At 29.4% G+C, this 144,179-nt stretch overlaps 2 protein-coding genes across 6 annotated transcripts; one reads left to right on the top strand and one right to left on the bottom strand.

Annotated features, from left to right (window-relative positions):
- Nucleotides 1-13,788: 13,788 nt before the first annotated feature.
- LOC107455611 (ATP-binding cassette sub-family G member 5) lies at nt 13,789-65,168 on the bottom strand. The gene is made up of 12 exons (XM_043054604.3): nt 64,855-65,168; nt 58,157-58,214; nt 32,944-33,123; nt 31,661-31,893; nt 31,460-31,577; nt 28,129-28,320; nt 27,012-27,092; nt 24,381-24,600; nt 22,105-22,316; nt 17,952-18,090; nt 16,199-16,384; nt 13,789-14,617 (listed from the first exon to the last, which is right to left on the bottom strand). Exons 2-12 carry the CDS (start codon nt 58,188-58,190, stop codon nt 14,254-14,256), a joined length of 1,959 nt encoding a protein of 652 aa, XP_042910538.2. The 5' UTR covers nt 58,191-58,214; nt 64,855-65,168; the 3' UTR covers nt 13,789-14,253.
- A 6,295-nt stretch (nt 65,169-71,463) lies between these two features.
- On the top strand, nt 71,464-130,282 carry LOC107450794 (ATP-binding cassette sub-family G member 8). 5 transcript variants are annotated; one of them, XM_043054485.3, is made up of 13 exons: nt 71,482-71,798; nt 92,218-92,306; nt 107,286-107,442; nt 108,168-108,736; nt 110,596-110,866; nt 113,644-113,885; nt 118,976-119,093; nt 120,767-120,919; nt 122,979-123,095; nt 125,086-125,269; nt 126,319-126,527; nt 128,074-128,150; nt 129,165-130,282. In XM_043054485.3, the coding sequence occupies exons 3-13, from the start codon at nt 107,292-107,294 to the stop codon at nt 129,768-129,770; spliced, it is 2,697 nt and encodes an 898-aa protein (XP_042910419.2). In that variant the 5' UTR covers nt 71,482-71,798; nt 92,218-92,306; nt 107,286-107,291; the 3' UTR covers nt 129,771-130,282. The 5 variants fall into 5 exon arrangements, with proteins under 5 accessions (XP_042910470.2, XP_042910419.2, XP_071039395.2 ...); XM_071183294.2 differs by having other exon boundaries at nt 108,174-108,736; XM_043054536.3 differs by lacking the exon at nt 92,218-92,306 and having other exon boundaries at nt 71,464-71,798; nt 108,174-108,736.
- The last annotated feature ends 13,897 nt before the right edge of the window (nt 130,283-144,179 follow it).

The following is a 144,179-nucleotide window of genomic DNA, read 5'->3' on the forward strand; positions in this document are numbered from 1 at the left end:
AACTAGGTAATTTAACGAGTAATTCCTCCGTACTTAAACTTTATTTGCTACCTCACAGAATTAATTATAATGGCGTTAGTGAGTATTATGTAATAAGTTTCCAAATCATTTCGGCGATCAATCAATAAATTCAAGATTATTTTTAAAAACAATATATATATATATATATATATATATATATATATATATATATATATATATATATATATATATATATATATATATATATATATATATATATATATTTATTTATTTATATATATATATATATATATATATATATATATATATATATATATATATATATATATATATATATATATATATATATATATATATATATATATATATATATATATATATATAATTTCGTATATAATTTCGGAGAATTTTGAATACATGCATGTAATCGGACATGCATTGTGTGATACAGATGCCGTTCGTCATTTTATAGGATGGACTTCTACAGTTATTTAAATTGTAAATGTGCTGTAAATATGAAAGAAACTAAAACATGAAATCACTCTCTTCAAATTTTTTTATATGTGAATAATGCTTCTTATTTTTTAAATGTGATTTTTACTACCAGTGTGAAATTTCTTTGAACTACTTAATATTGTGGAGTGGCATAATATAAAATTTTTTAATAATTATCGACAAAAACGATAAAATCTTCATTTTTGTGAGTACATGATATAAACGTAATTTCAAGTTATCGGGGTACTTTATATTCTATCTCTGAAGGTTATGCTGAAGGGAGTACAGTGATATAGATATTTCTATCTGGAAAAATTGATGTTACTTCGACGCATTTTTTAATGCTGAATCGAATGAAAAAATAGAATTAATATTACGTTAATAGAACTAATAGTTTTGAAGTAATGAGGGTTTCATGTACACTGTTATAATTTCATTCTAAAATTACGGTTAAAAAAAATGACAGTCTATCCAATTATCTTAAAAAATTTAACATAAACAGTGTTAGAAAAAAATTCCAATAAAATACCACTAAAACACCAATTGAACAAAGGCTCAGTTTTTGCAACGCAACGTAGTAGTGTGCACCAAAAAAAAAACGGACCCCCCTGAATAACTTTTGATTCTAATGATCGGATTTTCACGTTCTAGAACTCAATCTTAATGGTTCAAGGGGGTGATCTCAAGTATTCTAATTAATAAGGGCAGACGATATTTTAAGCTACGAAATCAGACACAAAAACGTACTTTCTCTGAATAAACATACTTTTTTTGACGGATTCGGATTTCTGGCTCCCAAGTATATCTGATAAATATCTGATAAATAAGGTCCCAATAGTTTGGTCAGGAGAATGCTTCAAAGTTCAGACCCCTTAATGTTAATTTTACTTTTTGCGTATTTCACTATATCTCGAGAACTTTTTATACACAATTTTACATAAGAGAGAAAAATTTTTTTACACACATTCATAAAATTCATTTATTAAAAGATAATTTTATGTAAAAAATAATCTTCTAAAAATATTTATTATTTTTCTTTATTTTTTTAAGAATGGTTGAAAAAATTTGAACTTTAAGATATACAATTTTTTGTATCATTTTAAAGAATGTAATTTTATGTGGCAAAATACGAAATTTAAGCGAAATCAGTAGAAGTTCGTTCCGTATCAAATATCAGTATTTATATATTCAAGCATATATATTGAGACTATTTTTTTTGTCAATAAACAATCAAGCTTGAAGCTATGCTGTAAGTACAGAAAAATAGAGCCTATGATAGCCTATGTAACTAGGACCTGCTTTGCAGGCTGCCAGAGAACTATAATCATTCATACGTTGATAGTCAGTAGTATTGACAGAGCTTCCATAAAATTGCATTCTATCAACTTTACCGAATGGCGCATAAAAATCTATATTCATTTTTAAATTGTCCCAGATTTTAAAATCTCCATTACCTCGATCTTTTATTTCCGTATCTCTCTGTTACACATTGTAACAATAATTTTTGAGGCACTAATAAGACTTTGAATGCTTCACACTCTTTATTGATAAGAACTTTTCACACTCCAAGGTTTATTCTACTTTGAATTCTTCACACTCTTCATTGATAAGAACTTTTCACACTCCACGGAACTTTTCACACTCGACGGTTTATTCTAATAATGTTTTTTGACAAGTCTCCAGATTCCCATGACTATGGTTCAGGATTCTAGGAGCAGATAGAGCCAAATTCCAACTCGAGGGCAGAGACACCTACATCCAGATTTTGGGAAGGAAGTATTGGAATGGTGGCAACGATAGTGAAGCGTCCCTTTGGAAGTAATTTGATACCTGAGTCGATGATGTGAGTTGGTGAGGAGCGGAGGCTTCGGCCTGCCGTTGTTCTCTCCAAGAACGGAGAGCAGCGTTTGATTTTCAATAATGAAATTGTGATAATTCTTCAGGATCCATCTTGATCCGTAAAATTTGTAGTGTGATAATTTTTCAGGATCCATCTTGATCTGTAAAGTTTGTAGTGGAATACAATGATCTAAATTAATTTTTGATTTCTACATTAATGTAAAAATTATTAGAAATATGCATTTTTTTATTTAAGTGTGACCTCATTATGATGTGATGGAATAAATTTGTGTAAGTAAATCTTTTGTCGTTTTCTTAGGATTATGTTTCTTTTTTTATTTCAGCTTAATCTACTTATATCTAAATTTAATATTTATTTTCCAGAGACTCCTTTTAGCTTTATACTACCACTAAATTGTTAAGTTATCCACCACATGTGGCAGTAAATTTAATCAGTTAATTGCTAGATTATTTAGGATGATTGTATCCAATATTCTATCTAATTCTATTATACGGCTAATTTGATTAAGTTTTATTTAATGATTTTCTTTTTGTTCATTAATGATATTCTACTTCATCACCATAAACTTTAATTCTTTTTTTTACACCACACAGCAGCCTAATCTATTAGCACTAAATATCATATATACCACCATTTAATATATGGTGCCGTCGCGTGGTTTCGAATCTGGTGTTAAGAATAAATAATTTTTTTAGGAGAATCTCTGGAAACTTTGGCTTTTAAATTAATTTATGGCTGAAATATTATTAAATTTTAAATACTAAGTGCCTTGTGCACAAAAAATATGATCAAATAATTGATATGTTTTAAATATTTATCTCGCTCTCTCTCACAAATAAAAAATTTTTATTGTTGACATTTAAACAATAAGTAATAATGTATCAAATTGGATTAGTAATAATGTATAAAAATTAGATTTTAATATTGATATATATATTGTCACAAGAAATATACTTTTGATTTATATGTGAATCGACTATTTCATGATATACTTTTGTATATGAAGTATTTGAATATAAATATTACATTTTGAACATTAAAATTTTATATGTAATTCAATATATAATTGAAAATAGGTTTTTTTTTAAATTTTAAATAATTTGGTTGATATTTTGATTAAGTTTTAATGATTGTTATTTAGCATTTTAATTCAGCAGATGATGATATATTTCTTAATATATTAATTATTTCTATGTGTATGATATTAAATTTAAATAAGTACATAGAAAATTTATTTAGTAATTTTGGTAAATACATTGATTGATTTCAGTGTTTATGATGTTTTAATAGGGCAAGATTTCAGTGATGAAACTAATTTCTATAGTATTTCAATAAGATTATTGATTTTTATTAATATAAAAATATATTTGACAACATTTTTTGATAATATTTTTTAAACTACATTTTATATATTATTTTGATATGGAGTATTGTATGTATTGTATGAATATTGTTTTTGGGGGTTTGAATGCTATTTATTGATTGTTAATATACATTTTAGTGATATTTTAAGGTAGATATTAATTAGGTAAATTTTTCTATGAATTAATATTACACTATGGCTAAATCTGCATATTCCTTAGCGAATTCGCTGCAAACTTTTAAGGGTAGCAAAGAGGAAAATTTAAATTTTTTTCTGAATAATTTAGAGCAAATCGCTCAGTTAGAAAGATGGGACAACAAAAAAAAAGTATGATATTAAAGTTAAATCTTGCAGGAGAAGCATTGAAAGTAGTTAGTGAGGCCAAAACAAATGTTGACATGGAATACGAATGCATAGTTAAATTATTAAAAGATAAATTTTCCAGGAAATTAAGTTATGCAGAATTACAAAGTAAATTTAACTCATTGATTCAAAAACCAAATCAAAGCATAAGAAATTTAATTGAAGAGGTAGAAAAGGCTACTGATGAGTATCTAGAAATCAATGGAGATAGTAATGAGCAAACTTTAAGTCTAGCTAGGAAAATGAAATCACAAAAGCTGCTTGACAGCATGCGTCCGGATATTAGAATCGAGGTTATGAAAAGGGGAGCATCAAATTTCAATGAAATAGGCAAAATTGCTATAGATATTGAAAATGCGATTTCAATGAATGAAGCCCATCTGAATAATGTAACAAAATCATCAGAAATTGAAATCTTATTAAGAAGCCAGATAGAAAGCAACAAAAAAATTGAGGAATTGACTCAAAAAATTAATGATTTAACTAAAACTAAATCGGTCAACAACATCTCACAATCGAACAAATTGAATCAACCAAAGATAACTTGTCATATATGTAGTAGAAATCATATCACCACAGAATGTTGGTATTATCCTAAAAACTACAATGTAAACAACAAATTTAAGCCTTATGAAAGAAGCCGCAGCTCTTTCAGAAGAGGATTCAATAGAAATTTTAGAAAGAGGGGTAACAACAGTACGGACAGAAGACAAAATAATTTAAACTAGTTAATGGTTCTTGTGACAAGTGGAAAAATACAAAGCTTACAAGAACCAGTAGAAATTCAAATGATCAAAAATTAACTGGTAACTTAAGGTTAAAAAAGAGAAATATTGGCAAAAAAGATAGATTTCCGAATGATAAGAACAAAATATATAAAACTAAAATTTATGTCAATAGTAATTTTAAAGATAAAAATTTTAATTCAGATTATGATAAGGTTAAGGAATATAATTCAAAAATTTCTAATAACAATAAGAATAGTAATTGGGTAACTGAAGAGGATATAACAAAAAAAAATAGTAAAATAAAAGATACAAATGAAGGAGTAGAAAAAGTAAATAAACATGTAATGACCTCTAATAACAGTAACGATTCAGAATCTCTACCTATTATTTTGTTAAGATTTGGTAACTTAACCATTCCGGCTTTACTAGATACTGGTGCAAATCTTAGTTTAATTGATCCTATCACTCTTAATGAAATTAAAGAAAACACTAAAATAAGTTATTTATCTAGATCTGTAAGAATTCATACTATCGACAACAATACTGTTCCTTATATGTCTGCAATTTCTTCTAAATTCAAAATTGACACTAAATGGTTTCAAGGGATATTTTTTGTAACTAAGAATTCTTGGGCTTATAAATATAAAATAATTTTAGGGTATGATTTCATTCAACAGAATAAAATTGTTTTAGATATACCCAACAAAAAACTTATAGTGAACCATGATTCTTTTGATTTTCTCGAGGATACTCCTCGTATTGTAAATAATGTTTTAAGTGATGTAAAGATTGTAAATAATTTTGCTTTTGCACCAAAAAAGATTGTGATAGAACCCCATTCTCAAATATTAATTCAATTAGGTATATCTGAGGATATAAAAGATAGTAAACAAATGCTTTTTTCTCCAAACAAAAACAAACTAAATTATAATATCTATGCATCTGTTAATGAATTTAAGGATAAAAAATTCTGTACTTTAATCGAAAATAATACAGATAATAAGATTGTGATTAATAAAGGTACAAAATTAGGAAATGTTATTAGTATTAAAGATGATGATATAATTAAACCTAAAGAAAATACTAATTACCAAATTAACAATTTAAATCTAAATGAAATTCATCAACTGAGAAAAAAAGAACTTAATGCCTCTGATTTTGATTTGAGTCATTTAAATAAGGTAGATGCGGATAAGATACTTCAAGTTTTGTTAAACAATTATCAAGTTTTCTCTCAATCTTATACAACTTTAGGATCTACGGATGCAGTAGTACCTGAATTTAATTTATTGCATAACTTTTCTATCCAAACCAAACCATATCCGATTCCTAATATTGCAAAAAATTTTGCCAAAAAAGAGATTAAAGATCTACTAAATGCAGGAATAATTGAACCATCTTCTTCCAATTATTGTTTTCCTGTAATTTTTGTCAAAAAAAAGCCTTATGTTGATGATCCTGAATTGCAAAAATTCAGAATGGTTATAGATTATAGGTTACTTAACTCAGTTACTGAGACTTTCAAAATTTGTCTTCCAAAAATTAATGATATCTTGCATAACATTTCTGGAAAGTCATATTATAGTGTTTTAGATCTCAAAAGTGCATTTTTCCAAATAAAATTAAAAGAAAAGGACAAATCCAAATTAGCATTTTGTTGTGAGATAGGAAATTTCCAACCTACTCGTCTTCCTTTTGGTTCTCGCAACAGTACTTCTTTTTTCCATAACTTAATTTCTAAATGTTTAGATGACATTAAAGGTCCTAATGTGCAGTATTTTCTTGATGACATTGTTGTTGCTGCAGATTCCATTGAGGAAATGTCACAATTACTTGTTAAGGTTTTTGATAGATTAAAGAAATTTAATTTAACTCTAGATCCAGCTAAGATACAAATCTGTAAATCTAACATTAAATACTTAGGTTTTGATGTAAATTCTAATGGTTTCTCACCCGCTTCTGATAATATAGACAAAATTTTAAAATTTCCGGTTCCAAAAGATGTTAAACAAATTCAAACTTTTTTAGGTATGATTGGTTATTTTAGACATTTAATCTACAACTTTGCAGAGATCATCAAACCCATTGTAAACTTAACAAAAAAAAATTTTATTTTTAATTGGAATAAAGATTGTCAAGATGCTTTTGAAAATATATCTGAACAACTACTACTTAAACCAACTTTAAAGAATATAAATGAGGAACAAAAATTTTATTTGGTAACTGATGCTTCTAGCAGTGCTCTTTGTGGAATATTAATGCAAAAGAATAAGGACAATTTTGACCCTATAGAATTTTATTCTAGGCAGTTAACCCATTCTGAATCTAAATACCCATCTATCCGTAGGGAACTTTTAGCAATTGTAGATTCAATTAAACATTTCCATCAACATCTTTATGGAAAAAATTTTGTTATTTTTACGGATGCTAAGGCTTTAACTTTTCACATCAACTTACAAAAACAACCTGAGATAGTAGGCAGATGGTTAATGTATATGCAGGAATTTAATTATACAATTCAACATATTCCTGGTTTTAAGAATCCAGCCGATTACCTATCTAGAGTAACTAATGATAATGCTGTTGTAAATAATGCAAATATTTTTGAAGTTAATGATAAGCTTAAAATAGAGAATATAAAAAATTCTCAACAAAATTGTACACAAACTAAGGAAATCTTTAAAAAACTAAATGATAATGATAAACTAATTTCTAAAAAATTTTTTGTCAACAATGATGGTATTTTGATGATGAAGGTGAGACCACCTAAACATCCATATAAGACTTTAAATAGAATTTTTATACCCATCTCATTAAGAGGTGAAATTTTAAAGGCAGCACATGCTGCACATTTTGGCATTTTTAAGACCTATAATTTGTTAAAAAGAAATTATGCATGGTATGGGATGTTGGCAGACACCCAAAATTTTGTTGAATCTTGTGATGCATGTTTGGCAAATAAGCCCAAATCTAAAGTAACTGAGACTAAATTCATTGAAAAAGGTGATTTAAGTGTAGGACAAATTTTATCTATAGATATTGTTGGGAAACTACCCAGATCAATTGATAATAAATTTTTTATTTTAACTATTATTGACAATTATTCAAGGTATTTAGAGGCGATACCTTTAACTAACATTAAATCTTCAACAATTATAAATAATTTAAATGAACATTTTTCAAAATTTGGTTTGCCTCAATCCATTATTTCTGACAATGGTACCAACTTTACCTCTGAGGAGTTTCAAGATTTTATTGGGGCTTTAAACATTGAACATCGTAAAACTTCATTTTACTATCCTTTATCTAATGGTTTAATTGAGAGATCTCACAGAATTCTAAAAGAATCTATAGCTTCAATGTGTAACAATAGTTGGGAATGGACTAAAAAGCTTTTATTTTTCAAATTACACTATAATTCTTCTATCAACGTGGTAACAGGTTATACTCCTGCTGAACTATTTTTTGGTCGTAATTTAAATCTCCCTTTAAATACAAGTGTTAATACCAACAGTGAAGAAAACCCATCAGACTATATCAAAAAATTAAGACAACAAATTGCAGAGACTAGAGAAATAGTAAGTCGAAATGAAAACAAATATTTTGAAATGCATAGAAAATATATAAAAGGTAGACCAACTCCTAATTATGATTGTAAAGATCTTGTTTACTTAAAGATAAATACTGATGTAAATTCTCTAAATCCCAAATATGAAGGTCCTTTTGAAATAACAAAAAAATTTAGGAATAATAATTACCTAATACACATTAAAGATAAGCAAAGAGACCTATACAAAAAATTTCATGTTAGTAAACTTTTTAAGAAAAGAATTTTAAGAAAGGAATTAGAGAATGAGATGGTCAAGGAACATGATTTGAGTATAGAATACTAATGAGTAAGATTATACTAAATCTAATTAAAGATTTGAATTGTTGTGTTTGAAAATAATGATAATGAGTTTAATTTTCTGGTGAAAATACAAATGGTTTAAGTTGATGAATATTATTTTGTTTTTACATTTCTATTTTTTGAATTGCATTTTTCCAAATTTAGGCCAAAATTTGATTCAATGTGTTATGGCTGGTCCAGATTTCATTGAATAGGAAAAATCCTGTTCAAAGTTAGCAAATTATTTGTATTACCATATATATATTTTTGACCATTTATTTAAAATTTTTACTTTTTGATGTTGAACTCATCATATTGTCAGACAAATACATAAATTCGATTTAGAAATCACATAATGTGAGAGGAGGAGAATATATATAAATTAAGCTAAATCACATTGGTAAATAAAAGTTATAAAATGAAATAAAGTAACATAAGAATAAAATATTTTGAAAGAGAATTGAGAAAATAAAATTTGTTTTTTTTGTAAAATTTAGTACCAGAGTAGGATTATAAAAAAGATGTAGCTACATAGATGTTAAAAAAAAATATGCAAACTCTGGTTATAAACATATGTAGTATATATTTATGTATTCAAACTTATCATTTATACTAAAGACAGTAGTGTTAAGGTATGTAAGTTTGAATTGTATATAGTATGATAATTCCTTACTCTACGCTTGTAGAGAATCTGTTTGTGTTTTGAGAGAGAGAGTGAGATACATTAATTTCCCAAAGGAAACGACAATAATGGTTGTGATTTATGTATTATATATTCAGGAATTTTTGATATGTGTTTATTTGTGATATTCTTTTTTCTTTTACATGTTCCTCAGAGGTCACATCACAAAAAAAAATTTTGGTACATATAAAAATTTTTTTTATTCATTTTTTTTCCTTTTAAGGAAGGATAATGTTACACATTGTAACAATAATTTTTGAGGCACTAATAAGACTTTGAATGCTTCACACTCTTTATTGATAAGAACTTTTCACACTCCAAGGTTTATTCTACTTTGAATTCTTCACACTCTTCATTGATAAGAACTTTTCACACTCCACGGAACTTTTCACACTCGACGGTTTATTCTAATAATGTTTTTTGACAAGTCTCCAGATTCCCATGACTATGGTTCAGGATTCTAGGGGCAGATAGAGCCAAATTCCAACTCGAGGGCAGAGACACCTACATCCAGATTTTGGGAAGGAAGTATTGGAATGGTGGCAACGATAGTGAAGCGTCCCTTTGGAAGTAATTTGATACCTGAGTCGATGATGTGAGTTGGTGAGGAGCGGAGGCTTCGGCCTGCCGTTGTTCTCTCCAAGAACGGAGAGCAGCGTTTGATTTTCAATAATGAAATTGTGATAATTCTTCAGGATCCATCTTGATCCGTAAAATTTGTAGTGTGATAATTTTTCAGGATCCATCTTGATCTGTAAAGTTTGTAGTGGAATACAATGATCTAAATTAATATTTGATTTCTACATTAATGTAAAAATTATTAGAAATATGCATTTTTTTATTTAAGTGTGACCTCATTATGATGTGATGGAATAAATTTGTGTAAGTAAATCTTTTGTCGTTTTCTTAGGATTATGTTTCTTTTTTTATTTCAGCTTAATCTACTTATATCTAAATTTAATATTTATTTTCCAGAGACTCCTTTTAGCTTTATACTACCACTAAATTGTTAAGTTATCCACCACATGTGGCAGTAAATTTAATCAGTTAATTGCTAGATTATTTAGGATGATTGTATCCAATATTCTATCTAATTCTATATTACGGCTAATTTGATTAAGTTTTATTTAATGATTTTCTTTTTGTTCATTAATGATATTCTACTTCATCACCATAAACTTTAATTCTTTTTTTTACACCACACAGCAGCCTAATCTATTAGCACTAAATATCATATATACCACCATTTAATACTCTCCATCTTATCCGCATTATCCCCAGATTGTATTTTCCTCCATTTAGACCCCTTAAAATTTGAGGAAGAAGTGATGATTGTGGATTTGCTTTGAAATTTCAAACGTACCAATAAAGAATTCAAAAATTCGGCAACAAGGTTCACCAATAAGGGTTAATATCTACCTTAATTAGTTCCTTAATTTTAAGTATTTGGCCTTTTCAAGTCAAATACTCATTCAAAATTTCTATTTTATCGCATGGGGTATAAATATTTAATAAATATTTCTATCATTAAGCAAAGTAACAGAGCGTACGAGTATAAGTGATTAATACCTATACAAATTTCTAGATTTTATCTATCTTTATTTCTTTTAAAATTTAAAAAAATAGCAAAAATAAATTTTTTGTTACTGAACATTCTGCAAAAAATGAAAAGCGAACAAATAAAGATAGGGTATACTTTGTGCTAACTATGAATGAAGCAAACCGAATAAAGCACAAATATGTATTGACACAGACATATTTATAATTTCGATTCCTTCAACAAAACCTTTCTGTGTAGAAACCAAAAAATATCAGAGAATTGGAACAAGACAAGCGCATTGCAATTAGGAAAACTTGGTTTAACCAATAGGGGAAGAGTAATGAGCTTGAATAAGGTAGTAAAAAAGAAAGGTAAGAAACAGGTGTGAGAAAGTTGAGATGTTATTTAACATTTCATTGGAATAATTTAACGGAATTTAGGGAAGGGAAGCAATTAGTGAGGCTATTATAAAGTTACTCGAGAACACAAGTGTTGCTAATTTAGAGAAATGTCAATGATTTCTAGTGCCATACTGTGATGCCACAATTGGCATTACATATTTATTTTCTATCCTTTTAAAATATCTTTCATTACTTAAGCTTTTTTTTTATTAGTAGAATTATATTTAAAATAAATCAAAGACTTAATCTTTTAGAACGAACATAAAATATTTATTTCCTCTCTTCTAGATAACGGTAACGGATACTTTTTATTTCATTACTAATGCAGACTTATTAATTCACTGTCGCCTCAAATCGAAAACAAAAATCTATTTATAACTTTTTATTCCAAACTTCCAACTGCTAAATGTTTCTGTTGCATGGTTGTAATGATTCTCATAAATTTGTTGGCGACTCGTAATCGCCAAGGTATTCTTTTAAACCCATATTGATATGCTAGTTGGCTTTATTTTGGCTATGATATATTATGATAAATCGCCAAATTATGGATCTCCTACCCATACTTTCTACGTCCATTGGGAATAATTATATTCACTTGGAATTCAAAATTTGTAGTGACTAGGTGTCCCCTTTGGGGGCTCTCCTGTCCCAGTCATTCTAACGGTTTAAAAAGATATGCACAAAAACTTCTTAATGTGGAAGTTACATTTCCTTGATCCCTTCAAGGGATTTATTTTTGATAATTGGTAATTATCATGATGATTTGTATTGATGGCCATTCTCTATAATCTTCAAGAAATATTGCTTAATAAATTGGATTTTCATATTCACGATTCATATTAATTTCCTGGAGACTTTCATTTTGTTTCATCCCTTTACTTTTATTAATGGCCTAAATGAACAATCATGAATTCCACTATACGAATATTGGCGGCTACTGACGGAGGACCAAATCTCCCCCACACATGTTTAATTATTTTCAACGTTTAGTTTAGCCTCGACTAGAGCCCCGCTCCCTTATTGACTTTTATAAGAAAAGATTTAAGTAATGATGTAAATTTGTAAACAGCAAACTCTCTACAAATTAGTGTGCTATATTTTCATTCATACCTTTTTTTATTAATGGTCACTCCATAATACCTCTTTTTTATCTTTTTTAATAATTGTAAAGCATATAAATATGCCCTGGAATTTAACAACAAAAATTAGAGAGTAGGAAAAATATTTAAATCAATTCATATTTTATTTTAGATGCTAAGAAGAAAATTATTTTTCGTGATTCGACATTATTAAGGAAAAACATCCATGTATTTTATAGAATTAAATTTTAACAAAATATAATGAAAATGATCAAGAAGAATTTCAAAATTTCAATTACAAATTATATAAGAAAACTTAAAAACTATCGCCTAACTAGTAGCTTAGCCTCTTCATTATCTCGGTTCACATTTGTGGTCCTTCGATTCTTAGCTTTTGAAAACACGCTATAATAAAATATGTAGTTTTACCTTCACTAAACATTCGTAGGTATTTAAGCTTTCTGGGAATTCCACAATGTATGCAGAACATGTAAGCGTGTTGAATTTCACAGAAACAAAAGTCATTTTCGAAAAATGACGCTAAATCCACGTGCTCGAATGTAACTAATTTTAAATATTATATAACTTAGTTATTCTGAAAATACTATATTTTCTTTTGACTTAGTAGTTTTGTTATCTGTATGAAGCTTTTAAATTTAAAAAATAATGCAATGAAAAACATGCAGGTCCACGTATGTATACCTTGGTACGTATGGCAAATTTTATGACAGCGTAGTAGTCAAATGAAATTTCACAGTATTACAAGTATTCAATTTCATATCTATTTAGCTATATTTTTATATGTATTTTTCTTAATTGTTTTATATAATGATACATACACACATTTAACAACTAACTTTTTGTGTTTTTTTTTCTCCTTAATTTTGAAATTTTACCCCCAAGAATTAATTTTCTTTAGTTTTGAATATTAGATTCGATTCAATAATTATTTATTTTGCGTGGTTTGCATATGTAAAATAGTTTTGAAGCTGAGATTTCATGCATAAGGTTATGTTAGTAATACATAGGCATTTTATTTAGGTTTGCATCTCATCGTAATTTTTTTTTCTAAATAATTATTAAATCTATTCATCACATTTAAATAGAGCATAATACAACCTTTTGCATGTTTGTACATAATTTAGGTGCAATTTAGCATTTTAAATATTTATACTATTTTACTTAGTTAAAATCCGAGGTCAACGTATGCGTAACTAAAATTATTAGCCCTTTGGTATTCTAATTCATATTCTGATGATCTTATTATTACTTATGGCTGTAAAATACAATTTTGGAACTGTAAAGTATGTTTTGCTATATTCCTCTATACTTCAGTAGAGAAGAGGTCATGTTCATAAGCAGCAAGATGCTGTGTATGACATGGAAATATTTAGTCACACAAACATTAGTTAAAAATATATTTATTAATGTTAGAAAAACACAATTTTATTGTAAAATCTTATCAAAACACATTCATTTTCTAAAATGTTTACAATTAAGTCATTTTTGTAAACAGTATCTTGTATACGGATCAAAAATATCTACATACTGGTAAATAAAATATTCTCCTTACATTATGCATATTAAAAAGTATACACAAAATTAAAATCTCATTCAACGAAAATTTAAATAAAGTGTAGACGTTAATTTTAAATAGAAAACTTCATTCACTTTTGCTTTAATCTCGATTCCTTAGTACCTCAAACTGTCAATAGCCTCAGTATGTTAATTTTATTGGAATCGAAGATCAACAGTTCGCATTGCTGATTTGCAAAGGTTTCCCTAGCAGTTCCACATCGGTTTGTGCCAAGTTGTTCTTTGATGCAGAATATTTCTATGAGCAAGCCGCTGGAGTGAAAAGTTAGGACAGTTAATTTCTGAACTTGGTTTTAATAAAAGCTGGCAGAGGCACTAGATGAAGTATTGTGTTTAAAACCCACATACCACCCACAAAAACGAAGCACAGACCAAAGTTCATCCAGTACTGCAAGTCTGAATCTTCAATTCTACCACTTGCTGGATATTTTTGAAGTAGGTAATGGTTTCCATCAATGTAAATACAGCTACCGGGAATGTTGCTGTTGCATGGCAATGCTTCAGTTCCATTTAAATAGTTTGCTCGATCCAACCTCGGGTTGAAAGAGAACTCGTTTTCTTGTAAAAACGCTCCTGCATAACGGTAAAGGACACCGTAAGTCAGGTAGTAAAACCACTCTGGAAGTGCAGTTAGACTCCTAAAAGAAAGAACATTTTTTTTTGTTAGTTAGCTATATGCATCAAGTAATTGAAGCTTGTATCTAATTTGAAAACAAATAAAATACAACACACTTTAATTACAAAATTTAAATGATATTGAATCATCTATGACAGGGATGGCGAACCAATGGCGCGCGTGCCATTTATGGCACGCAACACACTATTCCGGGCACGCCACTGATCACAAAGTTCCCTATGAAGCGTATTAACAATTAAATTAAAATTCACATAAAACAAACAATTATTAACAAAAAAACTAACAATTAATACCAAAAAAAAAATTAATAACCATAAAAAAAAAACAAGCTAACACTAAATAACCAGCAAAAGAAAATTTAACAGTCCTGCTTAAACTAACATCTTACAGCCTAATGTAAGTTATGTGTCTTCTAATCTGCAACAACAGAAGTCACACTGTACTTTAAGTTGAATTACGCTTGAATTGAGACATTGCAAAATATGTTTTTTTCATAGTAAATAAAGAGTTTTGATTTGATGGTATTTAGTATTATTATTTTCCCAATAATCACGAAGTCAAAATTATTTGGCGGCATGTCCATGACCTCATTAACAATTTTTTGAAAAAATGGCACATTGGTGCATAAAGGTTCGCCACCCCTGATCTATGATGTATTTTTCAACATTTCCCTTTACTGCTTCGCACAGTTTTCTACATTTTTGAATTGGGAAAAACCTTTGAACAGAAATAGCGTGCTTCTGCTTTAAAGAACGTCACAGAATCAATATGACGAGAAGATAATGTGAAAATGGGAACAAACAATAAAGGGTTTCGAAATTCATAATATCAAGTAGATGAAATGTAACCGTGGTCACATATTTACGAAATATTTTTATGAGGTCAAGTGCTTAAACGCCGTCTAAAATGAAAGGTTTGACAGAAGCAAAAAATTGTGAAGTATCGAGGAAATGACTCTTTTAGCACAATAAGATTGTTTACTGGAAAATAAATTTGTACATAATTAACATAGGATCTCATAATGTAATCTTTAGATCCATCTAGTAGTGGTAAAGCAAAAATTGTAGCGACATGTAGACATTTTTGATTTATAGAGTATTTACAGACTTTTTAGTGCAGAACTTTAATTTATTTAAAGTTGATAAAAGGAAAGTCGGGCTTCATATTGTTTTCTAAAACATTTTACTACGTTGAAAGAAAAGGTAGTTTAATTTTATAATTTCCCAGAACATTTTAAAAATTTAATTTGAAAGATAATTTTTTAAAAATATAAGTTTGCAAAATATCAAGTTTAATAAATTAATAAAGTTAAATTTACTAACTTCATTAACTTAATATTTTATTTAATGTACAGAAAAATTTAATGTGCAGCATTTAAAATTTGCTGGCTGCGCTTAATCGAGAAACATGTACATTTCGGTATTCTTACTAATTTTCTAATACCAGTTTGACAATTTAACTTAAATCGATTATTGATCCTTATATCTGTTGTTGAAAGCAAAGTTTCAACAGAGACTATCTGTTACAAAGGAATAAGAACGTGAAAAAAAATTGTGTGTACACCAAAGAAAAGTTCTCTTACTTAACAGTTCCACTTGCAAATGTGATATAAATAATAAGTATGTAAATGCTTGTGATGAATGATGTGTATGAAGACTTAATTATTATCATCAAAGATACAGTTTGTTGCTCAGCAAAAATATAGACAGTCCAAAGAACGGCACAGAAAGTTATCCATCTCTCCCATTCTTCTCTCAAATTTCCACCTCTAAAATTAGAAAAAGAAAAGAAATGAGGTTTAGTAAATCAAATAAAAAGTTATGTGCATCAATTTAAGCAATTGAAAAGAATATAAACAAAAGGCTAAATAAGTTGATTTAATATTAGGTGCAAATATAGTTCAATTTTAAAGAAACTGTGTTGCAGGCTAATTTATGATGTTCCTAATTTTATATTAATATTTATGATGTTCTGTAAATTGTAATATGCATTTTTAGAAGTCTTTTTAAAAATGAAGCAAAATTGCGTATAAGGTATGAAGAAAAGTTTGTTGATTGAAAATGTTGAGGATGTATTTTCAATTGTCCATATTTTATTTCAGAATGATATAGGCGCTTTGGAATAAGTATATTGAAAATCATAAATATTATTTAGTCATATCTGGTTCTTCATTAAATCTACCATTTAAAGAAAAATAAAATACGATTGAATCATAAAAACTTTTATTTTTGCAAATATGGAGAACCAACAAAATAAAAATCTTCATTTTTAATATACATATGAATTTATAAAATACTAAATTTTGAAAATTGACCGGAGGGTGTGCCCGCAACGCAAAGCACCTCCGCCTATCAAGAAATCAAGAATGCCAGTGTCATTAGTTTTCACCCAAGAAAGTTGAGGAATCCATGCATCGGCAATTAATTAGTATCTGCAATTAATAAGTATTAGTATAGCCAAGGCTCTTTTTCTTAGCCTTAAACATTCACATGTGTTGGGGGAAGAGAAGGAAATGTGAGAAAAAATTACGAAACTTAATAAAATCGAAACATTTAGCAATCTTGTAACGATTTTTGAATTCTATGAAAATGTGTTAGGCAGAGCCGTGGTGGCTTATGGGATAGAGCGCACACCTCCCAATGAGGTGAACCGAGTTCAAATCCCAGTGATGACTTGTCGATTCAAATTCCGCACCCGGCTCACACCGAGCACAGTGCTGACATAAAATATCCTCAGAGTAGACGGATCATGGGTTAGAGTCCCCTTGCCATCAGGCTAACCGTTGAAGTTTTTCATGAATTTTACTCTACATGTAGAGCAAATGCGGGTTAGTTCCATTAAAAAAGTCTTCCAAGAAGGCAAGTTTCTCACAATACTTGATCCAGGAGTTCCCTTGTCTTCTGGATTGGGTGCAAATTTACAAGGATACGGAGTTGAACATTGGTAATCGTAAATCCTAAATTGGGTCGGCTGTTCAACAACGCTTATAAAATAAAATAAAAAATTTTTTTTTAAAAATAAAATGTGTCAGGCATATTTAGAGGGAATCTCTAAAAGGGAATTTTATTCCGTACACAATTCAAGGTTATGACATTAAAAGATTACCGATTATATAAATAAGTTTTATTTATTGAAAAAAGGATAAAGTATAATAATAATTCAGTTTTTCTTAAATGTAAGAAATATGTTATGCATATTTCATAGCATAACGTAAGCAAGTATAACATAATGATTGTAAACTAATGTATCAAAGAAATAAAAGAAAGTAATGTGTTTTCTAAATCTGATAAAGCAGTATTCAGCAAAGCAGCAGGGCAAAAATTTACAGTACTCACGCATAAATTATAGTTGCTCCAGCAGTTACAGTAATTATGCTAAGAGGTAAACTGTAAAATATACTGGACAGAACAAAAAGTGGACCTTTGTAGATTCCTTCTCTGCTCTCTTGATAGTAGCGATTGCGATGAGGGGCATCTGTATAAGGAAAAAAAATTATTATATGCAAAACGACGCACAATCTGATACATTTTTCACAGGAAGATACATATTTAAAAAGTAACAGATTATAATGGGAATCTCGACTTCTATATTTGAATGCGAAGAAAAAGTTCTCCTGACCCGTTAATTACTTCATTTTTTAAAATCCATCAAATATCAACATCTTACAATCAAGTACCATCCAATAACCAAGTGAATATCAACATTTAATTACAAATCAAGCATCAAGTGAATATATGCTAATCATTTGGCTGATAATATAATATGAGTCTATAATTTCTAGTTGCCAGGTAATGTGCAAGAATATCTTGATCACAAAAGATGATTCTCAGCCATTGTCTTATAACTCTGAAAAGTACAGCCTGAAGTGGTAAACTGTATAACATACAAAAACAATGCATACATTGATGCAAGATGCTTTATTAAAAATATAACAGAATTATAATGTGAATCTTGAATTTCATATCTGAATGCAGATGGAAAAAATTCTCCCGACAGATTTATGATCTCATTTTTCAAAAAACATAAAATAACAAGTGAATATCAACATCGAATTACAAGTCAAGTCTGAAGTGATTATATGCTAATCATTTGGCCGACAATACTATATACGTCTATAATTTCCAATTGCCAGGCAATTTGAAAGAATGTCTTGATCACGAAAAATGATTTTTAACTATCGTCTTATGACTATAAAAAATTTTTTTAATACACCCTAGCCAAATACGATTGAATTCGACATCAAAGATTTGTTACTTTTATTCATTTTTGCAACTTCGTTTAAATTTTTGTACTATTATAATTTCATTCAGCTCTGTGAGATTGAGTTTTAAATATAATTTTCTGATCTTTTAAGATTAAAGAAACAAGCAACATTCTAAAAAAAACGAAAAAATTGATATTCTTTTCGTTTAAAAATATGTTATGTTTTGATAACTTAATTTTTTCACGACGACGCATAATAAGAAAGGGCTTAATTTAGAAAAATGTTTCGTAATCTCTGCTTGTTCCTGCTTATCTGTAAATGTTCCTGCTCATGAGGTCCCAGAAATTTTCGTAAATATTAAGAGATTTCCACTCCAAAAGTTAAGAAAACCCCTTTTCAAAACATGGTTAGACATTTGCATAAAACAAGGTTCGTTTTGTTCTTAAGTTTTTCTAGATTTTATCATTATGACTTTTTTATTATAACAGAATGTCTAATTTTTTTGGGTAAAATTACATATTTAGTAGATATATTATGAAATAGTCTTAGTAAGTAAATTTCATTGCAACTTTTTATATACATTGTGATGCCACCTTCTTTAGTATCTAGTTTAATAAATTTTTTAATATTTTTCATATGAATAAAAACACTAAATATGTTAGTTTCATAATGCTTATTTAAGCAAATTGTACAAAAATTCTCAAAATGTGAACATTTTAATAACACAGTGAAACTCTTTTAAAAACAGGAGTGAAAATAATATAGAGTTGTAAAAAATAATCTAGTCAGACATTTTTATCATTTTCAACTGTTCTAAGCAGTGTAAGCAAGTCATATACACATGATTTTGCTTAATTATTAAAAAAACTTTAAATTAGCAATTAAATTATTTTTTTTAGATGAATTTTGTTTGCAAACTTTCTAGAAGTAATATTGTTTTGTAAAATTCTTAGTGGAGTAAACCAGATTTATATTTATTTTAAATTTTAGGAATGACATTTTTGCATCACTGCAATAATTTTATGCAACCCATAATTATAACTTGTTTCTTGTATTAAATTTGCTTTATTTTGTTAAGATAATGCTCTTAAATTCCCAAAACTGTCACTTAAATCCTTTTTCTACTTAGATCTTCAATTATAAGATTACGGAGTTGAATATTAAAAATACACATTTATTAGTAGTTGTTACGAATTGCTTATGACTAAAAACAAAGAAAATGTTAACTCAATTATGTAAAGAGCTCAAGGTCACTCAACTGTTACTCAAGAGCTATCTCGATAGATATTTATCATGTGCATTCATGACAATTTTGCATCACTGTAATAACTTCATGTAGCCTATGATAATAACTTCTTTCTTGTATTAAATTTGCTTTATTTCAATAACCCACTGGCAGTTTTGCACCTAAAAAGTCGGATTTTAACCTGCAGTCTTCTCCGCGCAGCAAAACAGGTTTTTCTATGTAATTCAATAAGGAAATAGTGCATTGGGGAGAAGCTTCTTCTTCTTCAGGAGCGCAACAGCCCTTTGCAGGCCTTGGCTGCCTCAACAGCACGCCTTCTCCAGCTCCCTCTGTCCATGGCAACTCCCCTCCAGTTCTTAAGTTTCAGGACTTTGAGGTCGTTTTCAGTGTCTTTGAGCCATCGAGTAGGTGGTCTACCTCTAGAGCGGGACCCCTGAGGGTTCTTGAAGGTGGCAATTTTTACAGGGCTATCTTCAGAGCCTCTCCATATATGTCCGAGCCATCTTAGTCGGTTGCTTCGGATTATCTGCATAATTTGAGGATGTTTATAGAGCCCATAAAGTTCAAAGTTGTACCGTGTTCGCCAACATCCCCCCTCTTTTATGGCACCAAAGATAGTTCTAAGTATCTTTCTTTCAAACGTTTCTATCGGGCGTTGTACGTCAAGGTTTAAAGTCCAGGTTTCGTTTCCGTATAGCAAGACAGGCAGAATGAGTGTCTTATATAATTTTAGTTTTGTTTTTTGGCTAATAAAATTCGATCTTAGTTGACTTTTTAGTCCAAAAAAACATCTGTTGGCCATATTGATTCTATTGTCAATTTCAGGTTTCAGTTTGTTTTGGACATTGATAATTGTACCAAGATACTTAAATTCTTTAACCTTTTCAAAGGAATGTCCGTTTATCTGCAAAGGTTCACTATAGTTTACAGTTGAGCTTGAAAACTCCATGAATTTGGTCTTGTCTTCGTTAATGGAAAGGCCCATATTTATAGCAGAGGCCTCAAGGGCTTGAAAGGCATCTTTAACAGCCCGTTCTGATCTTCCAATGATATCAATGTCGTCCGCATAAGCGAGGATTTGGAGAGATCTGTTCCAAATAGATCCTCCTCGGTTTAATCCGCTATCCCGAATGCATTTCTCCAATGCCAGGTTAAAAAGCAGACAAGCAAGAGAGTCTCCCTGGCGCAGGCCTCTTTCGGTAATGAAAGGTTCAGATAGATGGCTTTGGATTTTAATCCTGCATCTCACATTGTTGATAGTGGCACGGGTGAGACTTACGAGTTTTGTAGGGATTCCGAACTCGTTCATCGCTTCAAGTAATTTATCTTTTTCTTTATTAAAACTGTCACTTAAATCCTTTTTCTACTTAGATCTTCAATTATAAGATTACGGAGTTGAATATTAAAAATACACATTTATTAGTAGTTGTTACGAATTGCTTATGACTAAAAACAAAGAAAATGTTAACTCAATTATGTAAAGAGCTCAAGGTCACTCAACTGTTACTCAAGAGCTATCTCGATAGATATTTATCATGTGCATTCATGACAATTTTGCATCACTGTAATAACTTCATGTAGCCTATGATAATAACTTCTTTCTTGTATTAAATTTGCTTTATTTCAATAACCCACTGGCAGTTTTGCACCTAAAAAGTCGGATTTTAACCTGCAGTCTTCTCCGCGCAGCAAAACAGGTTTTTCTATGTAATTCAATAAGGAAATAGTGCATTGGGGAGAAGCATTATCCCAATTTTGCCCATTTGTTAAACCGCCAGTGGGTAAAGATAATGTAGATTCACAAAAAAGGTAACTTAAAACTTTCCTCTACTTAAATCTTCAATTATGAGATTTCAGAGTCGATCAAGCATTGATTGCGTGAATGTGTTGTTTTTGCTCATTGCTTATAACCAAATACAAAGAAAATGTAATTCAAGTAAATTGTGTATGGATAGATATTTACCATGGATTACTATATTTTATTATTTATTTATTGTCAAATAAAAAATAACGTGTCATCATTTCTTTTTATACTTACGTGTTATAGCTGTGATAGCGGCAGATAGAAATGATACTCCCACCAGAGAATTAAGAATGAGACCGTTGCGAGTGAGAAAGCTGTGCTGAAAGTCGCTGATTTGAAAGTAGAAAAGGAGAAGGAGTGTAAAAAAGAGTGGAATCAGGAGAATCCTCAAAAACACTTCTCTCAAAGCTCTTGAATTGCAGTTAAATAAAATACGGAACCTCCGACTGAAAAAAGAAACATTTAGTTAGCGTGATTATAATTCTCCAAACATTGGTAAATTGGATAAAATAATAAAATAAATGAACGAACTTGTTTTTAACTATTTTGTGAGTACAGACAACACTTACTAATCGGTTGCTGGGTCAGTTGTTTCAGAAAAAGTAATTAGAATAACCTATGAATCTTTGCTTAAAACTGGAATTTTAATTATTTTCTTATGGTTCTATGAATTTTTTTTTAATAAAGGTTTAATATATGTTAGTTATAACAAATCAAAAACAATTAGAAACAAATACGGCACAAGTTTTAAACACTAAAAACTTAAAAATCACAACATATATTTCAGAAAAAGTAGTTCGTACCTTGTACTTTTGCTTATAACTGGAATTTCAGTTATTTTTTATGGTTATATAAATTTTTTTTAAGGGATAAATATATAAGTTGATTACATTAAATTTAAATTAATTAGAAACAAATATCACATGAGTTTTAAACACTAAAAGCTTACAACATAATAAAAATTTGCTATTTATATTTTTAATATAATAGTTCGAATAATTTTTATGCATATCGTTTGTTTAAAACTAGACTTCTAATTGCTTTTGTTATGGTTATGAATTTTTTTTTTCTAAAAAAAGTTTTAATGTAAGTAGATTAAAATAAATTGAAAACATTCAGCGAATAAATTTTAAACACTATAAAAACTTACAAAATATTAAAAAATACTACTTATATTTCAAAAAAGTAGCCCGAATAATTTTTATGTATCTTTTTTTAAAACTGGAGTTAACTATTTTTCATTAATATATAATTTTTTTAAAAAGATTAAGGTCTAATATCAGTAGAGTGAAACAAATTAAAAGCAATAAGAAAGAAATACGAAGCAAGTCTTATGCACTAAAAACTTACAACACGTTAGAAAATATATATCAAATGCTTAAAAAATTAGTCTGAAAAATGTATATGTACCGTTTGCTTAAAACTAAAACTTTAATGTATTTTTTACGGTTATATGAGTTTTTAAAAAGAAATTATGGGTTAATATATGTAAATTACAACAAATTAAAGTTAATTCAAAACAAACATGGTGCAAGTTTTAAACCCGAAAATTTACAGAATATTAAAAAATTACAACATAGATTTCAAAAAAATAGTCCGAGAAATTTCCATGTGCCTTTTGTATAAAGTAGAAATTTAATAATTTATTTGTGATATTTTTTAAAAAAAAGAGGTTTAACAAGTAGATTACAACAAATTAAAAACAGTTCGAAACAAATACGATGCAAATTGAAATTGAAATTGAAATAATTCACCAAGTAATATAGATATTAAAAATAATTCAGTTAAAGATCTTAAATTATCTGATAAAATATGACAGTGCTTGAAATGACTCAATAACTTTAAGACTGTGATTTTTCACGCAAATTTTTTTAAATTAAATTTGTTTACAAATTAATTTTATATTTGGTTATATTTTTGATTTAATTAGGAATTGGAAGACATATTATGCAATTGATTATTATTATGGTTATATGAATTTTTTTTTAAACAATAAGCTTTGATATAAGTACATTACAACAAATTAAAAAAAATTAGAAACAAATAGAGAGCAGGTTTAAACACTAAATTATAAAATATTAAATGATTTTCTTTTCATCTATTTTCCTACATCTAGATTTACTTTATGAATGATTTACATTTTATAACCATAGTTTCTATTAAAATGATTTCATTGTTTTTACTTAAAGTAATTTAAATTATACACTAAGTAAAATAAATATTTAAGAAAACCAGTTAAAGATTTTAAATACCAGAACAAATATGACAGTTCTGAAAATAATTCAATTAAACCCTTGATCTTTAACCTTGATTTTGTTTTTCAATTTAACTCGTATAGGAAATAATTTCAAATTTGGTTATAAATGCAATTTAATTAAGAATTTGACGAAATATTATGTAATTGAAAATAATTTCCCAGGGAATAATTGTGCAACACGGTGATAATGTACTGAATGCATCGTTACTGCACCAAATTCTGTGATACCGTGCTAAAGTTTTATTGACCTTACCATACTAAGTTGCAGAACACTTGCCAACTAGATGGTTGACCATAAGCTGTAAGGGGAAGTTTATATCGAGCATCTTTTGACTCCAGTGCGTCATTTTGTGGAGCATAAAATTTTCGGTAATGTCCACCTTCCATTTTAAATTTTTCAACCAAAGCTGATATTTGAGTACTAGATTCTATAAAACGCTCCCTTGTCCTTCTGTCTACGGTTGATAGGCACACTGTTGAGAGAGAAAAAATATCAGTTTAGAAAGATAAGCAAAATAGTTTTTAAAATAAATAACTTCTTTAGCAGGTGTATCGCCATTATAATATGCTTTATAAGTTTCATATTTTTTAAAATCAACGCTTAAAAGGGTAATGAATTTCTTTTATCTTATTTTATTTATTATTTTACTTATTTCCATTTTTATTTTTTTTACTTTTATTTATTTTATATTTTTATTTTATTTTTTCGTTTATTTATTTTACTTATTTATTTGCTTTATTTATTCATTTTATTTATTAAATTTATTTATTTATTTATTTAATTCCTTTATTTACTTTATTTATTTATTTGCTTTATTTATTCATTTCATTTATTTATTAAATTTTTTTATTTATTTATTTTTTAATTCATTTATTTCATTTATTTATTTTATTTATATATTTTATTTATATATTTTATTTATATATTTTATTTATTTATTTTATTTGCTTCTTTTATTTATTTTATTTATTTCATTAATTAATTAATTAATTATTTTATTTATTTTATTTATTTTATTTTTTAGTTAGACATAAGAAGCCATATTTTCATAAATTTAAACCCAAGTTTAAAATTATTATTACTTTTTGCTTACAAATATGTTGCTACCAAAATCATATATACAGGTGTTCAAAGATTGACCAAGAACTTTGATTAGACAATTGAAGAAAAGGGGATTGTTTTATGGAGATTACTACGTTCGGGATTTGAAAAAAGTCTTACATTTATAAAATTATTTACAAATGTTAATAAATTCTTAGTAAAATATTTGTACAGGTTCTGCTAATTCCCCTTTCAGAATGTACCATTACTGCAAACGGTGGTCATTTCGAGAATATTGTTAAATAGTTTTTCTAGTGTAGCATTAAGTGTTGAAAACTCTACTTTTGAAACTTTCTGGGAATAAAATACTTGGATTGTCAAACAGAACACAGAAAATAAAGAAATGGAAGGAGATAAAATATGTTAATTGATTTTTTTAATAAAGAGTTATTTTTGGGACTTCCAGTATGTTGTAGGTATCTCCAGATTTTTATGTAAGTTTGTTGACAAATGTGAACATTTTTGAAACCTAATGACTGGATTAAATTTCAACAATGTTCACGACAGACTAATTAGCCTATCATGGTCTTATTTTAATTTTACATTTTTGTTACGCAATTTAAAAATTTCGCTTATTAATCCCGAGGAATAAATGAATTAAAGTGATATAAAATGAAGTTTCTTACAAGCATATCTATTTGCATCCAAATAGATACATTTCTTCTTGAGGGTTAAATTCTTTAAATAATCTAAAAGTCAAAATAAGGCTTATTCTGAAATATCTGTTTTTGTAACATTGAAAAAGTTAAAACTTGCTTTTATTTATTCCTTCATTCATAAATTTAACTTAAGAACGTACGGATCCGGAAACATCCTTCATTCTTTGTGATTTCAAAAAATTGCATTGTTTACAAAGATACCATAAATGATCGATCTGTTGATTACACCATATTATTCATCATCCTAAATTTCGTTAATATTAAAGAAATAATTTTATATTTTTAGCAAATATTAAAATAAAATTTAGTTTTAAAATAAGTCAAAACTTCTCGAGATATAAATTACGCCTTAAACATAGTTAATAATAACAAAATATTATTATTAGTTTAACCTTAAATAAGATATAGCATACATTATGAAAATATTTCTTTAAAAGTTAAAATTGTTTCTCATAAAAACAATTAGTAAGATATTAACCAATATGATGTTTTAAAGCAGTACCTTTCTTGTTAACTTTAAAAAATAAAGGTAAATTTTTAAGTTCACGGAAATATTTAACATTTTAAATTTTAATTGGAAATAGCTCAGTAAAAGAGTAAACATTCCAAATAAACAGGAAAAATTAAAAATAAAGTTTTTGAAGGAGTTTAAAATTAATAGGACACAAACATTTTATAAAAGCCAGTTAAAAAATAGCAAAATAATAACAAATAGTATACATAAATTAACAATAGAATAAATAATACGCATGAAAATGTTTCATAAAGAATAATTCTTGAATAAATATACATAAAATTTTTTATGTGTTTCGCCAAAGCAGTGGAGCAAAGTACGTGTTGTTTAAATTGCTGCCGTTTATACAGAATCAAAAAATACATTACGTTTTCACGTTTAAATAATACGGAGCTTGCTCCTCTAGTATTGGTTTTAAAAACACATCTATAACTTTAAAAAATCATAATAGTAAGATAAAAAATATTAAAAATGTGGCTGAAAAGTACAATATTGATAACATAAATTCCAATAGAACATAAATAATAAAATCTAATTCATATATAACAAAAACATTTCATACATTTGAAAAGCTAGATTTGAGTTTCCAATTTTCTGTGCAATACTTACAATAATACATTAGGGGATTTTCTAGTTCTGGACATGGGAAACCAATGCTACCGAAATAATCCAAAAGCATCCTAGTGCTACCTATAAAATTTATAAAAATAAGAAATAAATACTATGGTGCAAGTTTAATACAGCTAAAAAATAGAAAAAATAATTGTATAATTTTATTTAAAACATTGCATACAGTCCTTCATAAAGAACAGTACTAAAATTTCATCAGAAGCTCATAGGAATTGTTTCATTTAATTTGGAAGAATTATTTTTAAGTATTCAATTCTGTTAAATTTTGTCAAATAACAGCATTTGTTTAAATGAAGTAACCTTTTTATTTCATAAATTTGATTTGAAATTTTTTTTGAAATATCAAGAAAAGAGGTGTTAGCTTAGTTATTAATAAATTGTCATGAATATATGAAATAGGGCATTCTACAAAATGTGTTAAATCAACAGATAAAGTAGGAAATGAATAATAATTTCCATATTAGTATCACTATACTCTATAATGGGTAGCGTACAGGCATTCTATACAATGATTAGGCAAAATTTATAATTTTCATGCTTCATACTGTGACTAAAAACGTCTGTTTTTTCCATACAAAGGCTAAACATTCTACAAAATGTCGGCATTAACATACATTGATGGCAGTAAATACATAAATTTATCGATAACGAAAAACAATGTTAACTTTTTCTGATAACTTTTGAAAATAACTTTTTTTTAGAATAACAAAAAATTTTAAATTTTAGGAATTTCTTAGCATTGATAATTACGTTCCTATGCGTTTCAAAGATTTATCAACTTCTTTAAATAGTGAAAATAAACTGCTAATTTTTTTTTATTTTTTAGAAAAGGAGTAGGGTTTATGCTAAACACATTTCAAGTCACTGAATGAATCAAACTCTGGAAATCCAGATTTCCGTTTTTACTGATTTATATATAGAATTTGAACCAAACTTCCAAATTTTGTTTATGCACTTAGTTATGAGAATATTGTTCATGGAACTGCAGTTAATAGGAATAATTATATTAAAGTTTCACGTGTAGACTTTTAAACATAAGTTTATCTTTTTCTTAGAAAAACACATAATTTCATTTCAAGATCAAAAAGTAATTTACCTGTATATACTACTTCTCCTAAACTTAAATACGTCACTCTATCAAGGAAAGGAAATATATCAGATCTTGGCTTTTCCATACTCAAAATGACGATGCGATTATATTTTTTGGCATGGTTTGATAAAATAGAGATGACGAAATATGTGTTCAATGGATCTAGATCGTACGTCGGATCATCTAAAAGAATCATAACTGCAAAAAATGATGTTCAGTTAATTTATCAATTTAAAAAATAATGAATTGAATTAAAATAACACAAAACCAAATTGCTGATGCCCAAAGAGGATGATACTTTGTAAAAAAGTTATTTATAGTTTCGACGATATAAAGATAGGAATACATAAATACAAAATTTTAAACAGTTATTTGTATAAATTTTTATTATGCAAGTATGCAAGCATGTGCACTATGCTACAATGCACCTTGCAAAATTCAATTTCATTAATTTTCAATAATACATAATAGTAAGTGAGCTATGGTAAATTTTTAAAATTAATTTTAAGAAATCAATTTATAAATTGCTTTTAAAAATGATTTAAAATATTTATTTTCAGAAATTATTATTAAATTAAAAAAATATAGTTCAATGAACTGTTTTTCAACCATATTTGATTATTACATAATCCCTTTAAAAAATTGAATTTTAAATTTTGTAATATAAATATATCATACAAAAATAATTTTATGCTGCAAGTAAGTGATGAATTATCCCTATTAAAAAAGTTCAGACAATGTTTTAGCTTTAACTTCAATGTCTCAATGACCCAGTAGAAGTAAATATATATATATATATATATATATATATATATATATATATATATATATATATATATATATATATATATATATATATATATATATATATATATATATATATATATATATATATATATATATATATATATATATATATATATATATATATATATATATATATATATATATATATATATATATATATATGGGTCATTCTCACAAAAACAGTCATTTTCATGTCCCCAGTATATTTTATGTTTGTTTTACAGCCTACGAAGAAAAAAAATTCAGGGAAAGTGTCCATCAGAATGCAAGCTAACAAAAGAATAAAAATAAAATTATCAATTTTTATTTTTTATTTATTTTAGGTAATTAAAATATACCAATATGTCATTCCCTCACTTGTCCCCACTGCTGATTTAAAAAAAGAAAAAATTTGTTTCTGAAATAAAAAATTTTTTTTTACAAATTCGTGTTTTTTATTTCAGAATACTGAAATATAGAATTCAGAAAATCAATTTTAAATTGAATTTCTGATAAAAATATTAACACAGCACTATTTTAAACTTTGTCCCCAGTGTTTCGCGTCATTCCCTCACAACAATGTTCTTATCACCTGCAATCTTTTTAGAATAAAAATATTTTAATAAAAACTTCAGAAGTTAACAACTGGCATCATAGAATAAAATTGCAGTATGTTTCCATCTTCAACTGAAAGAAGCTTTGCTGTGGAATAAATTTGAATGAATCAAACCAGGTAAAATTTTTTACATTTGTCATTCCCTCATGTCATTTTTTAGAGTAAAATAAAATACAACTTCATCGAGAAAGTGGATAATTATATGTTGCTTTCTTGTATGAATATAATTGTATGTGATTGACTTCAGAAATTCATTAGGCCTAACTGTTATTTTTAAATTTTATTGAATTCGTCATTCCCTCACTTGTGTATAAAGTGAGGGAATGACGCTGAAGTGAGGGAATGATTCAAGATGAGTATATTATTAAATTTTTTTTTGTTCAATCGTGCCAGCCAATTTTATTTCCCAAACCTGTAAAAACTATTAAATATATAAGACTAAATTATAATAAATATTAGATATACTTAGTATGTTATCATTTTCAAACTTTAGGTAGATGTAATTTAGATAAAAACATGTATTAAAATAAAATATCATTCCCTCACTATTAGTGTCATTCCCTCACTTTTTAAATAGTGAAAATAATTAATTTACTTATTAATTAATTTGAAAAATAAATTAAAAAATTAATAAATTAATTTAATTAATTTATTTATTACATTAATTAATTAATTATAAATTAACTATTTAAAAAATTAATTAATTTAAATATTAAGTATAATTTATAGGATATATACTTTCTTTATAATGTGATTGCATATTTCTATTAATATAAAAAGTTTCAGAGCTTTTTATTCTTTTTACTTTTTTGGGATTTTATGAACTGAAAAATGACAGTTTTCGTGAGAATATATATATATATATATATATATATATATATATATATATATATATATATATATATATATATATATATATATGCAAGTTGCGTCTGAATAAGACGGAAAATAAACTTTACTAGGAGATAGAATGCATCTACAAGAACAATATTTATTATTGAATGCTATTCAAGCATATTCATGAATATTATTCAGGAATAATATTCATGATTGGAACACAATAAGTGAGTAGTTAAAAGGTAAATTTTCACTGGCATATTTAAAGAATTTCCCTAAGAATGGAGGAAAAAAACTGCTTCAGAAAACTTTTTACTCACGGAAATACGATTGATGTCCAAAACAATTGCTTAAAGGTAAAAAAATGTATTTGATGTACTATTTAATGTAATTTCTTATAGAAATCGCTTAAAATATCTTCCGCCAGCTGCAATGCAGGTCTCCCACCTGCGGCGTAAGGAGATCTAATGATCGGATCTTCACGTTATAGGACTTCATAGTAATGATTCCAGGGAGTTACCTCATATATGGTTTTCAATCAAATATGATCTGATTTTACAACTTAATATAACGCTGAATTTATTAATTAACATATTTGAGTTCACATCTTCGAGCCATTGAGATTGAGTACTAGAAAGTGAATATCCAATCATTGAACCAAAAGTTCTTCAGGGTGGTTCGTTTTTTTCCCGGCCCACTCTACATTTGTGAAAACAGCAAACAATTTCCTTAAGCATCTTTTCGAGCAATTCCTTGTATATCAATTACATATTTTTCCTCAGTGCAATTTCTTTGTACATCAATTATGTTCTCTCTTGTGTGTAAAAAGTTTTCTAAGGGATCTTTTCCAATTCTTGTCTTAATTCTATAAATGTTACAGTGAAGAACTTACTTTTACCTTCTCACTGATATTGTTCCGATGATACATTCTATGACGAATTTTGCTCTCGTAGATGAGTTCAACCACCCAATAAAGTTTTGCTGTTTTTCTCAGACTCCCCCTGTATACAACCTTCATGATATTGACTATGTACATAACAGTATTCACTTTAGAAACTTTCTTAATTAACTTATTACCACTAAATTACATATTTATACCTGGATCTTTAACCAATTCGATTCCAATGGCTAACCTACGATATTCACTAGGTTTAAGACAGCTGACTTCACGATTAGAAACCTGATTCAGTGCCAAATCAGCCATTACTTGTTTCACCTGCAACCAAAAGTTTCATAATGCATTATACTACTTTTAAACATCCAACTATCATTTGATCACATATTATTGCAATTAATCACCCTGCTCCTTTTCATAGATTTCGACACTTTGGTTCCTATGGTAAGTTGAGCAGCATACATAAGGGTCTGTCGGACTGTCATCCCAGGTAGAAGTGTCACTTGCTTGGGCACAAATCCACATTGTTCTTGAAATAATTGCAGATTTAGGGATATTTCATTCAGCATTATTTGTCCCCTGGTAAGTCCCATGGCTCTGCGTCCGATTACTTCAAGCAGAGCTCGTTTTCCACTGCCTGCATTAAAATTGTATTTAATATAATAGAACATTAACATAATATTTCAAATTTAAATTTGCATTCATTCTTAATTATATAACGTTAGGACATATTGATAAATAATAAACATTTGTAAAAAGGAAGTTGGAAGAAATGAAGTTTTGGGTGAAGTGTTTTTTTTTAGGTGTTTGGGCTGGAAATGATAATACAATTACGTAAATTGCCAGTTTTGGTATTTATACTGTTGAAAGAAGTTTATATTTTTCCTTTAATAAGTGTTTATTAGTGTATTATTGCTAGTACAAGCTACAATTCATCATTATTTTTTTTCTCCGATGCCCACCTGGATAATGACCTAGGTCATACAGGCACTTGAAGGGTAGATTTGTTGGTGACTGTTTCAAGGTCACCATATTAGATGGGTTAACGTTGCTCCCACAGTAAGAACAGATAGAATAGAGAAGGAAAGAACATCCATGCCTTTCCCGGGATTCGAACCCAGAACCTTTTTGGTGCAAGGGCGGTTCCTAAACCCCTACACAGGCCGGTCGGCCAATTCATCAGTATAAATATAAGAAAAATTTAAGTAGCAGCTGCATTTACTTTTGTAACGGTGATATAAGTTGGAAATATAAATTTATAATATTCGTAGCAATTAGTTTTTTTCTATACGTTGTTTTAATTTAAAAATGCATAATAACGTTAGCTTGTATTTTCAGGAAAAAACCATAACGGTTGCTGACACATAATTATTTTGTGTATATTGAGATTTTTAGAATCCATATATGGTCCACTGGGAGCAAATTAATGAAAGTTATTCCTATGTAGTTAATTTTGATGTCTTATCCTTATGTATAAAGTAACATTGTAATACAAATATAAATTTTAATACATTATTATAATTACTATAATAATTTCAATAACATTTGCTTGAAGGTAAACATCACTAAGCAATTTACGGTTGGCAAAATATAATACCTATCAAATTTTCAAACTATCATTGCAAATGATATTTATAGATAAAACCTATTGTGAGCTGTAGATTGAACATATGAACACTAAAAATACCTTTTGAGCCAAGAACAGCCATGACTTCTCCAGCATGAACTTCCATAGACACATCTTTCAGAACAGTGCCAGTAGGAACAGAGCCAGAAAGTTTTTGGAAACAAGAACCCGGTTCCACTTGACCAGTGTGAAAGACGCTGTTCAGCTCCAAGACATGATCAGCAGTTATTGTTGTAGGACCTAAAAATGAATAAATTGAAAAAATTTGAAATAAATATTTATGCCATTTTGTGCTTCCTTAATTTAAACATAAAAGGTTCTAAAAGACATATTTATATACGTTTTTTTCAATGTGTGTTTGTTTTGTTTTCAATTTTATTTTCTCATGAGAAAATCGCGTGTTGGTAAATATTTTTTTAAATTTTTGTGTCATATTACATTTTACAAATCGGGGTGCCTTTTCTTCACTAGAAAACGATTCTTAATAATCCTGGAAGCAATCTATCATGTTTAGAAGAAAACTATGTTTTGTAGGTTCCAATTTTTTTGCTGTGATTTTCGTCTGAAAACACCATTTTTAAATGCATTGTTGTTACAAATGAAAATATGTTTTCACCAAAACGTTTATAGCAAACTATAATCTTTCAGATAATCAAAAAAATTCAAATAATTAAAATTACATTTAGAAATGATTTTAAACCCAGATAAGAGTATTAAAACTCTCATTCAATAGCAAATTTTCAGAGTAAGTTAAGTAATTTTAAATTACACTCAGCGTAATTTTATTACATAGAAATTCGAGAATTCTAACTCTATAGATAAAAAATGTAAACATATTCAACCTTTAAAATTATCTTTATTATTATTTTGAAACACAAAAGTTTAATAAGAATCGTCAATAATTAATACTCATAAGTTCATTTTTTCATGTTTATTAGTTTTACAAATTTATATTTATTTTATGACATTTTAGACATGACTTACTCGATCATATTGATTTTAAATCTAGTTAAAATGCTTTCTGGGAAACAAAACTACCTTGAAGCTTTCTTAAGTGGGTGTAACAATGTAAAGAACAATGAAAAAGAAGCATCTTCACAAAGTCACGGCCAACTACATTGATGATACCGAATGTCAAGTAGTTGAAAGATTGTTTTTCGCCTGTTTTTGTGTTAGTTAAATTTAAAAAAAGAAAACACAGCAGTATTCAGATTTTCTCAATTTAGAGTACGTAAAAAAAGGACCAACCAGAATAACTTTTGATCTAATAATTAGATCTTAACATTCTAGGATTCAATCTTAATGTTTCTAGGAGGCGACTTCACATGCGCTAGTTAATTAGATCATACCATATTTTAAGTTACGAAATCAGATATAAAAGCATACTTTATTTGATTCGATATATTTTTTTCTTTCGACAGATTCGGATTTTTGATCAAAAAAGTAGGGGGGGGGGGTATCCACAATCCGGCAAATATGGTCCCAATAGTTTGAGATCTGTCCAAAGTTTGGACACCTTAAGGTAAATTTTACTTTTTGCGTATTTCGACATAGCTCAAGAATTCTTTAAGTGAATTGAAACATTTTTGCACACAATTATAAAATTCGTTTATCCAAAGCAAAACATAACTCTACAGGCAAAGAATAACTTTTAATAAATATTTATTCTTCTTCTATTATTTTATATAATAATGGTCGAAAATATTTTGAATTGTAAATTATAAAAGTTTTTACATTTTCTAAAGAATGTAATTTTAAATGGAAAAATACAAAGTTTTAGAGAAATCTGCGGAAAAGATCCTGAGAAATCAAATTTTAAAAAAGTCATATTTTTAAAATTCAATTGTCCTCAAATTTTGTATTTTGCTATTTAAAATTACCTTCTTTAAAATGAAATAAAGATTGTATGCCTTACAATTCAAGTTTGTTTCGATTATTATTAATAATATTAAATAATAAAATTATAATTCGGTCCAAAGCTTATACCCCTTAATGTTAATTTTGCTTTTTACGCATTTCGCTATATCTCAAAAACTTTTTAAGCGAATCAAGAAAATTTTGCAAACGATTGTAAAATTAGCTTAGTTTATGATTCAGTGATCCATGCAAAAAATAATTTTTTGCAAACATGTATTAATTTTACATATCCGGAAAAATTTTATTTACTTAAGAATTTCTTCTGAAAAATATTATGATGGATTTAGAATGTCATGCGCACATTTTAAATAAATAGTAGAAAACCATCTTTCAAGATTCAGTACACAAAATAACGTGATGAAAGAAGAAAGCTGAAAAAGATATTAACATAAATATTATGTAATTTTTTTTAAAAAAAAACTTTTTTTAAGTTTTTATATAGATAATTTTATTTTAATTAATTTATTCAATTGGTATAAAAACTTTTCCAAGAATATTTTTATGCTACTTTTCTCAATTTTTATGTTGCTTAAAAATACACATTTCAAAAGTAATTATATTTATTCATAATACAAATATAATATGTAAGAAAATACACATAATTATCATCAGCGCCATGGAATTATCTCAATTCTAATTACTTCAAACGTATATATTCGTTATCTGCTCTTTGATGATGGAAATAAATTTATGATAAAATAATTAAAAAACACACTCTACGAAGAAAAACAAATTATGTCAGAAAATATAATTAAATATAATGAACTTTCAACATACGTAATAATTGCATACTTTGATAAATGAGCTCGGTATCTGAATAATTAATAATAGCATATCATAAATAATTATTTGGATGTAGTTCAAGGAAATGTATTAACGAAGTTATTAGAAAAAAATGCGATCATAAAATGATGCATTTAATGATTTAAATTGCTCGTGGCAAAAGAAAATAAAAGTTAATAAATCCTGTAAAATCTTTCCACTAATAAAAGTGTTGCATGCATCGTAGAATTAACCTTAATTGTGACAATGGAGAAAACTTTCAATCTTAGTTTTGAATTAAAATCGAAATTTATTGTTTACGATTGTTAATTTCTCAATTTCACTGTTCCCATTTCTAAAGAGAAAAAATAAAAATAACACATTCTATTCAAAGTTGCAACTTAAAATAAATCATATCGGTTGATTGAGGTCAAAGCGAGAAAAGATGGCACGCAAGAAATACGTGTCTTCTAAATCACTGTTCTGCGTGTCCACAATGTATCAATTATAGAAAAGAAAGCTTAAAAATAAAACTTACAGTTTTCCAAAAATGAATTTCACATGCATCAGAAAGCCCTTTCTCTGGGATTTGTTTTTAATTTTTTTTATTTTTATATATTCATGTGACAAACCAAAAAAATGATTAATGCTAACTAGTTTTTTTTCCAGTTATACTAATTTTTAATTGATTATGTTGTGCGTGTTCACTGTTCTGATCACTGTTCTGCGTGTTCACAATGTATCTATTACAGAAAAGAAAGCCGGGAAAATGAATGATTCGAAAAATGAATTTTATATGCATCAGAAGGCCCTTTCTTCGGGATTTGCTTGTAATTTTCTTTATTTTGATATATTTAAGTAAGATGAAGATAAAATAATTACTGCAAACTAATTTTTTTTCTGTTTTACTTTAAATTTTTAATTGATTATGCTGAGCGTGTTCACTGTTCTGCGTGTTTATAATGCATCAATTATAGAAAAGAAATCCTAAAAATAAAATTTATTGTTTTCCAAATATGAATTTTTCATGCATAGGAATTCCCTTTCTGCGTGTTTAATTTTTAATTTTTTTTGCATTGAAATAACGTGATACGCAGAAAAAATAATTAATGCAAACTACTTTTTTCCAGTTTTACTTTAAAGATTTATAATTAATTATATCATCAATTTATTTATAAAAAATTATTTATTTTGATGTTTCAAAGTCAATAACAAATATAATTATATTCAATTTAAGAGAAACCATATTTTTCTCATACTGCTTATTTTATTTTTGAAACATCAGACAATACACCGAAGAGCCATTACATTATGACCACCCTCCATCTACAACAATGGGCTCGCCCAGGTTTTCATGGTTTCTCGCCCAGGAATAATGTTTTCATGGGGCACATTAGGACCCATAATCCTCATAGAACAATCCCTGACGTCTGTAAGCTACTTGAACATAGTTGCAGACCAGGTTCACCCATTCATGGCAACAGTTTTTCCTGCGGGGGATTGTGTTTACCAACAGGATAATGCACCATGTCATAAGGGTTGAATCGTCGAGGAACATTCCAGTGACTTTCAAGTCATGTCATGACTTCCAAATTCACCCGACCTTAATCCAATAGAGCATTTGTGGTCCTACTTGGAAAATCAAATTCGTGTTGCCACGCTACCCCCTCGCAATGTGAGGGAATTGCATGACCAGTTGGTGAGCGCTTGGTACCAGATATCTCAGACTACCTACCAACACCTTGTGGAATCAATGCCACGGCGGGTGCTAGCAGTTTTGAGGGCAAAAGGTGGTCCTACATGTTATTAGCAGGATGGTCATAATGTAATGGCTCTTCGGTGTATACAATTCATTGTATATGATCTAGTACAAAGTTCACAAATTGTGTTCTACAGAACCCTAGGAAAGTTCCGAGAGTTAGGACATTTGTTTTAATCTGTAACATTTGAAACCTTTATAAATATTGTTAGAGTCAATCAACAATCCCTTACTTTTTTCATATTTTGGTTGCTTTATGAAATAATTTAGAGCAAAATGATAGTGAGGAAGAAATAAATATTTTTTTAATAAATTTAACTTTTCTAACAACAATATTTTTCATAAATTATGAAACTACATTTATAAAACTTTCCTTTTTCTCGTGTTTTTAAAATCAAACGTTCACAATTGTCTTTATCTATGAAGTGGGATTCCACCGAAAGAAGGCGCATCACTTAGGGTTCCATTCCCGAAAAAAATTGGAAACCACTTATCTAGTATATGTAGTAGAAAAACATAAGAAAAATTCAGTAACTTTATTTTTAACCTTTTGTTCAAGACAGATGTTAAGTATTGTGAATAAAAAATTGATATATCTTATTTCTGTTGTTATTTACGCAATCAATTCAGTGCAATAAAATTTAATAAAAAAAAAAAACAAGCATTGATGTTAATTCTAACGCATTTCAGTAGAATAGTAGAATATAGCGTAGTAAAAATCTGAATCGTTAGCTTTTTAAGTCAATATTTCCACACTTCAATGGATACGGAAGCCTTCTAGGAGAATAATAAAAGTTCAAAACTAATTGATAAAATTCTTAGCGTGGGGCGTTCAGGATTAAAAAGAAAATTAGCTTATTAAAAGCAAATCTCCTGAGAGCCCTCATATTACTTGTAACTCAGTGATATTGCGTAACAGGCTTATAAATACTCTCATAGGTTTCTATATATTTTCATGCTGCCTTGCATGTATTGCACATGTTGCATTGCCTTGATATTGCATGAAAATTGATTTTTAGATATTATATACTTGATTTATAAACATATTCATATAGAAACATTTTGTTGTTTATTGATTCCTAAATGAATATAATTACTTATACAGGGCTATTCATAATTCCCTCCGGGGTTTCGAAGCGTTATAGTAAAAAAACGAAGACGAATATGGCAAAAAAGAACATATGAACTTATTCCGAAAGTATTCAAGTTTTAATTTAAGCAGTTGCCGGTAGAAGGCAGTAACATGTATCACTTAAGCCAGTTGTAGTAAAGAAAAATGGCGTTTACAGGCGGAGGGAATTATGAATAACCCTGTATATTTGATTCATTGCCTAGTAATTTAAGTGATGGGTACTTTTATTATTTTTATAAATAAAATCAAACAAATCAGCTTAACTATAGGGAAATGCTGTTAAGTTTTTAAAAAAGATGAACAAAGAATAAAATGCAATGTTTGCAATCTTTAAAGGTGTTAAGTATTAAATCTTTCTAACTGGATTTCTAAAAAGAGACAAATAGGATTAGTTATTGACGATTTATAAATTTAAAGTTTTTTACAAATCCTATATAATACATTTGTTTTCTTTATTTTAATAAATCCTTATCAATATCAATGATTCTTTTCACATTTGTTCCTCTGAAGATACTAATATTAACACTTGCATAATATCAAATGCCGCCTTTAAAAATGGTAATTTTAGAAATAAAAGTAAATTTTATCCTTTATCAGGATCCCTAACATGATAACCTATATTTTTCTGTATGTTTTTTCCTCTTTTTTTTCTTGAATTTTTTTTTATTCATTTAAAGTTTCTCCTACACCTATCATGATGGATTGACTTTCTCTACAAAGACGCGACCTCATTACAAAAAAATAACATGACTGGGAAACATTTCCGATTCGCCAATTTTGTATTTTCACCTAAGTATGTGGGTTCTTACAAAGCCTAAAAATTCACCACGTAGGTGATGATTGGGATGTCTTGGTGAAAGTTAGAGAATACGCCTTGGCAATGATTCATTTTGGTGTTTTTCGATTGCAGAGATTCGACCTTGTCTATCTATTTACAATGACGAAACTGTTTGTTTTATTACTCAATAAATCCATCCGCTATTCGCGTCCATCCGAGGATTTCCGTGTTTTTTTGGCCAGGTTAAGTTGGAAACAATAAAGAGAAGGACATTGAGCCCACATCTGACTTCGTCACAAAAATGAAATAAATCCTTGGAGTAACCTTTTGTAAGATTAAAAGTAAAATTTCTTTTTAAATTTTATTGATGTTATTGTTATTTGAAAGTTAGCTGATACCTATTTATAGAGTAGTTGTTTATTCACAAGGTTAAAATTTTTATTGTCCTTTTTAATGCACCGTTAAGAGAAACAAGGGAAAATTTAAATTTTATATTATGAAGTTTTCTAGCAAAACTGTGCCGATATTGTTATATACAACTGTGGGTACATTAGAAAGGTGCTACAGTAAAAAACGGCGCATAAAAAACGGCCTAAATTGCATGAGGGTCATTCAGATTAAAAAAATAGCGAAAGATATCGTCACAAAACTGTACCTACAAGGTCATAGTACCTTTAATTATTTTTCAATAATGACGTCACTTCTAGACTTAATGACGTCACTTCTTATTGGAAGCAATTTTCTAACAATGAAGATATCAAATAAGAAGAAAAAAGTCACTCATAGACTTAATGATGTCACTTATTATTGGAAACAATTTTCTAGCATAGAAGACATCATATAAGAAGAAAATTGATTGATTATTAGAGAACAATATTAAGAGAACGAAGTTTCTTGCTAAAAGCCTGGATTTTAACTTTGTTAAAAAAACTTTTGAGAGCTTAATTTAATGATGTATTCATGAATAAAAGGCAATAACAAGACGAATTCTGCCCTGAAATCATGCAATCAAAAATTTATTTCAGGAATTACTCCTTTCCACTTTAAAAAAAATTGAAATACGTATCTTTTTTAAATTTTGTTTAGGAAATTATTTGGTAAAAGACAAAATAATGCTGCTAAAAATGTGATTAAAATTTTTTTGAGGTATATTTTTAACTAATATCATTGCTGGTCTCGAACTTTTTCCAGTTATTATTATTAGTTGATTCTTAAAAATTAGGAATTTCTATTCTAACGTTTCAAATTGGTTTTTAATAAAATCTATTTTAAAAACTAACAAGTGGTCTTACCTTTTTTCCACTTCTAACGATGTCGTAGAAAAATTGGTACCGTGTACAAAAAGAATTCAATTTTTTTTTTGCTGTAGAGTAATATACTGTAGCTTTATAAATAAAGTTTTGTGTGAATATTTTTCCCTTTAATGTAGTTATGTCAAAAAACTCCCTACTTTCTTGATGACTGTCTAAACAAGCCATCTTTAAATGATAAACAACTTCAGATTAAATAATCTGTTAACTTAAAGAAGATATCTTAATAAACAAGGAAATTAATGGCACATATTTACTGTTTGGAAAGACATATTGGAATTATTTTTAGTTACTGGCAGATGTAGAGCTGAAAATACTAAAAATTACAGTAAATTTATCTTAAAATTGTCCCAGTTTCTTTTATCGATACCTTTTTTTAAGGTTAAATATGCGGAAGGTTACCCTTTGCGTAAAAACAACTATCAAGACCATCGCTAACGTTTTTGTTTTGTTTTTTCTGAAATTTATATCTAAAATTAACCGAGTAGAAAAGAAATAAGAAGATCGCAAGCTTTTCAAAACGAGTTTAAAATTCCTAGAAGAAAGAAAGTTAACAACAAAAAAAAAAGAAATGAAAAAAAAAAAGCTGCATCAGAAGAGAATAAATTGGTTTGAGCTTTCAATACCATTCTATGATTAATAAAAAAAAAATTCTTGCGAAATGAGAAGTGAAAAAAGAACTGAAAAAACAAAGTTGTACCTGACCTTCCATTGTTCAAGCAAAACGATTTCAATATTGCAAACGAAAGAGTTACAAAACGAGTTTATGTGATTACAGCATAGATTCATTACCCAAAAAATCAGATCAAATTTTCTGAACTGTTAATTATTTATTCTTCTAATAAGCGCTCATGATGAAAAGTTTTCTCGTAGCCAGTTAATTATTTACTTAAAAGCTGAAATGATTGAGTTTTCCTTTCTATTTGTCTAATTTTTTGTGAGCTTTTGATTACAACCGGTGAAGAAAACTATGATCTCAAATTGCTCAATGTGATGACTCAATCTGCTTTTTTGATCTATCTTTAATAAAACAGCGATATTTCATTGTGAGTTCGTTGAAAGGATTCTAGATATAATAAAGTATGATTTAACAAAAAAAGATTGTTAGCATTGCTTCCAGGGCATTGGATACGCATATTTTTTACCTGAGCAACTATATAATAAAGTAGAATAATGTAATCGACGTCATTAATTAAGTGAATATAACAAAATTAGAAATTACCATTTCGGAATCAAATGTGTATTCTAAATATGATGAAGTAATATTTCACTTAAAAAGAGTGCAAACATTGCTTTCAGGGTATTGGGTACACATATTTTTTACCTATGCAATTAAATAATGAAGTAGAATAACTTCATTATTTAATTGAATGATGAAGTAGATTCTTAAATAATGAAGTAGAATAACGTAATCGAGGCCGTTAAGTCAATATAATTAAATTAAACGTACATTCTCAATGTGATGAAGTAATATTTAACCTATGAGAGATTGAAAATATTACTTTCAGGCCATTGGATTCACATATTTTTCACCTGTGCAATCTAATAATACAGTACAATAAAAAAATCCACGTTATTAATTAAGTCAACATAACTAAAAAATAACCTTTTCGGAATTAAACGTGTATTCTCTATATAATGAAGTAATATTTAACCTAAAATAGTGTAAACATCACTTTCAGAGCATTGGGTATGCACACTTTTTACTCGAGCAATTAAATAATGAGTTATAATAACGCAATTGACGTCATTAAATGACATAGTTGAGCCAGTGTAATTGAATAAAAGAATAACCATTTCCGAATTAAACGTGTATTCTCGATCTAAAGAAATTTTCCATCTGAGAGAAAATGTAATCAGGGCATAATAACAATGTAATAGTAATTGGATTCATTTAATGACAGAGATAAGGCAAAGTTAACTAAGCAATGATTTATTTCTATGTGTTTTAACTTAACTACTATATGGATGCTTTCAAACCATTTTCAACGCATGCAAATACTTAGATGTAATATGTTTAGAATAAATTTAAAATGCAACTGTTTTACTGCTGCAACTGCCCACTGCTTTAATAATCTGTAAAATGATGTCACTTAGACGACAAATGGTTGAAACTAAAAACATAAATAACATTAACATTTCATATACGATTACCAAATAGAATATAATTTGCTTTGCTGGATAATTTTATCACGTCTTGTTTCAAATCTAATTTTTGAAAAAGAATGCAAGCTAAGTTGCAGAATTACCGAAATTAACCCCCTTACACACAGCTAAACCTTAAAGTTAAAAAAAATATGTATACCATAAAAGAGGCTATAAGATTTCATTTAGTAATTTATTCATTTTTATCAGATTTATTTTGATCAAATTTTTTATTCTGCAAAAATATATTTAAAAGCTCGTCATGTAAGTTGTATTTAACAAAATATTATTAGTTTTCTGGAGTGCAAATTCGCAATATCTTGCAAGCAATATATTTATATATATATAAAATCATAACTGTGGCAAATCAACGTAGACAAATAGCGTTATGTACTCAAAATTAAAAAACAAAAACAAGCGAAATGGCAAACTGATTCGGAAGCAAAAAACAAAATGAAAGAAGAAAACTTTACTAGGAATTCACGTATTTTTGCAACAAAAACATTTACTTTTTTCAGTTAATACTTACTTCAATTACTACTAATATACATATAACCCTGATAGTAGAGCTAGACTAATATACTTATAAATCCCAGGTGGTAGAGCTAAACTTATATACTTATAACCCTGGCAATAGAGCTATACTAATAAACTTGAAGTCCCGCGCGATGGAAGAACTATAGACTAATATACTTATAACCTCAAGCGCTGCACAGCGGTGGGCAACGCAGATTTATTTTATCCTTTCAGACAAAAAAAAATCTAACATAAAATCAAGAAATAATGGAGAAATAATGAACTTGAAAAAAGTATTAATCGAATATTTATAGCTTTCTTATATTAAAAGCTCGCCTATTTTAAGAGCATGTATTTCATCTTCATAAAATTTCATCTTTTTTTTAGATACTTTCTTTTAGTAGTGAAGCTATTTCATCATATTTTGTAGCGTTAGACACATTTGCCTTAAAAATTGTACAGACTTACCAAGTACAACATTTGAGTACATGTATTTTACAGTACACTTTGCAAGAAACTTACGCTTCGTAAGTACTTTTTTTGTAAGTACTCTTTCACGCTACGTAAGTACTTTTTTTGGTATTAGAATATTATATTGTAACAAAGTAATTTTGCTTAAACAAATAAAAATTATTAACCGAATATGTAAGTGGGCACCTTAATTAACATTTCAAAAAAGGAAGATTAGTTTTGTTAATTAACTAGCATTGTTTTTAACAAATGAAGCTGAAATGGCGTCTTGGGGACGATTGTAACAATAAGTAAAAGGACGATTGTAACAGCTGAAAATAAATAATCTTATGTTTACAAACCATTACTTAACGCTTTAAGAACCACCAATAGTTTCCTATATCATTTATATTATGTTGCATGTGCATTATTTTATTTTTCACCTTTCACAGCATAAATTAAAATTTTTAACCTCTTAGAGTTAAAAGTGTAACCCTTTAGGTCTCTGCTCATTATTTTTACTCCTAAAATATCACTACTATTTTGATCAATAAAAAATCTATCACAACTATGATAATAAGTATAATTAACTTTGTTTTAGTTGAATTTATGAACTGTTACAATTGACCCTGTAAGTGAGGACAATTGTAATAACTAATTGTTAATAACTAATTGTTAATAACAAAATAACAACTAACAGAAATTGTTAATAACTAATATAATAACATTTAAAATAAGGTATTTATTTTTTTTCTAGTAGAGGATAGTCTACTTTACTAGTCTGTCAATTAATACTAAAAATATATTGGATTTTTTGTTAGTTAAAAATAGTTAAATAAAAAACTTTACAATTGACCCCACTCTCCCCTACTATTCAAAAAATAATGGGGGGAAAGTGAAATTTGCTAAAATGTATGATTTTCAGGATAAAAGTTACAGTGCTTTAAACAGCTGTTGTGTATGAATGCTTAAAATCATGACACATTGGCCATTGACCCACATGAGACCAGGTTTAGGTGTGTTTCATTATATAAGTTAAATGCTTTCTAAAAAGTGTTTTGAAAAAATTATCCTTAAATAACCTTCTCTAAGACTCTAAGATCTTAAAGAAGTTAGCTAATTTATTCCCAATTATGATTTCTGTCATTGCTAAGAAATATACAGTGTTTCTAAAATCAGGCTATATTTTAAGCCATAAATACACGAACTAGTCACGCGCTGTCCATCATTGTTAAAAAGGGAAATAAACGTAAGAATAAGTGAAGAATTTGACTGTTTTTCAGATCAAGAAAGCCATTCTAATCCCATGTAATTGAGAAAACCAAAAAAGGCCCAAACGCCTGAAGCAACTTGAATCCTTTACTTACCCAATTTATATCAACGCCCTTACTGACTGCGGGCGTTTTTACGAAATCTGCTTTTGTGTTATTTGAAGTTACATTTTGAGATGAAACAATAAACTCCGTAAGAGCACCGTCAGTCTATTAACAGCATTTTCCTTTCCTTGTCTTTTCTTGTTGCAAACGCAACGCCTTTTGGTAACTTTTATTTACACTAAACAAAAGATCTTCCATTTGTGTCGCCTAAACCTGGAGCTATACAAGAAAAGGAGCTTCATTATTGGTCTTTTGTTTCTTCTTTTTGCACCGTTTTTCAGAGAGTGAATTAACTCGCGTTTGACTTTCTTTTTACGAGCTAGCTAGTTATGAAAGATGTGGGTGTTTGATTCTATTTTCCGTCTATTTTACCTTTATGTTTTCTTTCTTAATTCTATCGTGGTTCATTGACCTCTCATCGTTCTAATAAGAAGTTTAATTATGCTCGAAACATAGAAATACTATTCATCATTTAATTAAATATTGGTTTTAAAAGACTCGATTTGTTTCTATTCTTCATTCCCTTCCGATAATTAGAACGAATTTATATTAATATGGTTTTATTTGATTTTGAGTACTTAGATAAGAATTTTACTTTATTTTAATATCACCGTCGATTAATGGTTCGTTTACGAACGTCTTTATAGACGATTTGAATCTTTGCTATTTTTATCAAACTCAGGCAAATGAATTCTCAAGTCAAGCATTAAAACTGATTCGATATGGCATTAACTATTTGAAGCAAAGCAACGAGTATTTCCGTTTATGTAAGGGAAATTATGAAAAACCACCACGCATGCCACATGCTTGTTTGTTTTCTACTGTCCAGCTATTGGCCGATGTAACGACAATGAGATTATATACATAAATTTAAAATGTTTAATTATTAATCCGACTATAATAAATTTTAAATTTTTAATCCAACTATTATACAATTTAAATAATAATATTAATTACTAGATTACTTTCTTGATTAGTTACTTCCTTCGTTTTAAAAATACATAAATAGGAAATAACAGTCGACATATTTCAAGCGTTTAAAAACAGGCGCCAAAATTGCCAACTAAAAAGGAAAAAATAAAGGTTAGATATGAAACTAGAAAAACCGTAGTAGCCGAGAGAGAAAACAGATAAAAAATGATGAATATGAATGCTTGTTGCTTACATATAAATGCTGATTCTCTTGTTAACGACATTAGGGTCCCACCATAAAGCGTGGAAATGCATTTTACCCTGATTTGCTCCTCTCGACCAGTAGTGTTTCCTGTCGTGTTTTTCATATTTTTTCTCTCTCGGCTACTTTGGCTTTGAACTTTTATTTTTTCCCTTTTTTCGTTGGCAACTTTTTGTTTTATATTTCAAATAACTTTTGTTTCTCCTTTTTCACGTCTGGCAAGTCTTGATAAGGGGCGTCTGTTTTCAAGAGCTTGAAAGATATCGACTGATATTTCCTATCTATATATTTTTGAAGCAAATGAAATTTTTAATCAAAGGTAATATCTGACCGATTCAGTTTCTTGGGATTAATTATTTATTAGACTATTATTAATTCTGTATTTAATAACCTACGATTAAAAAAATTGTAAGCCCCTCAAACTATTAGTTCATACCATTATTAATTTATCTTTCTTCACTTCTATTTTAATAATGCAATGAGGGATAGAAACCAACATATTACTTGGGATTTTTGTATTTTATTTTATGTCCATCGTTGTACAACCAACCCAATTTTGAGTTTACGACTACCAATGTTCAACCCCGTTTCAACCCTATCCGGAAGACAAGGGAAGTCCTTAATCAAGTATTGGGAGAAATTTTCCTTCGTAGAGAACTTTTGGATGGAACTAACTTGAGGATTCCTTATGGCTAGCCTGATGTCTTGGGGATTAACCCATGATCCGTCTACCACTGAGAATATTTTTCGTCAGCGCTGTAGTCAGTGCTAGCCGAATTGGGAATTCGTATCAACCAACTATCGTTGGGATTCGTACCCGATTCACTTCATTGGGAAGTGAGGGCTCTATCCCCTGAGCTACCTCGACTCTACTATGAGATACTTGAGGGATTTTTTATTGTCAGAGTACAGAAAACGGAAAAAAAAATTTATTATAACTTTTTGAATTGAATTAATTTGAATTTTTTCGCGACTGCACTCCGAGCAATATTGGTTCAACGCTTATAATATACGTACTTGTGATTCAGTGATTAGGTAAAAATCCTGTTATTGAAGTAGAATTTCTATTTAAAACTTGCATAGAGTAGTTAATTTAAGAGAATTGTATTTTTATATTGCCTTTATCCAGTTTTTATCAGGTTGCAAAGATAGACTTCTAAATTGTTATTACTATTAATTAATTAATCTGTTGAAATTGAATTGCTAAGAGTGCAAACATTTTAAAATATTTACATTTCTTTTCGATATAAATATATTTTATGTTTGTTTGAGATTGAGAATAGAATCAAAATTAGAACAATTCATGTTACTAGTTAACTTTCTTTGAATTCTTAATCATCTATTGAATTGTCTAAGAATTATTTAAACGAATTTATAAGTAAAATATATCGAAGGCTTGTTAATCTGTACTCTGCCCAGAGCTTTGCCTTCTCTGAATTGCGCACGGCTTCTGCCTAAACTATTGGGACACCATCATATTTTTTAGATTGAGGCTACCCCCTCCCTCCTATTTTAAAAATCTGGTCCATTGGGAAAAAATATATGTTGATGTACAGGAAAAAAATATTTGTGTATCAAATTTTGTGACAATATCACCGTCACAGCGTTGGGACTTAATCACGGTTGTGTGTAATATAACCGTCACAAATTATTTAGCGTATTTAGTGTTAGATTTTTCGAGCGACCAAGATTCTGTTTTACTTCATGAAAATTAACTAATGGTGCAGTTCTACTTTATACAGCTCTGACAAGCAGTAACTTTTACGGGAAAGGAACTTTTTAGAAGCGATAAATGTTTTAGTTTGAAAAGATTAATTGCTTCTTTTAGGTGTTCTGAATACGTCATCGAGTTATCTTGATTAGTTTCGCTATTAAATAAATGGGTGTTCGTTTCGGAATGTGAACACAGGGTCACATGAAATTTATCGCAAACGGTAGCTCCATGTTTCAAAACATACTTTGGTAAGTTGATAAATGAATCGGTTAGGCGTGCGTGCTGAAAAAATGAGTGAATGTTATCTGCAAAAAGACATTGTTTTCTGTTTTTGTTTATCATTATTAATTTCCTGATTAAAAAATGGTAATTTTTTAAAATGAGTATGCATTGCAATTATCAGTTCTTAAATATATATGATAGGTGGAATAAAACATGACACAATTTCATTCTTGATGACTGTGCTTTTATTTTAATTTATGGGATATCTAATAAAAATCAAATTGATCTGTGTCTTAGAAAAGCAAAAAGCATGAATGCGATTAAATTAATTTCGGCTGCACCTTCAATATTTAATGGATACAGCTCTCAATATTCGATCCGCTGTAATTTAATAAAAGTATTGATAACTATTTTACGTTGAATCAAAATATTTTATAAATAACGTTGAACAGCCGACCCGATATTGTGTTTAGGACTGCCAATGTTCAACTCCGTAGCCTTGTAGTTTTGAACCCGATAAAGCAGACAATGGAACTCCTCGATTAAATATTGGGAAAAATTTACATTCGTGGAAGATTTATTGATGGAACTAACTCCCATTTGCGTTACATGGAGATGAAAACCACAAAAACCTCACACGGTTAGCCTGATTGCAAAGGGACTCTAACCCATGATCCATCTACCACTGAGGATATTTTATGCTGGTGCGATTCGGTGAGGTGGTCAATGTGGGCTGGGTTCGTGGTGTGGGTGGGCTGGGAATTCGTATCGATCAGCAATCGCTAGGATTCGAAACCAGGTCACTTCATTGGGAGGCGAGAGCTCTATCCCCTGAGCCACCACGGCTCTTGTTAAAACCAAATATGGCTAAATATTCTCTATGGAATACTTTATATATTGTCATAAACTGAAAAACATTCTTAATTTGATAGTGCAGGAAGCTAATAAAAAAATAGCTGATCGTATCATTGTGAATTATCCATAAATTATTGCTGTAATTGACAGTATGTGGTCCTTAACAAAAATCAAACTGTTTTGCGAATTGCAGATTCAAATGTATTATCAGTTTGTATATCCTAGATACAGCTAAAAATTGTTAAATGGATATAAATTACAATTAAATTACAGTTATAAGTAATTGAATCAGAAATCAGGTTAGTGAATAACATATTTAACTTTTAATATCTATTATTTCTATATTACAATTATATAATACTACTACTATTTTAAACTGTTTACTCTTTACCATTTTATAATTTACTGATCAAAATGTTTTAAGAATTGCAGATTTTACTCTTATAAATACTGTACAATCTAGCAAAACTATACCATTTCTGCAAAAAGCAAATTGTAAATAAACAGCCTAAGTAAAATATTATGACATAAAACGACGTTAAACTACCAATTTAACTTATGATATTCTTTGATTCAACAATTCATACCTTAATAAAATACTTAGTATGTTTGTCACAAGAAATATTAATATTAGCATGTGCAAATCTAGTTTAAAAAAATGCAAAGAATCATGAAGAAAAACATAATATATGCTCAGTATGAGAAGCGACGAACGTAAATATAAAGCGAAGCATGTTTTATAATCGAAGAGAAAAGCTTGGATCTGTAATCACTAATTAGAAGGTGAATGACTCCACTAATGAATGAGTTGCACGAATTTTTGCCCTCCTATAGCATACATGGCATTTTTCTTATCTGGTTTGGCCAATGATTCTTTAATTCCAAAACAATACTAATGCCGTTAATACATAGTTTATAAAAAAAATCAATACTTTTCCCTTTTTTTAAAACTTATTTATGCAAAACATTATAACAAAGTTTTTATTAAACTTATTTTTAATACCTTTCTTTATTATCTTGTATTAATTTAGGTCGAAATAAGTGAAAAAAATTATATTTAGTATTTTAAAAACTTATGGTCTTGAAATACAAAAAATTTCCAAACACGGTTCACTTCCAAACAAGAAAAACAACCCGAGATCGAAGAGAAACAGTCAAATTTATTTAATTTACAAAATCAATAAAAAAAAAATTTGAATATGAAGGAAAAGAAAAATATTCCAAACTACTTTTTCGGATTTTATATTTTAGTACAAATATAATTTAGATAATCTAGTAAACTTTTGTTAGTAACTACTCGAATGTTCTTTATAATTAAAAAATACCAAGAATATGTAAACTTGCAATTAGAGCTTCAGAAAAAAAATATATGTAAAAGGGACACCGGTGTCCCATCTGCGCAATCCTAATCAAATCCTCATAATTGCTATTGTAAAGATGTATTTTTGATTTTAGAATTCCTTATTTGAATATCAGGTGTTTTTACTTATATTTAGTTTTATTATTACAATTATGATTTATTTTTTAACTCTCATCACAAGATTTCATTCTGCGTGGTGAAACTTTTGATATTAAAAACATATTGATTGAAAAAAAAAGGAAAACTAATAAAATAATAATGAAAAAAAAGTCACATAAATGACGATAAGACTTTTAATTTACAACTATGAAATATGTTATAAATTTTTTATGTGAATTCTCATAAAATTTTGATTTTCTAAACCCAAATTTTTTCTAAAGTATCCAAGAGTTTTTGGAAATAAGTATTTTATGACAATACAGCGTATTTACTTTACGGAGATCGTAAATAATTACTACTTTTTTTTGGATTTTATATTTTGCAATATCATATTGATTATATAAGATATTTTTAGTAACTATTAGACTGTTTTTTACAACTAAAAAATATTGAGATATGTTTTTCCTTTCAACAAGAGGATAGAAAAAAATATATACATAAAATGAACACCATTGTCCCATTTGCATCAAAGGATTTATAGAACTCTTTTTTATTTCGAAGGCATTTCTTTCAAAAGTTTTATTATAAGTGTTCAGATTTGTAAAAAGCTTTATCCGTGTACGAAATGATTTTATTTTGAATAATACTTCCATAATGTAAAATTAGCATTTATAGGGAATTTTCCAACTTTCGACAAACTTAGAGAAATATATATCCATACATTTTTAAGGAGTTCATTAAGGTTGCTCAAAAATTAAGAAAGGTTGATACTTATGTATTTAATACATATTTTCCTAAACTAACAACTCCAATTTACCACGAAATTAAAAATAAAAGTTCTTGTACACGTCCGTTTAAAAGTGTTTAGAACAAAAAGTTAACGCTTGAAATAATCTTGCTAAAAATATACATAATGCGTAAAATTTTAAGAAAACAAAAGATTGTTCTTAAATAAATTTAATGAGTATAAGCACAAAAATAAGAATAATTTATAAAAAGTTCGAAACGACAGCAATTCAACCACAATTCCGAAAAAGGCTCGACGAATCTTCAAAATTTGCTCAAAAGAATTTTTTTGTCCTTCACACGCATAACAGTTATAATGCATCCCACAAATGAGTCCTCCACATAACAATTTAACACAGCTCATTCCACGCAGAAAAGAAGATAGATGCCAAGGTGCAGCCTCTACTTCCTGCAACGACACACCTGTTAAAAAAAGATGCGCTCGAAGAATGAGAAATAAAATGATGAGAAAGAGGTCAGGCTTGTCCAAAACACAAGGACCATGGATGGCTGACTGTTCCAACTTGTGCAACATTTTGCGAACGGAATAAACCGAACAGTAATTTCTCATCAAGACATTACTTTTACAGTGTCTGGAATGTGGGAAGACCAGAATTTGATTTATTTATGGTTACTCCTATCGGAATTATTATTATTACGTGATCAGGAATGTGTAATATAACTCGTTTTAAGTACCTTTCTATTATATTTAATAGTGACCATGGAAGTTATCTTCTCGTGAAATTATATTCAGTTTTTAAAGAATTTCATCTGCTGACTTTGAAGGAATAAGTTTAATGTAAGATCGGATATTTCAATTATTTTTTCCTTTCAACATAATGTCAGCAATAGTCCGGAAACTAAACTCTTAACTTTTCAAAAGCTGCAGTTATAAAAACTATGTCTATGTGTAGTAAAGTGTCTAGATATAGTAAAGTGCATAGGTGTAGTAAAGTGGCTATGTACCAAAATGTGGAAGCAGTTACCGTGCCACGTGCAGAATACGAGTTTCTAACTGAAAATGGTGTTGTAAATTTCGAAAAAAGGTAATACAAAGTTGTAGAATAGTTTTAACGCCTCAAGGTGTTAAGTCGTATTTAATTGACGTTTTATAACTACGCTTCACTTGCATCTTTTAAGAAGTCGGAGCAGTACTATCTTGCAGATCATATCCTCTTTACTACATATAATTGTAGCTCATATCCTCTTCACTACACCTAGACACTATTATATAGTTATGACTGCTGAGGTTCAAATGCTGATTTACTGGTTGGGTAATTTAGTAGGCCTCCTGTATAAATGAATTTTTAGAAAATGAACTTTTTAGATTAACATTGAGAGACTATAACATTGAGAGACTAACTAAACATTGAGAGATCTATAATATTTTTTTTTATACATAATACATTTATTTGCGCATTTCTTTAATAAAGAATTATGTTACTATCATGAACAAAATTAACTATTTTATTTTGCTGTTCCGAAGCTGCACAATCACCTTACGAACATATTATTTAGTTTAGAACAGTTTATTTTATTTAAAAGAAACAATGGGTCCCATCATCAAATAGCGTAACAAAAAAAAACTATTACATATTTTCTACAATAAAAAAATCTGCTAAAAATACAACAAAACAAATAGTTCTAACTATACCAAAAAATTTAAATTTTCCTTCTACGAAATTAAACTTGAAAGTTTCAATTATCAAAGAAAATGAACATTTCCTTTTCATATCAAATTTTCTTAACGAATATAAATGGAAAAAACTAGACTATATCCATTCGTAGGCAAAACTTCGACACGAAATTTTGCTAAGAAATCTCTTTTTTTTTATCTAAAAGTATTTCAATAAACTAACAATTGTTTAGATTGAACTTAGATTTTTCCAGTAAACTAGTAAACTTAGATTTTTCTAGTTATGTCAGATTTCTCCAGTAAATTCCGTGATAAATCAAGGTAGTAAATCCAAAATTTTGAGTGTTTGTTAAACCTTAATGCATTTCAGAGTTGCGCTAAGTGGAACAATAGTATCAGATAATTAAGTGTGAAAAGGATTGAAGGATGATAATATGGTTCAAGTTACTTGAAAATCGTAGAATTCTACTGCAATCTTAATAGTGTGCTAAATTGCATTGCGCCTCTCTTCAAGTTGAACCATATTATCATGCAAATCAGCCCTTTTTAATTTTGATTACACTATATTATGGTTCAAATTGAAAGGAAATACATAAGTTAGCACATTATTAAATTTATAGCAACATTGCTCAATATTTTGGTAAATCAAAATATCGTGCTTATGCTGCTGTAAATTTAACAATGAATTTCATTTTGTGCAAATTTAATAATAGGTACCAATATTATGGTTTAATATTGAACGGATTTTTCTGAGAATCTGTCAAAACAGAATCAATTGAACAAAATAAATTGAACTAAATGAATTGAACAAAATGCTTTGAAGCAAGACAAGATAAAAAAAAACCTAAAAATCTATTAATGATGTTCAGTTAAAATGGAGGAGAAAAAATGCTGAAGGTTAATAAATGGACTCTTTACAAATGTAGTATTATCAATATTTAAAAACATATTACATTCATTAAAGCATGTAAATATTTTATGTTCAAAAAAGAGCTTTTAATCTAAAAAAGTTTAAAAAGCCTCGATGAAACAAATCTTACAATTATACTAAGTAATACATATTCAGAAGTATTAGTTAAAAAATCTCAAACAACGTCGGTTTGATTGCTTTTGAGCAAATTTTATAATCAAACTAAACTTTTGTTTAATAATTTTTAAAAAAAAATAATTTTTTAATACTTTAGTTAAAAGTTTATAAGCAACTAACGCAAAATGAGATTCATTTTTGATATTTCTTAATTCGAAAATGTATTAAAACAATCGAGAAAAATTATGGTTATTACTGACTTATATCAGTCATCAAATCTTATTTCATTAATGCAACTTTTTTGAAATCTAAATCCATCATAAAGATTCTTAAATTGCTTGCAGCTATTTTATAGTAAAAAAAAAAAAAAAAACAATTTTTTCCAACACATTAATTAGATTCATTATATTTATTTTGTATAATAATATACTTAAATTAATGATACATTAGCCTTTACTTACTCAAACTGAAAGGAGGAGGATATTTTCCTCTTTAATTTTTCTTTTTTAAATTCTCTGCTTTCTGAAACGCATGTTTTTTTTATAAATAGGAGAGAAATAATAATCAAAAGTTATGAAATTGTACATTGCACAGATTTTTTTCTATAATTACTACATTTCTATTCTAGTTAAGGAGAACATTTACACGATATTAAATGTAATTTTGATTATGTTGTTTAAACTCTTTACTAATTAACGTAGATTTCCAAATTTATCTAACGTCATCAAATATTTAATGACTACTAAGATTCATAAAAAACTTCTATTGATCACTGAATAATTTCTCTCAAAGTGTGTTTATTCATTGATTTTGATCTTGTTTTTCTTCATCGGATTTTCAGTAATCCTTGAACGACTTTTTAAAGAATGTTGCTCGTGACCTAGTTCTCAAGGCTGACAGTTTGTAAAAGAATCATCTTAGAGAAATTTATTTGAGAAAATTTTTAAGCATGAGTGCAGAAATCGGTTCTATTTTGTAGTAAATATCCAGATTCAAACGGGAAATTTTAAATCTCAATAATTAAGACATAGATGCTTCTTACTGAAATAAAAATTGAAATGTATGAGGCTTTTTCTTCATAAATTATATGGGAAATCGATATCGTATCTCCTTAGAGAAAAAAATACGATTGAATAAAGTCATGAAAATGTTAAATTAACAATTGAAATTTGAGTTTAATTCGTCCTTCACTTCTACTATTTTTAGGGGGAGAAATGCAACGGTAATTACGGTAGCAAATTTACGGTAAAATAAACGGCTATAGTCTGCCTATCCAATTAAATTTAAAGTTTATGATAAAGAGCATTTGTTACCTTTACGGTTTTAAAACAGTTTTCAACTAGTATGGTCAAAAAGCCATGGACACAAAACTACATGGTTCTTTAACCATTTACAAGTAGCATGAAAATACTATACTTTATTGCGTCCACAATTAATTACATTTGTTCTGTTAACAATTGAATAAATTGTTATCTAACCATTCTTAGAGAAATTTCTAATAGTGTATATTTAATGATAGTCAATACGAGGTAGATTAATTTTATTAATACTATCAATTTTGAAAAAAAGAACCCTTCTACGTTATGTTTTATTTCCTTGAATGAGGTAGACAGAATCCTTTTACTGACTAATCCCAATTAAAACAAATCATGTTTTAATGAAATATATTCATGTTACTAAGATTTTGTACTTAAAATACGGCTTTAACCCTTTGACGCACATGGGACACTGGTGTTTTTTTTATATATTTGTTTTGACGCTCTTATTACCAGCAAAAATAAATTTTTTTGTGTTTTAATTATAGAAAAAAATTCTCTCACAGTAACTAATAAATTTGTTGGATTATTGTAATTAAACTTGGAATAAAATATAAAATTCAAAAAAGTTGTTTGAAGTTTTTTTTTTCATTCATCTTCAAACATTTATTAATTATCGATTTTGTAAATGAAAGAAATTTTAATGATTAATAACAATTTATCTTAGATCTAAATAACTACAAATGATTGCAAATTTGAACAATTATTGTTTGGAAGTGAGCCGTTTTCGGAAGAATTTACCTTTAGTGAAGAAAAAGACACCGGTGTTTTATGCTGCATTTCATTACCATAAATTATTAAAATGCTAAATAGAATGTATTTTATCCTTGTTTTGGACCTAAATCAACACAAAATAATGAGAAAAGTATGAAAATTATGTTTAATAAAAATTCTGCGACAAAGGGTTAAGATTTGAAGACTTTCTGACAACACCTGCAAAATGGGGTTGACAATGACCGACGAATAACGTCCAGTTTTTTTTTCTTGAAGTCTGTGAGTACACATAGCTTAAAGGTTATTGCATAAATTCTTCGACCAAATTCATTTTTACATGTGACATAGGCCAAAATCTCTCCTTTAATACTTCGGAGACTTATTACAGACCCTTAAAAATAGTTGTTTAGAATCTATATTCCTTTCAATTTCGAAATCTATATTTTTTACAGTTTCAAGTTCCATATAGAACTAAGCATCGTTTCCCATTTGATGTGCTTGAACCTCATAACCCTTTAATCTCTAACTAAAACAGCTATCATACTTTCATGTTATTCCGGCGCAGCTAAGATGTGAGACGGGAATACTTACGAGACAGTTGGCCTCCATATTTGTATTAATTGTTCTGTCCCATATTTGTTTAATAAATGATTCGTTAAATTAGTTATGGTCGTTACCTTTTCCTTTGGTATTCCTTAAAACCGAATTCAGTTATTTGAGCATTTTTATATTCCCAATAGTTTATATTTCCTTTAAGACGACCTACTTTTAGTTGCTGAAAAATTTCATCTGCTTTAAACAGAAAACAAAAATAGTTAAGTTCCTAAATGAGATTTTTAAAACTTTAACTTAATTAAAATTTTATTGCTCACATCCTTAAAATGAGGAAGGTCCCTGTCGACATTAGAACATTCTTCGATGAACTGTTCGAGTGGAATGAGTGAAAAATAAAATGGAATTTTCTGATTGATTAAACGTTGGTCATTGCTTAAAATTTAACTGCAGACGATTAAATTTTTAACGTATTTTAAAAATAACATCAGTGATAATTATTAGCTTATAGCTCTTTTCGATCGAAAAATTTGCTTATTGCACCTATTTAAATATTTAATTATTTTATATTCGCTATGTCAGATAAATTCAATCAACAACATTACGCGGTAGTAAGCGTGATCTATCCCCGTGCGAAGAACGGGCATACAGCTAGTTAAAAATAAATAATAATACACTTCTATCTGTAGAAGATATTAGTTCTTATTGAATGATGCTAAGACTGTATTTTTTATTTCTCCTATTTACCCTGTAATTTGAGTCCAATCAAAGGAACTCCTGGATCAAGTATAGGGAGAAATTTGACTTCAAAGAACTTTTATGGTGGAACTTATACGCATCAGCGCTGTACGAAAAAGAGAACCACGAAAACCCCCCACAATTAGCCTCACTGTAAGAGAAATCCAATCCATGATGGATCCACGGTGAGCACAGTGGACGAAGTTCGTTTCAACCAGACATAGCTGGGATTTGAACCCGACCGAAGTGGACATCGAGGGGAGTGCTTTATCCCCTGAGTCAACACCTGTTAACATAGCGGTGATCTTACGGTGATTTCTGTTGAAGATCAAAAGGGAAGAATGTTTTATGCCCATTTTTCACAAAAATGGATTGTATCACCTTTCGTTGCAGTATAAAGAATGCAAAATTTTATCAAAGCAGCATCGTAGAAAATCAGTTCTTCCTGAGAGTTATTACACATTTAAGATGGGCCACGTTTTAGAAAAACACTTCCTGCTCTCTTGCTTCCCTAGTTATTTTTCAGGATCATTTTCATGGATATAAATCAAATTTTCCTTTGATTTTCCTTTAATTTAATTTCCGATTACAAGTATTACATTTTAAGGATACTGGTAAGTGAACGGTTCTATCGTAGATTCTTGATCACAATAAATTTATTACCCATAATGCCGAAATGCATCACAAACCCTTGATCGTAAGAAATTCAATGATCAGAAAAGATGCCAGCCTGACAGCAAATCATTAAATGAATCATCGATAATTCTTTTGATAAGTTATGCAGCCTCGATAACAATCATGTTGCGATTTTGATGATTAAGTATTTAATTTTACAGCTATCAGCAATTTTCTAATAAACCTTCAAAAGCATAGATGTGTTAAGTTTGAAATCAGCAAAAAATAAAAGCAATTACATTTAGAGATAAAACACTTACCCAAATGATCCGGCAGGGGCTTCAATTCTTTCATTTTTTATCGATTCCTTTTTGTTACCTAAAATTGCAACAAAAAAAAAATATTTAATAAACATATAACGCTAATCAAAACATTTTATTCGTATATTAAAAATCCAGTCTTCTTGAGGTATTAACTAGGTCTTCTTAATGGTTTATCTTAGAAATAGGTCCTCAAAAAAGTAGAAAATATTCCTTGGACAGGTAAAGAGAAGTATATATCGTTTATTACATGGCTAGTGAGAGTTTAAGCATTTCATGTATTTAAATTTTTGACATTTTTATTTTCCTGTAAATTATAAATAAATAACATGGATGTGATCATTTTTGTTGAAAATGTTCAAGACATTAAGCAGATACTGAAATTGAATCCATAATGTTGCAGGCTGTATTTATTGCGCAAAATAAAAACAGATTTTAAATTTATATAAGAAATGGCAAAATTATGAATGTTGGACTAAACAAAATAGTGGTTTTTTATATTGATCTAAGCTCAAAAGAGAGAAATCCATTTAGACTGAAACGTTATTTGATGAAAACGCTAGGATGTGTTTCATATCTCTTTAATTTTGTTCCCAGTCCATAATTTTTCATTGTAATTATCAAAGCATAAAATATACAGGGTGTCCAAAAAGAATGAAAATTGTCAAATGCCTTGAGAAATGCGCATCGGAATAGAAATCAAAAAATACACCTGTAAAAATGTGTTTAGATGTATTCAGGCATATCAAGCTTGACGAATTATATAGAACTTCACCCATTGGACGAGGGAGGAATAGCACCAAAATCGTAAACAGATAAAAGTAAACGAGATCAAATATGGCACTGAATTCACAAGATACAAAAGCTGTACAAATTGTTAGTCGGATAAAAAAAATTTTGATATTTAGAAAAACCAAACTCAAATTCTCTCCAACAAACTCAAATTCTTTCCACGTGTTAAGCCTCAAGCAGGGCCTAGTTTTGGGACGAATTGGTTTCTTCTGTTACGGTTTTCAAAATATGTGCGGTTTAAAAAATATTCCTAACTAATGCGTGATTTTTCTTTCTTTTTTTAATTTTTTTCCTCAAATGTGCCAATAAAGTTTAATTTCCAAATTGAATTAATTTTATAAATTAACAATTCGCTTGTTAGCTTTTTTTCATCATGCAACTATTTTAAATTTTTTTATTGCAGTGAACCAAGAAAAATATCAGGTAATTTTAGCGTGCCGTCAACCAAAAAAGATATATAAGGCCCTGAATTAATGTTTTTGTGAACCAAGCTTCTTTAGCATTGTTCGCATTTTTTTTTTTTTTTTGGTACACCACACAAAAATGTCTAGCATTAATAATTGTAACACACCTAAATATAAAGGATATAAATGTAACGTATGTTTCAATTTTATGCTGCTTAAAATATTCGAAGTAGAAATATCTCTTTCGATTTGCTGTACAACTTAATGGCTTACTTCATAAGCATTCAGAATTGTAGGTTTGATGCATATAGATGAGTTGTAGTCCAAAGTGAAAGTATAATTCAGCTTATCAATTGACTTCTTTCCTTAAAATATAGGTGAGTTTTTACTACAATTTCAATATATATTTTAAAAAAATTTAAAACCTTTCATTGAAACTGTGCCAAAGTTCAAATTCATATGACAACAGATCACATGAAGCTAAGGTGATGTAATCTGACATGTTGGCTTCTTGGAGAGAAAAACGGTTCGTATTTAATCGAGTATGTAGGATAAAAAAGCGCCAAGGGCACTGCCTGTTTTGTTATGGAAGCTAGGTCACATTATATATGCATTGGCAATTATAAGGAGATTTTAAATGGTCACAGTTAAATAACTCAATTATTATTGCTTTTTGCTAAAATAATTTTCTTAAAATTAATTTCTTCCTGTCAATTACTGTATGTTCCTCGAAAGGAATACATTGTTATCTTCATAGTTCAAAAGCTAGAGGCAATGTTGTGAAAAGCTCCATTTGCAACAATGATGACATATTTTTACACCAAGCTGTTCCTTTAATATTGTTTGCAAACAGTTAATTTAAATATTTCTAAATTTCTATTAGACAACAGTACAATACACAGAAACATTCCATTGCTTATATGACAATCAAGATCAAAAACACTTTTAAAAACGGCATTATTTCGAAATTTGAAAATACAGTTTTCATTATATTGAGCAAAGCCTTTCAATATAAGATCAGAGAAAAATTAAAATGTAAAATTTAAGGACAGAAGAACCGGAATCCACTATATTGTGCCAAGAAAATAGAGTCTATACTCCGTGTAAGCTGATAAAATGATGCTATGTACTTAGTCTGAAGACAAATTAAGAATAAATAAAAAAAAGATCACTTTGGTGCCTAGACCACGTAGGTTTAGTTTATCTTTAAATGGAAAACCCCTATTGTAACCATGAATTTATTTCTATATCTTTTCAGAAGAGAAATAATGAAAAATTATCTTAGGTCATTAAAATTATCCCGGCTTTCTTCTTCTGCATTTCATTTTTTTAAAAATTAATTTCAGAAAATGAAGAATAATTTTATAATTTTATAAAATTAACTTATTTTTTAACTTACTTTTCATTTGTTTTATAGATAATGAACCATAATGGAGTAATATATATTTTTAAAAAAATTACAGCAGTTCCAACGATCTGAGCAGTTTTTGTCACCTACTTGCGTACACTTTTACATTGCTACCTACTGATTATCTAGACAAATAAGATATTTTTTCCAGTGCATATTTTTACGCTGAATCAAATAAGATCAAACATGGGTTAATGGGGTTAACAACTCAAAGGTTAGAGCTATAAGTACAAAATGTAAAAAAAAAAATTATTTGTACCTATTTATGTATCTTAAATTGTTATGCAGTTTACGGTATTAATTCCTATGCTTTTTACTTTTAACCTAATGAAAATGTGCTAAAAATATTACTATTGGTTTGTACTTCGTATGGCTAAAACGTTTTTATCTTTAAAACGGGGTTGTCTCATTCGAAACAGCATAAATTATATTAAAAAAATTAAAAAAATGCAAATTATGTAACCCAGATAGCCATAAGATAGCAATGTTAAAAACTTATGTAAATACGTGACTAATGTAGTACTTTTTTATACAAAAAAAATCCTTGCAACTCAGAGTTGTTCGTTTCATTGACTCATGTTTTGTCTTTTTCCATTCAGCATGAAATTAGATTGAAAACAATGCACTACGAGTATAATAATAATGTCAGATTCATAAATAGGCACAAATACAAGATTTTGCTTTATGTACAAAAAGTCTTTAACTTCTAAACTATTAATCTCATCGTATAAGGATTGATCTTTTTCGATTCAGCATTGAAACCTACATCTAAAATAGCACCTCATATGTCTTAATAGCAGCATATAAGTTTTATCCCCGCTTCCTACTCTTTGTCCTTCTTCCACCAAAATCCAACGCGGAAGACCTTTTTACCACTAACTACGAGGAGGGTAGTTATGAGTTATCAGCAGATTTAATATTTTTGTCTTCGAAGGACAAGATGTTGCCAATTTTTGAGCGTTACTGACATGAAATATATCAGGACTATAGAGTTGGAGTCAAAATAAATTTTGCTGAAGTTGAAAAAATTTGCTCGACTTCGACTCCGGGTTTTTAAAAATTTAAATTATTAGGATAAAAAAAAAGGAGGTTTTTGACATTATGAACCTATAATTATTTGAGCAAAAGTATTTCTTAAATGATTACGACAGTTAATGAAATTATGACTAATCGCAAACTTCATTTAACACATTTAAACCTTTATGAGCCAAAGTTTGCTTAAACTATTGGAGAAAAAAAAACAGAAGCATACTTTAGCTATTGAAAACCCGATATTAATAAAGAAATTATTAATTATTTTTCGATTCATCAATTTCAAAAACAGTATTTTTTAACTACTAGGTAAAAAATTAAAAAGATAAACATATAACATAATGTACAATTTCTCGTGTTCCTAGTAAATTATTATGACTTATGCTCCTTGACATATAACATGTTTATCTATGTACGAGTATGCGAGACATCAATATTTAGCTTAACTTTATAATAGTTCTGCGATAATTTCAATATTTAAATTCAATATTTGGAATTTATTATAATTAAATATTGATTTAAAATTAATTAAATAATTAAAAATTAACCAGTATTAATAATCTTAAAATTCAGTTATTTCATACTTATGTTATACTAATTATTAATAATTTATTAATAACATATTAAACCAATATTGATTAAATGTTATTAAAAAAAATAATTTAAAAATTTATTTCATTAATAGTTATTTTACAATATAAAATGTTATCTTAAATAAAATACCTCTTTAGCTCTAATAGCACATAACAAATAAGGCATTAATAAATGGAAATATGTAGTTTTTTAAGAATAAGTCGGAGTTGGCGACTCGTGGTCGAGCTGTTATAAAAGTTAGGAATCTGAGTCGAACATTTAACTACAGACTTCTCGACTCAGAAATATCTTAGGAACTTAAAGAATAACCTCTAAGGTATATATGAGGTATATTCTATTTAAATACATTATGACTCAGAAGTTATCGACTTAGTTAGAATTTGTTTTGCTCTGTGAGTTAAGCCCGAATTAGATGATTTTAAAGTATACATGAGTTATGATTTTCAGCTTAGGTGTAAAAATATTTATACTAAAATTGCTTTCGAGTATGCGAAGATTTAATTTTCTTAAATTATTAGATTCTAATGCTTTATCCTCTCTCTTGGTTTGAACTAAAGATTAATACATTTGGTAACTAAGCATTAGAGCTACTTAGAGAAGACTTAGAGTTACCAACCTTGTTATACTTATAATTTGTTTTTCTCTATGAGTTCAATGATTTTAAGATAGTATAACTGAATTTTGATTTTCAGTTTAGATACAAAAATATTTATAATAAAATTGCTTTCGAGTGCACAAAGATTTGATTTTTTAAATTGTTAGATTCTTTCGCTTTATCTTCTCTTGATTTAGGCTAAAGATAAGGATTTGTAGACAAGTACCCTAAACTAAAATATTATGGAATTTATCCAAACTTATCGAGTAGCTAAATTTAAACCCAATAAGTTGCTAAATTTCGCTTCTTTTTTTGTCTATGGTTAATAAAGTCAAATCGGATCTGAAAAATGGTACGTTACAAATGAAACGATCATTTTATAAAAAAAAGAAGTCTGGAGGTATTTTAATGACAGTTATAGCATAATAACATTCGGAAACAAAATCCAGCTTTTACTATTGATGAGCATTGCTAATAAAATTTAACCATTGGTGCACTACTATTTCATATTTTATATTATAGCCGATGTTGAACAGCCAATACGATTCTGAGCTTACGACTATTAATGCTCAACTTCGCAGACTTGTGATTTTAAACCCAACCCAAAAGACGAGGTAACTCTTGGATTAAGCATCGGGACAAACTTGTAGGACTTTTTGATGGAACTAACTCGCATTTTGTATAACAAGGAGTGGAAAGTATGTAAACCTCCTACAGTTTGACCGACAGCAAAGAGATTTTAACCTATGATCTGTCTAGCACTGAGAATACTTTACATCGACACTGTGGTCGGTACGAGCTGGATCAGAATTTGCACCAATCATCCACCGCTCGGATTCTAACTTGGATCCCCTCATTATGAGGCGGATGTTCTGATAATAATTTTAGATCAATGACACTACTGTTGATAACTTTAGATAAAAAAATATTAAAAAAAGTAAAAAAAAAAGGCTATTCCTTAAGTAATATACCAAAATAATAAATGCTCATATAATTTAAATTTTTCATACAGTGAAATTAAATGCAATTATTTTAATATCTATCTAAATTCTTGTCAATTACTAATTTATCAAATAATGCAAAGTAGTCTAACTTAATCAACTGACGACTTTAATGATTTTAAATTATTCATTATAATAATTATGCAATATAATAATTATGTATTATAATAATAATTTTCAATAATTTTTTGGGGAATAAAAATTTTTTTTTTAAAAAGTTACATTTCACATTGTTAAAATTTTATAATTGAAATTATTTTGACAGGTATGATACAGATACCTGAAGGCATGTCAGAGATATATTTTAAGATTTATCAGAAAGCTATACAGGATAGAAATATACGAATTATTGAAGTAAAATGTACATCAAATATTAAGAAGTCAATTGTATACTATTTTATTAAAAAAAATGAATAGAATTTAGAAATTTCACATTAGTAATTATAATTCAGTAATTGAAATAAACTGTAACTAAAGTTTTAATTGGCTAATTCATTATAGCAATAAGATAGCTAAAATATATTTTATTAATTATTAGTAGATATAAATTCTAAATTTAAAAAAAAAAAGAAATAAGTAATTTTAAAAATAAATCAAAATGACTAAATGTAACAATAAAAAAAACACACATGTAAAATACGAGCATACAAAAGCATTTCGCGAAATATTTTAGATTTCAGAACTTATGTTTTATAACAAAATATTTGCTCCTTTTATTTATCAATCATTAAAATTAAAGATCATTTACATCCAATAACATAGCTAAAAATTTTGAAGGAAAAAAACAAAAAACAAAATAAGAATCACTAAAAAGAAAAACAAAATATTGTAAGTAAGAAAAAAAGTGAAAAAGCTGAATAAAGTTTATTTACCTGCTCAAAATTTCTCACAGAACTTCGGAAGCAGTCATCTAAACTCTAAATCTTCAGGTGTGGTAAACATAAAAAATCATATTTCATTGCCCTCACCTCAATACAAACGTTTTACATTAATTACAAAATTGTAATCGATTTACATAGTACTAACAAATAGCTATGACAAGATTAATAACAGAACCTGTAAATTGACGAACACTCCGATTTTGGTATCTCCACACGTCAACATAGAATCCACATTGAAAAAAAGTACCTGTAGAGGCCGGAATGATTCTTCGCTGTGATTGGTTAAGCTGACTTGTTAGTAAAAATGATTGGAAACCTGTCCTTCATAAAAATTAGATGCAAAGAGGAGAGGAGGAGGTGAAGTTTGTGTTTACTGCCATGGAATGCTTCGATCAAACCGGTTTTTTGGTTCCTGTTTCAAAGCCGAAACCTTTTCCATCTTTATTTTCTATCTCGTTGTGGAATATTTACCTGTCGAGAATTTGGCGTGCCACAAAACGAAGCTTTTCACCAGTTTGGCTTCGTTTCCCAAAAACGTGAGATTTAGAGAGAAAAAATTTCAAGCTCTTTCTTTTCATTTATTGAATAACAGGCATTTTAACTGTAGTATTTTTTTTCTTTTACCTGTTGAGACCCAGAATTAAACTTAGTTTGAAATTTATGAAATATATATTAAGTGTTAAGTAATACTTACTGTAGGAAAATAAAAAAATAAGCAAATAACTTTTGCAAACAATTTTTAGCTAATACAAAATAGAACAAAGAAAATTTCAAATTATTACAAAATATTTTTTAAAAAAAACGTTGACTTTGACGTTATTGACTATAAAACGTAAACTTTTATACTGATTCAAATGTACTAATATACTAATAAAAGTATCAATACTTTACTAATCTTCGCCAAAATATAAACACCTTTCAATTTATGAGAGTGTGAAATTCTAGCCTCCGTTAAATCTTTTAGTTACTGGTCATTTGTCATGTAAGAGTTCAAGTTTTTTTAAGTTAATTTTTTTATATCGAGCTAATTTTGAATTCAAGAACCAATAATGTGCTGTTTTTTTTTTATTTATGTAACGATACTATCTAAAACGAATTAGAATTTTATCAATATTAATTTGGATTAAATGTGTAAAGTAGAACTGAAATAAAAAGTAATAATTCAGTTTTTGGGTGATAAAGAAAAAGTTAGAAACTTCTCTGAGATAAATTACCAAAAAATTTGGTTTCAGTTTCTCCCATATTTCAGAATTAATTCCATGCAGGATGTCAGAGAAAATGTTGGTGATCATGATTCCCCTTAGACCCCGTTTTCTGCCACAACTATTAACACACAAATAAAATAAATTGAAGAATGGTGACGACATTTCTAAAAAAGTAAAATTAAATAATTTTAAAAATGAGAATGAAAAAAGATAACTTTATTTATGGATTGTTGGAAATCTCGCTTATATTCAATCCCGTTGTAGTGAGACTACAAAAAGTGACTTTTAGATTGTTAATCCAAAGAATTTCGTGAAAATTTTTCATAGAAACGATAATCATAGAGTTTATTAAAATAAGATAAGTAGGACGAAAAGTTGTATTCCTGAGCTGCCTGTTGTTTGTAAAAAATATTAAGTTGTAAAAGTTTAAATAGTTACAAAAAAATCATATGTATGAAATCTAAAACTGGAGAAGTTTGGGTGAGCAATACTGTCCTGCGCATCTTAAGCACCCAAAATTATTATTATTATTATTTTCGAAAATAAATATTATTAAATTGGTGAGAATACAAATTTAAATTTTGATTGAAAAGTTTAAAAAGAAGATCCTCAAGAATTATAAAACAAGATGTTTGGAGGAAAGATATGCGTAGTTAACAATTTTCTTAAATTAAAACAAAAGAAAATAAAGACAACCAGACAACTATGCCTAAATGATACTGTCTAAATTTATTTCAAATTGCATAAAAAATTAATTAATGTACGAAAATAACTATGACATAAAGATATTTGCAAATGTTCTTTAATGTGGGGAACATGGGCTCCCACATAAGTATAATAAATCACAACTTAAGTAACCTTTGACCTTGGTCTTCAACACAAGATCCATGCTGCTAATAAGGCATTCAATCCATTTTTATTTCTGATGTCTCTGAAACAAAGTTGACCTTTATTTTTCAACAAATCTGAAACAACGTTAATTAAATTTTAATCAGACTTATCTGCGCCAAGAGCTCGAGCCCTTTGCCAGCTTTTTTTTTCCAACATTTTTTACAAGGGGTCTTAAATGGTGGCAAAACAAAGATAACACAGTGGTGACAAGACATATTTTTTACATTTGTTAAACCTATAAATGATGTTTTTTTACTGAGGTTAAATTGAAGGATCGCATTTTATAAACGCAAATCAAAAATGATCTCTCAAAATTTTCAATTCAGGATCCTCCTTGAAATCACCTGTTTGTCCAAGATCTATATTTTTTTTTACTTTTTCGGTCAAATAGGACGCTGCAATGTCTGCCTCTGCAATATAGCAACTTCTGAGAGTTAGACTGGCTAATTTAATACCGATTGCAACGCACTCATCTTTCCCTAAACGCACCTTTTGAATCATAATAGTCATAAATCATAAATAGCAATCTAAGAACACGTGATTTTCAACAAGTATATAACATTAGAATTTGATCTCTAACTTATTTATGACACACATAACACCATGAATTACATGTTCGCAAATGCTTTAATCTAACGTAATTGAAACTTCTTTAAATAGGTGAAGTTTTTTTTTTCCCGATCTATTTTAGGTTGTCTGGATTTACGTTACGATTATGTTAGGTTAGTACACGCAGGCGCAATTTGTCTTTACTTTTCGATCACTCTATGTTGCCACATATGACACATTAAAATTGTGAGAATACGCCATCATCCCTATACTTTATTTCCCCTAAACTACCCTCCATGCATTATGATTTTCACAATCATTAAAATATATATATACTATATAATAATTCATATGTTTTCCCTCTAAGTTTAAAACAATACTTTAAAACATTGAAACATAACAAAGAAAAATGACTGTGGTTTCTTTGTATGTGACAAGGATTTTTCACGCAAATATTTTATTATTAAAGGAAATGCTATAACTCACTCAGGGCAAGATGGCATATTGTTTTCTACTAGACTGAAGAACTGACATGATGAAGTCATAATTTAAGACTTCAAATATGTTCTTGAGGTTGTAGGTTGTTAGGACGTTTTATATTGAAGGTATTTTCGTGGTTTTATTTCTATTTCATATCTCTTATTTTATTTCGATATTTTACTTATTGTTTCCGTAATTTATTTATGTGTTTATGACTCATTGAGTGATCAATGAATTGCAATATATTTTTGGAACAAATAGATAACAGTTAGTTGGTAAATTTGAGTTTCAGAACATGAGTACCGGATGTGACTACATTGCATTATAACTCAAAGGGAAATTAAAGTTATTACATTGTGATAATATTTGAACAATATCAATTAAAAAAATAAATAATTAGAAAAACTATTGAGTTCAAAATTGAGTTTATGCAAACTAAACACACCCTCCAATTAATCGGTAATTTTTAACTGAATCGAGAGAATGGTTCAAAAGTTATCTGGTTCGGGATAGGTAGGTATTTTATTAACGTCGCACTAGAGCTGCACAATGGGATATTGGCGACGGTCTGGGAAACATCCCTGAGGAAGATCCGAAGACATGCCAATTTTGATCCTCTGCAGACAATTGAAGACAGTTTTGATCCTCTGCAGAGGGGATGGCTCCCCTGGTTTGGTAGCTCGACGACTTGAGCTAGAAGTAGAGCACTTGCACTTTACGGTAGAACAATTTAACGAGGACCCATGCCGCGCACCCTCGATACCTACGCAGGCTGATGAAAGTGGTCACCCATTTGCTTACTAACCGCAGCCAGTAATGCTTGACTTCGGTGTTCTACTGGGAACCGTGTCTTTAGGATCTGCGGGACAGTTATTAAGGTTCATTTTCATGAACTCGAAATTTCCTACTCTCTATACCAATGAGCACACTTTGTTTCCCTTTTTATAAGTATTCTAAAAATGCATATTAAGGGCGGTTTGTACGAAATATCTAGGATACAGCATTTAATACACCAGCGCTAAATCAAACACCAAACTTAATAATTAATTAATAATAATCATTATTTATTATTATTAATAATCTGATTAATTAGGAAAGTGTTATTGCTCGGTTTACCTTACCTTACACTGATGTTTTTTTTAAGATTAGATGTCTCTGCGTGGTATACATTTGCCCGGTATTCTCGTCATTGATATTTCTTAAAAATTACATGCCACTATTTCAACTAGGTACGAATAAAAGGAGAAGTTTGAAAAAACAGTAATAATAAATAAATAAATAAATAGAAATAGGTACGATCGTTAAGGAACCTTGAGATAATGTATCACATCTTTACTTGAAAAAGATAAATACCTTGAAGATATGGAGCTAAAGTTAATCAAAGTTTTTGAATTATGATTATTAAATTATTGAATAAAGCGTAATTATTGAGTTAAAAAAAGGCATCTATGAATAATTTTTGTAATCTAATTAACAATTTTGAAAAGAAAAATATTATTTTTTTATGGCATAGTATTCATTTCATAGAATTTTTCAAAACATCTTTTTTTTTTCCTTTTGAAAATAGAATTCGAATTGCAAAATTTCTTGAAGAAATCGATAATCAAATTCATTTCGACTTCTGAAGATTTTCAAACATTTAATCGTAAAAAAAACGTAACTCAACGTAGAAAAAACGTAATCGTAAACTCAAATAAGCATTTGTTGCTGTTTCGGACATATACGATAATTTACTTAAAAATGCATGTAAATGATATTTTTGTGTAAATGAATGTAAATTTGATCATTCACACCAGCAGTTCCCATTTGGGAACAACCCAATTGGTAGTATTTTTTATAATCAGTGATGAGTTTTGAAACATATGCTTAATCGTAATTACCTATAAATCGTAATTTATTTCATCTTAATTCGGTTGCCTTTATAAATTTTTTCCAAATAAAATGCCAATGAAATAGGAATGGCATTATTTAAAAGAAAATATAATATTTCTATTAACAATATATTGAACAAATTATGAAAGAACAATAGTTAATAAAATTTTGGATTAATATTGCCTATTGCGCTTTTCAAATCAAAATATCAAACCATTTTAAACGTTTATAGCAGTTCTTTAGTTTTCATCTCTAAGTAGACCATAATTCGGCTTATTTTAATCACTTTTAACATATATATATATATATATATATATATATCAGAAAACAAATTCCTAACTAGGCTAGATATAGCAAAAGAGCAGCAAATTTAACGGTCGGAAATAAAACCTAATTTAAGATTATTCGTGATAAAACGGTGAAAAATCTTCATTTCTTTAGTTAAATATTTTAAAGATAGTCTTTTATAGGTTATACCTTCATTATCACCTTAATAAACTTTATTTATAAAGTCGGGGTTCCGCGGATAGAGGGACGATTATTTAGGGTTTTAGGTTTCGGTTGTAGTTGCTTTCATCGGCCAATACGGCAGAGGGGGTGCAATTGTTCTAAATTTCCACTGGAGCCATCTTTGGCCAAGAATTCGACTTCTGCCACATCCATACGTCACGTTCGTTTATAGGGAGGACCCATTTATATATTCATTCTTTCATCCACAAATCGTCCTTTTGACTTGAACCGGAGAACGATTCAATCTCCAACTCAGTATCCCTAGAGCCTAGAGATATTGATTTGTTATGGGAACTTGGAGGACTTTGTGACCCGACAGATTTAACATGCACCAGTCACAATTTACTACACATGGAGTTTTCGGCATACAGGGATCGAACTCATGACCTCATTGACATGAGCCCAAACCCCTATGAACCGGACCGTCCCTGCCATATTTAGGGTTCGGTAACCGAAAAAAAATTGGGAACCGCTGATTTTGACAATATAAATGTATTTGAAGTATGTATTTAGTCTTTATGAAAATTTAGACTTTTTTGACGTTTTGTTGTTTTTGTTTCTTTCTGATAAAATCAATTATTTCAGTCCCAACGACTGATTTCATAATTGTTTCTCTGATTTCCTAAATTCCTCTTTAATTTAAGGCCCTTTAACTATTTTTAACCCTTCAAATTAACCCTTAACCCTAACCCTTTAAATTCAACCTTCCTCCTTTAGATATGTCAATGATTCACATATAAAGTTAATAAAAAAATAATGATATTTTTCCTATAAACAATAATAGCAAAACAAGCACGTTTATCAAGAAATGTACATAGTACAGATATTCTTGTATAGTTCAACTAAACAAAAATACTTTTTTACAGAAATATCTCTCAAAAAATTTCTAAAACTTTCATTTATTTCTGGTATTGAGAACAATAGAAATAAAAAAGAAGAGCACAAGAGTCATTTGTTTAAAATACCTAAATCTCAAATAATTCAAGGTATTCATTCCTCTCTTTCCATGCTCTCATAATCAAAACGAAAAAATAAATACTCATCATTGGCGATAACTTTCACTTGGCTTGGCGACAGTGAATTCCAAACCTATGTAACCCTGAATTTCCTTGTTTGTAGACCGCTGGTCTATCTTAAGCAGCATTTTCACACGAGTTCTAAAACGTTCTCTGTGAGATGTGCCAATATTTATTTAGAAATTACGCGTTTTCTTTATTTGACAAGTTTTTCATGTGCCAATTTTCACATTGTCGAGAAGAAGTGGATTGAAATATGCAAACTGATAATTATGAATGGGTTATGGCAACTCAAAATTTGACGGTGATTATTTTCCGCGGTATTTTAAATCAGTGTTTGCGCTTATCAACAGGATTGTGACCTTAGAAGCTGGTTTGCGGTGCTATAGATTATTATACTATTAGGTCTTAGGTATGAAATTTTTTCTTTAAATTTTTATTTTATTATTTAATCAATATTTATAATTCACAGAATAGTTCTATCAACGAGTCATGTGTATTCAGTGTACATTTTTTTAAATTGATGATTGTTGTGAAAATTAATTTAAGTTTAAAAACGAAAACCATGTTACCTATATTTTATGAATGCATAAGTATTTTTTATTGTGTTTATAATAAACTATTGATAACATTGCTAAAATATAATGTTATGATTCTAAATTGAGTTCCCCCCCCCAGGAGCATTTTTTCGTAATTGAAGAATTTCATCAATTATTTGCGAGTTTAAAAATATTATATGATTTATAAAAGCAAAATAATAATAATAACTAGAATCTATTGAACCTAGATACTAAAATATTTTGAAGTATTGAACCATCTTAAATGGTATTTTTTGGGAATACCCAAACTTTTTTTTTCTCGTTAATAGTGTTAAATATTTTCTGCTAATTCTTAATATTGCCTAATATTATTAAAGATAAACAATTTTGTAAACATAACATCATTGGGAATTGGATATTAGAGGATAAATCATAATTTTTTAAATTGGAGAATTTATTAGATTCTGTTGACGGAATCAACTCCAAATTTTTAATATTCTAATTAAATATATCAACTATGCATAAAAAGAAACTAGAAAATATCACAGTACATTCCGAATAAAATTTTTATTAAAATTGTTATTAGTAAATATCCTTAGTAAAATGCCGATTTCTTATTAAAAAAATCAAGAAGTTATAAATGCAAAAATAAATCAACTATGGTTAATTGAAAATTTAATTGATTTGACAAATTAAAAAATAAACTGTTTATTTAGCCTAATTACTTTCAACCTGTAAAGCTTCAAAATTTTATAAATGTATGCAGATCGAAAGTTTTTTTCTCATAGCATTAATATTTTTACAATGCATTACACATTAATATTATTTAATATTTCACGCTTAGTGATTTTTTTTTAGAAAGTTTAGTCGATGATTTATTAAAATTTAAAAATTGAGGAAAGTTAAATTAGAAATTTCCTATGTTTAAATTTTAGGTAAATAAAGACAAATAATTTTAATGCTAGCTTTTTCTCAATTTTTTAGTTTTTATCGTTGAATATTTGCTTTTCACGGCCAACTTTTTTTAATGCCTAACTTGAGATACTTTTCAAGTTAAGCTTAGTCCAGGACAAGTTTTGACATATCTGAAACTATTTTTAGTAAACTATTAACATAACGTCATTTTAAATATTATAAGCAGAAAGTGAAAGGAACATTATGGAAAATAGAAGGCAAAAAACTTATAGCTAACAAAAGATGAATATTTCATTTAGTAAGGATGAAAGTTAAGTTATTCTTTTGTTAGTATTAAATAATAGTTTACGCGAATTCTTAAATCGGAGATTTTGTTTCCATAAAACTCATAACAAAATCTACTCTTTCCAGTAATAGCAAAGGTATTTATATACTTAACTCCAGCCTCTTAAATAAGAGGATTTAATTCCAAGAAGGCGTAGTTTTACTTAATTCCCAAGTTTGAATAAAATGTGGAAGATCGTGTGGTTAAGTATTTATACTAATATTTGCTAAATAAATGTTTTAATCATTAAATACCAGCTAGCCTCTTGAATTAGGAGATTCAGTTCAAAGAGGGCTAAATTTTACTTAATTTCTGATTTTTAATAAAATAACGATCGCATGGTTAAATATTTATACTAATATCTACTAATGAATAAAGTTTTATTCATTAAATATAACCTTTGCTTTCAAACATTTTGCGTATAGACTACATTTACTTCTAATTTTTAGTTCTACTTTGCATAGCAAGTAATTTTTTTTTTATAAAATTACGTTTATTCGTTTAAAAGTAGATCGAAATTTTTTCAATTTGTCCGAGTACAGTGCTCCATCGCAAGTTATTTCCCTCAAAAATATAAGCAAGTAAAAAACATAGATTTACAAAATAAAAGATCTTCTAATTCAGTTGCAGAAATTTGAGTTTGTTTTAAACTTCCATTACAATGAACCCACACAAGGAAATGCCGAAAGCAAATAAAATGATACGATTTTTAAATCTCTTTAATCCGATAAAATCTAATAATGCTTCATGGAATATTAGCGCATCATACTACTTACATCTTATACATCATAACATCACAGGGTGTGGACCAGCATAGATCAATTTTGTCACCTCGGGGTCAAATGGTAGTGTTCCAGATTAATAGCATAAAATAGAACGAAATGAGGTTGCTGGTTTCGATGAATCTACTAAACATTCACGCGATTAATATTTTTTTCGGCAAAAATAAATTTCGATCTCGTTTTGACCTTTCGTCACAAATGTGATATTTCAAAGCCCGATATCATTGAATCAGAATTTCCTGTTTTAATTTCGAATTTTCTTCCAGATCTAAAGATTAAAAAATTCTTAAATGATCGTTCTAATTGTGCAGCAAAGTAAATTCAACTGTTTTGTTCTGTGCCACGGTAACTAATTTATTATCCATCATCCTTTAACGACTCGCTTTCTGTTTTGGAGCTTTCAATCTTAGCCGTAGTTGATCTGAACTATAATACAAATCCCCATTGTAATACCTGAACTAAAGAATCTCAGAAATAGTTTTTAATTTATTTTAAAAAATGTTTAAAGAGTGGGGTCGTTAAAAGCCGCTGAATTAGAAAATCGCTGCTTTGTTCTAAAAGTATAAAACTGAGTATAGGCTGGGGAAAAAGGATATTTCATATACTTTTGGAAAAATTATTTACCTTTCAAACAAGGATATTTCTCTCCTTTTTTTTTCATGGATGTTTGTCTTACTGTAATGTAATTACCCACGTATTACAAATAAAATATTATTTAAAATTTAAAATTTGCATGATTAGTAATAGCAAAAGAAATCGTAATCGGTAATGCCTTTTATAGTTCCAAAAATAGTCGAATTTTGTTTTTAAATTTTGAGAGATTCATTTAAGTGTTAGTTGCCCTGTTAACTCTTATTACTTTTGATAGTGATTTTCTATATAATATCATCATAAAACAATTTTACAACATCTTCCGCAGTTAGATATTTTATCGTAACTAGTGTGCGGAAACAACGTCAGAAATGAGGGCTTATCTAAAAAAAATTGAGTACTACTGAGTGATTCTAAAATAACGTAATAATTCTGAAGAATTTTGAAAAAAAAAAAACCCTAAAAAATGGCAGCAACTCTGGATAGGGATCAAGACTATAAATTTTAAATATGTAAAATATTACACTGATTCGAATTCTCAAATTTATTTTCGAACATAAGTAGTAATTAGCCCAAATATTAATAGAGAGACAGGTACTATAAAGGTTTGATTATTTTAATGTTTAGCGGTTTAATTTTACTCCAACTACTTACATTTGAAGACCAAGACGAAAGAACGGTTTATGTCCTTTTTTTTTTTAAAAAAAAAATAACGATTTAGTCCCGTTGCTTTTTTCCCGTGGCTTTCATTTGTGACCAAACAAATTTTCCAAACATTTTTAGTTTCTTCTTTACAGCTCTTAGCGGGCAATGGCTACCACTAAATTTCAATGCACTCTCTAATCGGCTATCTTTCTCAGATTCTTGACTTTTAGAACCATAACATCTGAGCCGTGGTTGCTCAGGGGATACAGCCCTAGCCTCCCAGTGAAATGACCCGGTCTCGAATCCCAACAATGGCTGGTCGATGTGAATTCCGCACCCGGATCGCACTGACCACAGTGCTGACGCAAGATATATTCAGTGGTAGACCAATCATGGGTTAGTCCCCTTGCCATCAGGATAACCGTGGGATTTTTTTGTGGTTTTCCTCTCCATGCAACGCAAATGTTGGTTAATTCCGTCAAAATTCTTCCACGAAGACAAATTTATCCCAATGCTTGGTCCAAGAGTTCTCTTGCTTTCTAGATTGGGTAAAAATTTACAAGACTACGAAGCTGAACATTGGTAGTGATAAACTGAAAAAATTAAGTCAGCTGCTCAACGACGATTATGAAATGAAATTGAAAAAAGAAAACCTAAGGTTTTCCTCAACTTGGACAAACCATCTGCTTTTTTCTACCTTTTTTTCTGCTATAAATTTTTTCTTTTGTTATTTTATTTGGCATATCTGTTTTGATCATTATTTTTACATGTCTTTTTACGTGTTTCGTTCATTCTTTTTACTTGTTCATTTTTTTAATAAACTTTGTATTCTTTATCTTTTTTTAAATCTCCAGAGCTCTATCCCCCCCCCCCAAAAAAAAAAGAAATTTTCTGTTTCAAGATGGCATTTTTTTCAATTAAAAATTCGTTTTAACAATGGATCAGTTACATTAATTCAAAACCATTTTGAATGTAACAAACAATGGATTGTTGCATTCATTTTTAAATAAATTTAAATTAATGTTATTTGTTACATTCATTTAAATTCGTTAAAAGAACATTAAAGCATTTTAGACTAGAAATGAGACATTTTAAGCTAGAAATAGAAACATTATTTTTAAAGAAAGTTCGCTGAAATGAGATCGTGTTCTCTCTGCGTAGCTTAAGTTTTAGAAATAAGCAGTCTCTCTTAACTCTACTTTGAAATTTCTCAAGCATGCTTCATTGCTGATGCAATATCTACATGTTTGATTTTTTTTTCCAAATTAGAAACACCATTGATGCAATAGTAATCGAGACAAGAAGCAAAATCGTGAACGGGTACAATACTTTCGATTCTAGGAAAGACTGGTTAAGTCAGTGAACAAATAAACGGTAATCACGATTTAGTCTGAGGTCTTTTGGTGCCGAAAGGTATGAACTGCCCTACAAACTGCTGGACTGTAGATGAAAGTAATGAATATTGGTAAAGCATTTACATGAAGGAAATAAGATGTATCCTCCCTCTTCTAATCTAAATTGAGGTCCATGTTCTGTATCAGCTTGTGGTCATTTCTGGTATGTTTCACCCTAATGAGGTGAAACTCCCTTGGAGTTCCTTATTCTAATTCAGTGGTCAGCAGTCTGGCATCTTTTTGTCAACCTGGTTTTCTTAGAAGCCTCTTTCTTATTTCATTGCAGCATGATGTGTAATAGTGTTTGGCCATTTTTTTCTAGTTATTGGAAATGTGTTACTGTTCGACTAATCAGTTTCCATGATCACCTTTTGTTTGAGTAGTTGTTGCAAAATTAATACTACTTTAAATGATAACTTAACCCCAGTAATAAACGGCATATTTGTTTTTCAGTTACTATAAGTGTGTTACTGTTCGACTAATTAGTTTCCTTGAGATCACATTTCACTTAAATACTTGTTACATAGTTAGTACTTTAAATAATAATAGACGACATACTGTTTATTGACTACATTGCGTTTTAATATAGCTACGTTAAAAATGTTTGCCATTTTTTATTACCAGCAATTTCATTACACAAATCTTTCTTCGGGGCTCTTTCTTTCCTTTCCTTTATCGTATTTTATTCCGTTTTAAAATGGCTGATTATTAACTAACTGCAATTTTATAATTAACCATTGTTATAATATACCTCATTTGAAGCTTCTCTTTTTAATTTTTCTTGTTTTTGGAGTTTAAAATAATTTCACGCCTTTCCTCTGAAAAATTTTATACTAATTTTTTATTCTGTTAGGTAATGTGATTTTTAAAAGCTTCTTTTCTTATTTTATTGTGTATTTCCAGACGTTTACAATTGTTTCCTGCTTTCCCCCCTTAAATTTGTTAAAGTAATATGCTTTGATGTATTTCAATTCTACTTTAACGTGTTTCATGACGTTGGCATTTATTTGCTCATTTTTTTTTTCAAATTTACTTCAACAATTTCATTACATCGTTATGATTTCATTATATTGTTACTTAAAGAATTTCATTCAACTGGGGGCTTTAAGACACTTAAAGTTGTTTAAAGAAGTTTATTTTATATTCGACAACAATTCTTTCACTCTGTTAAGAAAACCGGATCATTTGTTAACCAGTAATCTATTTAGAACCATATCGCCGGCTTAAAACTAAAATGACACTTCTGCACTCAATTCTCATTCAAATAACATGACAAGTGAGTGCAGAAGTGTCGTTTTAGTTTTGAACCTGCGATATACTCCGATATAATATATACTTAGATATTACTGAACATTAAAACTATTATGTTCATACACTTCTGTTCTTGTTATACCAAATCGTATAGTTAACATCAAGAAAATAGAGCTTACAATGTAATTTTGATTTCGTTTGACATCCTCCTGTAAAGGTTCGTTGTGCACCTTAAAATGAGGTGCACTCAGAATTTTAACGAAAATTATTTCCAAATTTTCTTTAACAAAAATACTAGGTGCATCTAAAGACACTCGCATTTACAATACATTTTTATGTAGATTGTAGCTGTAGAATTTTATTATGCCTGCAAATGTGGAAGTAAAGCTGAATATCGAATTTCAAAAAAGGTCTTTACGTTACATATTGGTTTTTAAAATTTTTAGTTTCTCCTAAGAACTATGGCTGTTTTTCAAAGGCTCCGCCGTCACATGAAATTATGCATTTTTGCGAATAATATGCTGCTTTTATAACTGTTGTGAGTTTGCAACAGTTACTCATGGTTTGCAACAGTTACTCATGACTGTTGGGTCAATTTTAGCCTATCTAAAGCCAGCTCTGTCTATTCTTAATCTGAAAATGGCGCAAAACGTCAGTATGGAGAAAAGCCACAGTTTTGTTAAAATGAAAAGTGTTTGTCGTCTAATTTTATAATATTTAAAATCCCGATATTCTTATGAAACTTTTATTTTAATGCAAATTTTTATGAGCTCCGATACGAAGACTAATGTTTTTGCATCGGGGCTCATTAAAACTTGCAAAAACTGAGAATGAGGCAGTGATTTTGATGATTTTAGTCTAAGTGGAAAAATGTTGCCAAGTGTTTAAAGAAAAAAAACCTTTGAGTTACTGCAACTTTTGTTGAACGTTATATGATTGGTTCTCTTTTTATTTTTTTCCGTATATTTCGCTTTGTTTTCAGGTCACTAAATATATTGTAAACTATTACTTGAACTGGCCTTGAAAACTAATCCAGCGCCAAATTAAAACACCTTCTTTATACATTCGCTTTACTGAGAAGGTAATTTATAAGTTAAATACATTTAAACATGAAAAACTTCGAATGTATGTTTCAAGATAAACTTTTCTTATTATTCAACATTTATTTATATTTGTACGCTCATTTAAGCTGCAATTAATTCCAAAATACCGAAGAACTACTTTTCAAAGGCGGAGTATTACATTTCCTACCATTCCCTGCAGTGCCAACTTAAGGTGGAATGGACTATAAGATCATTATAAGTGATGAATTATAGACTTTAATGACAACAAGGCAATTTTGTGAAAAATGTTTTACGTTAAGTCTATTTTTTCTAAAATTCAAACTATAGAGTAATAAATGTTTTTGCGATTTAATTTTTATTATAATCGTTACTATAAAACAAATATTAACGAAATGTGTAGATTTCGTTGGTTTATTCGTGATGTGTTAGAAAAAACACTGGAAAATTTTAGTATAATGCCTTTCTATATTTACAACTAACTGTTTTATCTATACTCGTGTCAATGTTAACAGCGTTGTAATCTTCTCAAATTTGAGTTTTATATTTTTTATATCATACATTATATTACATTTCACACATATTGTACATTATATATCGAGTTATATAAATGTTGAAGAATTATAAATCATTATTTACTTAATTTCCGATCTTGCTTACAATTTTCTGTGAGTTTAACAGGTTCTTACCATCAGTTATTTTTAAGAATTCATGAATTTGCCATTTCAAGAATGATAAAGCAATTTCTGCAAGCTATGTAGTAAATTTTTCTACAGGACAATACGAATCGTAAATTTGTGGGATGTGTTAATAGCATTCCGCAGGAAACAGCATTCTAATGTATTCTCAATTCTGTTCCAAAGATTTCTTTTGTTTAAGAATGGTGAATAGTGTTTTACTAGAGGATGGACAACTAAGATGTAGGAAATGAGGCGTTGGTCAAGGACAATTTATGTGCTTCTCTACCGAAGTTAGTCCTGTGTCCTAAATGGGGTTTTGTAGCTCCCGTGCTCAAAAAATATACTGCTTTTTCCGAACAATAAAAAAGGACCAGACTATAATCGTAGATTTTTTTTCTGGTGACTGCCACCTTAAAATATATTAGGCATTTCATATTCGCTTTCCTTGGAAATTTTAAGATCAAAAGCTGTTATTTTTCTAGTAATATTTTTCGCCTGATATCGGTGTTGTAAATTAAAATTAAGTGATAATTTATGTCTAAAATATTTTTGAATCTTATGTTAATAAGATTTAAAATAGAAAATTAGTAACTTTTCGTATTCTCTTTCCCTGGAGATTATAATATCTTAAACTGTTCTTCAAAGTAGAAGAGCAGTATCTTTTGCATTCTTTTTTTGGAAATTTTAATAATTATTTAATTTAATTTAAATTTTAATATTTTTTTTTGAAGATTTTAGTAAAATTTTAAACTGTTTCAAATCTTGCAACGTTTTACTCCTAATATCGACGCCATTTAAAAAATCTCAAATTTAAGTGACTTTATGCTTAAAATAATTCTGAATTTTATGTTAATAAGGGTGAAAGTAGAACTGTTTTTCAGTAGCTGTTTTTAGTAACTATTTTCACGAATTTGATCATAAGAATTTCATATCTACTTTATTAACGTTTTTACCTTTTGTAATTTTAGACTTGCTACTGACCAAATAATTGTAAACAAAACTTACGAAATTCTGTTTAATTTCACCAATACTTTTGCAAGATGATTTGTACAAAATATTATGAAAGAAGAATATTTGAATTATTTAAATGTAGTGAAGGGCAATATAATGAAATTTATCAATCCAAGAATCTTCATAAATTTTTCTACCATTTGAAATATTTTCAAAAACAGAAGCAAGTTTTATAAACCGAAAGTTCCCTTGCAACCTTTCTACTTTTTTTTTTTTTTGGAAAGGTTTGATTGTGTAACCTTGAGTGCGTAATATTGTTTTTTTTATTTATTCACAATATTACAGACTTCAGTTTTTGCTCTATTTAAATTTTACATTCAATGAATATTGTATCAATTTTTTTTTTACTTTTCTGTCAAGTTGTAAAGCAGATTTTATATGTTTGTTACGTTGTCTTCAAGGTTAAGTTTTGAAAGTTCATGTAAATCTTTGAGCTTTTAAAATGTTCACAAATGTTGCCATTAACTGGACGTTTTCAATAAACTTAAAATCAAAATTAGTTAGCTGCAATCTGCCTAAATGAAAATTGGTAACTCTCAAGAAGCTTAAATTTGTACCCATCAGGAAATATAAATTGAATTTGGTAACCTTCAAGTAATTTAAATCAAAATTGGTAACTTTCAGGTAATTTAAATCAAAATTGGTAACTTTCAGGTAATTTAAATCAAAATTGGTAACTTTCAGGTAATTTAAATCAAAATTGGTAACTTTCAGGTAATTTAAATCAAAATTGGTTACTTTCAGGTAATTTAAATCAAAATTGGTTACTTTCAGGTAATTTAAATCAAAATTGGTTACTTTCAGGTAATTTAAATCAAAATTGGTTACTTTCAGGTAATTTAAATCAAAATTGGTTACTTTCAGGTAATTTAAATCAAAATTGGTTACTTTCAGGTAATTTAAATCAAAATTGGTTACTTTCAGGTAATTTAAATCAAAATTGGTAATTTTCAAGTAATTTAAATCAAAATTGGTAACTTTCAAGAAACTTAAATCAAAACTGGTAACTTTCAAGAAATTTAAAATTAATAAGCTTCAAGAAGAATCTCAATAAAAGTTTGTTACCCTCAAGCATCTTAAATCGAAATTAGTAACCTTCAAGCAAATTGAAATGAAATCAGTAACCTTCGAGCAGTTTAAATTTAAATTAACAACCTACAATAAATTTAAATAAAAATTAGTAAGCTTCATACTGCATCTCAAAATAAAATTAGTAAGCGTCAAGAATTTTTTTAAGTAATTGGAGAAAAAATTAAAACTTTGTAAAAGATAAGGAAATTTTTCATAATTACCAAAACTTCTCTAAAATCAAACTAAAATATTATACCACATACAGATTTTAAATATCGAAGATTAAATTGGGGATATTTCCTGAGCTTAAGTTTTCGAAGTAGTGTTTGAAGAAAGAAGGGAAAGTAAAATTCTCTTTGCTTCATTAGTCTAATTTTATACTTCTAATTAGCTATTTTTCGAGATAGACAATGCGTTTTAAGTTTAAAAGCCGTTCCGAGCTATTAATTTATTCATTACATCCCTAAGCTAGTGAGGAAAAGTTTTGAACTTCAGGCTGAAATCTTATCTCATTAAAAACAATTAGTTCCTATTTTATTCATTTTTTCTTGTTTCAGTAATGATATCTGAAAGAAATAACTGTCTGCTTTCCAAATGATATTAAACAAATTAATGTAAGAAATGAATCATTAACTTTTTACGATTTTTTAAACCTTTTTTATTAGATTACTCATTAAAAATAGTTTAAATTTTGTTTGCTGTAAATTAGACATTAGTTAAAACAAGTGGTATAAAAGCAGACTTTTTTTTTATCAAAATAAGTTTTACTTCAAAAAGGCCTTACCGCTTTAAAAGGATCTCCATTTGTGAGATGTGTCTCATTAATAAAACAAAATCTATAAAAACATTTAAAAAATTTAATAAAGTCTTTTAACATCCTTTTGCAAAACTAGGTCTGTTTGTTTGGTATCACTAAAAATAGAAAAACATTACATTTTCAATGTTGGGAAAAATGTAATGTTTTTCTATTTATTAATTATATTAATAAATTAATAAAGTAAATGAGTAAATTTTTATAGCTCTTGATATGGCAATTATTTAACGGTTCGTGTTTTATGACTATAAATATCTAGAAATAATTTGAAAAATCATTGAATAACAAATTGGGTCGAAATATGTCATTGGTTAAGATCTAGTTTAATAAAATCAAAATATGTAATTTATTGTTTCAAAAAATTTTTGAAATTTTTTTGAGCTTAATTGTTTTTTGATTTATCAGTTAGTAATAATACATGTGAAGTAAAATTAAAAATAATTTGTTATATCTAAATCATTAAATACTTGGAGTTCGGCAAATAGATTTTATCTTGATTATTAGGTTCAATTTTGAAATATGTATAATATTTGAGCGTGACGACTAAATCAAAACTTTTTACCAATTCATCACCCAAACCAGTGTGCAAATGCGACTCTTTAACAATTTATTTAAGTAGCTTCATTTTTCACTCAGTAGTTTTATTTTTTGAACGTTAACTGAATATGTAAAGTTTTTTCCTGAATTAATTTTAATGGAAATCGGGTTGTAAACCAAGACATTTCAAAACTTATTTTTGGAGCATAATAACTGAGTTCCTGCATAATTTTTTATACTAATTCCTACCTATATAACTTTGTAAACAGACTCTTTAAAATTTATGATACTCATAAGTTTCCCCAATACTGACTTGTGATTCGATGCCTTATAAATTATATCTTGATGGCCGAATTGTGCATCACACATAATATCAAATGAAAATTTTTAGGTAACATAACTTTTCCTATTGCGAATGACGCTTGCATGCAACTAAATTTTAAAATTTATGAAAAGTTTACTTCGATTATTCGAGTCTCTACCTTAACTGTCGAGTATTTTTTTTCTTTTTTATCACCCACGCCTTTATATCATGCTAAAGGATAAATACATAAAAATTAAAAAAAATTCGACACCTAATCTTGCCAAGAAGGCCGAATTGGCTACTGTGGTTTCTGAAAGTTGCAGAATAAGTAGTACTTCTTTTCTGTTAGACATACGATCTTTTCACCACTGTGCTTTTGTGATAGCGGTGAGTTGTCAAGTAGTTTAAGCTGACGCTAAGGATATGCTTCATTGCCAACCTCCATGAAAAATACCAGTTGTCATAAGTTAAAGGAAAGTTTCTCGTTTTCAAATCCTCAAGCACGTAGTCTGCATTATTAGTTTGGCTCCAGTTATTTATAAAGCGAAATATCTAATTAATCAGTGAATTATTTATAATAGAACATTGTGGAACTGTAGTGGCTCAGGAGTTAGATCACTCGCTTCCCAATGAGGTGACCCTCGTTCGAATTCCCATTGTCAACAGGCTAACAGTGGGTGATTTTCGTGGTTTTCATCTCCATGCTAAATAAATGCTAGGTTTTTTCAAAAAATCTTCGACAAAAGCACATTTTACCCAATAATTGTTCCAGGAGTTCCCTTGTTTCCTGAATTGGATTCAAAATTACAAGGCCGCGGAGTTGAGCATTGGTAGTCTTAAATTCAGAATTTGGTCTGCTGTTTAACGTCGGTTACAAAATAGAACATTGTATATCTGTAGTCAAAATATGAAGTGCATATCTTTGTCTAATTTCGTTAAGATTTTAAGTGTATAATATTAAATTTTTAACATTATTTGCTGGGTTGGACCCTTTTAATTTTGCCCGTAGTGTAAGGATGCTTTTTTAAAAAATTTCATTACTGCAAAAATATTTCTGTCCTAAATTCTAATAAGGCAAATTAAAATTGTTAATATTGCGTTAAACATTTTTGTATTTAAGAAAAACCTAACTGATTAGAATAGACCCCATTGTGGCTAAAAAATCAAAATAATTAACGAGGACATGATGTCCCAAATATATCACGTTTTACTGCCCCATTTACCTTTTAAATTAAATCCATTTTTGTTGCAGAAGTATCTATTTTACATTATTGGTAAATTATTTGTACCAATTAAAAAAAATTACACTTCCAAGGAGTGTAAAGTTAGTGCCACTGTAATTTCAGAAGTATGAAAATCTCCAGTTTTCTCTAAAACCAGTGAAAACTACAGCTCTAAAACTACTCCCATAATATTTCGCGTCAGTTTCCTTAGAGAGACGCTTGGATACTGGCACAAATATAACCACCTTAGATTGCGTTTTTATTGGTAACTGTTCAGTTATGTGGAATTAGTTGGGGAGTTTCAAAAATTATCTGTAATTTCAATCTCTGAGAATCCAGGAAATTATTACAAGCGGTCATTGTCTGAAGAGTCTATGCAGTGGACATTTCTTTTAAGGATGGTCAACGGAGGATAGCAGAGATTTTCTCTGTTTTTTTCTCTCATCGCTGAGGGCTCTGACCTTTATGTTGTATATCTTTCTTGGTTTCCTTTTAAAAAAATGTAGAAGATTAATTTTTTTTTAAGTTGTATTTTTCCATTTGGGATTTCAATCTTAAATTATATTTGCTAAAATTTCATTTTAATGTGGATTGTTTTTTTGGAAGTCAGTATGGTTTGCTGCTATCCACTGGTTGATTGGCTCACATCTGAATTATTTTTAAAATGAAAAACGAAGTTTTCTTTAGATTTTTGTGTTCTCTTAAAGAGAGCCTCCCTTTTTCATCTTATGATTTGCATTTAATTAGCCTCTTCTATTGTTTAATTTTTGTTATTTTCCAGTACGCAAGTTTCATTTTAGATTGAGTTACACGCAGCGCAGCCCAATACAGCTTTTGAGCCCTTAATCTAACGCACTACTCGTGAAATTTTTAACCAGTCTATTAAAAAAAATTAATTTTTCAATTTTAAAGGCGCTCGGTTACTTAACCATCATATTTGAAAAAGTGAATAAAGTAGATGGATAGTCAAATTGTTATAATTAAATTCCCAATACCTCCAACCGCTACGTGCAGAGCGAATCCTGTAAAAACGACTAAATTTTTTAAAACGTTTTCCCGTTTTTTTCCCAAATATCTCTAAGTACTAGAGTTACAAAAAATCAGTAAATTTCTGTTTTTCTAAAAAATTAAATTATCTACAATTATCTACATTAAATTATCTACAATTTAAGGCTAATACGAAGCTTGTAGCGGTAATACTTCTGAATATATAGCTCTTTAGATTTTAAGAATTTTCCCAAAATATATGAAATTTTGTAGGCATTTCTCGATATTAATCAAGAGGTTAATTTTACTATAAAGTTCGGTAAACCACATCTTGATTTCTACTAAAAACAATTTTACGTCAAAATGCGTTAAATTAATAATTGAGTAAGAGATATACAACTGAATATAGACTCTGGGAGACAGACAATATTTATGATACATATTATGCAACTCGCAATTGCTTTTATTAAAGCAGTCCCCTACCACTAAATTTCCTTATTCTTGCTTGCCTATGTCAAAGTTCTGTAACTTAAAGTGTAGATGGTAGTTTCTCTTTAATTAAATTTTACCCTATGTTGTAAATATTACACTTTATAGCTATTATTATCTTCTTTTTAATTAAAATCAAAGTAGCTTAGTGGATTTTAAGCATGAGTTGTATACACTTTGTGTATATTCTAACAGTTTACTTCCAAACCTTATACCAGTAGCTCCCAACCAGGAGAGAATCCTCCTAAAGGAGATGTCATATTTCCAAGGGGGAAATGAGGTTTGTCTGATTGCACTTGATATGAACTGCAGACCCTCTTGTATCTTCAGAAAAGGAATTTAGGATATGCTAACTTGAAATCTCTGAAGAGAATCTAAATTTAGTTCCAAATCAATTTTGTTTGTTGAAAAAGTTCTTGGTATCTTGCTAGATGAATTTCTTGGACTGGTAAATAATCCCCAAGCAAAGAGCATATTTGTAAAGAAATCAGAATTGTGATTTTAACTATACAAGTCTGATCCATAAGTGTCAGAAAGAGCTATCCTAGCATTGTTTCAAACTTTCGTTTCAACTTTGCAAGTAAATTATGTTACAAATGAAAATGACTTCAAAGAATAAATTGAAAATTGAGAGTATTTGGCCCTAGTAAGTGCTATTAGATAGGTGCTATTAGATAGGTGCTATTAGATATAAACCCATATTAGATATAAACCCATATTAGATATAAACCCATATTAGATATAAACCCATATTAGATATAAACCCATATTAGATATAAACCCATATTAGATATAAACCCATTAGTAAGTGCTGTTCGATATAAACCCATAAATCGATTCTACACTAACATGAAACCCATCCAATAAAAAGTGACTTAATAACACACTGGTTTGCTTTACTAATATTTCTCACTTTTTTTTTAAATATTCCAAAAACATGAAATCATTGGTGACTCAAAATTTTCTATATTTGTGTTGTTCAAATTTTAAAACATGTCAAGAAATCATCAAAATTGAGCGAACATTGTACAGCTGTGTTTTGTACTTTTGAAGGGAGGGAATTAACTTCTAGCTGTAATGAAAAGAAGGGAATGGATCAAAATAGGTTTGGTACCGAGTTTTTGATCCATTCTTCGTTATAGTTTCACATATATGTGAATAAATATTATATCACAGACAAACAGGATGCTGTTAAACAATTTTAAACAACAATTCAACAAAAATAAATTTTGAAAGAAAGTCGCAATTTAATTTTGGAACCCTTCCATAAATGGTACTATCATTAAGAACATTTTCCTCTTCAACCGTGCTAGTTGGAAACTTTTGAAACAGCAGGTAAATTAGAATAGGGGATGGAAGTCCGAACTGGTCAATTTAACCACTAAAGTGTCTCGCCAATTTATAGCCTGAAGTTACTTTCTCTTTCGCAAGAATGGCCAACAAAGGAAGTCATTGCATTCTCCCATCACATCTTCGCAAATAATGCTTCATTTGCATGGACATAGCTTCTTTATCAAACACCAGATTCCGTCGAACTTTTTTATTGGATTTAAGACGACCACAGTTCTGAATGGAATCTTAAATGTTACTCAACCGTGACAATAATCAAGGTCAAACCTGAGAGAGCATCTACTTACCAAAACTCATTCCGGCACTTTTGGGTGAAATGTGAGAAAAAGTTTTCTGAGTTTCCTTCTTCTAAAAGTAATAAAGCAATTATGCGGAAATGGTTTTATTTTTGTTTGAAATCCTGTTATACATTATGGTTGTTAGTGGATGAAAAATAAAGTAAATTCGAAGAAAATTTCAAAATGTTTTCTAGGTAATTGAGACTATTTTATGTTAAAAATACTACTAATGTCTTTTTAATAAGCGAGTTACAATTTTTGCAAAATATATAATTTAGTGCTAAATATATATTATTTTGTGCTTTTGTGCTAGATATACATGCGTTTTTTTTTTTAAAAAAACTACTTTTTAAAGCCTTAAAAAGGAGAAGATAATAATTTTTACGGCCCTAAAACGAAAAACTTTAAATACTACACTTTGTAAAGACCTAAGACGAGTTTTTGATGCTGACAGAAATTTATTATAAAACTGGTGCGCGTTGAGTTTTTATTTAAGGTCTGAAAAAATATTTTCACCTTTTTAGCCTAATTGAAAAATGTTGATATTTTATGCCACTTTGTTTTTATTTTTTTCAACAATTGCAAAAAATCAAACAATTAAAACCTGTATTCACGTCAAGCAAGAGCTTCAGTTTAAATTTAAGAAATTTAGCAATCTAAAATGTGGTCAAAATTTCCTTTTATCATTCGATTCATTTATCCTTTTGAAAATAAATGCTTTTATATTGGACAGAAAACTATTGAAACTTCTGTTGTCATCCGACTCATAGAACACGGAGCAATTAAAAATGTAGTTAGTGGAGCAGTGCTCGTAATTCTGATTAACGATCAAGTCTGGAAATATCACGGACACGAGAAATAGAAAGCGAAACTTCACCTCGTCATTTTGACGGGAGTCTTGAAGGAAGGGGTCAAAAAAGTTTTCACAATAACTCTAGAAGGCTTAAGTTTTTGAGCAATGCCTTTTTAGCTAGAATGTAAGTTATAATTAAATGTTTGAAAAACCTCAAGGAGTAGGTACACTTTTATTGATACTTCCTATTGTAATAAAACCAGAATGAATTTTTACATTTTCACTTATGTTTATTTCTCCAGAGCTGGTAGATCCATTTGAATAAAATTTGGCATGAGAATACCAAACTTTAATTATAACTCTTACGTAACATCCATTAACGTTAGCAGGTATAAACAAAGTTTATAAAATCGAACGAAAAAAGCCAATAAAAGCCTCGTCTCCCTCTCAATTTTTCATAATATGCATACCTCACATTGTGATTTCATACTAAAAAAAGTATCTGAAGCAATTGGTATTACTCGTTTTGAAACGCTAATTTCAGGTTTTGAATCAATGCAAGGTGGTTGCGTGTTTCAAATGATCTTCCTCGAGTGCCCCAAACATATATTTAGAGCCTCTATAAGTTTGGAGCCTAATGGAGATCTGTCTGATCAATCCAAGTGACAAATACACATTCTAGAAAATTGATTTCAAGACATGTTTTAAGTGTCCGCGTGCTGTCGCCCGTTAAAATAAAATTAAAACCAACTGCGTACCACTAAAATGGTAACTTATTAGTTCCAAGACTCACCAGTGGTTCCTTCAAAGCCATGGAAGGGTTTAAGAGCATCTAACATGTCACCTGCTAAAACTATCAAAACTTCGCTGCTGTAATGGTCAATTTGTTGGATATTGGAATGCAAGTAGGGTGTTCCCATGCCATATCTTTACACCGAGATAGCTAAGACTCACTACCTAACTAACCATGTCTGATAAATCGCACATTCTATCCGCGATGATTTGATTGCCGGGACAGACATGATGTATGTCTGCACATTCCTTCACATCTTTTGAAAGAGGCACTGTGAAAGATGTAATGTGTGGAAAGGATCCGTTGAAAACCTATATTCGTCTTTTCAGGGATGCAGGCATCCCTGATTTAATTTGGATGGACAACTTTTGCTCCAGTTGCTCATCTGGTTAGTGCTTTTCAGACAAATGATATTTGCCACAAGGAATGGCCAGCTTGTCTCCAGACCTTAATCTTGTCTAGCATGTTTTGGAAAACTGTTGCAATCCCGATCTGACATCCGTCCAGGACCTAAAAACGCGTTGCTGAGTTTGAGGGTTCATTGCACTGGAATACTTAGACTCACTTTGCGCATAATCCCAGATAGATGTCCCTATATTATTTAAAGTTAGCCAGAAATGGATCATTTGTACGATTTCGTAAGCCTTTTGTTCCATACGTTTCGATTTTGGTGGTTGTTAATGGTGTATATTATAGCTGCTAAGTGTTTGTTTTGATTTTATTATATAAAACTATTTTCATATTCAATTTATTCGAATATGTCCCCTAGATCTGCTGCCATCGTCAAAGTATGAAAATTCTCTTCATTTTGAACAGTGTATATTAAAAATTCTGTTTATTCGAATTATCTATGCAATAAGATTTGGAAAACTGTGTGGAAAAAAACTTTTCCCCAACATTATAAATGTTGGGATAAAAACGGTGACCGAATTAAACTATCATGCCAGTGTTGTTCCAATTCTGAAAAGCTGAGTAAATAAAGTGTAATATTGTAAACAAATCTTTGAATCTCGTGTTCAGTATGGCTTATATTTTGAGTTATTTTCTACGCATTCATATCTAAAAAGATTTCAAGTTTTTGAATTTTGATGGTTTGCAGTCATAATTTATTTATCGATTAATGCTACTACTATATTTTCATTCAACATTTTGTTTACCAAAAATAATTGGACTTTTTTTTAAAAAAATAAGTGTGCTTGCTTCAGTTATGGCAATTTTTCTATTCATATCAGAATGCTTTTTTTTTATAAATTTTTAAACAATGAAATGCTTAACATCATTGAAATATTTTTACATTACTAGTTTCAATATGAATTATACAAGTTACCATTGTGTGCTTAAAAAACCATTTTGAAACACTCATAATTCAAGAAATATATTATAATTTACTCATGAGCTTGCGTTACACTAAGAACCCTAAGCGTGTTTCAAACATTTTCGCACTAAGAACTAAAAGTAAAGAATTTTTTATCGTTTTGAATGTTAATTTTATTTTTAGTAATATTGAGCACTGTCATCTTCTATTTTTCCCGTAGGTAGTCAGTCACATGTATAGTCAGATAGTACTTCAGAGGCCTCAACTGAAATTTACATAAAAATATTTTTTATTTCATGCAAAAATGTTGTCAAAATGACATGTATTTACAAATGTTTCCAAAACGAAAAATGTCTTGAAAATAATCGTAATAGATGTTCAAAACATGAAAACAATCATCATTTGAGACATACACATCAACACATACTTTTCTTGAAAAGACTAATCTGACAGCATAATTGTTTCTTAGTCGATGCTTTTATAGGACTGTCAAGGCATTCATAATATTTATCATTTACAGCAGTTATATATTTATCTATAATCTGTATTTAAAAAAATAAAAAAAAAACTAAGGTATAGTTTGAAGAATTGAATGAAGGATTTTCTAAGAAACATTTGAATAAATTTAAGTAAATTTCTTTTAAAGTTTACAAATCGGCTATTTGAAATTTTATTTTAAAACCGTCATTGAACAGCCGACACAATTTTGAGGTTACGACTACCAGTGTTCAACTTCGTACCCTTGTAATTTTGAACTCTATCCAGAAGACAAGGGAACTCCTGGATCTAGCATCGGGAGAAATTTGCTTTCGTGGAGGACTTTTTGAGGAAATTAACCAGCATTTGCGTTACATGGAAAGGAAAACCATGAAAACTTCTCACGATTAGCCTGACTGCAAGGGAACTCTAACCCATGCTCCGTCTACCACTGGGGATAATTTACGCCAGTACTGTGGTCGGTGTAAGCTGGGTGTGGAATTTGAATTCCAGGCATCGCTGGGATTCGAACCCGGTTCACCTCATTGGAAGGCAAGCACTCTATCCCTTAAGCAACCACGACTCGCTATTTGAAATTAAATTATTCCTTGCTTTCATTTTTCTCAGCAAGTGTCCAGATGGTGGAAACTTGATACTCACTTAGCACTTTTTGAGTGAAAGCATTTGCCTTTTCTTTTTTCAATTGATTGCCAAAAAAAAAAGACTTTCTAAGATTGACGTCGACTGTTTGTTGCCAGATGTCCACGAAAACTTCTTCCTCTCATAAAATGCTCAAAGATTGTCGCTTGGTATTTTCATACACAAGGATTTTACAGAATGTGCAAAAAGTTTAAAGTTGTATATTTAAGGAAGACATAGGAATAAAATAAAATCTGAAGTATTTTTTCAAACATGTCATTTAGATGTTAGGAAGAAAAGGCATACATGTGCTACTTTTTTTTTTACAAAACTGTCTCAGACAACAAGTTTTCTTGAAAATGATATTTTACTTAAATTAGGTTTCTTTTAAATTTAATTATTTTTTCTTTAAAGAATAACTTTAAGCTTAAAATCATTCAAAATAAACTGCACTTTATAATGAGTATGTGGAGCAGTATAAATCAAATCTGAACTTAAGATAGCGTCTAACTTACACTTGTTGACTTTTAAAGTAAGGATTTTTACACGATTTGTTTTTGATTCAAGGTTTTACGAAACTGAAACAAGGCCAAATATTTTTGATTCGTAAGCGTGGAACATCTAAAAGGTACAGAGAAGAGTCGACCTTGTGCTAGGCAAGATTTGTTCTTTTTATACTATTTGTAGACCTTGCATAACTATTTTAATAATATCTATTCGGTATTGAAGTTTTTTACATCTGCTTCCTGAAGGTTTAGGTTGTTAAAAATAACATGCGATTTGTTTATTGTTTTATGTTTTCAAAATATTTCCTTATTCTGGTTGAATTACATATTTTTATGTTCGGTTACGAAATTAATTATCCGGATCAAATCGGCTTTTATTTTTCTTCCTTTACATGTTTTTGTTATTTTGGTTTGCTTCCTAAAGTTGAAGCTTGTTGTGCTGAGGAAGAATTTTAAATTTTTGGTGATTTCTATTTGTTTAATTTTGACGAATTTCATATTGTAGCTATTAGTTTATGAAGTGGCTGAAAAAATAAGTTCAATATTTAAACCACCACTTTTGACAAATTAATTTTTCAGTTGGGCATAAAATACGTATGGTCAGTATGCCAATAACAAATTTGAGTTCAAATATTTCCAACAATTGAATTTGTGAACTTTCAAAGTTGTTTTTTAAAAGTTCCTTTTGAATTACTTTGCAAAATTTAGACTCTATCTTTCTTTAAATGTACTGGTATAGTAGTCATAACTTTAAAAAAAATATGTTTTGAAGTTAACTGTTAAAGGGGAGTCTGTAGGGCGTAAACCAATAGTGCTAAAACTGACTTTTTTCGATGTAGCTTTACTCAGCATCTAAACCAGATAAACATAACTGGTAATTCATATTTTTTTCTCTGAATATTTACATATACATATTTACACTGCGATAACTTTTAATTCATATCTTTGGAATTTTTTTAAAGAAATTATTAGCTGAAAACATAAATATTTTTAAAAGTTTCATTTTTGAGTAAAAATCTTTCATGACTCAAAAAAAAATATTCCTGTTAACACTAAAGCATTATAACAGCATACAACTGATATAATCTCAAATATCCCCAAACGATTTCAAAGTAATCATAAGAAATTTCTTAGAAAAGGTTCATCGAAAAAGGTCAATTATAACTTTATTGATACATGCCCTACTGACTTCCCTTAATAAATTAGCTATTTTCAGTTAAATTTTTTAAACTTAACTTTTTTAACTGATAAATATTTAGCTCTGTTTTAACATCTTGCACCAGTATAAAACACTCCCGTCACGAGGAGAACTATATTCTTGAGAGAATATTAGGGAGATTATTCTAGGGAGACCTATGTTTCCTTTGTAATCTTCGCCAATTCAGCGCCGATCCACTTAATGAATTTAGAGCCGTTAAACTTTTCCTTTCAAATTCTGAATTTTAAAACTATTTTCATAAGCTTTACTCACCATATCATTTGAATAATTGTTCTTAATCTTCAAGTTATTGCTTGGTGGGAAGTTTTGAAGCCACAAATCATTGCTAGATTTTAAATTGACCACAAATCCAAAAAATAGCATTGATTTGTCTTTAAGTATCTGTCCGGTGCATGACTCTTTTTTTTTCTTCTTATTCTCTCTTATAGACATAACATTATTAATGTAAAACAAGGTGGGATTACGTGTTTCTTTTACGTTGAGATTGAAATCACTTTATAATAGTAATTTCGGATGTCTGTAACATGTTGCTTGTTTTAAGTTTCATTGAATCTCAAAGCAAAAGAAGTGTTCAAGATTTACTGATGTGGAACTATCTGAAGGTCACCTTCCATTATGTGCAACTTAAAGAAGTGTCGGACCAAAGAACATTGGTCAATATTGTTGAGCTAATAGCTTTCTATTTAACGAATGACTGATTCGGTCTTTTCATTTTGGGAGTGGCAATGGACTTTCAATGCTAAAGTCAATAAAGTTTAGTATTTCCTACAAACGCTGAGAATAACCCTTTTGAACTTACAAAGAATGGGTTAAAATTCTTTCAGAAATAAAAAAAGGTTATCTCTATTTTGAAATTTTTTCTTTTTTTAATGGGTAAAAGAAAGGTAAACTTTCTGTTGGTAAATTTTTAAAATCGTAACATTTTAGTGTATTTGAAAAACAAATGGTATGTGTAACGGTTCATGTAAAATTAATTGACAGTTTATTAAATACCAATTGGAGAAAAACGGAACGAAACCGAAATTTTTCCGTTTGCTGCATACTATTTTGGTAACCTGAAAATGTTCTCAAATTCTCATCAAGTTGACAAATTAATACTACTGCTGCTATTGGATACCTGTAAGTGACGTAGTGTGGGTATCTCGACTTTGATTGGTTGTTGAAACGTTGCATTTTTTACGTTATCAACTGTTCTTTCCATTCTTTATCGAGTAAACCAAGCCCGTCAAATATCAATTCTTTTAAGTGACACATTCTAATTTCTTTCACTGAGTATTTCTTAATACAATGACAGGCACTAATTATGCATCGAATTTGCTAGGTACATGAAGCAAAAATATATTACAATAAAATACATAACCAAGTAATAAATCTACGTTAAGTAGAAGTCGTAGAAGAGCAATAATTATATTTTAACAAATTCGATCTGAGATACGGCGTTGTCTTTAATTAACTTCAGGTTAATTATACATTCTAACTTATGTTGAGAGACTTAGCTCGACTTCAGCACGCCATCTTGATTATGAACGATCAGCTGGCGCTGAGGTCATAGGTCACATGTCTGGGTGTCAGTGATCTTCGCGAAATGCAAGTACTCAATTGGTTATTTTATAGTTTTCACTGTTATAAGCACCATCTGTTGACGAGCATTGTAAACATTTTTTAAACTTGAGGAGAAAGAATTTTAGCTTATCCTAGCGGAGCAAATAGTAAGTCTGTTTTTTTTTTTCTTTTTCTTATAGAATTTCTTTTTCAAATAGTTGGCAATAACTCTGTATAAACAGATATTCAAAACAACTTCAACTGTTGAAAATCTCTTCGTTTAAGGTTTCTACTGAATAATCAAGATTATGATCAACTGAAAATATAACCAGCAAAATTGAATTTTTAAACCTTTTGGCTTAAGTTTTTTTTAATAAGTACTTCATTTAAAATTTAAACGTTACAGATAGGAAATTTAGTAATATTATTCAGGAAATATAAACGCGATAAATAGTTTCTCATATTTATATAAACTGCAAAATATTTTATTTCAAAGTATTTTGCATTTATATATTTCAAAAGTACATTGTATGCTGTGAAACTTTTAAGTCATTCCGTTCAATTTTCCAAAGCATCAAAAATTATTGAACAATTTGGAATAAATCGTAGAAAAGCTTTGATGCGAACAATTTAAGTCAGGAAATAGAAATCTACTTTGTTAACCGGAAATTTGAGTTCAGGTAATATGGAGGCAAAAGGGCTAGTTTGTCCCAATACTTGATCCAAGAGTTCCTTTGGGTTCTGGGTTGGGCTCAAAATTACAAGCTAATAGAGTTGGAATTCACTAAAATTTGATTTAGAATCTTCGTTCACTCAGTTCTTCAAATGTGAAAGAAATTTTTTTATAGCAAATTCTGTTTCACCCCCATCGGTAATTTAAAATTCAAAATTAAAAGAAAAGTTATTTCAGGTAACCCTATAGGAGTAAATCATAAAGTTTTAAGAACTGAAAAAAAAAATAACTTGCCAATAACTTGTTGCAGGACGATTTGCAGAATGATTGATGATGTTGCGGGATACCTGTGTAATCAAGCCATAAGTTTTCATTTTGATATTTTGAAAGTTTTTTTCAGTATTAGAAACGTAATGGTTTACTTTTGGTATATCTGAACTCACTTTTCTCGTAATTTTAAATTACCTAAGTAGATGAAAGAGATTTTGATATGAAAGATTCTCCAGCGGTGTAGCGTCCTCTTAATTCATTGTCCTTACTTTTCAAATGATGCATATGGTGCTCCTAGAGCCCCTGAATTAGACAGGCCGACTTATCATCTATTTTTACTCCAAAGAGCTAACATAAGCACAATACTAACGTAACGTTAACTTGCGAACTGTTTTGCTCCAATATTGCTTGATAGGTCAGCTCTGATAGTATAGGAGCCTTAGGTGCTCCCAAACGAGACTGCGCTGTTCATCACTCATTATCTCTATCTATTTCTTTTTTTTATCCATTACTCAATTAAGCACTTTAACTTCAATTTTAATTCCTGAATCTTATCTTTCTATGCAAGCTGTAAGCTAATTCTCATATCTTGCTATCCCTCAGTTCTTTGCTTTAAATGCTTTCAAAATTTTTGCGAATTCAACAAACGGAAATATGAGGAATTTCTAAAAAGCTGCAAATATCCAGTCAATATGATTTTCTACGCTCATGTGATAAAAAAAAAAAAAAATTCGAAAATTTAAATCAAATTGAAATTACTTTTGATTGCTTGGTGATGACACTATCTCTACTGGCCCAATCTTTTACTCCAAGAAAACAGACCTGGTAGGCTGGCAAATGAACCAGTCTAATAACGGTTCCCATTAAACATGAAGCAACTCTGACAAATATCGTTTAAATTGAGGGATATATTTAAGCTTTACGTGATAATGAATTTACCTCAAATCAAGAACTTTAAGTTTATGTTTAAATCATGCGCAATTACTATTCAGACTGAGTGCATTTGTTGAAAAGTAGAGGAGGAATGTCTCTCTCATCCGAATGTTAAGTTTGCTGTTCCTCACGACTTCCCTTCGGGGCATTTAACTTGTCATTACGCAATAATACTTCACGTTCTCGGAAGTACGAGGTCACATTCCGCAAGTCATAAGAACAGTGATACCCCCCCCCCCTTAATGTCTGTTCTTCTACGGTTGATTTTCAACTTTAAAAAAAATTACCTTGATGAAAATGCTAGGAGGGGTGAGAATATTATTTATTTTTAGGATTAAAGTGATTGGAGGAAATCTGTAGAAGAACCATTTTTTTTCTTTTCATTCAATTTATCTTTATTTGCATTCATTATTTCGATTTCATCGAGAAATGCAGTAAATGTAGTTTTCGTTTTATTTTTCAATTCGGACTAATATTGAAAACAGAACTAGTTTTAAAATGTTACGCCTGCATATTCGTATATTGTATTTAGTTTTTTACTCCTTATATGTTTGAAGCTCGCAATTTGATTTTTTACTTTAAACTAAGTAAGGTGTAAAATATTACCAATACTTTTCATTTTTTTAAATTTCTCATGTTTCTTGCATTAATATTACAAATATATCTATTTATATACATATAGGAATCAAATGAAACTGATCGAGTCGAACATATGAACGCCCTTATATAAAAGGGCAAGATGAAGAAAAAAAATTAGACATAATTTAATATTTATAGTAAATACTTAATTTAAAATTCAAAAAGCATAAAATTGAAATATTTTAATTGTATTTTTAAGATTTTTTCTTAACATTGCTTTTTAAAGCTTCAAGTTTGTTATTGAAAAGGGAAGTTAGTCAAGAATAATAATAATAAAAAATAGTTTATGTGGCTTACACTTGGAGCAAAGCAATTTTGCAATATATACCATCCGGCCGTGAAGAATTACCTGGGTTTTAAAATGACAAATTACTTAAATATTTTAAAAGTTATTAAACTTTTTTGAAGATCGCCGGGGTGGCGACTTTTTCCCACCTAGATGAATATTATCACTGTTTTATTCTCAGTTTTTGCAAATTTTTATGAGTGCAGCATTTGAGTAAGTTTTTAAATAGTAAAAAAGTTAGACCACAGATTCTTCATTTTCACTAAACTGGCTTTTCACCATATTTCCGTTTTGCTCTATTTTCATAATAGAGATCGCTAGCTATAGATAGGCTAAACTTGACCTAACAGTCGTGAGTAACTGTACAAACTCGCATATTATTCGCTAAAAAGCATCATTTCATACGACAACGGCCTTAAATTGATATTGCTAATTGGGAAAAAATATTATTTGAAAATTTGTAAACTTGAAGCTTGATTTTAAAATAAATTTCGATGCGACTTAAATTGACAATAAGCTTCAATTACTGAAATTAACGTATTAAGAAAATCAATTTCAGATAATTTTATTTAATTCAACTCATTGAATTGTGTCATAAATTAAATATATCTATTTGTGCTGAGAACTTTTAATTTTACTGTCTTGATCTAACTTTTTTTTTCTTTTTTCTAACTTCTTCATTCTAAATGTGATGTTTTAAAGTGCGTGGAATTGGCAAAAAAACACCAAAAAACACATTAACGTTCTAAAAACATTTAAAGCCTAAATTAAACTTTTCATTACTTAAAAGTAAGGTCACCGTCTTTGGTTCTTCTCAATTTAATGTGTACACGTCGTTGGATTCCTCAGCGTTCGTTTACTCAAAATGGAAAACCACAGGAATTCTTTTCAAATAGTCTGTCTTGCCCGCGGAGTCGCATGCTTCCTGGACTCCCTCTGCGTAATGATGCTCCTTGCTTCTTGAATTAAACTAACCGTACCTAATTGAAGTTTGAAAAGTATATCTCAAATCTACCTGTGGAATAATTTATTATTTACAGCTATAATCAAATATTATAATAAGTTAATTATAATGTTTTGAACGTTATTAGCCAAGTTTTGACATTGTTCAGAAAATTTGTGCAGTGCTGTTATCTAGAGAAAATTCCAAGAAACCAAAAAAATTTATCTCGAAATATTTTGAACAGCTTGGATTTTTGTCTTTTTTTTTCTCTTTGAAAACATTATAGCTCATTACTTGATTGCTTTAAGCTATTCAATGCTGACCGGCCTGTGTAGGGGGCAGGGAACTGCCCTTGCATCAGAAAGATCCTGGGTTCGAATCCCGGGCAAGGCATGGATGTTTCTCTCTCTGTGTGTTCTATGTCCTTCTCCTTTGTGTGTGAATGTGACACGCCTTATAAACGAGTTGTGGTTGTGTGAATGGCGTAGCAGAAGTCGAACTCCTGGCCATAGATGGCGCCACTGAAAAACAGGAACAATCGCACCCCCACTGCCTAAACAGGCATACGACAAAAAAAAATAATAAGACTTGTTAACTCGTTTGGATACCTTTCCATAGATGAAGATTGTCATTTTCGATAACACCCGCTCCATAGAGTAATAGTCCCTACAACTTCAACGTTTTATTTTTAAATTTTATTTCTTCTTTAAAGCAAGCTGGTGTGACTGATTTGCTTATATTTTTTTTAAATCGATGTAGCTGAAAGTTTAGACATAATGAAATCGTCGGCGTATTCTTTAAATCGGCATCAAAAAGAACCGAAGTTGAGCAAGTAGACTCATTTTCTAATCCTTGAGTCGGTGAAGCGTGTCCGACATCTGTGGCGTGCCATTAATAAATTTTCGTTTCATAATAAGTTTATCATCTATTTCAGTCAAACTATTGTTTCCTCCCTTATCCGAGAGGCATCTTGAATGCTTGTCTTTAGAGAAAATTTTAACTTTATTTTGACTGTGATAAGAAAAAAACTTCCTTCTTATCAGTTCCTATGAAAAGAGTTTTACAATGAAAAAAAATAAATAAAAAATATCAATAAATAAAAGACGAAGCTCTTGTCGATTGGCAAACGATTGATTGAAAAACGATTTTGTTTAAAAAAAAAATTAGGATTTTCTATCAATGCTCTTAACCAGTTGAAGCAGAATTTTTATTAAACATAATTTTATGTGTCTTTCATTATTAAGTTAGGTTAAAATAAGTGAAGAAAATTATATTTTTCATTTTTATAATTTATGGATAGGAAATACAGCATGAAACACCGGTGTCTTTTTCTGCGTCATCCAAAATCTTCCGAACATGACTAACTTCCAAATTAAATTTTTTTAAATTTGCTCTTATTTGCAGTTATTTATCATCGAATATTCTTTCTAATTAAGTTTTTGAATAAAATGAAAAAAAAAACTTTTTTTTTCTTTCTTGTTTTTGGGGATTTTTATATTTTAGTACAATTATTATTCCGATAATCTAACAGTTTTTTTGCCCCTATTAGATTGTTTTTCATAATTAAAAATACTAAAATACATTTCTGTTTGGAATTAGGAAGTCTGAAAAAATATATGAATGAGACAAAGGTGTTCCATCTGCGTCAATGGGTTGAAATTCATTATCCTCCTCAGTCTCAATCTTTAAAAAATGACAGTATACGATTTTTAATTAGAATTAAGTAACATAGAAGAATTTTAACTCATTAATGAAATAAAAAATTTCAAAAAGATATTAATTAATTCGTAGATTATTTCTATTTAAACGAACAGAAGTTTGTTTTCTTAGCTCTTTTTACTTATTACAGGATATTTTTATAGTGAGTTTATTCACATTTGTGTCTTAAAACGAAATCCATAAGACTGAAATAAAATTTTATATGCCATAAAATTGCCCAAAATGTAATTTAATGGACTCTTACCTACCTAAAAATGCTGTTGTTGCAGCTTCTTATGCCACTTGCTAATGCCATCAAACCTGCTTGTTGAAACCAAGCGAATTTAAGGATGGTGGTGCGTTTGTTTTTCAGTGGCGCCATATATGACCAAGAATACTACTTGATCCACGCACACATCATCGCCCGTTTACAGGGAAGACCCATTCATTCATCCGCAGATCGTTTTTTGACCTGAATCAGAGGTATGGTTTGTTATTGAAACATGGAGGACTTGTGACCAAGCAGATCGTGCACCAGTCACCATTTACTAAATGGAGAGGCTTCAGTTGGTAAGGATCGAACTCTCGACCTCTTAGACATGGGCCTGACGCGCTACTAACTAGGCAATCCTGGCCTCCTAAAGATATTTAATTATAATTAAAAATTTCGGCAATCTAAGAAAAAAAACTTGCCCTGATAGGAAAACTATTTCTAAAATATTATTTTTTAAGTGATAAAAGTTTCCCAATTGCATCAAAATATATTGGAAGCTGGGCTTCAAGAGGTTGGTTTTAAAATTGCAAAAAAGCGAATTTGGTTATATTTGTAAAAGTTTCATTTTCTTACTGGAATTTTTTTTTTACTCGTTGCTTCATCTGAATTAGGTGCAACTTTAATATACATGTTTTGGCAGAATTGTATGTCATTATAATATATATTGCAAAATTGTATATGGATTTGATTCATCATGTAATGCATATTGCTAAGTTGTGTCATATTACATAACCCCGTTTCAAATAAAAAATTATTAATTGAAAAATTCTTTGCATTTTTATGGTCTGAAAAAGCAATCTTCAATAACAATATCGGTAGAAAATATATGCCTTCCTTACAATACGCATAGCACAAAGTGGCATGGTGGGATTTAAGCAGTGGCAAAGCGGTGACTTTTTAAGAAATTAATTAAAATTGAACAAATTCTAATCCATAAGGCGGAAACTATTTGGAATTTAGTAAAGCTATGCCAACCAATAATTTAACAAATTCAACAATTTGGCTGTCAGATACTGTTATATGTGTGGAATGGATAAACATACGTATGTGAACCAATGTTTACGTTTGTGAACGTAAAGTCATAATATCGTTCGAATTTAACTAGCGTTAATCTAAAAAATCTAATTTTGTAGACATCTTCAAGAATAAACCGGCTTCAAGAATCAAGTTGATCTAGACAACTTAGTAGTAAAAAAAATTTTTAATGGTACATTTATTGATGACTAAATGTTCATTAATTATTTAGAACTAGCCAGCTTTGGTGAACAGCTTAGTCACTTACCAAAATTACCATGCAAAACACATAAACTTTAAATGTGACCAAGCCAAATGCACAGCACAACTGTTTTTAAATACTTTAATTATTCAAACCCTCCTCCAATTCTAACATCTTAATTAGTTTTAAATAATATATTAGCCAATTTTTTTCACAGTCTAGTTGTCGTTAGCGCGGAATTACTCTGATTTTCATTTTAACTACTATTTCCAAGAGATGTCCTCGCAAATTTTCGTAATCTATATATATATATATATATTTCTCTTACATGGCGACAAAAAAAAGCCTCCCCGAATTGCAATGCTAGAAAATCGACCAATGATTGCCGATAAAAATGTCACATGCCAAATCTAGCTGAGGTGGCTCAACATATAGCGCTTTTAAAAACGGAAACTGAAATAACCAGAGAGATCATTCTCACCAAATGTGGTCTCTTCCAAAATTCACTATCAGCTGCGGCACTCTCATACTATTAGGCTAGGCAGAAGTGAGTAGTCTTTGTCGATCTCTATTCTAGTATTTTGTTGAAAGCGCTTTTTTTCACGCCAAAATTTTAACCTTTTTAAAGAGATATCAGTTTTAGAAATTTTATCTTAAAATTTTATACTATAGCACATTTCTAATAGGTTTAACGATTTACAAGTCATTTATTTGAATTCAAATTTATTTTAATGACTTAGTATTTACTAAAAAGATGCAATTTAAAAAAAAAAGTTGTTATATGGATTTGAACGATTGTTTTGAATTCTCAGAATTGCGTGCATTTGCAATGTACCAAAGTTAGTAGTGAGCGAAGCAAACTATATAAGATTGCGTAGCAATTTTCGGGGGTTGGCGAGCGTTAGCGATTAGGGGGCGCAGCCCACTAGTAATTTAAAATCTGTTTTGAACAGCCATTAAATCACACTAACCACCGTAAATTTGAGTTCGAGACATTTCAGTATAGTAGGCAGAAGTAATCTAATTATTTCCTTCTCGGTCGTGAGACATCGTCAGCGGTATACACGGATCATGGGTTGAAGTTCCTTTGCCGTCAGGCTAACCGTGGGAGGTTCAAGTGGTCTTCTCCATGTATTACAAATGTGGGTTAGCTCCATCGAAAAAAAACCTCCATTGAACAAATTTTTCCAAATACTTGATCCAGGAATTCCATTGTCTTCTGGATTGGGTTCAAGATTACAAATCTACGGAGTTAAACATTAGTAGTCGTAAACCCAAAAATTGGGCCGGCTGTTCAACGGCGGTTATAAAATAAAATAAAATGTAAAAAAAAAATGCGATGAAGATGTAAAAACAGCCCCTATAATGTATGCTTTCCTTAGTACGTAACTGTTGCTAATTGGTATGAGGGTTGCAAGCAGCTTGTCCTATCTCATCGTATCTCTTAAGGAATGATTGGCATTCTGTGTCAAGGACGAGCCAATAATTCTTAAGGACAGTTTTAACTGGCAGGTAGATGACCTTCTGGGATCAGGAGATGTTTTGATACCCCAACTCACCTGATATTGGGTGACAATTTATTACAGATTAACGGTGACCTTTCAGATTTAGTCTCTCGTGCTTTTGAACTATTAAGCAACTAAAAGTTGCATTGCTTAATATTAATAACTTTTTTAAGCATCTGTATATAGTCTTTCGAAAGAGTTAGTTTTTAACATATATTGACTTTTAAATATTAGTTAATAATATATATTTTATTTTGAATGAAAACAAGCAAGTAAAACTTTTTTATTATCGAGGTTGTACAGACGACCCGATTCTGAGTTTACGATTATCGATGTTCAACTCCGTAACCTTGTAATTTTGAACCCAACCTAGAAGACTAACTCCTGGATCAAGCATTAAGACAAATTAGTCTTCATTGAGGACTTTTTGATGGAAATAAATCTCATTTGTGTTACATAGAGAGGAAAATCCTCCCCCGTTTAGACAGACTGGGTTCTATCCCATGATCCGATAATCACTGATGATATTTTACGTCATCTCCATGGTTGATGTGAGCCGGGAGTTGAGTTCCTATTAACTAGCCACCAGGGATTAGAACTGTGATTAGAACTTGGGTTATCTCATTGGCAGTTGAAATTTGAAAAGAAATAGAGATTTCAGAAAAAAGGAATTGATTTGAGTTTAAAATTATAATTTATTTTAGGAGTAAATTGTTTTTCATTTTAACAATTAACAATACAAAATATATTTTTTACTGTGCAATTTTTTACACGTAGTTCTAAGACTTTTATTGCGCACCTTTAAAAATATAAATGTTTTTATTTTTAGATTTTTTCAAAAACCAAATTCAAAAAAAGCTTCTACTGGAAATTCGGGGTGACTGCTCAGATGTAGCCTGATTAATTTAAAACTTTAATGAAAAGTGGAGACGGTAACGGAATCAGTTCTTCATTTCACTTGTATAAACTTTCAATAGCATTTATACGTGAAGTATTTTTAGTTTTTTTTTATTTAAATCGATGAAACAAAATTTTGAATGAAATGATTATAACATGAATTATGTAAGGAAACTTTTTTTAAACGATAAAAAAGCGAAAAAAGAAAAAAGAAAACAGTAACTTACCCAAACGAAATCACTAAATCCATAATTGTTCTAACTATTCAAATTTTTTAATGTTTAAAAATTAAGATTCATCGTCGATTGAGATTAATGGTTCTTAGAATTTCATTGTGTCTGTGATTGTTTGTACTTGTTCATTTATTGTTTGTACTTGTACATCTATTGTTTGTACTTGTTTGTACTTGTTCATCTGTTTTATTTTATCATAACATTTCAAATATTCACTTTTGTGTTTTTAACTATCACAATATTGTTTTGATTTGCTCTTGTTGTTTTCTCTCAAACAAAAGTTTACACACGTTCTATCTAACTTAACAGTATAAAATTTTCGTAATCTTTTGTATTCATTGAAGCGTTTCATACAAGTTAGATTAAATTGTGGTTAAACAAAACCAGATAAAATAATATTGTTAACAAGAACATTATAGAAAAGTAAATGCTTTGTCTTTCATCACCCTATACTACATCATTCCATATTATCTTCAAAAGGGGTTTAAACATGCTTACTAAATGGAATTTGGTAATAAAAACTTATAAATCTCTGAGTGGATTTTATTTGTAAGTATGATATATAATTTATTCTAAAGCTATACTTTTAATTATGGTAAATACATTTTCAATTTATTCAATGGTGAATACATGGGTAGGAGTCCTCCTGACGTCAGGCTAACCGTTGGAGGTTTTCGTGGTTCCTATCCATATAACACAAATGGGGGTTAGTTCCATGAAAAAGTCATCCACGAATGCAAGTTTCTTCCAATACTTGATCCTGGAGTTCCCTTGTCTTCTAGATTGTGTTTAAAATTAGAAGGCGGCAGATTTCGATCGGATCAGATTCAGATCAGATCGTAACTCGAAATTGTGTCTGTTCCTTAACGACGGTTATAAAATAACAATAAAAAAAACATTGGTCAAAAGTGTTCCTGAAATTAAAATAATAAACTTATTTTTGAATATATATGTATCTATATGTATATATATGTTTATATGTATATGAATATATATTGATTGTATTAGATGAATAATTTCAGACGAAACGTGATGAATTTTATAAAAAAAAAATAGTTTATTAAATGAGCTATAACAACATATTCTATTTTAATTTAGATGAAATCATAGCCGAAAATTCATTTAATCATCGATCGGTTGTTCTAAAAATTCTCTCGTTCGTTCGCGATTATCGTTCCTCGGACAGTCTCGTCTTTTCAATAATATTTCTTCATTTTGCTAACCAGGTCAAACTTAAGCGGATCCTTAAATTTAGTAAATTCGTGACATATATTATCATATTATATTTTTATTTCCTTTTGTTTAACAACATGCCAATTTAATAACAAAAATCTTCAGCAAATTGTAACAGTTTCGTTCAATTGGTTCAACAATTGGTTTTTTGCTACTTAAATTTAAACTGCAAACTTCTTCTCACTTACGAAAATTTCGTAATTAGAAATTTATGCTAAATTTTACTTTCTATAAGGCTGAAATAGGTAGAAAAATTAAAACCCTTTTTTCTAGTAATATGCATTTAAATAAATCAGATCTTTGATCTTAAAGAAAAACTTCTCTTCGTCTCAACGGTGGTGTCTCCATCTAGGAGTGGATTGAAGAAGTTATTTTGGTATTGTTGATCAATCAGTGAAGCCATATTTCAGAGAAGTACTCTAATAATACAGTGCAAACTTAATAAATTTAATTTGCCCATTGATTTTTTTTAATAAAAATTTGTATCTCTTTCTGTTAAAAATATTTAATTTAAAATTAAATAATAGATTTTAGATTGAAGATTATAATCTTGTTTTTGTGAGTTTTATGTTTTGAATACTTAAATTCGTTATTGCGAATTTTCACACAAATACACATCATACATAATGTAAAGTACTTTAGAAAAACCAATCCAAGGTTATTTTCTTTTATCTACAGATTATAGTAGTCCTCGAAATTTGCTCGAAATATTTACTATGGTAAAATTTCACGTACAAAATTAACGAGTTGGAAAAATGGTCGGCTCACCATTGTTAGATACATCACGCATTCTGAAGTTTAACTTTGGTATGAATAAAAAATTATTTGGCATAAAGATGAGGTTGGTAAGATTGGCAGTTAATGAAATGTAATTAAATAAAGCAATTTAATCTTAAGAAAAGAAAGGGGGGGATAGTATGATTTAAAATGCATTGGCCTTTTTTTGTGTGGAAAAAAACAATAGTTTTTTGAGTGAAAATTAGTAGTGTGTAATAAAAAAAAGTTTAATAACTCACATTTTTCAAATTGAAAATTCTAAACCGTTGTCCCTACCTTAATTATTTCTTTAATGACAGCATACTTATTTTCTTCTAGAAACAGCGTCGAAAGGTTTATTTTTACTTTAGGTAAATACCCAATTCCAGGTACCTGAACCACCTTAGTAATATTTCCATTTTGCTCCGTTTTTGTTAATCAAATTTTTCAGGGAATATCCTGCAGTGTTTGGAGAAAAAAAATTCTCAGATACATCTACTGCTTTAACGTAGACCAAACAATACCAAAATAACGTGTACAAATGTCAGTTTTGCAAACATTTCTGAGGAATTATCTGGTAAAAGATAAAACTGTCAAGAGTAACTGTAATTATCCGTACATACCAAAGTTTCGTGCATAAATACCAGGTATGCACCAAATTTTACACATTTTTTGCTTTTAGTACTCACTTAGTTCAGTATTTTTAGTTTTCTATTGTGGCATCACAAATAGCATTTTGATCGTAGTGATTTAAATTTTATTTGCCTTTTCTGCACTAAATATTGAAAATGGATTTTCTTTGATTTCTTTAGAATAAAATGTGGGAGATGAGTACTATGGAACGAAGATACTCAGTGCCACCAAGCACCCTTTCAGATCCTTCTGGACGATGTCAAACGACTGAAGACTTACATGCATGGAGTATCTATAGGCAAAATCTTAACTCAGATTTCACAGACAGCGCACTTGGTAAATATTCTTCGAAATTCCTCTTTTCGTACTGTTTTATTTTAGAAGTTGATAAAAATGAGACAAAATTTATTAGTCACGAAAACTTTGTTAGTTACCGAAGTCAAGAATTAGATTATATAAATACACTTAATGTATTTATATAATGTAATAAGTCTAATAATCTATAATCTAATAAGTTTATATAAATTAATAAGGCTGGATCTTTCAAGGTCCAGCATTTGGCAAGATTACCATTAAAGTTTATATGTTGTACTAGATAATTTTGAAAAATGTCCAAGCTGGTTGTAAAAGGGAAAAAGCTTATTTATAACTTATTATAGTGTAGAACTTTATAATAAAATTAAATTGTGAAATGTCAGTATTTTTACAAATCCTTACTCTCTAAATTTACTAAGTTTTCTACTTTAATCAACGTTGCCTATGTTAACTTATAATTGAAATCTAAACATCTAGCTAATTTTTATTCTTTATGAAATTGCCAGGTTACATCATGTAAATTCACAGATAAGTCCACCAAACTGTAGTTGACTCGAAATTAATTCTTGGTTCTTTTGTTTTCTAAACGAGCTCGATCGAGGAGATCAATACCGAAATTTCAGAAAAATTCAAAAAACTACGGTAGCTGATTTTCAAGAGTTGACGCATATTTTGTACTATTATGTTTTAAATCTATAATTTCAAAACCTAATTTTCGAAACTGAAAAGGAAATATTTTATTCCAGATACAGGCCACAAATCACAACCTCCATTCGGTAACTTCAGACTTCGTGAAAGCACTGTACAGACTATACTTAACCATCCCAAGTATGGACCTAGAGAGCGTAATTCCGAACTGGGATCGAACGTTTTCACTTACCTCAGGTTTGGGTTGCCCAGAGTGTTGCCGCATCCTACAACCCACGCAAAACCCCTTAGGAACGGTTCTTCCGGATACGACTCTAGCGATGACAACGGTGGATCTCCCTACATCAATGGTCGAAATCGCCGGACCAGGAGCGATCCGGATTTCCGGAACCATGTGATTCCTTCCAATGCCTCTGGCATCGATTCTGAAAGTAGGAAAGCATCCCGCCTAAAGGCGAGCAGTGAAGCAGATCTTTTGAGTGTTGACAATCGGGCCTTGACGAGGCAACAAGCACTCAAAGCGAGAGAAGACGCTAGGGAAGGATATCAGAGAAATCCTATGCCGGGAAACGGTCATGTGATTTCTCCTGGTTCTAAAGCAGGATCGCATATTTCTGTCAATTCCAGGATGTCTCCCGACCATGTTTCCCACCGGAGTCATTCCAAAGTAAGTAGTATTTAGTGTTTTAAAATAAGTTTCCCATTTTTCTTAAGTTTACGCTTATTTTAGGATAAGCAAGTATAGTTCAGTGTTTTAAATGGTTTCCAGTTTTTCCTTTTCATTTCTTAATTACGCTTATTTTAGGAAAAGCAAGTAGAATTCAGCTTCTTAAATAAATTGTTTCCCATATTTAATTTGTTTTTATGTTTATTTTAGGAGAATCAAATATAAATCAGTGTCTAAAATTCCCATTTTTCATTAGTTATCCTTATTTTAGGGCAAAGCAAATAAAACTCATTACTTAAAAATTTTTCTCAAAATTTTTTTTCAAAATTACTTATTCATTTTCCTTCAGTTATGATCATTTTAGGATGGAAAAATACAGTTCAGTGTTTTAATTAAATTGCTTCACATTTTGCATTTTTCTTTTGTTATGCATATTTTTGGATAGGCAAGTACAATTCAGTGTTTTAAATACATTTTTTCCAATTTTTCATTTTCATTTTTTTAGTTATGCTTACTTTAGGGTAAGGGCAATACTGTGCAAACTTTTCAGCAGAAATATAGTTTGGATCAGCGGTATCTAAAAAAATATTCCATGGGATCCAAATGTCCCGTATAAAGGTTACATACGTGCCTAGATTTAGGAAAAATTTATAACCAGCAATGATATTTAGATACAATCATTAATTCATCTACTTTTCAATATTAGTTATTTTTATGAAATTTAAATCATATGCCAGTAAGAATAAAAAATCTATACATGTAATCTATACATATGTCTCTACTAACAATGTAATGAATGAATTATGAAAGGTTACATATTTCTAAACAACTGCATATTTGTATTTTTCCAGTTCAGTTTTTCAATTCAAAATGAAACAAATTGAACTATCAATAAAAAGTTTCTCATATAACATTCTTAACGTTCATAAGAGTTTTTTTTAATTTTATTTCTGCGAAATCACAAATTAACTTATTTAATCTTTTCAGCGAATGCATATTTCAGAGATAAAAGTTAGAACTAGTCTTTATTCCGCTGCCGGCCTCAGATATAAAAACTAATTTTAAAACTATAGAAAACTAAGTATTTTTATCAACAATGTATGTTCATAATTGTTAATAAACTTTATTAAGTCGCTGTTCCGCGATAATATTTGCCATATAGAGTTCTACAGGTGAATAAAATTAAAACCGTCGTTCTCTAGTGCTATAATGAAATCTTTATCTATTGATGCTGACTTAAATTGATATTATTTTATTAATAAAATATCTTAAAAATAAGACTAAATTTCGGATTATAAAACCTTGAAATTATGATCATAAACGTAAATATTTCAAACTGAAGTATTTTATTTAAATAAAGTTAATCTTAGTCTAACATCTTTTAGGAAACCTTTTTAAATTTAAATAAAAAAAATTTATGTAAGATATAAGTAAATTAAAATAAATTTCTAAATCTGAAAATTTAAACTCCTTATGCATTATTTTGTAAATTTATTGTTTACTAATTTCCAAAACTACTAGGTATTCATGCAAAATAATACAAATAATTTGATATTGCCAATTAGTTTTTTTACGTTATTAAATTCCCATATTTTCACTCAATTTATCTATTTACTTTTAATACAGTCGCAATCATTAAAGAACGTAACATATACCTTCCGGTAAGCATGAAATGAATAGATATAATGTATTATTGTATTAACTCAAATTTTTAAGAAGTCATAGCATTACTGCACTAGGATAACATCAGAAACTTAAATTCAAACAAAAGTAACTAAATTAACTTTCTCGGTGCTTATGCCATATTTTAAAATGTGCTATTCTTGAACATGAAAATTCACAATTTTTAATTCCAACAGCATATGGATGGTTTCTATAGTCACGATGCACCAATGCTGAACGAAAGGTTTTTTCCAAAAGACAGTTTTTATTCCTCCTTACCAGGAGCTAACAACGATGGAGGTTTACCAAGATATCCTCACTTACAAGTACGAGACCTTAGCTACGAATTAGATATGTCTTCTGCATGGCATACTTTATGTGGTGGTGCCCGGACAAAATTAAGAATGTTGGAAGGTTTGTCATTTGAAGCAAGAGGTGGCGAAATATTGGCTATAATGGCTACTACAGGTAAAAATTAAACAATATGTATGATTGACTTTAAATAATTGAAATATAGTTTTATTATTTTGAAATCATATTTTTATTAAAGATTATCTCATTTTTTTAGTGGAAACTATTTTTAAATCTCTTAATATTTGAGGGTTTAATTCATTTTAAAAAGTGGTAATACTTTGACTGAGATTTTTGGATCCGTTTCCATTGAAGCTTTGGCGCAATACTTAGCTAATATGCAAATAAACTGATTAGCTCTGTTATAGTATGGAATCAATATTTTCGACGTTTTACCTTGGCATAGAGTAAATGAGCAGCTTCCGTTTTTTTTAAAGATCAAAAGTTTTTCTCGTATTTCCTTATAACAACGTTCTCATTTAATTCTCATTAATTTCTCATGATTCACATTTAGTTGTAATATTATTTTAAGCCGTTTAATTCTTCGTATTATAATTAATTTTCAGTTAATTAGTTAATTTTGCGATTCGTTCATCTGATTAGCTGATATAATTCATTTTCAGATTTTAGTTAGTCTACTAATTTATTGATTGTTTGATTGTACTAACTTGATTTAGATATCGAAAAATAAATAACACTTTGTAAATGTAAGCGTACAGAACCGTTGTTGTTATTCCAGTAAAGATCTTATTTTCACTTAAACGAGAGTTTAGTCGGTAATGGGTAGATTAGCTAGGTTATGCGCCCATTGTGAGAAATTAGACAATTTTCAGCACTATAACAGATCACTCTAGTTTGCACATTATCCCGATAATATACAGCAGGGATCCCCAAACCCATGTCCGCGGGCACCATACACAAGAATATTAATACTAATTATATTCATATGTTAAATTAATTTTTAAAATTAAGTTTTTTTAGCACTATATGTAGTGTTTATTATTACCTATGTCTGATAAGTATAAATTTATCTTGAAAAAATATATGGTGCCCGCCATTCGACCGATATTCTAGTATTTGCTCTTAGGTACAAAAAGGTGGGACCCCTGATGTACAGAATTACTTATTTCTGCACTTAAGCATTAAAACTTACTTCACTTTATCTCTTTATTTTTGGTTTAAACTTGCTCTAGAAATATCGGACGCAAATAAATTTGGTAATTTTTTTTCAAAAACTAACCAGCATTTGTTGAATTTTCACTAAATTTTTCCTTACATGTTATGTTTGATGACTTGATAAAATTAAAAGCTAATAATTTAGTCGAAGTAAAAAATTATAAAATTATACACTTGGCATATTATCAAATTTTAATCACAGAAACAATTTTGAATCACGCAAATATTCATATAAAAATAATAAGTAGTAAACAAAATTTTTTAATTTTTATAAACATTTTAATAATTTTGTAAATGTTTCTGAATGTTTTTTGCGCTGCAATTCCGTTCTGATTTTGACTTTGTGACATATTCTCAAATTGTTCAAGAGAGTATTTTTAGAATAAAAAACTATTTCCATGCGGACAATAAGATGTTTCTGTGAACTGGGCCATTGTCTAATGCCCATTAGAATTTGTGAAGTACCTATAAACAATACCAATAAAAAGTTTGATGTAAAAATTCCCCTTTTAGAAAACTTTTCATTCAGTACTATATCGTCTAAAGCTCATCAATTATATATTAATTTTATTTTAAATGTTATATAACAAATTAGCAATACTATTTTAATGCTAATAATTACAATAATAAAAAAATAAGGTTTAGATTAATCTTTCAATTTATTAATTGTATCTCTAAAAAAATATATATATTTCTACCTTTTAACATTTTTTGAACCCGATTCGGTATATGTTAAAATGAAAACCAAAATTTAAAACCTTCTACTTTTCCTGAGTATTTGTTTAACTTAATAGTTCTCATTCTGAATATATATTTAGTTTCAGTGAATCGTTTAAATATTTCGCCCTATATATATATTAAGAAAAATAAAGACTTTGAAGTTTTGTTTCTGTAATTCGAAGTTAAAATTTGATATGTATTTGAGCAAAAATTACATTTTCGATAGTAAAAAAAATACTCTAAAGGATTCCTTTTGTTTTTTAATTTCCTTACAAAAGTTATCATTTTGTACTTATACTATAAGATGAAGTAAGATCTAAAACTTAGTGTACTTCCATTCAATGCTTCTTTGTTGTGTTATACTTAAGTTTCATATTATTTAAATATTTATCAGAGAATTGTCAAGTATTTTACGAAGTAAGTCTTTTTATAAATATTAGTTTATTTTATACACTGTAGTTTTTTTTATGCATGATATTACGAAATATCAGCCTTAAAGTAATGTAATATTAATTTATAAATTTAAATGAAATATATTGTATTGTTAGATGGTTATGCATAATACTACAAAGTATCAGCCTTAAAATAATATAATTTTAATTTATAAATATTAATTAAATATTTTATGTACAGTAGCATTGTTATGCATGATATTGCGAAGTATCAGCCTTAAAGTAATATAATTTTAATTTAGAAACATAAATTAAATCATATATAAATATTTTTGTGAATATTATTACGAAATATTAACCTTAAAGTAATATAATAATTTCAAAATAATAATACCAGACCCTTTTTTGCTGTGGATTTTCTTGCGGCTAGCGGCTTCTTGGACTTATCTGACAGGTTAAGAGGATATGTAATAGTAACAACACAAATATTGATTAACAATACAATATTTAAAATATTTATGTAAATAATTGCAAAGTATCAGCCTTAAAGTAATATAATATTAACATCATAAAACTTGAAAATACTAACATTATTAAAATTTTCAGAAAATGAAGGTACTTCTTTGTTAGACATTCTTGCCAACAGACATCGTAAGTGGCGATGTCGCTTACGGGGAGAATTCATGGTCAACGGCCTTTATCTGACTCTAAAGAAATTAGAAAAATGTGTTGCATATGTCCAGCGGCACACAGATTTTGGACCGGACATGAGTGTCCGGCAAACTTTACTCTTTACCTCCCTTTTACAAGAACCGGATAACAACAGGGGTTTCGATACGAAGAGTAGAGTGAGTATCATTATTTTGTTAATACTAATCCAACTTTTTATTGGAAAAAAATTGGATTTTAAGAATTACTTTTGTGTTGAACTTTTCCTAATGGATTTGCACGCTTTTGTTACTTTCGAATTATTTATTTTTTGTCACAGTTGAAAGAGAAGGTCTGCTTACTCATGCGTCACTTAAATTATCGCCAAACTCTGATATACGGAAGTTTTGGCCCATTTGTCAGTTACACTGTAAATAGAAATTTTCATTCCAAAGTAATCACTTCATATTTTTGGAAATCATCAATCACCCTTTGAACGAACCATAAAGAGTAATGAAAAAGAAATAAGCAATTTTGGAACTAAAATAGTCTTTTGAAAAAGTGTGTAGCAGTTTTTAACGTATTAATTTTACTTTGCAAGAGTATGTGTGCCTTTGCTATAATTTCTGAAATCGCCACATGCTGAACTGTTGAAATCATCACATGAATGCTCTTGTTATTTCTCTGTGAGGACTATTTTTTTCTATTAATATTATGTTTAAATACGTTTTTATGATTGATTTATAAAAAGAAATTAATTTTGTTTATTACATTTATCGTAGTTTATTGCATTTATCATAGTTTATTGCATAAAGCATTTATTGTATTTTAAAGATAATTTTTTTTGGTGGGATATTCAAAATGAACGGGTTTCATAAATTCTGTGTTTGTAACTGCAAATAAGCTCGTAGAGAAATGATCAAATAAACAAATGCGTAACGAAGAAGAGAAAGTATCACCCCATAGACTCTCTTCTTGACCCCACGCTAACCTTTATTTTTATCCACATTCTTGAAAACAAAGATCTTCATTAGTTATTATTTTTTAATCTTCTGAAATTATCACCAGGTGGCCTCACAAATCATAGGTGAGGAAATAACTTCTATTGACATTGAAAAAAACGAATAAAAAAATTTAAAAAAAATTTAAGCTGTTAAATAAATTTATATTTGATCTATTTGCTTAATTCAAAATCTAAATTGCCGACTTCTATGTTTTTTTATTTCTTATGACAACATCTTGATTTTGAGGAAAATGATCTCATTTACAAGCTAATTCGAATGGCGAACAAAATGTAAGAAGCAAAAAATTCAGAATTTTAGCACACGCGCATGTTTTGATGTAATGGTCAAGCAATGTGGTTCACAGTAATGAAATAGTTATCTATACCTAACTCAAAGTTTTGTTTCATATATTATTTAGCAACTTAAATGACGTTAAAATTACTTGTCAAACACTTAAAGGATATTTCAAAATTTTTCTTTGACGTTTGTGTTTCACGTTCTAAAAATACATATCTTCATATTTTTATTAAATATTATTTAATCTTCTGTTTATGAATGTTTCAGCTTGCCTCCTTGGATTTTACTTTAATATTTATTCATATGAGATAGATACAAAACATTTTATATAAATAAGATATATAGATAGATTTTACATTTGTTAAAATCTATTCAAAATTTTATTTTCCGAAAAAACCAAATAACATGAGGGTTCGGTTCGTTAGATTCATTGAAGAAATACAACGTGTTTAGAGAGAGACAGAAATCCATGCAATGTAGATTAGAATATAAAATTGATGTTCAGATGATGTTTGTTTAAACAAGATGCAAGTAGAACTGAAAATGTCATTTCGGCAGGTTTCGCTTTCAAAACTTTCAATCAAAATATGGATGAGTGTATTTAACAATAGATACTAACTGTACTTGAACTAAATATTCCGTTTAAACGGGTCATATCCTATAAGCATCTTTTATGCTTTGTTTACTCTAAAGCTTACGGCTGTGTCCCATAATATTGTCTTCAATGCAAGTCCCTACTGTTGTTATTCAAGCGTGTAAGCGTAATCTGTGAGTAATGAGAGGGTTGACGCTTCTCTCTTACTTGTATGTAAATTACAATTCGTAAATAGGGCTTGGTACGAGGCACTCCATTATTTAATCCTTTATAGGGCTATTTTTTTTCTAATAATGTTCTGTTGAAATATGGATTGGGATCTTTCGGATTCAGAATAATATTTAAGGAAATTCATTTAGCTTATTACCTGAAATTAGATTTTTTAAGACCACTTTTTCTTTTTAGTGGGAAGGTTGGTGAGATTTTTAAAATGGTGCCCTTTATAAAGAATTGGAAATGAAATTTTGTGCTTATAAATAACCTTATTTATTAGTTTTGTGTTTGTAACTGGAACTAAAATCGTAGGGAAATGATCAAATGCTCGAATAACTCACTCAAGAAAATAGCTCCCTGTTGTTGACTTTTGTCTTGAGTCTTCAGTAAGTTTTACTGTTGCCAACGCTTATGTAAGCAAAGCCCTCCTTTGTTTTGGTTTTTTCAGAGATAGCCGCAAACCCGACTCGCAACTAAACATATCGAACCATTTTAAAAAGTTTTTAGACCCTTGACACAAACAGGACACCGGTATACCTTATATATATATTTTTTTTACTGACTTTCTAATTACAAGTAGAAACATATTTTGATATTTTTCAATTATAAAAGAAAATAGTCCAATAGTTACAAAAAAATTTGTTAGATTATTGGAATTTATATTTGTAAAATATAAAATCCAAAAAAGTGTAGTTAATAATTTGCTTTATTCATATTCAAAAACGTATCAATAATTGATTTTGTGAACTATTAAAATTTCAGTGATGAATAATAATTGTTTCTCTTAGATCTAAATAACTACAAATAAATGCGAATCTAAAACATAATTGTTTGGAAGTGAGCCATGTATGGAAGATTTTGCTTTTTACACAGGAAAAAGAGACCGGTGTTTAATGCTGTATTTCATAACCACAAACTATTAAAAAGCTAAATATAATATTTTCTACTTATTTTAATCTAAATTATTACCAAATAATGAACTAATTATGAGAAATATCTTTAGCAAGAATGCTGCGTCCAAGGGTTAAACTTACACTATGGTTTTTTTTTTTATCTTTAATATAGCCAATAATGTGAGAATCTTAAATTGGTTAAAAGGAATCTTGATATAGTTTTAAAAAACCATTTAATCATTATTCGATGGATACATTTTGTGATCGAATGGAAAAAACGATTACGCTCGAATGAAAATTAAATTATTCTCATAACGTAAATTTATGCTTTTTTTTCTTGCACTCCACCATATGTGGTATTGTAGGTGTGATACCTTTCATCACAATTTTCCATTTTATATAATTTAATTGAAGGATAAAACTCCATTTTTTACTGAAATAGTTTATCATCACTTAAGAAAATTTTAACTACAAAATATCGTGATAACGCATATTTATGTGAAGCAATATATTTCAGTAACTTGCAGTCGAGAAGCTTGATACAGTGCTTAAGCAGGGAAGATTTTATTCTCATTATGTTAAGAAGGTGTCTTAGATTTAGGTCGATGACCTCTGGTACCGGTAATGATGTCATTAAAAATGGGATCCATTTTATCACAATTGTTCATATGTGTTCATACTTGATCGATTTGTATAGAATATGCATTTTTTTTATCCTAATTTATGAACAATAAATAACGTAAGCAAACACTCAAGATGTGTAACTTTCAGAGATAATGTAGTTTTTCTTTGTGTGCAGTTAACATGAGTTGTTTCAGAATATTGTTGTTATTTGGGAGAGAAAAATGGACTGTAAACTGATGTCTGTAGAGAATAAGTTAAAACATTCTGCGTAAAAAATTCGAAATTTTTTTTTCCATGATTTTCTTAATATTTTCGGGGGAAAATCCTCCGAAATTTCCATCTATCGTTACATTTAGAATATTTTCCCGTTCTAGAAGGTGTTTAACAGTAAAAATTGTCTTTTTCTTCTATCTTTCAAATCTAATTCATGACTATAAAATTATATATGGGGGGGGGTCATATTTGGATTTGGTCTTTTTACGTAATAATCGGCAAAAATAATGCAATAATACCAAAATCCAATTTTCTTTTTTAACACAGCGATACCTAATGGTGCAAAGAAAGGGAATTTTGTTTCGCATAATAAATATACAATGTAAAAAAATGGATACTCAAAGTTAAAGAAACTTTCTTCGTTTTTGATGGAACCATTTCCTGATATATGCTCCTCACAAAAATTTCGTCAAAGTGACAAAATAACTATTGTCACTTCTTCGAGGAAACACATTTCGTCATTTCATTTTATCCAATAAAAAAAATAGTCGAAAAACTCGTAATATCTAACGTATTTAACTTTTCGTACAGTCACCTTATCGTGGACACCATACATGTGGGTCAATATTACCCAAGCAACAAAAGAAAGACTGAAAGAAAAAAGAGCGTGTTTGAAGCGAGATTCGAACCCGGGATCTTTCTGATACTAGGCCAATTCCTTGACCATAATACAAGCCGGTCAGCTTTATCGTCACTTTATTTTCGATCATCTAGTTTTCATTCCAGTTTCTTCATTTTAGTTAATCTCCCACAATGCATTAAAATGAGGTTCTGGAACCATTTTCGTCATACATTTGAGAGTTTGCATTTCGTCACAAATCACGGAATTTCATGACGAAATGGCTCTCAAAATTAATGAAATACACAGCTCAAAGATTGCTGAATAGTCAAATGTGAGAGTTTCATCGCTGAGGGTGTAATTAAAAACAAAAACAGACAATACCTTTTTATAAAAATTTCGATTAGGTGTTGCTCAAAATATATGTAAGCATATTCTTGAAAACTTTGAGCTCTCCAGTCTTCTCTTCCTGCCATTGGGTTATTATGTAACATTTGAACTGCCCTTTAAATAAAATTCACTAAACTCTTTAAACTATTAAAGCTAACGAGTTTATGAGAAATTTTCTTCCATAATCATGCTTCAAACAAGCTAATATCAATTTAAACTTTTTAACAATAGAAAATATTCTCTTCCAGAAACGTATGCAATTTCATATTGTATGAGAGAAAATTGGTCAAACAATATGTGTGCATAGCCCGGTTTTAGCTTCAGATGATTCTTGACAAATTCTATGATAAACTTTTTTTCTGTGAACATTTTTAGCCTAGACTGAATTAATAGTTCTATATTTTTGAGCATTTCTTTAGCAACAACTACTTTTTTTTTACAGATAAATGCTCTTATAGAAGATCTTGGCTTGGGACAAGTAAAACATACTCGTGTATCAGATCTTACAGAGTCTGAAAAGCGACGGTTAAATGTTGCCTCACAGCTTCTTCTTGACACAGGTAAATATAAAACCTTATATTAATAAACAGAAAATAATAAATGGCAAATTATCAACTTTTTATCTTTACCCTAAAAGAGGGGAATGTATTTTTTTTTCTTGTTGGCAATGCTTTTTTAGAAAAGAAACTTTTTTATTAACCAGAACTAATAAAACGGATTAAAATTTTTGCTCTTTATTATAAAACTTATTTATTGGAAGATAATTCCATACAAAAAATAATTATTTATAATAAGTATTTATTTAATTTAATAAGCAAAAAAAAATTTTAATGTAAGTTTTTATACTATTTTAGTCTACTTAGTTTTTAAATGACAAAATGCAAAATTTTTAGGCAAACGGTTGATTAGATTATGAAAAATTTTAAAACACGACATCTTAGAAATGTCAGATCTTTAAAAATGAAAATAACATTAAAGGGCTTAACTTTCGACAGCGTTTCTACCTAAACTATTGGTATTCCAGATTGTATCCCCCGCTCTCCGTATTTTGAGAATCAAGAATCTGAAACAGTCGAAAAAACATGTTCACGCAGAAAAAGCACTTTTTTCTGTCTGCTTTCATCCCTTAAAATAATATAGTTTACGCAAGTTAATTATCATATTTAAGATTAGTCTCTCAAAATATTAAGATTGAGTCCCTGGTACAAGGAAATCCAATCATTGGGTCATAAGTTATTCTGGACATTTACTGATTTTGGATACTGTGCGTCATTCCTACGTTAATTAAATCCAAGGCTAAAAGTTTCATATTATGTTTCTAAAAGTTTGAATGGGTATCACACTCTTAAAAAGCATTTATAATTGATCACAAAAAAAATTAGAAACTTGTTTATTTTTACGTTATTCTATGTAAATTAAAGTCTAATCTGTGGGGAAAAGCTGACATTTCTTTACGAAATCGATAAAGAACGTAACTCCACGTAGGCTTACTATTAGTCACAGAATGCAACAAATACAAAATTGGAACAACCGGCTCACATTTGAAACTTAACCTATTACATCTGTTAAATCGTCTTGTCTTTTTTTCTTCAAAAATATAAAATTTGTTAACTCAAATATTTTATTTTTAAATTTATTTTGGTGAAACAGTAATTTGTGTTCACTAAAATATATTAACTATAAAAGTAGCTACATTTTGGCCTGAAATTATGCGTTTACGATATTTTTTTTAAACTAAAGGGGTAACCACGTTAGAAAATAATTTAGTTTAAGCATCATTTCCTTTTTGCTTATTTTCCAAAAAATACTTTTTAATCAATACAAAGGATTGCGTAAGTACAATGTCTACGGAAAATAATATAAAATAGGATTAGAGATGGGAGCGGCAACTCCAACCACCTTAGCTAAATTTCCACAAATTTTTAAATTTATAAATTGAAGGAAATATATTATATATGTTAAAATTAAGCATCTCAATTTTTGAAATTAAAGTTAAATTAAAACCTTCAACCATTCCTAATTAAAAACTTTTATACTTCACAAGCATTTGTGATACAGTGTTGTACATTTCACCCGATTGTGGTCAACCAGACGTTGTAGTAAATAATTATCAAAAAATGCCGGCATTTGGTCAATGACTGTGAAAATAATGCTGGAGAAATGTGTTAATATCAGAATTCTGCATCAGATCTATTAAACTACACGATTCAAAACTGTGTTTTTCTTTTTATAGATATTGTACTTCTGGACCAACCAACAAAAGGAATGGATATATTTGATACCTTTTTCCTGGTCGAATACTTACGCCAATGGGCAGCAAGAGGAAGGATTGTCATCATGACTATACATCCTCCAACATATGAAATTTTCACAATGATTTCAAGAAGTAATTTTTATAGATTTTTTTTTATTATTGCGAATCAATTTTTTAATCTATAGTATATATTCATTATGCTAGTACCTTTTGCTATTCCAAAGCAAAGAAACGTTGCTTTGACTATGGTGCTTCATTGTAGCATATCATCCAATGTTTGAGGTTTGTGCGAAATATGTCTCACACCGGTAGTGATATGAAGCAGAATTTTATAAAACAAACTAAATTTTTATAAGCATTTTTATTTAAGAGCATGATCTTTGATCATCATTATTGAGCATTGATTTTGATCATGATCATCTGACTCTTTATCACTTACTCTTCTCATATCGCTTAATCTTCAACATAGGATCAAACTCTATTGGTTTAAATCACTTACGGTGACAAAATTACTTTAAAATTTATTAATCTATGCATTTCTCTTACACGACGAAAAAGAAAGTTCTTATCTCTTTTTAACATTGACAAAAAGTATTTAAATATCAAGCGTGTGAGCTGTCATAAGCATGAAAGCCTTAAGGTACATGTTAAAAAATATCTGAATTGAAAAATTTTCGCTTGGGCGAAGAAAAACAGAAAAAACTCGGCTACAAATTACGAGAAATTGAATAGTTAAAAAGCAAATAGTTCATATCAACAAAGTGTTCTATATTATGATTTAATTATACTTATGCTGGTTCAATAGTAATTTTATTCATTGTTATTCATAAAAAAAGATTATTAATCATGCTGTTACACTTAAGTATAATAAGAAAGAATGCCCGAAGGTTAGAAGAAAACGTTTAAAACAGCTATAAAAGATGTAACTTTAAAAGAATGCATATGAAACGTAGCTCCCTGCTTGCTTTTTTTTTTTTTAGCATAATTATTTTGTTTCTACAAGCTTTTCTATTGGATATCATTTATTTTAAGTTAAAGTATTTAATTTCAATAATTTATTATTTACTAAAAATTTAATTTTTCAAAAAAAGTGGAATTTGTTTTAAGGATTATATTGATTTAAATTCTTAAGATGAACACATTTCCAATGGGTTTAACTTGGTCGCGATCAAAGCCAGCATGGTTTGCCGAACAAACCATGTAAGCAATCTTCGGGGGTTTGGGAGTATCTGTGAACAGGGGTGAAGCCCTCTAGTAATCATACAATAAATTAATTTACTATCATAAGTAAAATTATTTTCTGAAGCTTTGGAAATTTCGTTGCAGTTGGAGTGTATGCTATATTATCAAAACGATTGCTTATTTTGGAACATACTCCTGTACTTAATACGCTGTTTCTATATTTGTTTTACAAAATATTTGATTCGAATAGTAAGTAACTGAATAGAATTGATATTAATTAATCCCTTTAGTTTATTCAGCTACTGCAACAAGACTATTTTATATTTTTATAACCATCGTTGAACAGCCTACCCGATTTTGGGTTTACGACTACCAATATTCAACTTCGTAGCCTTGTAATTTTGAGCCTACTCCAGAAGACAAGGACACTCTTGGATCAAGTATTAGGAGAAATTTGTCTTCGTGGAGGACTTTTTGATGGAACTAACCTGCATTTGCGTTACATGGAGAGGAAAACCACGAAAATCTCCCAAGATTAGCCTGATGGCAAGGGGACTCTAACCCATGATCCGTCTACAACTGAGGATATTTTACGTCAGCACTGTGGTAAGTGCAAGCCGGATGCGGACTTTGTATCGACCAGCCATCTCTGGATTTCGAACCCGGTTCACCTCATTGGAAGGTGAACACTAGATCCCCTGAAGCATCAAGACTATTTGTGAAGCTCTACATAAATATCCTTGATGCTTTGATGTATTGCTCTACAACAAGACTGTTTTTGAAGAGTATACTTACATCTGCCATAAGTGCATAAAGATATTTCTATTTTTAAATTGAAATATTATACTTTTTTAAGAGAAGCTAACTTGCGTTAAATAAATAAAGGAAACATTAAAATATACTTATTTTTAATTCGTAATCTATTAGTTGAATGATTAGTTACTGATTTAAGTTTAGTTATCTAAGATTAATAATCTATTAGATGAAAATTAATTTTTATTTTCCTTAGTTGCCGTCATTTCTACGGGAAGAATGTTATTCTTTGGGAAACGAAGAGACATGCTTCCTTACTTTGCTTATATTGATTTCCCGTGTCCAGCTTACAAAAATCCTTCTGATTATTATCGTAAGTAAAGTTATCTACTCTATGTTGAAGCAATTATAAGTTTTGTTTTAGAAATAATTTGGGCTTCAAATGCAGAATTCATTTTAAATTAACTTTTCAATTATTGCATTTTTTCCCACGTAAAGAAAGAACGTAAGAATAATAGTCTTGCTTTGAAAATATCTTCATGTTTAATATTGTTGATATTTCTACAAACATCGTTTACTGATACTTTGGAATTATCAAAAGTAGGCAGCACAAAAATCTATCGAGGGAAGTTCTGTTTTTGCGATACATCAGGCTTGTAACGTTGAAGCATTGAAGTCAAAATTTTTGATCCCTTGCAGACTAGTTAGAACACTCAAATCTCAACAAGAGCTCCATTCCTGATGATAATGCATGTTTTAATCGTTTTCTAACCGCCACATGTAGAATTAATTATAATATTATCGTGATTAAATTTAAATTGGATTACCTTGTCTCACATAAATAAGTTTCAATTGTTTTTTTGACCTCTAAAAACGTCATATTATCATTAGAATTTAACATCAATCAAAAAAATATTTTATTTTGAAGTTTTTAATATAATGGAGCCAGTGTAAATGATAATGAAACTTATTTTCAAAATATCATTAGAACATTTCAAAAAATTTTAACTGACTTATATGCTTTTGAAATTGGTGAGGACGACATTTGGGAGTGGTGGAATTTTACCAAATTCGGAGGATATTTAATAAAAAGTAAGAAAAAAAATATTTAAAAATGTCGTGAAATGTACTAATTAAAAAATTGTGGTTAGAATATTTTAATTTAGAAGGTAATCTGTCAAAATGTGCGGTTTGCTAAGTTCTGCTTAGAATTTCCATTTTTTACTGATTTTCAAAATTGTTAAAGGTGGTAGAACTTAGTCAATAAATAATGCTGCTAATCGAGAAAAAGTATAAATTAAAGCGAATTGAGAAGGGTTTGATTTGTGCTGCATTAAAAGTTAAAACAGAGAGGGAAAAGTACAAAACATTTTGACATAATCAGACTCTGAAGAACATTTGTCAGATACCGAGGAATAGGTTTCATTATAGTGCCGAAAATACAGTACGTCTGTTTTTAAAATAACCAATATTTGCATCATTAACGTGAACTATTCGGAAGCAAATATTAAGACCCCGTTCATATATTTCAGTTAAAATCAGCTAACGTGTAGCAGAAAACATCGTTTTATAATTCTTCCATTTAGCAGCTTCATCTGCTTACATACTTGGTTAGAATAAATTGACTGGTTTCCTAAGTAGAATACAGTGAACCGACAAATCTTATGCTTCTATCCCCTACCATTTTAGTTTAAATTTTTTCAAATCAGTGGCTATTTTTCGTACACCCGTTCAGTTGAAAGTTTCATTGCCTGACCTGAAAGTTTCATTGCCTGACCTGAAAGTTTCATTGCCTGACCTGAAAGTTTCATTGCCTAAGCTGAAAGTTTCATTGCCTAAGCTGAAAGTTTCATTGCCTAAGCTGAAAGTTTCATTGCCTAAGCTGAAAGTTTCATTGCCTAAGCTGAAAGTTTCATTGCCTAAGCTGAAAGTTTCATTGCCTAAGCTGAAAGTTTCATTGCCTAAGCTGAAAGTTTCATTGCCTAAGCTGAAAGTTTCATTGCCTAAGCTGAAAGTTTCATTGCCTAAGCTGAAAGTTTCATTGCCTAAGCTGAAAGTTTCATTGCCTAAGCTGAAAGTTTCATTGCCTAAGCTGAAAGTTTCATTGCCTAAGCTGAAAGTTTCATTGCCTAAGCTGAAAGTTTCATTGCCTAAGCTGAAAGTTTCATTGCCTAAGCTGAAAGTTTCATTGCCTAAGCTGAAAGTTTCATTGCCTAAGCTGGAAGTTTCATTGCCTAAGCTGGAAGTTTCATTGCCTAAGCTGGAAGTTTCATTGCCTAAGCTGGAAGTTTCATTGCCTAAGCTGAAAGTTTCATTGCCTAAGCTGGAAGTTTTGTTGTTTTAGTTTTAAATTTGTATTTTAGTTGATCTTGTCACATTGGACAATCTCTCTGCTGAAGCAATGCTGGAATCAAGTCAAAGGGTCGAAAACTTAGTCGAATTATTCAGACGTAGACAAGAACCATTAGGTGATCCTGGACCACCTGGGGTTCCTCCAGCAACTGTCAAGAGAGCAAATATTTTTACTCAGGTGCTAACTTTGTGGATGTGAGTATATATTTCCGAATTTTTGATACATTTTTTTAAACATGAATTAATTATTGCTGAATTCATTTTCCTGTATCTTATTTGAAACTAATAATAAAATGAACGTAATTCGATATCTGTTTAATTTTAAAGTTCGTAAAATTAAATGCAATAAATTTTCATAACGCTCAATTAACAGGCCAATTTTCAAGGCAGGAAATAAGAAATTTCGGTGATAGTTGCTGACGTTAGAATGAAATCACCTGCATAAATTCTTAACGAATTTTGCCGATTTGGTTAATTCTTGATTTTAAGACCCGTTACAACTTAGTTAATTTTTCTATTGTGTTCCTTTTTCTCCAACTGCTTTGTTTAATACGCTGTTTGATTTAGTTAAGTTGATTGCGTTCAACTGTTTTTGGATTTTGCCCTAGTCATCGACATTCAATTAAGCCCTTAAAATATTTGGTCAATTCAGACCGTAAAACATTTAATTGGCTCAACCGTAAATTGTTTTGCCAATTCAGTCCTCATATTTTTTTTTAAACTCAGTCCCTAAAATATTTTTTCACTACAGTCCTCAAAATATTTTACTAGTTCAATCCTTATAAAATATTTTGTCAATTCAGCCCGTAAAATATCTTGGCAGTTTGGTCCGTGAAATGTTTTGTCAATTCAGCTCATAGATTTAAATCTATTTTCGTCTGACAGTTAAAATGGCTTTATTTTACTCTAAACATTGATTTTTAAAAGTTTGCATTGATATGTTTGACATTTTAAATTCTGATCTAAGTAGCTCAAATTTATTTTTCAATATTGACATTTAAATTTTGTTTTCGAGTGTTTGTATTTTCCATTCATTTGATTTGAAATCACAAACATGGCTTTATAGATGTAATTCTTGTCTCAAAGAAATGAAGCAGTTCCATATTGCACAATAATTAGTGTAATTCGAGATTGATAACGATTATTATCAATTGAAAGAACTGTTATTCGTTATCAATTCTAAGAGTCATTAAAATTCTGTTTTTAAATCTCACCAATATTAACCAATATACTTTTAATTTCAGTCGTGTGCTTATTTACACTTTTCCATTTAACGTGGTCCACTTTTGTGGTGAAGTGTTTGTGGCTGCATTGATGTCGGTATGCATCGGTGCTGCTTTTTGGAATGTGAGAAGTGGTAGAGAACAAGAACACATAGAGGACAGATTTGGTTTTTACTATGTAATGCTGACAATGGGAGTATGGCCTACCCTTCTTTACACCATATCAAGAAGTAAGTAGCCCCAGTGCGCATTGCGATTCCGTTTTCTAAAATTCAATTGCATTCTTTTTGAAGCATCTAATAAGCAGATTTATTTTCAGTTTAAATTCTTTGATAGATATGTCTAATCAATTTCTGAACTCCTGTGCTGTAAGATATTTAAATTAAACGTAAAATTTTAATAAATTGATAAAGTCAATACACTTTATACGTACGTTTTGCGTAATATTGAACCATTGAGATATTTGGTAAAAAAAAAAAAGACTTGGTATATTTTAGATAATGTTAACGGAATAGATTTTACCAACTACCCGTCTGTATCGCTTATTTTACGAAAAATTGGCGGAAAAATTTTGACTATTTAGATTTAGTAAAAATGATTCGGTGTATTTACTGTATTATTGACGAAGCAAGTTTACTATTTAAATTTCGGTAAATTTCGGTTCGGATTTATTTACGCAAATTTTCTGTTTTTTGGATTACTACTTTTTTTTTCTATAATTTGTAGTTTCAACTTACTTTCATTTTGACGTACTGTTGACGTAAATATTATGTAAAAATTACGTACTCATTCTTACCCAGTAAAGTGTGGTTGGTAAAATATTCGTAAGAGAAACGAATTTGTTTAAGTAACATTTTACACAAATTTTAAGTTTTTTGTTAACCATTTCGTGCTGTATTTTGACGTTTCAGTTTTACTTAAACTTTACGAATGGTTACTAAAATTAAAGTAAAGGTCAAATCTGAGTAACCGATGATAAAATTTCTATCAAGAGTTACGGACAATACAAGTTTCAAACGTTCCCTCCATTCTGCAAACAAAATTTATCTCCAAATAGAATTGACCCTTATGGAAACTTCGAGACTACTTTTCAACTAGCTAAATGCTCAAACTGAAGTTCGTACCGGATTAAAAATTTCTATCGTTTCCTTATGACTATAAGCAGAATGCTATTTTTTTTCACTGTGGAGGCAGTCTTCGAACACCAATAATTTTAACTGAAGCTTTAAAAATATCGATTTAATTTCGTAGTGAAATATTCTTGCTAGTTTTTCTGTTCCTGCAATATTTGTTGTCTACTACCATTTCAATGACGTATGCTGCAATTTAAGTGCTCATTTCATTAAATATTTTAAATTTCTCAAAAAATCGGTTTCTTTGAATAGATATTACATAAGAACCGGTTAGAAATTAAAAAGTTTTTGTGTCACAAAATAGTTTCGATTTTGAACAAAAATGAGTTTTTTTTCCGATTGATATCAGAAACGTCTAGTCAAAGAAATTAATGAGCTTTAAAGACCTAATAGTATATCTAATGTGTACAAATTTTTAGAAACATATTAGACTTTTAAAGCAAATATTTTTAAAGTTTTTATTTCATGATAGTTCAAGTGTATTTATTATTAATTGTTTAACTGTTTTTTCTTTTTTCAAGTTTCTTTTCTGTTTGATTTAATCTGGTTACAGTTTCTCAATTTATCTTTGTATACTATAAGTTTACATAAAGTAAAAAATATATATTGTCGAAAAAAAACTAATTTTTTCTTTGCTTTTCAGTATGGAAGGAAAAAGCAACAGTTGTTAGAGATACAAGAGAACGTTTGTATCACAAGTTTACTTATGCTTTATGCAAGGTAAAATTACTCTAAGAGGGTGCTTTACTGTGGGAGAAATTTTTCATGGCGAATTATGTTTCACCTCTATTGGCATCTTAAAATTCATAAAAAAGTAAATTCAAGTAATCCTAGAGTAAATCATGAAGTTTTGAATGTTGAAAAAAGGTTTTCAAAATGCAAACAAACTTTTCAGGATGACTTATCGACAGCATAGTAGTCCCTGTTGTCTCTTTGTAATTTTGAAGCAAGTTTCTCTGAAAATTGAAACTTCACGCTATATTCTAGATTTACTTGAACTTACTTATTCTATAATTCAACCTTTAAGTTATTTATGTAAGTGAAAAAGAATTTGCAGTGAAGAATTTCTTCCACGATAAAGCGTTCACTTAATTCAAGAAATTAATTATTATATACCAGTTTGAGTGAAAAGTTTTGTATTCTTATTTTCGCTATGAATGTCTTAAATTTTTATCTAACTTTTACAGTTTTAAACGTTTAATTTTTTTAGTTTTAGATAAGTGCCAACTCTAAGAAGAATAAAACCATTACCACCAACTTAGTTTATTTAAGAACTATATTTTGTTGTTCCTTAAGAATTAATTCATATAGTGGGTTTGATTTCTTTAAACTTATTTTTTGTAATTTCATAGTACTACACAATTTTATTTTGGACTTTGCGGTTAAACTAGTTATGATTAAGTTTTATAAAATTAGTCTTGGCGAAAAACATATTTTTCAAATAAATTTAATGTCTCTTTAACATGTGCAATTTTAGAATTTTTGCAACATATTTTATCTCATTTTATGAGTAAAATACAGTATTTTGAATAAGTTGTGAAACGAAAAAAATATCCATCTTTTATGTAGGAAATTAAGTTTGTACTAAATCCAAAATTGTGCTCTATAGTAAAATCTCTTTTCGATTAGTAGCAAAAAAGCTAAATCTAAAACAGGAAACAATTATCCACCGTTCATTGCTAGTGGTATTCATTAATAATTTTATGATTCTAATAGAAAATGTTTTTTTTCTAGCTAACATATAGTTTAATACCAGCGGGTGCTGTTGCTGTCGCCTATGCTGTACCAGCATATTCCATGGCAGGCCTCCAAACTACTTCCAGAGTTCGCCCCTTTGGAATTTACATTGCATATATGATTCTTTATCTGCTCACTCTTCGCATCATGGTCATCGCCTGCAGCTGGGCCAGTTCAACTCGCCATAAAGCTGCCTCGTGGGCTGGATTGATATTCACAATCCTGGCTTTAGCTGCTGGCTATACTGTACCACTGAAGGACATTTTCCTCGTCTTTAATTGGTCTCAATGGGTATCACCAGTAAGATGGGTTTACACTCTCTTGGTACAAAACGAATTCAATTCATCCCTAGCTGATGAAGTAAGGTACTCTTGTTCACGGAATCCTGTCATCCAGCAAGAAAATGCTATTTTGATGAGGGCAGAATGTGGCATTTCAAACGATATGGATGCCTTGAAATTCCATGGTGCACAAGAGCAATATCCTCTTTACCAACCCATTAGCATCGTGGTCGTGTTCCATGCTGTTTGTTTGGTGCTGGGCTTGTTTCTGTTTTTCACAGTTAGCAACTCCAAAAAGAAGCCTGAAAAAGAGCGCTCTTGAGTCGCCATCAAAACTTGGCTTTAATTCATAATTGCCATTCTGTCAAAGTTGCCAACTCTGTGAACAAACATCTCAAGTGAAAAAAATTCCATAATTACTTTTGAAAAAAAAACAATGTCTTATTAAGTCTTAAGATTTTATACAGGCTATCATTTTCTTAAAAAAAAAATTATTTCTACTTGACTGTATGAATTGACTATAGGGAATGTTTATGAAGTTATTTATTAAAGCATAGTCTGGTTTGTCAATTTAAAGCGTATTTGGAAGACAGATCTTTTATATTCAATACTTGTTTGAAGAATTGTCTCTTGTACTCCAGCAGCTACCATTTTGTGTGCCAAACTGTAGCTATTTAATACAATCCACTCTGCAGGAAGATTTCTTTCAAACAAACAAACAAAAACTTTGTAGCTTGCCTAATTTTCCTGCTGTGACTGTAAATTTTCATATTTAACCGGTTTTAATTATACTTGTCTTTGCCAGTTTATTGTAAATAAAATATATGTTTATTATTTTCTGTGTTATTATATTTATAAATAAGCATCCGATATAATGTACAGTACCTGAACAACTTGAAATATATTAACCGAATTTTCCTGAACTTAGATGCAGCGTTAACGGTTCATAAGGCAAACTTCTACAATGCTCAATGATCCGTACCCTTATCCTAACTATGGTTAAATTCTGCCCAAGACCTTGATGCTGAAAAATGTCCATTAAACATTGAAATAGTTGTTCATTTGTATTCAGGCTAGTGAATAAATTCGATGCGAGTGAAGAAATCACTCTCAAAATTTTAGTTTTTTTAAGCAAGTAAATCATTTTTCTAGGAGTCCCGCAGTGGACTGATCGTTAAGACACGGTTCCCAGCAGATCACCGAAGTCAAGCATCACTGGCTGCGGTCAGTGTGCGGGTGGGTGACCACTTGGATCAGTCTGCGTAGGGACCGAGGGTGTGCGGTATTGGTCCTCGTTAAACTGTTCTACCGTAAAGTGCTAGTCTTCGCGCGCAGATCGTCGGGCTACCGAAGCGGGGGTGCCATCCCCTCTGCAGAGGATCAAAATTGTGATGGCATGTCTTCGGATCATCCTCAGGGATGTTTCACAGATCGTCGCCAATAGCCCATTGTGCAGCTCTAGTGCGACGTAAATTAACTACAACTACATTTTTCTAGGGTTAAAAGTTCTTGAAAATTAAAAAAAATTATAGAATTCTATGAACCTGGAAATATTGTATGAATACGTTCAATCAGAAAACCGGTTTAACCGTTTAGACGTACTAATTAAATGCGAATCTAAGCTATTTACCTGTAGAATATTTTATGCGATTCAACGTTACAAGTGGAATACGCACAGTCACATAATCTTGTGTGAAATTGCTCCAGCTACTCGTTAACTAGACCGAAAGCGCTACGAATTCAGTATATCTGGCCCTAGTCTATTAAAAAAAAATTACTTCCGATGCCGAAAACTTTTTTTTCTCATTGAGAAAAAGAACACTTATAGCTTATTAGTGGAGTGCAGTGCTGCGTTGATTATTGTACGAAATAAGCAACTTTTTATCGCTTACTTTACTATGATTTTGCGATATTTTTAAGTAGCTTTCTTGTTTGTAATAATAGAGTATTACAATAGAAATTTCACTCACTCTAAGACTACGTAAAATATTCATTGATAGTGAATTTTAATTTCAATAATCTCGGGGTTTCTATAAGCAAAACTTATCGTCCTTTAATCACCAAATATAATTTATCAATAAATTTTTAAGACAGCTAGGTATATATTTAAACATAACTTTAGTTAACACATTACTTCCGCTTTCGAAGTCTCCAAATGTTTTAGCTTGAGGGCTACACTGAATCATCTACGAACTCCCAAGGGCTAATACTTGGTCATCAAAGGCGTTATTTTGTTAAGGGAAGATTGAGAAACTTGGAAAAAAATTGTCATATCTCAAGATTTTTGAAATATTTAAAACCTTTTTATTATTTTTTTCATCTCTCCACTCCAGTAAGTAGACTCTAGTTTAACTTCTTTTCCTACAAACTTTATATATAAAGAATTTCACGGCTTAGATAACATCTAACTTACAATATGCACAATTATAAATAAATATGTTTTCATTGTTCCGGTAAGTGAATGAGTAAGGTAAGAGTTTCAGGTAAGTGAAGTGATGTCAGCTTACACCCGTATTCACCACGCCAAGTTAAATTCAAGAGTAACTCGGGGATCGGAATATCCACGGTTCAGAGTTACTCTCGGATTAACCCTCTCTTTTTATTCTCCAACCGTTTTCGTTAATTAACAAATTAGCGTGAGTATCGCTAATTTAATTGGAGTGGTTTTAAGAAACGATATCTTTCAAAAAAGTCTATTTCATCTAACTCTTCTTAGGTCATTATTTCTGATAGTTGGGACATATCTTTCCCTTCTTTCAACAGTTTCAAGATCTTCAAGCTCAAAAGCAGCGATAGAATCCTCCATCTTTTTTGTTTACAAGCTCCTCGTCAATAGGTTACCCTCCGATAACGCGGCAAAAACGGAGGGTTACCCGGAGAGTCAGAACTGTTGATGAAATCTGCGAGTTTGACGAAATTTCGGCTGGAGAATAACGTCTCGCACTAAACTTGAGATTTTACTCTTACTCATAAATTACCCGGATCTGTGTTGGTGAATACGGACGTTAGACTGTTTAAATTTCTGAAGCACGCATGATAAAACCCGAATTCATACTAAGGAAAGATATAAAGCTCAAAAACAGACTTCAATGAATTGAAAACTTCTAATTTTATTTATTTTGTGAAAATCAATAAAAGAAAGTACTTAAATCATTACGTACTTTTAGAGTGGTGCGCAAGCTAAGAGTCGCCCAAAATTTAAATATTATTAAACTTTTATATTAAGAGACACAGACATATAATAATAATATGATCAATTTCTCGTGAAGTTGACTTTATTGTATGCCTAGGTTAACCTTAAAAATATTATTTCAAAATTAGTTCCATTATCATCATCCTGGAAAGAGAGATTTGTATTTAGCTGGAAATTGATAAGTCTTCCAGATTATTAGTCTATAACTACAGGATCGGGCAATAAATCAAATATATTTTCACTTTGGCAAGTTTTGTTCTCTGGTGAATTTCTGGAATAAAATGTCTCTCAGAGAATGTTCTGAATCCTCCTGTAACAGCTGGGGTTATTCTTTCTATGCTGACTTTATCTTGTTTATTTATTTATTTTACCTGAATGTCGAATGTTTTGTCGTTCACTTAACAACTTTGAAAGGACCACTGTAGAGATCTGTCAACACCTCGCAACTATTTAGTGACGTCACGAAGGGCAGGCCCTTCCTTTGCTGTAGCATTACAAATCGTCTGAAGTTGGGAGAATCCTTTCTGGCCCAAAGTCACAGGTGTGCCTCGCTCAAAGTTTTCCCCCTTCCCTTTATATCTGAAGTTATCTTACAGTGTTTAATTTTATACAATGAAAAATCATTAAAATATTTTTTTTAATTGTGTTTTATAAATTTATTTTGATGAATAGTTTTTAGATAATTTAATGCTGAAAAAAACGTTAGTAATTTTTTTTTTGGAAATTATTAACTTAGTAAAAAAAAACAATTAAAATAATATTTAAAGTAAAGAGAAATAAAATTTTTCCTTATGCGTATATCTACCTAACTATTAACAATATTTTGTTTAAATAAAGGTTTTGCACTAGTTATTGAATAATTGTTACATTCATAAGAAATTTATGTTATTAATCGTAACATTTATAACAAATTTATTTTTATTCTTCATTATGAATTGAAAACAATGAACGATTTTATCAACTTGAAACAACAAAATTCCCAATAGAAAACTCTTTCTTTTAAAAAGAGCTTAAGTTCAAACATCCTTTGAAATTCCACAACACAACTGACAAAACGCATTGCACTTTTATGAGATATGGGAGCCATTTACTGACGACTGCTATTTTTGAAGAAGGTTGAGAGGCTATCTCGTCTAGGAGGTACTTGGACGATTAAAGATGATTTCACAAGATCCGCTTTGAGAAACACGCGAGAACACGTTTTTAAATCTTAAAAGACAAAAGTAGTTTTAGCGAAATGGTTTGATGTTAGTATTGACTTCACAGAAGGTGAATCGGTTACTAAGTCTTTTTTTTCGCAAATATCTGCTCTTCGTTCAAGGAAAAATTGACCCGATATTTAAAAATCTTCAGAACAAACCATTTCAGCTGTTGAGTATCAATAGACAGTTTATAATAAAAAGACGATCAGTAGTTCATAAACCCAATAAAACTGACGGTAAGGAGAATATCGAATCTCTTGAAATATAATTCATTATTGTTGTTTTTAATGTAAAATGCCTTCTCTCCATGACCATTAGTCAGGTTGATAAGTGATAAAAAGTAAGTTCTAAATTAAACCGCAGATAAAGGTTATAAACTTTAAGTTTGAATTGGTCAATAAAATAACCGATATTTATTTAAACCTGTTTTAATACTTAGTAATTTAGTTGATGCTTCATAAACGCATTTAAATCTATCTTCCAAAATCTACAATTTCTTTGGTATCGTTAAAACTTACTCATTCTAATTTAATCCTTTTTTTTCTTCTTTTTTTTTTCATTTTGTTTTTTAGAGTTTAAAAGTTTCGCGTGATGAAAGAAAATTTTAACAAAAAATTGAACGATATGGGGAAAAACTTATTTAAAATGTGCTTTGATTTTCTAATTAAATCTAACTTTTTTTATTATAGTCTGTACTTCTTTTTTATTTAGTTTTCTTATCAACATGCTTTAAAAGTTTTTCTTTTTTTAAATGAAAAAAAAATTTTTTATTTGTTTATTCTTACATTTATTTTTAAAAACTGATAAGAAAGGAAGAAGAAAAACTTGCTTAGACTTTTTTTGCAGATGTCAAAATAATAAAAAATATGTAAACTTAATAGTAGTACTAGTTAAAATAAAATTAGTATTTTTTTTTCTAATCTTGATTTTTTATAATTCAATTTTTCTTAATTTATTTATGGTGAAGTTTTTCTTATATTATATATATATATATATATATATATATATATATATATATATATATATATATATATATATATATATATATATATATATATATATATATATATATATATATATATATATAAGAAGAGAGTGAAATGATAGCACATAGCCAATCACAGAACATTTGCAGTTAGTAGCACACAAAACAGTCAATTAAAATTGAGAACGCATGTATGTGAAAAGGCAATAATTTTTTATAATGCTGCTTGCTAAAATGTTACAACTCAACTTACCATCTAAGGCTGAGTAGTGATTTTTATTTTATTTTGATTATGTCTAATAATGATGTCAGAGTTTTCCATTGTTGTCCGTGCATTTCTATTGGGCTAAAAATTACGAGGTAGGAACTACTTTTTCCTCATTCATTTCTAATTGTTTTGGTGGTCATCAGCATAAAATTAACAAAAGTCGTAAAGGTATTGTTTACTTTGAAATATTTTTGTATCCCTAATTTAAAGTTATTTTCACAGCGAAAATTTTAAATTATGATTGTGAACTCATCAAATTCGCTTGAACAATTTAATGTTATGAGAATATAAATGTTATTTTAAAAAATGATTACTTCGAAAAATCACTTCTGTTCACCAAGAGATCTAAATGTTTATAATACTAATAGAGAGTAATATTTGGAAGTGGGAAGTAGAGTCGCAAGCGTAAGCTAATAGAATTCCTTGTAGTACATATATGTTAAGTGAATAATTTTAACTTTAGTAGAAAAGCTGTTTTCTACCAAGAAAAAACAATTATTTGCGAAGTAATCATCGGATCATCGGGGTTGGTGATATATATATATATATATATACCTGTACCTGACAAGAATGTAATTTTTTTCTCCTTTTTGTAAAAAATAAGCTAACAAATGTCAATATTAGGCATTAATTACATATTACCTAGCTCATCATCATTCCTACTCTCCCATTCTACTACCTTTAATTTGATTTTCAATTGGGCAGGTTGTTGGGGATTATTTTCCAAGGTCTGTGCTTAGTCATATTATGCTAAAATTATTACTTTACTTGTTGTATCATTTGGATTATAAGTAAATGAAACCATTTTCTACAAAAAGAAAATTAACAAAAGAATCAAATTAGGAAGATATAATAAACTTTAATTATGCATTCAAACCTTTAGAAAGATGTCATTCCAGCGTTAGCATCAACATTTTTAAGTAATCAATTTGTTTTGATTTTTTAATGATAAAAACAAATACTTGATTTACATTATACTTAAAAATATGATATTTAATAAAATGTTTAAAAAAAATAAGGTGGTAAAAATTGTGATTTCCCAGTAAGTTTGACATCCATCCCCTCAGTGTGATTTTCCATTTGCGAAATTTTAAAAGAAATTTTTTAACCAAAATCGTTTTAATAAAATTGTTTTGTAATTATGTGTTCTAGCATTTTAATAGTTTAATTTCATAAGATCTATTTTTCATTATAAGGACACCAAAATTTTAAAAATTGGATTATCAACATCGTTGAAAACAGTCGTTGCCAAAATAAGCATTGCAAAAAAACGTCCCCAAAAAAAACTAAAAGAAAAGCATCGTTAACTAGAAATCTGATGTAGTTCCGTCTTTTTATCAAATTCAAACAAATTCAATAAGCCCCTCCCACGCAATCAAAGATTTGATCCTAAAAAATAGTTTTATTCAGTTGTTATTATATAGTTATTGATAACAAATTAATTTAGTTGCTCTTTAAAAAAGTTTTTTTTTAAGTAAAATTTTAAAAAAACTACATAAAAAATTTTTATAAACGTCATGGCGGCCACGAGATTTTTTTCATTTTGGTGCATTTCAAATGGAATGACCTATAAACCTCATAATTTTCTGGAAAAAAAAATAGTTGCATAATAATATTCATTTTGCTAACACTTCATTTGTTTTATTGACACAAACTATCTTTCTATATCGCGTGATCGCAACGATCGCGTTCAGAATTTTTTTTCTCTTTCCTATTAGTAGTGTAAGGAAGTTAAAATTTTTGAACACACATGACTTGTAATAAACTTTTACCGTACTTTATTAATCATTTACCATCTCCCACCTGCTTGTGAGGGACATCTCTCGGAATACTGCGATTCACCAATTTATCTGAATCACTCTAGAGTATTACTGAAAATTAAATTGAATTATACAAACAAACAAAAAACTTGTTTGTGAGCTAATTTATACTAATCCTACGCTTAATTTAAATTCAGTAAACATTGCTTAAGTACTTCTTAGGCCGGATACTCGTTGGTACATATGTATGTCTATTTTCGGCAGTTTTACTTTATTAATCATTCAGAACTTACATACATCTCTTTAAATTCTTTATAAGCATTTATGGATGAATTCCATAAATTCGAAATTGTTAAATTGATAACACATTATACTTTATGCCGCTAGGAAAAGTATTGTTTGAAACTACGGACATTTCATAGTGATTGGATTATATGGATGTTGTGTATAAATATTAACCACCTTCAACGTAAAGCAATTAATGAAAAGTGGGCGTTACATGCACAATTGGGGTTGACCGCAACTGAGAAAATTTGATAAATTGCAAGAGGAAGAGAAAAAGTAAATGATTTTGATGAAATTCGAATTTGCTGAATTGACAACACATTACATTTAATACCGCTAGGAAAAATATTGCTTGAAACTACGGACATTACGCAGTGATTGGATTATATGGATGTTGTGTATAAATAACCACCTTCAACGTAAAGCAATGAACGAAAAGTAGGCGTTACATATATAATTCTGGTTAACCGCAACTGAGAAAATTTGATAGGGTGCAGGAGGAAGAGAAAAAATAAATGATTTTACTGAAATTCGAATTTGTTAAATTGATAACACATTATACTTGATACCGCTAGGAAAAGTATTGTTTGAAACTACGGATATTTCATAGTGATTGGATTATATGGATGTTGTGTATAAATAACCACCTTCAACGTAAAACAATTAATGAAAAGTGGGCGTTACATACACAATTCTGGTTGACCGCAACTGAGAAAATTTGATAGGTTGCAGGAGGAAGAAAAAAAATAAATAATTTTGATGAAATTCGAATTTGTTAAATTGATAACACATTATACTTGATACCGCTAGGAAAAGTATTGTTTGAAACTACGGACATTTCATAGTGATTGGATTATATGGATGTTGTGTATAAATAACCACCTTCAACGTAAAACAATTAATGAAAAGTGGGAGTTACATACACAATTCTGGTTGACCGCAACTGAGAAAATTTGATAGGTTGCAGGAGGAAGAAAAAAAATAAATAATTTTGATGAAATTCGAATTTGTTAAATTGATAACACATTATACTTGATACCTCTAGGAAAAGTATTGATTGAAACTACGGACATTTCATAGTGATTGGATTATATGGATGTTATGTATAAATAACCACCTTCAACGTAAAACAATTAAGGAAAAGTGGGCGTTACATACACAATTCTGGTTGACCGCAACTGAGAAAATTTGATAGGTTGCAGCAGGAAGAGAAAAAATAAATTATTTTAATGAAATTCGAATTTGTTAAATTGATAACACATTACATTTGATACCTCAAGGAAAAGTACTGCTTGAAACTACGGGCATTTCGCAGTGATTGGATTATATAATCACCTTCAACATAAAGCAATGAATAAAAAGTGGGCGTTACATACACAATTTGGCTCGACCGCAACTGAGAAAATTTGCAAGAGGAAGAAAAAAATAAATGATTTTGATTTCAAATCTGATAACTTTATTTTCAGGATTGAAATCTTATGAAATTTTCAACAGTGGTTTCATTATTCTGGTTGTATGCTTTATTAAATTTTATTTAAAAAATTTTCTCGGTTGTGTTTGGGATTGTACACTAAAACAGTGGATCCCAGCCAGACTGTGGGAATGCCCTTCAGTACGAGAATTTAATAATTTTTAGGTAGTAGTGTGAAATTTGTTTGTTTATACTAGTCTCTTGCCATAACCCCACTGACACTGACTTCTGAAAACCACTAATTGCTGAAGACCACTGACTTCCTAACAAAATGTAATTTTTGTCGTATATTCCGGAATTTTCTAATGAGAAGTTGAATTTAGTTCGAAAAACTCCAGAAACTGTTTCTGTTGGAAGTTCTAGAGGTTATGAAAAATAGATATTTAAGTCACGTATAAAGAGAAATCAATCAGTATTTTGACTAAAAACCATAATTTATTTTTTTAAGGACAAGAAGCTCCCTCTTAATTTTTTTATGTATCAAAGTAAATATTTCAACAATATGAGAAAAAATTGAGGTGGTAAAGTTATAATTTCCCTATAAAAACTAATTTAATTTGCAAAAGTTTTGTCCAATATTTATTTCAATATAATTCTTTTAATAATTATATGTATGTTTCCTGCTTATTAATAGTTCAAATCCATAATTTTGCTTTTTCTTAATAATTGCACTAAAATAATTTAATTAGTTTATAAATAATAATTTAAAAAATGATCTTGATATTATTAACATGTCAGCTCTTATCTGTAATTACGTCTTTTTATTTAATTGATTCTAAATTCATAATGCCCCCTAACCATAGTTACAATTCAAAAGAAAATCAGGTAAAATTAAATTAGTCGTTTTTAAAAAATACTTTTTCTCCAATTACTCGTATATCGTGAAGTTGTGTGTCATGGCTGTAGCGAGTTTTTCCTCTGACTATTTTTTTTAAAATCTTATTCTATTTTGAATGCTATAAACTATAAAGCTCATAGAACTTGTTTAAAATATAAATCAATTTATATTATCAATAATGAAAAAATATAATTACCAGTAATTCTTTTATAAAATATTCTACCAGATTTCTAATAAGTTGTTCATAATGGAATTCCGATCATCAGCTACGCAGCCCCTGCATGGAGCACAACCACTGTTAGTCAAAAAAAGAAACTGGAGATTACTCAAAATAAATTCCTCAGATATATCATAGGAGCCCCCAGATCCATGAGAATGAAAGATCTAAGACGAGTCGAGAGTTAAAAATCAGCAAAATAGATGAGCACATAGCTGAACTATGTGCAAGTTTCTTCAGAGATGCACTCTCTTTCTCTTGTAATACGTGCAATTACTTTAAAAATTTTGATTTTGAGCTCATCAAAGATAACATAAAATATAGCCCGGCAACCGCCTTTTTCCTGTCCGACGGAGTTTTGTCCCGTAAATTTTGTAAATACTTGTAAATAATTTTGCGCATTTATTATGTATTTCTCCTTTTCTCTAAGGCTATGTGGCTACTGTGCACCTGAGAAGCTCGGGGGTAATACCTCGAAGGGAGGCGAGGCAGTCTGCCACAAAAACCTCTTCTCTCTCTCAAACTTGTTTGTTCAATCTCACTACTTCATTTTAATTTTCTCTCAGTAAAAGATACTGAACATCAAATTTCACCTTTCAGTTGCGCTTCGGCGATTTATCATTTATTTCCACTCAGATGAATTAGTTGGAGCCCCTAGCGGGACTGATGCTAAGATAACCAACACATATGAGTATGAGTATAAGTAATGGAATTAATATTAAATAATCAAACAAATTTTTAAAAAATGCTCCAGTAGACTTAGACCTGATCTTCTGGTCGTGTTGTGCAGCAGTGTGAATGTAGTCTATGCATGGAGCCCAAAAACTGGGTTGATACGTTGATAGTTAAATTACATGCAGTAAGGTAAAATACATTGATTTGGCAAACATTGTGGTAGCCATAAAAAATCAAACCGTTTGCTTGTGAAATAATAAAACAATGAAAAAATTCTAAATGGCAAATTGACGTTTTTACATAACACTAAAAATATTGATTGTAGACTTAAAGATAAAACATGATTTAATATGCACAATAATTGATTTTTGAAAAATGACAGACATAATTGATGAATATAGATAAATCATATCTTGATACATGATAAAATAACATATTTGGTGAAAATGCAGTAAATATATTTTATCAAAGAAATATTGCTCATTAAATACAATAGAATTTGCAAAAGAATTTAACATGCATAAGTTGATAAATATGTATGCATAAGTTAGCTATATTATCAGAAAATAAATCTTAATGTAATTTAATTTAACTTAAGTAAAAGTCTGCTGTGAAAACGTCAGTGAATTTAACTTGAGAGTCTTGAAAATAAAAATAGAACTCACTGGGATTGAGGTTTTTCCCCGATGATCCCCCGCAGAAGGCGGGGCACTTCTTCATTTTTGAGCAATTCCTGTAATTCTTTGATTAATGACACTAATCGGTGAGCAAGTTTAGGCGTCGAATTTGATGTTGCTCGAGGGCTCTTTATCCTGGGGCGGGTATCGCACCCAGTATAGTTGGCTGTGTGGCTCTTGCAACAATTACAGCACTTTGGTGGTGTTGTTCTGTCTTTGTTGCATTCATGTGACCTGTGGTTTTCAGCACATTTTACACACCTTGTAGGTGCATTGCAGTGGCTTTGCGTATGTCCATAATTTTGGCAGTTGTAACATTGTTTATGTCTTAGACCTCCTCAAAATCGTTCGATTTTGATCGGGATCTGCTGTATGTTGTTGACTTCGAATACTCTATGGTGATTCGCCGCTGATGTTAGGATTATAAGAAAAAGTGGAAGGAGCCGATAGGCCTCTCCCATTCTTTTCTTAAACTGCACTATTTTAAAGGTTTCAATATTGTTTTACTGTAATTCTGTATTGATGGCATCTGTATCAAAGTCCACAGGCAGGTCCCGGGCCAAAACCTTAATAAATCTGGCTTGAAGTGTTATTTCAGGTTTGCTGGGCGTATCCCGTACATCCTCCTTAGGTTTTGTTGTCTGCAAGATAGTGACGTCATCTGTTGAGTTATGTTGGCTAGAAGAAAGACAACTGTTTGTAGACATGAGTGTAGAATTATCTTCAATTGTTTTTACTGCATTTTGCTTTTTCTCCTTTTTTCTTTTCCTTTGGTTCTGTACTATTGTTAATATTAATGTCCGTGTCAGTCTCTGTATTCGGTGTTGTATTCAGATTTTCCTCTTTATCAGAGATGCCAACTGCTCCGGACACGCTAAAATAATTAAAAAAAACGGTAAATTGTTATTATGTAAATTTTGCAAATGTTTGACAATTTTTGCTTTCTTCTTAAGAGGTATGGCATGACATACGTCTACGAAAGTGGTGAATTATATAAGACTACGAATTATTTAGAATTAGTGGTGGATAAAAATCTACTAAATTGAATTTACTAAACCATGAATCACAATTGATAAACTACCACTTTAAAATGTATATTTGCTGTCCGGTGCAAGTTGGCATCTCTGCTTTATTTTCCATGGTTATGTCTTCAGTGTTTGGATTAGTTTCAGTCATTATTGATTCGACTTGAATGGATTTTTTAGTCATCTCCTTGTTTTCTTCTGCTTGAAAGTTTTTCCTCTTCCATCTGACGTGATAAGCTGCATTTGTCAGTTTTAGGAAGTATGATTATTTTTAGTCTCCAGGGTATCTTGATCTTATTAGAATGAGCAGTTTGCTAAGCAATTTATCTAAACGAATCAGCTCCTCTGTATCAAACTTAGTGCAAAACTCTACAAGATCGTCAATATGTTCATGTTAAACTGATGGAAAATATCTTTTTGAAATCCCTCAAGTAGCAATGATTTCTTCTAATGGCGTGGATTCTTTGAAATGCGACGGTGAATTACGACCAGAGAGTGAGACTTTTCCACCACGAGCTGTTTTATGATACGGCATGACTTGAAGAAAAAAAATGGCGGGCTCAAAATCCAGACATCAAAATGGTCAGTTTTCAATATTGTCTCTTCCGACTCAGGAACCTGACGAGATTAAAATCTGTAACACTCACCTTGTAACGTTCAGGATAATCAGCATCAATTCAGCATGACCGGCATTGCAAGGGAGATAAGGACATCAGTAGAGCATGACCAGCATCAGTTATCGGCATCCTAGACCAGCATCAATGTCGAATATTCAAACATCATATCATATTTAGTTTTGTCTGTCAAGGATCGACGTCGCAAGATTGTCATGTTTATTTATTTATTTAAGCAAAACTGGGTGCCTAGGCCGCGCAGCTGCCCCTACCCCATTCATCATGAAAATTATATACATTGAATAAAACATTTTGGAATGTATAACAATGTGGTAATATTATAATAAAGTAACCATGATTAGAAGTATGTACAAACTTGATCGGAGATTTACATTAATTGCCATTGAAAAATGAATACAGCCATGATTAGATGGATATACATGAAATACGTTCTTAATCTGCGATATTTACATTAATTGCAGTAGAAATTTGAAATTGAGCATTTAAAATTGATGATGGCATATATACACAAAATCGGGATTCAAAATAGAGAAGATTCTACATAAATTTTGCTAAGCCTTAGTGGCGCCATCTAGCATGTCATAATGATTTGTGGTCATAAAAAAAATCAAGCCGTTTGCTTGTGAAATAATAAAACAATGAAAAAATTCAATATGACAAATTGGCGTTTTTACATAACACTAGAAATATTGATGGTAGACTTAAATTAAAAATAAAGATAAAACATGATTTTATATGTACAATAATTGAATTTTGAAAAATGAAAGACATAATTGATGAATATAGATAAATCATACCTTGATACATGATAAAACAACATATTTGTAGAAAATGCAGTAAATATATTTATCAGAGAAATATTGCTCTTTAAATACAATAGAATTTGCAAAAGAATTTAATGTGCATAAGTTAATAAATATGTATGCATAAATTGGCTATATTATCAGAAAATAAATCTTAATGTAATTTTATTTTACGTAAGTAAAAGTCTGCAGTGAAAAGTTCGGTGAATTTACCTTTAGGGTCTTGAAAATAAAAATAGAACTCTCTGGGATTGAGATGTTTCCCCGATGAAACCCCGCAGAAGGCGGAGCACTTCTTCATTTTTGAGCAATTCCTGTAATTCTTTGATTAAGGACACTAATCGCTGAGCAAGTTTAGGCGTCGAATTTGATGTTGCTCGAGGGCTCTTTTTGCTGGGGCGGGTATCGCACCCAGTATAGTTGGCTGTGTGGCTCTTGCAACAATTACAGCACTTTGGTGGTGTTGTTCTGTCTTTGTTGCATTCATGTGACCTGTGGTTTTCAGCACATTTTACACACCTTGTAGGTGCATTGCAGTGGCTTTGCGTATGTCCATAATTTTGGAAGTTGTAACATTGTATATGTCTTAGACCTCCTCGAAATCGTTCGATTTTGATCGGGATCTGCTGTATGTTGTTGACTTCGAATACTCTATGGTGATTCGCCGTTGATGTTAGGATTATGAGAAAAAGAGGAA

Source organism: Parasteatoda tepidariorum, chromosome 7 (genome assembly GCF_982258835.1).
Source record: "Parasteatoda tepidariorum strain Cologne lab strain chromosome 7, Ptep-v5.0, whole genome shotgun sequence".
Classification (NCBI taxonomy): Eukaryota; Metazoa; Arthropoda; class Arachnida; order Araneae; family Theridiidae; genus Parasteatoda; species Parasteatoda tepidariorum.

Bases quoted from the DNA above. Each gene is read 5' to 3' on its own strand.
- LOC107455611 (XM_043054604.3), bottom strand. From the start codon at position 58,190: ATGAAAGAATTGAAGCCCCTGCCGGATCATTTGG. The intron at 31,894-32,943 runs GTATTTTTAGTG...ATTTTAATGCAG, and splicing joins GGCTGTTCTTGGCTCAAAAG to GCAGTGGAAAACGAGCTCTG. The intron at 18,091-22,104 runs GTAAGTATAAAA...TTCCTTATACAG, and splicing joins CGCTATCACAGCTATAACAC to ATGCCCCTCATCGCAATCGC.
- LOC107450794 (XM_043054485.3), top strand. From the start codon at position 107,292: ATGTGGGAGATGAGTACTATGGAACGAAGATACTCAGTGCCACCAAGC. The intron at 107,443-108,167 runs GTAAATATTCTT...ATTTTATTCCAG, and splicing joins TTTCACAGACAGCGCACTTG to ATACAGGCCACAAATCACAA. The intron at 119,094-120,766 runs GTAAATATAAAA...TTCTTTTTATAG, and splicing joins ACAGCTTCTTCTTGACACAG to ATATTGTACTTCTGGACCAA.